The sequence below is a fragment of the Chiroxiphia lanceolata genome, chromosome Z, assembly GCF_009829145.1.
Source record: "Chiroxiphia lanceolata isolate bChiLan1 chromosome Z, bChiLan1.pri, whole genome shotgun sequence".
Taxonomy (NCBI): domain Eukaryota; kingdom Metazoa; phylum Chordata; class Aves; order Passeriformes; family Pipridae; genus Chiroxiphia; species Chiroxiphia lanceolata.
In genome coordinates this window covers 53,572,162-53,687,432 of record NC_045671.1, presented here as the reverse complement: position 1 = coordinate 53,687,432, position 115,271 = coordinate 53,572,162, and the positions used below count along the sequence as shown (strand labels likewise).

The following is a 115,271-nucleotide window of genomic DNA, read 5'->3' as shown; positions in this document are numbered from 1 at the left end:
CCAGGGAACAAACAATGTGCAGAAGCAAGAGCAAGTAAGGGGGGACTGAAGGGTGCTGAGAGAATGGGAACATAATGGGAATAGGAAAATAAATCCTCCCTCCTAATGTCATCCCATAGGTGCTTTTGCAAAGAAATAAACCAGAAGCAAGTACCGTTTCCCCTCCCTGCCTTTCTTTCCCCTCCCTGCCTTTCTTTTGTTTTCCATATGTGCACATTCCAACACGTGCTTAAGCACAACTGTCTGAAGCTGCATTAGCCATGTTCATAACCAACAAAACAAGCATAAAGCATTTAAAGAGCTTCTAAATACTCAGAAAAAGCTAGAGTTGTGTTACCTTAAACCAGGAGTTCTTCCGCATCTTCAAGCGTCCCATCCACATATCAGTCAGCAGCATCTGTGTGCATGTATGGGATATGAAAGGCCGCAGGCCTACAGAAACTGCTAGTTTTAAACAAGTTGAGTTGCTCCAGTTTTTCAGTTCATAGGTCAGCAATTTCATGGCCATCTGCTCATTTTGTTTGAATGCTTTGTCCAGTACATCTAAGGCAAGCTGCCCAAATTCCCTAAAGCAGAAAAGAATTAACAGTCAATATAACAGGGATCTATCCAAATTCAGAATCACTGATGCAAAGAGGTTGTTGTGAATACTCTCGTAACTAAAGTTCAACTAGAAATCTGAGTAAGCATGCCTTCTCCCATTTTTCTCATTGCTTTAACAATATAACTAGTGAAAAGCATTTCAGGGAGTAAACTTAACCATTTATTCCTAATCACAAGGTTAAGAGTCATCCTGTTTTCTATTTTTTTATTTGTTTTGTTCTTAAGCTCTCTCAGTGATCAAAATGGACCCTACGAAATTCTTCGTATATCCTTCAACAGATTCATCACCACTGTGGGCAAGCACTGCAGGCAGCTGCAAAAGTCTCTTCTATTAGACAGGCTTTAAAACATCTCTGTAGGCAACACTCTCCAAGGAAACTACAATTCCTTCAGATTAAGCTTTGGAGCTGCATACAGAAGAAGGCAGTACATTTTTATTGTACCTGAATTTTAGGCATGAAGTCTACAAAGCACAAAATATATTACTAACAAGAAAAACTATCAGAAAACACCAACTGAAAATTGCAAACCTGAAGAAAATTCTTTGTCTACTTTCCTTTTACTCACTCAATTATTTCAGGATACATTTTTCATTTAGTCTTACACAGAGCAGGATTTTAGCACTGATTTTAGTTCGTTCATTACTACTTGGTACAGATTTGAAAAGTCCAACACCTGTGTGCCATATGGCTTCTCAACAAATTGAACTGTAAGGGAAATTTCAGCCTTTCACTTGATCATTTAGCAGACAGAGAGCCATGCATTACTCACCTATAATTTAATTTTCAAAAAAGCAACTAGGGAATATACAAATAGTTTTTCTTTAACTCTCAACCAGACTGCACACCAATACATAGATCCATTATATAATATCGATAATTTGTTTTATACTCCATAGTCCATGGCATCACTAACCCTATAAACTCTTAGTGGATTAGGAAAATATCTAACCATTCCAAGCACTGCAGAACTTTATTAACTGAAGGGAGAACTCATACTTTGAATACTTCTTCAGTTCTTCTGAAGTATCATCCACCATGTTGCTCTGTTTAGCTTCACGTGCCATTGCCCTGTAGAGTTTACAAGCTACAACAGCTTTGACCATGGCTTCCTCTCCATGCTTCCAGAAGAACATTGCCATCTTCTGTCTTTTCATTAATACTGCCCAAACCAGGAGGTCATTATAGGGGTAGATAAAGCCAGTTGACTCATAATTCTCTGCATAGTTTATATCCTCTTTTAATTTCTTCTTATACTTATGGAAAGCACTGGATCTTTCCTGTAAATTTGTTTAAAAAAAAAAAAAAGAAAGAAAATCCCAACAAATGATTGAGATTCAGATTCATAAGAATAAACTGCACACAAATCTGAATTGCAAGTATTTGATATTGCAAACAATTGCAATTGTTTGATAGCTATATATATTTAAGTCATAAACCACAAGCTAGGATCACGTTCAGATTACCAATGCTAAGAAGCTGGTAATACTAGTGAAGGAAAAATACTCCTTGCTCGGTATCCATGCCTTTTATAGCTTCCTTTTCCAGAGTGCTGGGCATTCTCCAAACCCTGTGACTCCAAGATCCCCAAGTCTAAAGTAAGCAATTATATTACCTTGTATTTGTAAGGCTGTGCTGTTCTGAAGAACTGAGAATGCAAAGTACTTTCAGTAGATCCCATTCCACTATTCATCTGATTACTCTGATGAAAGGAATGAGACCGGCTCTGAGAAAAGCTGGAGAGTACTCTCTAGATCCAAAGGCATACCACAAAACACAAGGAAAGAAATGCAAATTAGATATGATTTTGTGCCTGTAGATATATGCTTGTACTTTCTGACTGCAATACTGCATGTAGAAAACTGATGTTATTCAAAAACTAGTGAGTCAGTAATCACATTAACTACCACTGGAGCTTATACCATAAAGGAAAAAATAGCCTGTTTCACATCTTAGTTAAAAAAATATGTATTTTTCTGAAACTCTGAATTCAAAATATTGATTTTCCAAATAGCATCCATCAGTTAAAACAACAACAGGGTTTGTACCAGACTAGAATAATCCAACTGGAAGCTCTTCTGAGTGCCAACCTTTTTCATAAAGTGCCGTAAGTCCTTTGGAAAACAGAAGTCTCTGAATTTTCTGCTGCTTGTTTCCTTTAAACATCTAGCATTCCTATAAATTTTGTTCAGTGTTGACACAGAGGGAAGAATGTTACGAGATGAATCACTAATGCTCTTTCCTGTAGTACTTAGTTATATGATTATAAAGTTTCATCCATTCCTGTTAAGGTTATATTTCATCAGCAAACAGTGAAAAGTGTTACAACTGCTCATACATCTTTTTTTAAGCATTGTATTAAACTAGTGACATACAGGAAACTTTTTTTCTATTTCTGTTCACTACAAGTAACAGTTTTCATTATTTCTTCTCATTTTCCCTGATCCTCCTGAGATTCTTCTCTTAGTCATGAAAGCAGTTCATGGGGATGATAGGGTTTTGTTTTTTGCTTTTTAACATGTGGAACTACTTCAATCAAAGTCCAGTTCTACTATAAAAACTGGGCAGAATTTTTATGCAGTGATGTTGGCAATGATATTCAGCTAATTTATTGAGAAGTTTAGGCTGCTTTTAAGTTACTGGTTTTGGAAAGTCAACAGGGAAAATGATGGCACACCCTAAGTCTAGTTCAAGGCATGTGGAATTCAGTATTTCTGTGATGTGGTTCAAGTTGCAAGAACAGAAACATGCAACTGTTTCAGAAAAGGGAAAGCGATGGTTGGCACAGTCTTCTTGATCTTTATTAATGGATGACAGACAAAGAACACAACCCAACTACTGGACACAAAGGTAAATTTACTGAATTAATAGTTAATTTAACCATTGGTACTCTTAGGGACTTGTCTGTTTTATTTGCAACCTCCCCATAGCTGGCAAAGAGATTCATAAAACAGACAAGTCTGGCATACCTTTAACTGATTGCTCTTCAGGAAAACCACAATGACAACCTGAGCTATTTTCAGGTGTCGCATTTTGGCTTTTCTTGAAGATCAGTGGTAGTAATTTTGAAGAAATTACCTTATGTTTTCTGTAGAGACCATTGTAGTGAATTCGGAAATGCTTCCTTGTGTAGCTGCTCCGATAAGCTTCACCAAGGAGGTACTCTATTACCAGTCCAATATCAATCAGTGATATCTTGTAATCCAAAGGAAGGGTATTCTGAAACACCAAATGTCACAAACTTTTCATGATGCTATTACATACCACAGTCAGCCATGTCAGAGCCCTACTAAGAGGTAGTCTGGAAAAATGTGCAACTGAGAGTTCCTGCTCTCAGGAAACTGTATACATTCATTAGGCATATGGAACTCTCCTGGAAAGAGAACACAGGCACATCCCATCTTCAGGCTGAAAAATGTGACGTTTACAGTTCGCTGCACACACGTTGCTTAGGGACATATAATGCATAATCCCAAGACCAGCTTCATTCAACTGTGAGGGTAGTTGTTCTTCAGGACAATCACGAACATCAGAGAGACAGATAAAAATCTTCTCCTCACAACAAGAGAAAACTAGCATGGGGTGATTTGGTCATTAAGCTCACCCATTAATTAAAAATCAAGAAGTAGCTGAAGCATGTATTTAATGATGCAGATAGTTCCTGGAGACTGGAAATCCCTTGTAGAGGCTCAAGACTGTCTCTTGTCAACTAGGACAGAAACTGTATGTGCATTAGCTCTACCTTCTGAATCTCTCACTACTTCTGCTTAAAGTACCTTCACTGTCATTCCCACACCCTTTGGTTTGTGACAAATTCTCTGAAGAACAGATTATTTTCCACACAGATGTGAAAATTATTGGTAAAACCTTAAAGTGCATGTCTTTAAAGTGAAAAATGGGCCTGTACATAAATAGGATCTGAGACATGTATTCCTAGCAGTACATGCCTTTCAGACTGTGAAAAGTCTTTCTTCTGGGCTGAGGTTTTTTTTCAATAGACTTCAATAGCAAGCCTCAGTACAGTCAGCTTAGGCCACCCAGCCTTGAGTAGCAAAAGGCTTCAACATGTTGAACACTCTAGGGCAAAAGCACATCTCACAGAATGGAGCTTGTCAGCTCTGTCATTGAGAGTTAGTTAGGCAAATATTTCTGACTACCTATACTTGTAGATACTTCTCTGCACTAAGCCTCACATTTTATGATATTCGAGTAGACTGCAATGTATCTCCATTCAAATGAAGCAGCATCAATGAAGAAAATATTCTGACCCTAAAGGAGAAAATATTCTGAAATCCATGATCACATCACTCTGGTGACTATCCCACCTACTGTGTCACCGTAGTAGACTGCAACTGCATGACCCATTAACAGAGCACTTACACATATTAACAGAAGCTCCAGTGAAAAAGGGTTTACAGCATTCAGCCCTGAGTGCAGATCCCAAGTAAATTTAGCTTACACAATGGCATAGAAAGTTTTGATGTTGTGTAGATAATTTTTACATAAATTCCATTAACATATATTAAGTGCCAAAAGTTTCTCTTCAGATCACACGCTGAGTTTTCACAAAGTGTCCTGAGATACATACAGGGCATGGATTTTAGGAGAGGGGTCACATCAATTACTTCAGTATCAGTGAGGGAGACAGATTTTTCAGCTTGGATAAGTTAGATGTTTTTTCAACACTGAGCTCTTCCAGATCTTTCACATAAATCAGACCTTGAATATGCTCATCAATAAGGGAAAATACACAAAACAGTTTGTTATGGAGACTAGAATACCATACATCTATCTAAAGAACCATAAATGAGATTGACATGAAAATCACCCACAATAATAAAATCACACCACAAATACAACAGAACTCTGCAAAGATTAGGATTTTATCTTAGCATTCATACCTTGGAAAGAACTAGCCAATTAATCTATTTTTGGATCTAGGAATCCCCTGCAGTGAAGTCAAGATGCCTAAGTAACAGCTCATCCCTTCCTGGCTAAGCAGTGCTGTGAGGTACAATAGATAGATAACAGAAACATGAAATAAATTACTGATGTTCCCAAATAACAAGGTCGACACTAAATTACTAATGGAGCCAGTGCTACATGCAGTAGTCATCCACTGCCACCCTCTGTTCTCCTAGGCAAAGCAACGCTCTAAAATAACATTATATTTTGTCACAGTATCTTTTTGTTATTGCTCAACAAGGAAAGAATATTTTAGCTTGGGGGAAAAAAGGAAAACACTAAAACAATGACAGTAATTATTGCACTAATTCACTAAGTGTTTTGTACAATCACTTCATAATGTCACATTAGTAATTTGAGAAAGAGAGTCTGATCTACATGAACTGCTTGACTTTGAAACTAAAGTACAGGATCCTTGGGAGCCTCAATAGAAGTGTGCTAATTAATTTCTTAGGGGATCAGTGGGATTAAGATAAAACCATTTAGCAGATATAGGACCATAACAATGAGTCCATCACTTCTATTCCTAAAATTTCCCTGTGTTATCTAATAGCAGTGTGCCAGTGGACACTGTAGTTCTAAGCTACCATTTTTGCTCCCCAGCTTTTCCTATGTCTATTACCTGTTTCACATCTCGAACTAGGTGATATAAAAGTAGATTTGATGGTCCTTGTTTCTGTGGTGTGAAAAGAAAAGACAATAAACAAACATGCCACTCTGCATTAGAAAATCAATACAGTAAAAGAAATCAGCTAAAAAATCTTCAGAATAAGCTACTGCAATTGAAGCTCTCCCCATTTAACATCTACACACAAGTCTCTTCAAAAATATTTCAACACTAATCTGCAACACATCTACTATCTTAAATCATGACATATTCTAGAAAGAAGCTGATATAGCTTTGGTCTAAACAACATAGCATTTTCAGCAAGACAAGCATGTCTTTACCGGATTTAAATCTGAACATATTTCTCATAAGCTTCCTGTGAATACTCAGTCTGGTTTAAGACAGTGAATCAAAAATAACTAGCTGGTACACCAACCCAAAAATCCCACATTACAATCAAAAATTAGCAAAACCCATTAATTTCCAGTTGTACACTGGAATTCCAAATACTCACCGTATTGTAGAGTTCTTCTAAACGAGATATGGTAAGAAAATGGTGCATGTTCACTCCATGCTCTATTAACAGCTTCACAAAATCCACACGGTCCATCACTAAAGCATCCAGCATTGCCTGTTCCAAGGCACCAACCTCCAATTGGACAGAGTTGGAGGAAAAGCTTAGAAAATTACATTTGGAAATAAATAAAACATTCCTGAACAGCTAATAATCCCTTTACCAAAATAACTGTTTCTTTAAAGTGTAGAGTACAAAAGAAAAATATGCTGGAGGAAGCATCTGTGTAAAAAAATCCAACAAAGAGGAGAAGCAAAACTGAGTTACCATAAACCCAACATCTGCAGAGACTTCTACGAATGTAACTTTACAACTAGACTCTGATAATACATTTTCTACTCTCTAACTCACTTCAAAAGCCAATGTAGGATAATGCATGGGGTGGAGGAAAGCCTTTCTTTTGACATATGACAAAAGATATTTCAAGATACTCTCTTTCAAAATCTCTCTATAGAACTGAAATTTCTTTAAAGCAGACTTTTTTCAAATAAGAGGCAACATGTATTATAATAAACTCTCTTAAAGAAACCGTGAAGCAGAAATCTACCTACAATAGTGTCCAAACAGTGAAAGCACTGTACTCATGGCACTTGCGCAGAGCTCAGCAAGGTTTCTACATGCAAAATAGCAAAGGAGTTAGACATATGAGGTTCATATAAATTCATATAAAGTTTTTCTACAGAACATGTATGCACAGGAAATGCAGTGGGGCGAGCAGAATGAGGAGGCTGGCACTGGGGCAGGTGTTACTCCTAGCCTGAAGTTAGTCCATTCTGCGTACATATTGACGTTTGACAGAAATTATGTCAAAAGATGACCAACAAATATGACAGAATTTTCACATGTAAAAAGAATACTTATGCACTGATCCTTAATTATTGATGTTTCTTCCAGAAATATCTCAGAGTGACTGACCATTCTTGTATTAAATTTCTTGTAGCAGTCATACCTTGAGCTGGCAGTATGTCTGAAGAGGTTTAGACAGCTATTTGGTAACTACTAGAATGACATTCTTTGGTGTGAAGTCCATTTGAGATTGAGTTGACATTTGAGCAGAAACATAATTACAGGTCATTACAGTCTTTACCTTCTGAACTTCTAGGACCAGAGTTCTAAAAGAAATGGCCACAATCTGTGCCTAACTGTGCATGTTTCCTTGAAACACTTACATAGATAGAAATATACTAAGACTCTACAATCACCTAAAAATTGCTACTTAAAAACATAATTCAAAATTTGAACACACAATCACAATAACCCTGCGGAAGCTGTAGCCTCTGATGATTGCAGGTCTGGCAGTTCCTGACAGTCAGAGGGTTACACCTCTTTAATTAGAAAGCAAGTAATTTAAAGGTAAACTTAAATACTGTGCTTATACCTTTTTTTTTCAGTGTAAGAAGAAAGTAGTTGTTATTTAAGATTATTTTTTTCTGCTCAGTCAAAAGAAAAACTTTCAGGAGCATATGTCATTTTAATTTTTGCTTCGAGAAGCAAAAGATCTGAGGCTTATTTATTATGATATCTTTATATCTCGCTGAAAGTGGGGAATATAGTCATTATTTGACAATGGCTTTTCATATCAAATGCTGCTGAACAATTGTACTGAAATAGATATGAATAGGTACACAGATTTTTTTCAACCATATCAGAAGTAGAGAAGTGGGAGTAGGGGTCCTGCCAGTGGATCTATAAGGTCAGAGGATAATCAGCCTACAAAAGAAACACGCAAGGAGATAAGGTTATTGCAGACACAGTAAACTAATTCATTGCCTCACTGCTCACTACAGAACAGTTTGGGAAAGTCGTATACTTGAAGCTGTTCTTTATGGCAGATAAATCTGAAGAACTGTGTCAAATTGAAGCGTCAGTAGAAAAGACTATAGAAGTCATCCATAAATTGGTAGCAAAATGTATTCACCTAAGAGTTCCTAGAGAACTGAAGTACAGTTGAATCCAACCCCTGTAACAGTATCATGGAAGACAGTAGAAAATGGGTAAATACAGTAGAGTAAGTGGAAGCAAGGTTAAAATTCTAGCGGACCTACCTTCTCAAGGCATGAATACAAGTTAGAAACCAGTAAAAAAAGTATACAACCTATAAGGATTTATCCTTAGTAATTATTCTCAGATAGTTATCTTAGATTTATTCTTAGATAATTATCTTTAGATGAATAGAGAACAACCTGTAAAATATTAGTATTTCACTAAATGTCTAAATTAGAAAATTGAGTACAGTGCTGGTCTGCCTGTCTCAATAGACGACTTTTACATCTGAAAAAAGCACACAGAAGAGCAGAAAATATGGTCAGAAAAATGGAAAAACTGAACAGATAATCACTTTGGAAGAGCCAGGAATAAAGAGGCTGAACTATTCAATAGTTCTCTAAACTCTTCTGTGTTAAAGAGGTGGGGACTAGGAAGATCTTACGCCTTACTTCCCATACACACAGAATCATTGAATCACTTAGTTCGATGATCTTTAGATCATCAAGTCAATCTGCAAACCTAACACTGATGAGTCCATCCCTAAACCATGTCATGAAGTGCCACATCTCTACATGTCTTTTAGATAGTTCCAGGAATGGTGACTCAACCACACCCTGTGTAGGCTGTTCCAATGGTTGATAACTGTTTTGGGGAACAAATTTTTCCTAATATCCAATATTGAATTCATGGATCTTTAATTGTAGATATCTCAGGCATAGTCCTCCTTCAGCTTTACACACCACAGGAAAGTATGGGCTGGTGACAAAAAATTCAGGTCTCTTGTTGTGGTAAACAACCAGCTATGGCCATTCATATATATATACAACTGTATCTTTTTCAAAATTTACATTTTAAAGAAGAAGACACACTTGGGACTGGAAAAATCAACCTTGTAATTCTTGGCAGGGAAAACTTAGGAAGTACTTCTGGGACCATCAGATATTATTTCTTGAGCAAAATACTAACTTTTATAAAAATGGGAAAAACATGTTAAGGCACATAGAGTTTTATATTTGTCATATATAAAAATCATGTTATGTACATAAAAAAACTTGCTAAGGGAGGTTATACTTAAATACTGGATTACATCTGAAAACTTGGAAACTACAATTTATGGGACTGATTTAATTCCTACTTTATGTTCTTTCACATAGATATAGTTAATGTAGGTCTAAATCATGGCTTGCCTTCATTGTGGGTATTCCTAAGAAACAATATCTAAGATAATGTTACCACAGTTAATTTTACCTTTTTTTTAACATGGTGATTTACACTGTGATTTCTGTATTTCTGTCTAGAGCGAGGAAAATAGATGCAACATTCCGTCAGAGCTTACATCTTTGGAGAAAAGAATGTTTTGGGCTAAAATGAAATATCCATGACAACTGATAATTGTCAGCTCCTCTCTGGAGAAACAGATGAGATCTGATGCGCTCTGCAGTTGAATACTCCACAGTTTTAAGGATAATGCCCCTCCAAAATCACAGTAGATTACAGGACACTGATTCCAATCATTGAACTATTTCTTAATTAAAGTTTGACAAATGTAAATCATGGAAAATTAGTCATCATAGTAAAGTGTAAAGACACTGTGAAAAATAAAAGGTAATTGTACCTTCCAGTGTTGTCCATAAATGAGTACGTGTTTCTTGGCAATATCTAGCTGGTTCCATGCCAATGCCAAATCTAGTTGATCTGAAGTAGACATATTTGTACCTAGGAAACAAGTAAAGGATCTAGCAGTTTTCACACATTAATGTCACTCCTTTGCTTTGAACAGGCAAGTCAATGAGAATCTATATCAGATGAAAATAGGTCATATTTTTCAATACCTTTCAAGAGTGCAGTCAGAATTGCCAAATCAATGTCCTGCTCATCTTCAGACTCCGCATCAAATATGGTTATCTGTTAGAATTGCAGAAGTATACTATTTGAGGTGAGGCAGAGAAGTCTGTAGTTATTTCTTCTTGGTATGGGCTGTGGTAGATTAAATTATACACATTTCAACACAAACAATGGCAAAGGCCCAGACATAATTTTCCTTTGTTTCAGACAGAAAATGCACCATTTTGTTTTTTAATGCAATGGCATCTCAGGCAAACTGGAATCAACCTACTGCATGAGTCTCCATGAGTATACTTCCTTTTGATTAGCCTTTAAAGTTGAGAAATATAGAAATGTAACATGTTTGATATCCACTCAGTTTTCAACTAGAAAACAGACACTCAAATAAAGTAAAACAAAAAATACTGAAAATATATTATGGTAGTTTCCATTTTAGTGATCCTTGCTACAATTGTCATTACTCCTATGATAAATACTTGGTACTCCATCATATTTGAAAAGCTGTGACAGACTGGTGAATTTCCTAGTAACTGGAAAAGTGGAAATATAACTACCATTTTTAAAAAGGCTAGAAAGAAAGACTTGGGAAACCACAGACCAGTCAGTCTCAGCTCTTGCCTCTTGCCTGGCAAGATCATGGGGCAGATCCTCCTGGAAACTGTGCTAAGGCACATGGAAAATAAGGAGGTGATTGGTGACAGCCCACATGGCTTCATTAAGGGCGAATCATGCCTGACAAATCTGATGGCCTTCTATTGCAGAGTTACAGCATTGATGGATAAGGGAAGAGCAATTGATGTCATCTACTTGGACTTGTGCAAAGCATTTGATAATGTCCTCCACAACATCTTTGTCTCTAAACTAGGTCAACGTGGATTTGATTGGTGGACCACCCCATGGACAAGAAATTGGCTGGATGGTGGCACTCAGAAGAGTTGCAGTCAACAGCTTAGTGTCCAAGTGGAGACCAGTGACAAAAAGTGTCCCTCAAAGGTCAGCATTGGAATCAGTATTATTTAAAACGTTTGTTGGGGACACGGACACTGGGATCGAATGCACACTCAGCAAGTTTGTGGATGACACCAAGCCGAGTGGTGTTGATACTCTAAAGGGAAGAGATGCCATCCACAGTGACCTTGACAGGCTTGAGAAGTGTGCAGACCTCATGAAGTTCAACAAGGCCACGTGCAAGACCTGTACCTGGGTCAGGGCAATCCCAAGAACAAATATAGCCTGGGAAGAGAATGAATTGAAAGCAGCCCTGGAAAGAAAGACTTAGGTATGTTGGTGGGAAAAAGGATCAACAAGAACTATAATATGCACTGGCAGCCTAGAAAGCCAACTACATCCAGGGCTGCCTCAAAAGCAGCATGGCCAGCGGTATTTGGCCCAGTTCTGTCCAATATCTTTATTGATGATCTGGATGAGAGGATCAAGTGTAAGTAAATTCAGTAAGTTTAGTAATTTTAGTAAATTTAGTAAAATTTTAGTAAATTTGAGGACAGCATCAAGTTGGGTGGGAATGTCAATCTGCTAGAGGACACAAAGGATCTGAAGATGGATCTGGACAGGCTGAATAAATGGGCCGAGATCAGTGGCCTGAGGTTCAATAAGACCAAGTGCTCGGTCCTACACTTTGGCCACAATAACTCCATGCAGTGCTACAGGTTGGGTGTAGAGTAGTTGGAAAGTGGCCCAACTGAAAAGGACCTGGGGGTGCTGGCTGACACCAGGCTGAACAAGAGCCAGCATGTGCCCGGGTGGCCAAAAAGGCCACTCGGCATCCTGAAATGTATCAGAAATAGTGTGGCCAGCAGGACTAGGAAAGTGATTGCCCCCTGTAATCAGCACTGGTGGCACCTCAAGTCCTGTGTCCAGTTCTGGGTCACTCACTTCAAGAAAGACATTGAGATGCTGAAGTGAGTCCAGAGATGGAAAATGAAGCTGGTGAAGGGTCTAGAGAGTAAGTCCTGTGATAAGCAGCTGAGGGAGCTGGGGTTGTTTAGCCTAGAGAAGAGAAGGCTTATGTGTGACCTTATCACTCTACACAACTACCTGAAAGGAGGTTGTAGTCAACCAGCACCTTCTGCCACGCAATTAGTGACAGGACAAAGGATCACAGTCTCAAGCTGTGCCAGGGGAGTTCAGGTTAGACATTAGGAGGAAATTCTTCACAGAAAGGGTGATTAAACATTGGAATCTACTGCCAAGGGAGGTGGTGGAGTCACCATCCCTGGAGGTGCTTAAAAAATCACAAAGATTGGATGTGACACTTGATCTAGTTGATATGGTGGTGTTCAGTCAAAAGTTGGACTTGATGATCTCAGAGGTCTTTTCCAACCTAACTGATTCTGTGATTCTTCCCCTCTACTCTGCTCTGGTGAGATCCCACCAGATCTGTGTCCAGCTCTGGGGTCCCCCAACATAAGAAGGATGTGGACTTGCTCAAGCATGTCCAGAGGAGGGCCACAAAGATGATGACTAGAGCACCTCTCCTTTGGGATTGTTTAGCCTAGAGAAAAGAAATCTCAAGGGAGACCTTGTAGCTAGCTTCCACTATCTAAATGAGGTCTACAAGAAAGATGGGGAGGGATTCTTTATCAGGGAGTGTAGGGATAGGACAAGGGGTAACAGTTTTAAACTTAAAGAGGGTAGATTAAATTAGATGTTTGGAAGAAATTATTTACTGTGAGAGGGGTGAAGCACTGGAACAGCTTGCCCAGAGAAGCTGTGTATGTCCCATCCCTGGAAGTGCTCAAGGTCAGGTTGGATGGGGCTTTGAACAACCTCATCTTGTGTCCGTGCCCGTGGCAGGGCTGGTGAAACTACATGGTCTTTAGGGTCACTTCCAACCCAAACCATTCTGTGGTTCTATGATTCTCCTTTCAAATGAGCACTTGAGCTCCTAAACATATCAGCAAATCACAAGAGTACATTGCATTACTAGGAAATTACATTGCAGTTCTAGGAAAATTCTGTTTTAAGTAGAAGAATGGAAGGAAACCTTTCTAAATTATAAATAAGATATAATTTATAAATTATAAATTATAAATAAGATACAATTCTCTACTTGAGAAGCAAAAAACTAGGAATTACTTGATCTTTCCAATGAAAACAAAGATATATGGCCTTTTACCAAAATCAGAAAGGCTGTCATTTCATAAACAAATGCTGAAACTTTAGAAGTCAACTAAGTGGGCTCTCTAGAGCTACTCAATATAGAAATTGGCACAGACACCTTCATGTTATCTTTATATTACACCTGTGTCTGCGCCAACCCACCACAGAAGAAGTAAAAAGGTTAACACGAAATTAAGACATCCTAAATTCAGGGCATGAGCCCCACTCACGGAGTCTCTGTGTTCCATGCATTCCATCAAAATGTGAAATAAATGACTGGACTGTTTCTGTTCCAAACTAAATGTGTTTTGAATCATCACTAAGACCTCTTTCTTCACCTGAGGGCACAGGTCCCTGGAAAACAGACATACAAGCAAGAACAGTTATATTTTAGCTACTTCTTACCTGCCCAAACGTCACTTCAGAAAAGATGAAACCTGTACTAAGCAGAGACATATGGGAAGTCTCTTCTTTTTCTACTTCTCCTGCCTACTTAATCCTGCCTTCTTTCAGCATAACAAAGCAAAGTCATCACATAACATAAATTATTATTCCCATGGGTATTTGTTCTGACATACATATTCACTACTGGAAATATAACACACGAATAAGTTAACAATTTTGAAAGGATTGTCTGTGAACACAGAGCTAAAAATCAGTGGAAGTTTAGCAAACCTTTTCTTTCTTTCAATAATCATATAGAGATAAAATGAAATTGCTCACTATTTTTTCATTAGACTTCATAGCTCTCCTATCTTTTCCTCTCCTTATTAATCTTTCCATTAACATTTCCACCCACACTTCCTTTTGAAATGGAAGGATTTTTTTTTAAATATCACAAATATGGAAAAAAGCAAGTGAAGAAAAAAGTTCTCAATAGAACATACTAGGGGCAAATACTACCTCTCCGAAATAATATTTAGAAAGGACAATAAGTAAGCAATTAGGCCACAAAATTTATTAAATTGTTTATTTGCTCAAATCAGAAGGAATCCAGACCATCTCTTTAAAATTGATTTTTTTTAGTCTAAAAAGGTCTCTGACTTTGAAAACTTTCACAAATAATATTAATTGGTTTTACAAATACAAATACACATATTTTTTTCCAGTTTGGATGAAAAATTTTCATCAAGGTAGGTTCAATAACGCCTGCAGCTGAAACTGCACTGGCAGTGGCACAGAGTTACAGCAAGACCAGAGTGACCACTGAGTAAACCAAAGCAAAAGACAAGGAAACTTAGTCCTCTTCCTGCTGCAATCTGAGGTTCCTACAGCAACTAATCCCAGCTCTAGTCTCAAAAGCTTTATGCAACCAAATTCAAGCCTATATACAGAGCATTAATAGCAGGAGTAACAATAGAGTCAAAACACAAGCAAACACTCTGGAGTCATCCAACAGTGTCTCTCACAAAGGTGAGAAACTTTATAATAACTCAAAACAGCTACACGCAGGTTTTTGTCTTCAAAAAAGCCCCAGTAAATTTGGCAGAATAGTTATTTCAGCACTAGTTTGAGACAGAGAAGGAATAAACTCCACTCTCAACAGAAATTAAAATTGGCAAAAGCCCATAGTGGGGTCACCCCTAGAAGCATTAGAAATTATCTCATAATATATACGAGGTTTTGAGATAGGTGTTTTCAGGTCCCTGCCAATATGACAGACCAAGGAGGAGGACCATTATGCCAGTACTCACCCTGTATCGCCTGTGTGTTTGTGGGTAAATGCCAGGATATCTGCAGCTCTGCCAGTGCCCTCATAGACCACGACAGGGACAGCTGGGGTGGCCCTCACGTACTCCCACACCATTAGGATCACACTGGGGCCTCCTTCCATCACCAGTCCAACTATGGGTACACCTTGGCTCATTCCTGTTTCAAAACACACCTAATCAGTCATAAACATGTCTCGGTCACACATAAAAAATTCAGAATATCTAGGAAATAAATACTCATGAAGGAGTCTCATACATGGTTCAGTGAAGATGAAATTATGCCTTCACCATCTCTAAGTTGACAAACACTTTTCAAGACTTTCACAGAACTTCTACAACCAGATCAAAAAGACCCTGGAAAACTCCTGAATAAACTGTAAGTGGCCCTAGCACTGGAAATTAAAAATATCCTTCCAAACATCCCTCTGTCCTTTATGGTAGATGTCACATGCAAGGATGTTTGAAATGTGTTCGATATCCATTTGGTTACCTACATACCCATAAAGGTAATCATGCGTTTCTTCAGAGACTCTCTCAAGTTTTGCAGCAGCAGGGTGGGTTTTTTAAAAAACAGAAATAAATTTCAAATACAATGCAATAGAAATGAAAATACTACAGAAAGCCTGACTTGCAAATACTCACAGTAAGAAAAAACATAAGAGTCTGAGTAAGAAGCTCTATATATGAACCTAGTAAAAACTGAGTTAGTTTCTAAGTTTGTAAATTCAATAATGTGAGCACATAAGGGAAGCAAGGGTTCAACATCATAACTGCTAATGCCTTTTTAACATACCTTGAGATTCAAATGACTAGGTAAAAGTGATATAATAATTTGTACAATCTAGTGCCTAAAAAGAAATACCTGTCTATGTAATAAATAATTAATGATTTCTGTATCATAACTTAGTTACTCTATAAGCAAACAGTGGAAGTTATGCAATCTGTCAAACATTGTCTAAAGGTATTACTTTTGCAACCAGTCTTTATTGCTGTACCTGAGGACGTCACAGGCTTCAATAGATAAGAGTGATGAGGACAAAAGTAGTGAACAGAGGAAAAAGGATTTGAATTCCATTGAATGTAACAACTTTTCCACCTAGCAAAATGCTGGGAAAGTATCTAGTGCTGATACAGAGACCACACAAAACTGCAAAGTGAGCAAATGCTCAATACTCTCTAAATAATCTGAGTCATTTAGATGTCTCTGCAACTAAGAAACCAATATGTGAGTTCATCCAAATGCATAATGCTTTATGAATATAAAAAATGCTGTCCTTTTCATTTTTCTGATATTCAGAGTTCAAGACACATGCAGTTAATAACATTTGACGTCAGTGAAATCTATGGCAAATCAAGATGTATAACATGTAACAGGAAATGTCAAGTACCTCCACAACTTTTAGGATAGGTTTTTCAGTCACAAAGATGACCACAGTAATACTCACTCATATGTATTTTTTGAAGTGATATGTACTTCTCCAAATTCCTCCTCAGCATCATCTCACTACCATACTTGCCTACTGTGCCATCATCTGCCATTAGAAAATAAGAATGCATGCTGTTGAGCGTACTCAGCTTGCTGAGTGGGTTACCAAGAGTCTGGTACAGGCAAACTACCTGGGAAAACCAAAATAAAAAGACCCTTAAGGAAACAAACAAAATACCACCATGTATGTTGCCTCACATGTATGTATTAATCATTCTGTGATTGTCTGAAATCCTCCATCAAGCTTTTTGCGTTTCATCCTTAGCATTTCATTCTTAAAAGCAACAAAACCACAACTAATAGCACCGAAAACATTTCTGATTAGGTTTGCAATACTTAGATTACAATCTAAGGAATACAATCTAATCCTTGCAATAACTGAAAAACAATGACATAGTTTCCCTCGGTTGTATTCCCTTTAAATACACATGAGCTAACATTTATCAGGAGTGATTTCACCTTACCTCTCAAGTGCTCTTATACAGTTAAGTAGATTGTGCCCTCACAGTGGCCCTCATATAAAGTTATACTTTGTGCACAAAAATCACACATATTAATAGCGTATTTGTGTACACCATTAACCCAATTGCTTATTCTGAATCTTAATATAGAGATACATAATTTGCAACCACAAGAGAGTTGCCTAATTAATTACAAAATTTGAAAAAGGAATGGCAATTTCCTGTAAGAAGAGAAATATTTTAAAACTATTTACATTTGAAAAGCAAAATACAGTGCCTCAACATGCCACAGAATGAATAGCTGAGTAAAACCAGCGGCTGATTTTACACTGCTGAGTAAAATCCAAGCCTCTGTTACTGAGAAAATGTATCAATACAGCAAAATGGATCAAGAAGAAAATCAAGCATGTGAGAAAGTTATAAGATCCCATGAATATGAAGGTTTTATTATTAAAATCCATCCAACTCACATCTTTTCCAATGAGATCCCTCTGGTTCTCAATGACACCCCATGGAGGAATCCCAATAGCGCAGATCTTTCTCAGGTGTGGTGAGATACGGCCTTTCAGTGCGTCCCCGACGTGCCTGGACACTCCTAAACAGATAATGAAATCATAATTTTTCTTCTATATTCTGAGACCTACTCCAGGACACCAAGAAAGGTTTTCCCATCACTTAATTTATTCTATGGTTATAGTTCAACAAAAACATCCCACTCAACATGTGTTATTGATGTACACTTCAGGAATCATAAGGTTCACATATAATGCACCAATTCTTCAAACTCAGCACATATTCCTAATTAGTAATACTCTTGTATGTTGTTAATGGTGCTTTCAACATCTATAAAACTTCATTGTTTACATAAATGCACAAGACAGTTCTCCCCTAAGATCACCAGCTAAAGAAGTAAAACTCTTTCAGTTCCATGGATTTCTGACCCCTGAGTTTTTGAAAGTACTCTAAAGGGAGTTTCAGACACTAATGGCTAATTAATGGATTATCCTAATTCAAATTTTCTTAATTATAAAACACAAGCTAAATTTAGATTTGAAAACTGTTTTGTCTTGAAAAGACCAGTTATAGTCCTTAGAACCTAAATAATTTAATGAAGCAGATAAATTGACTGCAAATAACTTCTGGTTAAATACAGTGTTCCTTATTACATGCAGAATACTCTGAGTTTTAATAAAAAATAATATTAAAAATATTCAAATGCCTGTCAACAGTAAAGGAACACGATGTCACTCTTTGAATTATGCATTTTTCCTTAAAAAAAACAGTTTTCTTTTGTATTACCATATCACCAATTGTCAAACAATTTCACTGTATTTGACCTAAATGTATACGCTCTTATGCAGGGAAAAAACACCAAAGGTAGACTGAAACAAAGAAAAAGAATTACACTACCACTGTTGATGCCTTCTGTAATTATCCATGCTCCTGTAACCTCAGCAGCCTTCACCAAACCTCTGCTGAAAACCTTCTTGACCTTTGAGGGAAGCTTGAAATTTTGAATGCCTCCATGAACAGAGATCACGAGCTTTGGCAAGTCCATCTGCCATTCTTTAACCATCAGGTGCAACAGCTGATCTGAATTGCTATCATAAGAGAGTCTAATATACTGGAAAGAATAATAATAGGTTAAATAAACATATTTTAAATACTCTAAGAACCTGCAACACATCACAAAGTTCTCAGCATTAATGTCCTGCAGATTCTGTGAAGGATTAGAAGTGTCATAATACCACTAAAACTGATAGCACAAAAATACATCTGTGAGTAATACAGACAAGACAGCCTATCCTTAACCACATTAACATGAAGTCAAATGTAAAAATATCATACACAGACTTTAACCTGACTTACTTTCAGAGTCCCCTGCCCTCTTAAGACAATCACTCTGATATTCACCCAAAACCACTTTTTGTCTTTCTTATGCTGAAATTATAAAAATAAGTTGGACATATAAATACAGTGTCTATTACCTTGGCATGGTAAGTGTGGTCTCCGTCTTGAAAACTGATTGTACCAAATGCATCCGTTGGGCTCATCTTTGTGTGGTTTTGCACAGACCATTCTCCATCATCCCTCTGTGAACCAGCCTGATAAACAGGCCAGCTGTACTGTACTCCTGGGTGTTCTCCAATCAGCCGTCCACAGCAACATCTCACATTAAAAATACAAAAATTACTTTATATCAAACTCACTTGCATACCACTCTAGAGTCTTCACCTGAATAGTCCAAACAGCTTTTCTACAAAGAGGGATATCGCAGTTTTTGCACATGGAATATAATAAAAATTAACTGTGTTGAACTCAACAATGGCAAAATGACATTGAATGAAATAAAAAATACGTTGTGTTGGATATAGAATTTGTTCTCTACCTGAGGAACACTGATAACAATTTTGAGGGGTTGGACTAGATAGTCTCCAAAGGTCCCTTCCAATCCAAACCATGCTGTGATCCTGTGTGATTCAGTAACAGCTGGTATTTCCCAAATAGCTCATGCTTTGCTCCAGTCAGGCATGCTTGGTCTCTCTAGCCATCTAGCAGACGTTAAAGATTCCTGAGTGTCTCAGATACACAAGACAAAATGTTTGCCAAGGAGGATGGGAACCTTCCTGAGGTAGGAAGAGGAAAAGAAACAAACTCCTCCCTCTGAGTTGTTATAACTTTGAAAATTAAGAAGCTTTAGGAGAAAAAAAAGTGTGGAAAAGGAAATAACAGTCCTTTACTATGGAACATAAACAGAACAAGCAACAACACCTTAACCGAAACTTTAAACAATTAAGTATATTTGCCTTTCGGCGCTGTTCTAACCACAAACAGCAGGGACCACTGTTGGGCTCCGGGAGGCAACAATGAGAATGGTGACCGCGAGCTGTGTCAGTGCCCCGTTGGGTAGCGGGGGAGGGAAACAGACAGGAGGCGGCAGCCCCCGCAGGAGGATGCTCTGATGTGCAGCACCGGCGCAGGGCGTGAGCTGGGGCGGGTACATCGCTCCAAACGGTCCCTGGCAAGGGCTCACCTCACGCAGGAAAAGTTTCCCTCAGCCAGCAACTGTGCAGAGGTTCACGTGTGGAACACAGCCCACTCAAAGGGAACCCCCCGGCCGGCAGCGGTGGGGACTCTCCCGGGCTCCTCTCAGCAGCGGGAGTGGCGACTGGCAAGAGACAGGGCCTGCTCCTATAAGGGCGCGCAGTCAGGGGACTCCTCCTCAGGAGCCGAGCAGCACAACAAAAGCGGGCTAACAAGTAGTGCCAGCAGCCTTAACTGTCGCCTCCCTTCTCGCGATATCCCTCTGTCCCCCGTAGACTCCCCCCTTTGATCTGGTACCCCAGCCGAGGTTATACAGCGAAACTCGATCTTGCCCCACTGCCTAGGGGGACAAAAGAGTCCCACCTCTGCAGAGAAAGCTATTAGCTTTTCAACAGGAGGGCCATTAGAATCCGAGCTTGAAAACAATGAAGCTTTGATGCCTATCTCCTCCTAGTGGAGTCTTGCTCTCCCCTGCTCAACCAAGCTTCAGTGTAGAAAATTCACGTAGAAAAGTTTGAAACTAACACTGAGCTACCTGGAAGATCTATAGCCAAGACTAAGAAGCTCTCAGGAAGGTTGAGGAAGCCATAGCAAAACATTACATACAGCTGTTTGTGGGGGTTTTGGTGATGTTTGTTGCTGCGTGCAGAGTGACAGGGCGCAAGGAGGAGTGGCACTACAGCCTGAGATGATAGTTGAGTCAGAGGAGAGGAGCAGAGGGGCACTTGACTCCCACACATGTCCCTGGGACCTGTCAAGCTGCAACCCAAGGTGCTGAGGTAGGTGGCTGGTGTCCCTGAACAGCCAGTTTCCATCAGATTTCCAAGGCTGTGGATATCAGGGAGATCCCCAATAGGGGGAAAGGCAAATGTCACACTTGTCTTCAAAAGGCAAAAGCCATCCTGGAGAACCACAGGACAGTCAGTTGGCCACCAGTTCCAAGTAAAATCATGAAATAAGATGTCCTGGAGCACACATCTGGGCACATGAGGAAACAGACAGTGACAGGAAGCAGTAAACAAGGATTTACCCAGGATGACTGACCCACACACTCCCTTCTGCAACATAATTGTGGGCATGAGAACAGAGCAGCAGATATCACCTTACCTCCACTCTAGCCAGGCTTTAGTAGTTGGTCTGTGACATTACAGTCCAGGAGGGATGACATGCTGAGAGGTGAAGACCTGGTTGGGTGGTGGGGTCACTATCAAGCAGGGTCCCACAGGGTCTGTAGAGGGCCTGGTCCTGTTCAGCCTCTCCACCAGCAATGTGGAGGAGGGGAAGGAAGGAACATGCAGCCCTGGAGAGGGGGCAATTCTGGGGCATAGTAGTAGGTGCTGGTGGCCAGTGAGCTGAGCCAGGGCCATCCATGTACCTGGGCAGCAACGGGGGACAGTGGTGCCTGGGGTAGTGTGAGCAGGACATGGCCTGAGAGCTAGGGGACAGCAAGGACTGTCCCCTGTACTCAGTCTTTGTCAGCCCCTTTCTGGGTACCACTCCCAGTTTGGGCCCCCAACACAGAAGAGACACCAGCAAACTGGTGAGATTTCAGGGGCAGAGTGACTATCCTGGTCATCGTGGGGCTGGAGCCCTTGTTCTCTGAGAAGAGGCTGTGGGACTGGAGAGAGCTCAGGTGGGAGGAGAGACAGATTCAGGAGCTCCAGCAATACACCCGGCACTGACTGGAGAGGATACAGAAGATGTGGATGGCCTCTTCAGTAGTGCATGGCAGGAGGGTGACAGGCAGCAGCACAGCTGAAACATGGGAGGCTGAGGCTGGAAATAAGAAGCCTTTTTTCCAGAACGACTCAGTGGTGGAATCATGGCTTGGAGAGGGTGGGCTCTGTCCCTCCTTGGGACAGCATCCTCATCTGTCGCCCCTGGCTGAGCATGCTCTGGGAAGGGGCTGGGACTGAAGAACATGTTCCTGGAGAGGGTGGGGCATTGTCAGGAACACAAAAGCAGGCTACTAGAAAAATCACACTTTGAGCAACAAGAAGAAACCCAGAGGGTCAACACTGAGGTAAAAGTAACTGCAGTAGTCAGACTACAATATCTAGTGCCCTAGCAGGCAGCAATTTAGAAGCCATATCCAAAAATTATGCCTTAAAGGTCAAATATAGAGAAAAATTGTGAGAACATCTCAGATGTATAAGGATGCAGAAATTGGGCACAACATTTCTGAATATTCATATTATGAGATCAGTCTAACTGCTGTCAGGGATGCTTCTGTGAGTGCTGCACAGAATAGTAGATCGAGGCCATTTCAACACACTAGGGGAGCATGGAAAAAAGTGCCAATTACTCAAATTTGATTAGCAACTGCTAAATGGAGTCATTCTACTTAGAATTAGCAAATAGTTGCATAACCCATTCATAAACTGTTTGCAAATCTTGAAAGTTCTCTGCAAGTAAGAAATCATTAACAGATTTCATTTGCCTACAATATCAGATCAAATTATAGTAGGCATCAAGTACATTCACATGATTTTTAGACTGTTGTGGAAAACTACAGATCCCAGGAGGTCCAAAACCTGTTTCATTGCTGATCTAATAAATATAGTATAACCAGTCAAAATAATCATGTGAAAATTATTTCACTTGTTCAAACAGAAAAATTTTCCTAGAACCAAGCTCTGTGTACACATTGAGATATACAAGAAGACAAGAACACTTAACATTTGGGAAAATGTACTTGCAAGATAACGGCTGACTGAAGTGAACGTCAGACAGCCACAGACATTCTGCAAACACAGACTGACAAATCAGATTTAAACAGCACGAAATGCTCAGGAAAAAGTGAAAGAAACAACTACAAGATAAAAAACACACAAAGGTACAGGATGTCTTGACAGAGAAACAGGAAAGAAAAAAACAAACCCATCCACTGGGGTGCACATTTCCTGTTTCTCTTCCTCCCTCTCCCAGTGTAGTATTCACGTTCATGCAGTTAAACTGTGTTTGATTAGGAGGCTGATTTGGTGAAAGGTAATCTTAGTTTGGTTTTCCACCTCTTCAGGGTAATTTCTCTATTACTGAGCTTCCCAGACCAATTAACAATATGGTCACTCTGCAGGGGTAGAGGGTGAGGATTACAGAACTGCTGTAGTTTTGATTCAGATAGAATTGAACTACTATATTCTGAAGGACACGTTAACATTAGTTTAGATAACCAGCTGAGTATCTCCAGGTTAGCAGGAAGTACTAGAATCCCCCCGCGTTTCTACTTTCAGAAAACCTGCAAAAATCTTTGAATCTCTGTTCTTCTGCCCTAAAGCAAAATGTACATGAGACCATTCTCTTAAAAGGAGCTGCAACTTTCTAAACAGATTCCATGCAGATCATTTGCCTTACAGGCCAGCACAATTCTGCATATTAGCCCTTTACAGTCATCTGATTTTAAGGAGTAATTTATTTAATTTTTGTAAAACATGACTCTTCCCTTCACATAAATCTTAGAAGCAAAATAAAATATGAAGCATAATAAAAAGTCCTGCTCATGCAGGTGACAGGATTACTTGGCATCAGCTTGCTAGTCATCAGGTATTAGAAACTCATTGTTTTCTGTTGCTTCAGCCTTCAGAAGCCTTTAACACAAAACAAATGTCAAGGAAAATTGAAATTTGTGTTCCAACAGCTGATAATTTCTTATCATAAATATATAGCACCAAAACCTCTTTGGTAACACCAGCTGAAAGACAAATGTTGGATTGAAAGCAATGACTTAATACAAGCCACAAAATACAAGTTGTTTGAAAAAAATCACAAACTACTTGAAAGTACCAAAGTGATGCTATTTTTGTTGCTTGCTTTCCCAAAAGCAGGAACTCAGAATGCTTACTGCACAGAAGTTGAAAAATCTTCAGAAAACCTTTTATCAGGGATGTTTCTATTATGTCCTTTCTTCTCTCTTAATTTTCTTCTTCTCCTTTCCATAATTCTTATTGTTCTCTATTGCTTTTGTCTCGTGCTCTTTCATATAACCCAGGATATAGCTGGAATTGTCTCACTGAAAGAAGCATTTCTGCCTTTCATTCCTCATTAGGACAAACTCACCCACACAAAGTATTTGGATAAAATTTTCTATTTCAAATAATGTAAGGGCTATCATGCAATTTATTCTACTTACATTTATGCTAAGCATTCTCCAGCACACCCCTAGAAATGCTGTTCTGACCATATAAGAAGAATATTTCTCTTGTTATTATTTCCTTGACTAGGAATGCCTATTACTGGGTCATTATAAAAATCATAGATATATATTTATGTACTCTTACCTGATTAAATTCTGGCACACCTGGCATCCTGCAGGACACCTGTGATAAAAGGTTGATAATTAATACACACTCGCATAAAAAAAGATACCTGTAATGCTATTCTTAAAGGATCAATTCAAGTGTGGAAAAACTCTTATCAACAGCATTACAGGCTGTCATCTTCTGCACTAAACCCTGGAAGATGTACTGGATAACTTTAGTGATTTATTTGGCATTTCACATGTCACACTATATGTCAAATCCTCATTTCATAGATGAGTTATCTATCTTATCTATGCTAGATTAACCATGTACTCAAAACCATATGATCAAAATCACAATTTCAGATCCTCAAAAAATGTTCTCATCAAGTTTACTTAGGTAACAGCATCCACTAGATACGCCATCTGGAATGCCAAGTTATGTTTGCTTTCCCACGTCCTAAAACACAGGTTAAGATTTGTTATCTACCTTACTCTTTTCATACTGCACACGAGTCTGAGCAGAAATTTCTCAGAAGACTGATCAGCAAAGGGATTATTCTGAGGAAGGGAGAAAGTGATACAGCAGTACATCCGTGCAATTCAATCACTCAGTTGGATACCATATTAGTTTTGGTTTCTGGACTGAGAGCAACAAATCTAAGAAGCCTATGAAGGTTAACTGTTGCCAATTTCTAATTCAAATGAACAGCCTGATTTAACATGTACTGGTGACAGGATCCATGAAAACCCATAGACCAGCAATCACCAAAAAGGACACTGAAAACCATCATCCAAATCACACAAGATGCCCATAAAAAAATTATTCTGATTCTTTCTAAATATAACAGAAAGAAAGTGAAATTCATAGTTTTACCTGTGTGGATCTTTTGAGCTGGGAATGATGTGTGCGCATTCTCTTTTACTGAAGACCTCTTCGATCCAAGTTTTGGGGGACTAAAAGGACAATTCAAATTTAATTGTATTCCCGAACATCAGAACATGATGTCAAAAATTGCACTGTAATGACAACATGGCTATATACAGATAACATAATTCAGAACAATTCCCATCATGTTGGGTGAAACATGATAAGCTGAAACAGCTCTGAACAGGCCTAGCCCTTCACCTCCAAGCTTTACAGAATTCCCCAGAAATCAATATAAAAATTTATTGCCACCATGAAAATTATTTAGAGGTTCTATCAAACACATGTACAATAGAGAAAGTAGCAAGGACAAATCAGAATTGCTTTAAGGTTTGCACTCTCCTTCTGCCAGAAGACTGGTAAATGGCAATCTTACTAAAGCTGAGTTAAAAAAAGCAAGATTTGCATTTTACCTGGGAGAGATGGTTGAGTCCTTCTTTTATCATTCTTGATAGAGTTAAGAATAGATTCATCCTGGTCATATGTTTGCTGAACAAATGAACAGTGAAATGCAAAAGCAGAGTCCTAGACCTAGCACTGGGAGTGTATGGTAGGTGACCTTTTTCCACTGGCCTCCTGGTACACTGTGAAAACTGTGTCAGTTACAGCTGAGCAAACTGAATAGTCACTGGTAGTACACAGATTTTTTTTCAAAGAATCTCACTGGGAATCTTTGAACCTTTCTCTTCAGGTCTATCAGGATCAACTTCCCTGAAAGGAACAATAATTTTCGGATGCTGAACTTTGAAATCTCTGGATCTGAATTTAGTAAACACTGGAAGCAAAGGATTTTTTTTTGTCTTCAAAGGGAACTACCCCCACATGAACTGTCCAATGCACAGATATTTTATCATAAAGAGTGAATACAATTATACTGGTAATTATTGCCTTATTGTTTCTCATGTTCATCTCACTCTACATCTGTTGTCTAGCTTACAAATAGACAGCAAGCTCTCTAGGACAGAGCACAGCAGTGTCCTGGTTTATGGTTAGGCATACAAGGCATATAGTAATCAAATAATAAACATTAATTCCTTATTCACTCCTCATGTTTAAAAACAATTGTTCCTTTGCAAAATGTCATCCCTGTGAAAATATTTATGGTAGGTGTTTATATCCATATCTGTTTTTAAATTGTGTCTTTCATACCATGACTTAGAAAACAATTCTATTCATGAGAATGCCAGTAATTCAACTTATTAAGATACTGCTGGGAGCATTTTATGGATAGAATTCAACAATAGCTCATAAAAATACCTATCTTTTATCTCCCAAGTGGAATTATGGTCCTTAATAAAGCAGGCCCAACTAGTCATGCAGTTACAGAGGGTGATGAGTTACTTGAACATACCTTCCACCAAAATTAATAGACGCCCTACCATTGGTTTTACTGTATGCTGAAACAGACCCCCACTGACAAAGATGAATGAGATAATTAAAAAGCAGTTTGCTGGTATTGGTGTGCATGTGTATTCTTTTGGGAGCAATTACTTGAATTGTGTTTGTTTGAGCTTTGAATGAAGGAGAAACAGTGAAGAAGATCCTCTGGACTAGCAGAACATTGGCATGAAAGAAAATTAATTAACTTTGAAGGACACATAGTAAAGATGAAGTGTAAAAAATTAAATCCAGAGGAAAACACTGGAAGCTGTGAAGCAAATTTCATTACCTGAGGGCAGGGCTTTTGGTAGTATATTCCTTAGTAATCAGTACTGTTTCATGCTTCCTAAACCACTTTATTCTAGTTGTTTGAACTATCAAGCAACCACAAAATGCTTCTAACACTACAATACTGGGGGTCTCTGATTTTTCTGAAACCCTTTACTATTTCTGGTAATTCGTTTTTCACTAGAACTAAGGAACAAAAAACCTTTTTATGTTATGGGATGCCTCAGATAAGAATGACTGTTACTAAACTTTTCATTAACAGGAACGTGACAGAATGGCCAAGAGGTTGACAAGCCTTACAGCATTTGTTGAGGCAACATGCTCAGCCTTTTGAGAGAAGAATAACATTCAACTGCTGTCACTTTAATTTAGTAAGAGAAGTAAGAGTTCAAAGGAACTTTGAGCAAGTTGTTGGCATTGCGCAGACTCAGGTAGCTCCCATTGTGCTACTTTACCTCCAGCATGATATACTCTGGAAATCAATGCCAAGGTCTCCTGGTATACATCAGCTGTTTGGTGTGGTTATTTCAATCCAAAATATAACTTGCAGTCCTCAGAGATGGCAATACACTGTGTGAGTTGATGTTATAATATCTAATATGGGAGATGAAAAGACATCTTCTCTACTACTTTTGATATCAGCTAAACTGCCCCCTAAAAGACATCCTGTGCTTTAAAAAGTTTCCATTTTCTAGATTTCGGAGGGTGATTATGACTTAAGACAAAAATAACAATGCTTAAAATTTGTGTATCCTTTTTCAATTTGATTCAAAAGCACCTTTTTCTTTTCTGCAACTGAGGCAGTAAGGGCAGTGACTGACACACACCACAGCTGATCAGGCCACTCTAGTGACAATGGTTTGGGCTCAAGGTCCAACAAAGCCAATGGAAAAAAGAACTCTATAGCTTTAGATCACATGCCATGAATTTTTCCTTGCTACTGCACAGGTCATTGAAAAAATGCCCAATTATTCCAAATGAATAAGGTCACTATGAAATTTATTTGACCTTTGAATCTCTAAGTACAAAGGATGCTCTTCACCCAGTGGCACAAATACTCCCCTAGCACATCACAACAGCTAATTCCACTTCATGATTCTCAGTAAATAGGACTGACAACAAAATTTCAAAGTGCAATTAATACAACACTGGGAGTTTTCACCCTGCCTGCCAAAGAAACATAATAAGTTCCCATACAGATATTTCTCTAATAATCTTTGCTCATTTACATAGAGTTTGCCAGAGTACTGTCGATGCTACACTCCACCTATTTGATTCCTGTAGGTTTTACATTTTAAAAAGCAGTTCTTGGATAGCATATCAACTGTACAGGATCCTGATGACGCCTGTAATTTTAACATTTATTTTCATCTCAAATGATAAACATGTGAATATAACAAAAACCATCAAAGTCGACCATTTTTTTCTTCAGTGAAGTTCTTGAACAGATCATACCACTGGAAAATATACATATATTGAAATTCCAATCAACCATAGGAAAACAATAAGAAAAAATAAAATGCAAGACTGTATCACTGTATTCCATCTTGTGAAGCACAAATCTTAAGATTTTCAAAAAAAACTGTGAGACACACACATTTACCATTATTCTTAATTTAATATAGGTAAAATCTTCATTTAGTAAGTAAAATTTACGCCATAACAACAACATTAATTTCTTAATCTAAGGCTTTACTTAGGTTTTTAAGCTAATTGTATGATCAGGAAAAGGGTTGTAAAACTTCATGTTTTTTACAGACATATATGACATCAGGGCAGGGCAAGTAAAAATAAAAAAAGGAGACTTCTCAACTGCAGTCTGTTTGTTCTTGGTTCCTAGCTTTGTAAAAGACCTCTGTAATGTGTATCTCCTTCCACAAAATCCTAATATTCCAAAAGTGCCATAATTTAATTAAATTTCAACAACAAATTAAAATTTCTCCTGTCACTATACTGAGGCACATACACCTCAGCCAGCATGAACGTGTATCGTTTTTGCCACCAAACCCTAAAGGGAAACAAAAATAAACCTACATGTTCCTTCTGACTGGCAAATTTCTGTTCTGATATACCAAAGACCTGAAGCCAAGTTTATACTGCAACCTTCCTTCCAATTTTCCTCTGAGGAAGTCCTGAGACCTTTGTGAGTTTTGGCTTCTCATTTTTTGCCAGTCTGAGGATTAGGATTGCTGCTTATACTTCCCTGCCACAGAAGAGGCTTTGGAGATTTCTAGACTGATTTAGTCAATGGAGTGGCATGAGTTTGGCTCTGAAATTTAAGGCACATGAGTAGTTTTTAGAAAATTGCTTTTAATCACTTCTCCAATATCTTTAATGTCTGAGATCCTTGCATAATATGGTATTAAAGGGACACTGTCAGGTCAAACCTGGTTAAACATAACTAATGTTCAAAAATTAAGGTTTCCAGAAGTAAAGAAAGAGATCAAAGTGTAAAATTCAGGGAAACACCTGCACCACTCATTTCTTTCAAATCCTTGCTGATGGGCAGTGAGAGCAGACCAAACCTAAAAACCCTGCCTAGCACAGAGGTAATCTGTCCTTCAAAATGCAGGGGTGCTATCACCTGCAAGGCAGGTGACCATGCGGGGTCAGGTATGCAGTGCTTGGCTCACCAGTCTCAGAGGACAAGGCAACACAGCCCTGCGATCCCCTGTTGTACTGCTCCCCACACTGATTTCACCACTCACCCATCCAGCAAAAACAGGTGAATGCTTTGATTTTTGTTTCTGCTTTCTTCTCCACCAGTCCATACAACTCTCCACCACCACTCCTGTAAAGGACTGGCCAAAGTCTGTAGATGCACTGCGCCAATTAAACACTGATAAGAAGAGGGTTAATGTGCATTCATTAACTGCTGCAAGAAACATTCAGCTCCTTCAAGACCAGACAATAAGCACTGTTCATTGGTTGAGTACCAAACTCAGGAAAACTAGGTCACAGTGCTAATATTAAACAACAAATTTTTAGTATCATTAGTTGTACATATGTCCACTTTAGAGTGAAAGGTACAGATACACACACTTTTCTAATTAAACAGCATGTGCTTTAGACAATTTTTCCCCTGCAAAAGGAAATTAAAAGGCACATCTCTCTCTGTCAGAATAATTTCATCCATTTTTGAAATATAATCAATTATTGGACAAAACAGTAGCAACTGCCTTTAATGACACATCATAGCTCCAGACAGGTGCAGGTAATAAGAAATCACATAATGACTAGCGAGTTTAAGTAAGAGGTTAGTCAACCTAAGCAAAGTACAGTTGTGCTGGAAACTAGCCAGAACAATCAAGTTGTAAGTAGCTTATTGAAACTGTGACAGAGAAACAGAGTGTCTTAGCCAAAACACTGTTTCAAGAGCTAAAAAGTGCTGTCAAGCACCATAACTCAGCTCTGCATACACTGTGCATGTAGTGAAACCAGTACACAATGTCACTTTCAAAGAACTTGTGTTTTCTAAAAGACTATAACTAGTAGAGCCAGTATTTCTGCATTGTTGACCAGGTTTGTCAAAATTTTAATTAAAAAAAAAAAAAGTTACACATCTATACATCTTTTTCCAGTTAGGAAATTGTTACCTTTAAAGAGTATTAGATGAAAGCAAATACTCTTTAAAAAGCAACAGATAGTCCTGAGGCTAATAGAACTGCATCAGTACTCAAGTATACAGCACCTGTAAAGATCCAAACCGATTTTCAGTACCAGGGAATGAGGGAGGTAATATTTTCAGGAGAAAGCATGCCTGTGAGAAGTCAGTATACTGCAGCCTGTGACCAACCTTTACTCATACACACCAGAGGAGGGAAAGAATTTTTCGTTATTACAGCTACTGCAAGAATCCACTGCAAGAAGAGTGTCCTAAAATATTAAACCCTTTTAAAATTACCTACACATAGAGCAAGTCAATTGCAGTAACACTGGATACCTGAAATGCAGCCAGAGTTCTTGTAAGCTAACACTCAAGACTATTTCACAAGAGCTCAGGGTATAAGCATATTGGTATCTCTTGAACCCTTACCCCTGGAAACTCTTCATGGCAACTGGTAAATTACTGCCAGCATTAAAGAGATTTCCAACTTAACAGGCTGTCTTGAATAAGCTTTTCAGGGCAGGAACTTTCTGGTTCAGCATCCATTACACGCATGGTTATGGTATGAAGTAATACAACAACTGATCATTAAACAAAGAACACCACTTCAGTTCCACTTAGGATAGAAGTACATTGTCATACTCCAGGGTCACATGCAGTAAAATATGAACCCATGTAATGTCTTCAACACACTCTTCTAGAATTTCCTTGTGTTCAGGCTACCCTGCCATGGGGTGACTTCCTGGCTTTGTAACACAGATATGCTGGGGTTCCTCTTATCTTCATCACTACAGTAGATCAGTACATCTGTTAGCAATTGGCAGCTTTTGCTTTTCTACTCTTTCTTACCTACTTCTTTGCCCCAGTGTTCAAGACTGGGGCATCAAGACTGCACATCCATGGAAATACAAAATTATAAGTAATTGAATTTGCCAGAAAATTTTATTCACTAAATTTCAAAAAGACTTACAAGAATATCGTGCAAATAATTTCATTTGAATGCTTCCACTGTTCACCAGTTCACCATGCCCAATTATAAAACAGCTATCAGCTAATCTCAAACTGCCTTTGCAAGCAGACTGCAGATTCAGCAGACTGTCAGATTCCCCTTTTAAAGACAGAAATAATTTCAGGTTACAGCAGAATTTCTGTGATTATTTCCTAGTAACTAATTCAAACTCGTCCACTGCAAAATATTCCCAGATGTTCACAAATAAACTGCCTATATTAACAGAAGTCATCTGTCCTAGCAGGATAAATACAGACACATATTAAATATAGACACATAAATACAGAGTAGGATAACAGAACTTCTTAGAACTCTTCAGATATACTGAAGAGAGATTTTAGATTTTTTTCCTCAGAAAAAAATGTAGCATGTCAGCTTCGCAGAAACATATAAATTCAGTCTTCAATCCACAGAATGCTATGACATTTTCTTTCACAATTAATCTACTGTACTTAAAAGCTAAGTATGGATGCCTAAGTGCTTTTCTGGATTGGGGTCTTATATCAAAGACTCATAAAACTGTTTCCAATATTTGATCTCAATCTTAGCCAATAAAAGAAAAACTCTTTGACTTTAATGGGCTTTCCAGCATTTCTGATTCCAGAGTAGACTGCATAACACAATTGGAAGAATATTTCTGAATGCAAGTATTAGTGAGGCTATGACAACAAAACACAGGAAATATTAAAACCAAAACTATCTCTGTCAAAGAAGGTCCACCTTAACTCTTGGAGCACAGAGCTAGTGAATTGATGGAAAGCTTAGCCCAATGTGAAATACTAGACCTTTAATTAAATTGTTACTTTTTATTTTTAAATTTATTAAGTAATCAGTTAAGGCTTTCTGCTATCCCTGAGCACGTAATGTTTTAGAAAAACACATCAAACAGCAGTTCTACAAGAGCACGCCCAGCTTAGGACATGGTTTGCAGCTGGAGGGTGTGAGCAGACTATCCTGTCCCACTGCAGACCCCAGGGCAGCAGACTATGTGGGAAAGGCCGTGTAGGCACTCACCTTAACACCTCTGACACCAGCCCAGCTTTTGCAAAGGAGCTAAACACAAGAAATCTCAAAACAAAATTTAATTCCTCAGCCCTATCCTTGAAACAGGTCCCAGAAACATTGCTAGAAATCCTATATTGGCACAGTAACAAAATCTTCACGGGCCTGACAGCTGCATACAGCAGCCCTTGCACACACTACAAGACAGGCAGGCTGTCACAGGACTGAAATTCCATTTTCCAAAGAAAGACGAAGCTCAGGTGATTTCTAAAGAGGCTGAAGGTATGGTTAGTCCCACCTCTGCATTTCCCACCTGGACACATCTCACCACTCCCATCAGTTCTGCCCTCCATACCACCTTGCAAACAAAAAGGTTTCCTTTTCAGTGCTAGCTCACTGTTAAATGTAATTAACTGTTAAATGTCATTAACTCATCAAATATCACAGACCCAGGAGCAGCCACCTCAAACCAGCTGGAGGAAGAGCCAGCCATGGCCTGGGAGCAGCCAATGGGAACTGCAAGGAGACATCCTCCTGCCTCTTTGTCCCACCTGTCACCTGAACACACCCTTGGGCTCTCCACCAGATCTTACTGCAGTTTCAGCCTCATGTCCAAGACACATTCTGTGATGCCAAGCTTATCCCATTGTTTATTGCACTGGAGGTTACAGCAGCAGCCAAAGGGACCCCCAAAGGCTTGGTTTCACTGGGGCCAGGCAGTGAGAAGCAGCTGCGGTTGCATTTTATGCTGGGCTGCACAGGATGACTTGGCAGCCATCGCCACTGCCCTCTTGGCATGAAGCTGAGCTGCGGCTCCTGGTTCCCAGCAGACCAGGCTGTGTTTCAAGGCATACTCCCCTGTCTGCTCCACCCTGATGACAACTCTTCTCCCTCCAGTCACAGCTCCAGATGGCACTCAGCCTTCCAGCATCACTCTCTGCTCACCAAGATGGCTATCTGCATCAGATGGTGTTCAGATGGTGTCATGAGCTGTTCTGGCAAGAGAATGAGGGAAGGGCCAGAGCATGGGCAAGGAGGGTACTGCAAGGAGAATGGACAGGACAAACACACTGACAGGGCTGAGGTTGCGCAGCACTGCCACCCAATCTTTCTGAAACACTGGTTGGCTGGCAGGCACAGAGATGGACGTACTTCATAAGCATTTGGGATACACTAGTAGAAGCTCTGATATGCCTCTTTGGGGGTTAAACTGCACCAATATAATGTAATTAACTGCACTGGCTTATAGCAGTAGGACTGATCAAACCTGGGATCATTCCACCCCAGCCAGGCTGGTAAAAAGATTTATATCCACAACCTGACCTCAGCAATGCAGCCTAGGCCAAATGACATTACAGTCACAACAGGCCACAAGCCCTTCAGAGATATGACTGAGTCCCTCATTGTCAATGCACCTCAATGGAAATCATTTTTATAATGAAAACACATTATTTTTTCACATCACAGAACTGACACAAAGGTGCAGCCATGGTGTTGGTACCAAGTCCTAGACCATTGCACCTGAAAATACCGAAGGCTGGGAGGCAAGTCTGCCCAGACACAATTCCTGTGCAGAGTTTTTCATTACTGGCAACACTGAGACTTAATAACCAGGAAAAAAGAGAAACACCAATTTCATTAGGAAATCAAGGACTTCTGATTTGGAAACAGTGACACGAAGATGTCACAAGACCGTTTTTCTGACTTGCATGTATCAATGTACAGCACAGTAGAACTCAGCTTCTGTCCTAGTGAAAAGAACAGCTAGAAACTCCAGAAACTGATTTTGGATGCCTCCTTCTGTTCCTATAGGAACTGCATAGGAAAGGATGAAGACAAGTACTTAATACATCCTGCCTTTCTTGAGGCTTAAGCACTATGGTCCCTCAAAGGGGCCTCTCTTCTTTCAGGACTGGGAGGGGAAGGTATGACCAGCTCAAAAACTAAGGCAAAATGTTAGAGATGAGAACATAAAGCAAAAGAACTAGTAATTCAAAGTATACAGAATGGATCACAAGGGTTTACCTAGAATGCATGAACACAGAAACAGGTTTATGTATTACACAGTGGTTGATAGAGCCAGTCTGAAAACAACACAGAAGGAAGATCAAAACTTGCCAAATTGTGGCCACCTCAGCTTCCTATTGTGCTGTGAACTGCCCAAGGGGTCTCAAACTCATTACTCATTCTCAAAAAATAGGATTACCCTGCTTGGACCAACTACCTCCCTGGACAGCACACAAAAACCTATGGATTGGCTTATCGAGGGACATGTGTGGGGGGACCCATGTCTTCAGTTAACATAGTGCTACTAAGTGAAAAATAAATTTAAGATTATCTAAACCACAAAAAGGAGGGATGAAGGGAGTGATTTATTTAGAAAAAGAAGTAGGAAGAGTATTGCACATTGTTCCCATAGATTTTCCTCCTAGGAAGGTTTCATTCAGCTTCAGCAGACCAGATTAGAGCCACACAGATGGATGGACATCGTAGATGGGATATAACAGTCCAGCATGGTCTGCGCCATCCTATTTCTAACACCAGTCATGTTCAGTGTAGTGCTGACCCCAGCGTGAAGGGACTGACCTTCCCTTCTTACTACTGCAGCTTTCCCCTGACATGCTATCCTGTACTGCAATCCCACTTTAAAGGCAGTACTATAAATCAAGGACAATTCTGGCCTCATGACCATTAAAACCTGTTTTCTATTATTTGGGGCTTCTCTCACTGTGGTTATACAGGGGCGAACAAGAACTCCTTGGCATGATAGAGGAGTGACATGCTGCAGCTGTTGGGCACATGAGGCTCTCCACAAACAATGCCAGTCAGAAGGTATGCAACATTTCATTGGCCCCAGGGGGACCTACACTCTTCGGTGCCAACAGCATTTTTGAAAACTGAAATTCAGGCACATAAATAATTGAGATGTTTTGGAAAATGTTACCTGCAGCCTAGAGTGGAGTACTGTGTGCACTGCATAATCATGTGTATGCATAGACAGACATATTTATCTACATTTTCCTTTATGAGCTGTAGAAATTTTAAACTCACCTACCTTCTGGTCTTTGAAAACTACTACATGGCCTTTTACTTTTCACTTAGGTGGTCACAAAGGGGAGGAGGGGGAAGCAGTAACAAGTAGAAATTATCTGTTCCCTGTTCCTACAACACTAAAACAAAAAACAAGTGAAGGTAGAGCTCTAAGAGATATGCCTTTTTCTGGTACAGTTCTGTATGATTATTATGTTTTCTTCCTGATTCTGGTTACCTCCAGGGACAACATACTTCAGCACATTCACTACTGGGTAATCTCTGCACTCCTGACCTCGTAACAACCAAGAAAGCTTCGGCATCTTTTCTTTATCAAGCCATAAAACAATCAAGGAAAGAGGTACAAACATAACAATCGATTTTGTGCTTATTGTGGTTTTTACACTACTATGTAAGCCTGTTACTACTTTAAATAAGGTTGTTATGCTATAATACAAACTTAGTAAAGTCTGTAAACTGATTTCACCACTTCAGAGTATGCTTTTAATTAGGGAAAAAAACAAAACAAAACAAAAAAAACCCAAACAACAAAAAACCCCCAAACACTAAAAACACACTATGATGATATTTTCTTAATGATGATTATTTCAGGCTCATACCAGTATGAGCTTATGCTTATAGGTAACATTGCAATTCCCCTGGGAGGTCCAAAATACATGAACCTCTAAAAACTGACCACTCTGTTTTTGTAACAGGAGTTTGTAGTTTAATTTCAGGTGTTCACAACTTAAAACACTAGCTGTTTTTTGGGGGGTTTTGGTGTACAAGTAGATGCTATTTATTTTGAAAATTATATTCATAAACAGACATAGAAAGAATATTGCACTATAAACATATTTTTGTCAGCAAGTATATCAGAAATGGATACAGTATATTTGTTGCTACAGCATGATCTGTGTGAAATACCATTCAATATTATGTATAGTAGCAGAGTTCTCTTCTTAAACTCCCAACATCCGAATCACAAACGTTCCATCTCTAAATTACAAAACGGAGCAAAACCAAACCAACCAAACAAAAAAAACCCAAACAAACAAAACCCGAAACAAAACAAAAAACCAAAACAAACCAAAAGAATACCCAAAAAAACCTTTCAGTCAGCATCATGGTAAAAAGAAGTGAAAGTTTACTAGAGCCAGAGGCACTTGTCTTGCATATTACACCTAACCTCATGGCATTCAGACAGCGCTGCCACGAAACCGCCGTGCGATGTCCTGCTCGTAGCGTGGGCAACATTTTTTGCTATAAGCCTTTCATGGCTACCAGAATACAAGCAGATGTGTGTGTGTATAAAATCACTCAAGTCCCCGTTTACAGCAGCACAGGGGACTAATCAGTATCGGCAGCAGAACATCAAATCCCTGGCGAAACAGCTCCGCGTAGCCCAAGGGGTTCTATTTGCCGAGACCTAACCGATCTGCTCTCTCCCCGAGTCGCCTGGACTTTCAGACGGACTCTGTTGCCATTTGCGGATTAGCTCAGACGCCGCTCACGACACGGCGAGTGCCGTGCGCCCCGACGGAAACAAAAGAGCTGTAGCTCCGAGCCAGCCGCCCACCACCCACTCTGCGCGGAGACGGCCTCTCTAGAGCCGAAGGGACCGTGGCCCAGGAGAGGACGAGGAGTATCGGTCCCCACAGCCGCGGGTCACCCGGGGAGAGCAGCGGCGCCCCCGGTGCCGCCCTCACCTGCGGGTCCGCGCGCTCGCGGGGCGGGAGCCGCCAGCCGCCGCCCCGCCAGTCCCGGCCGCCGCGGCACACGGAGCCCAGCGGCGACAGGAGCAGGTCCCGCCACGCCGCCATGCCCGCCGGGCCGGCGATCCTTGTCCCGCGGCAGCGGCGGGGCGGGCGGGCGGCGCCCTCGCGGGCGCGGCGGCTCCCGGGCCGCCGTCCTTTACCCCCGGCCTCTCATTGAGCCATGTGCTTCGTTGGTCCTGTCCCCAGTATGTGAAAGTCTACGCTGCCACAAGGCACCGACCACGCTTTCCTATGCGAGGCGGCCGAGTATCGGCTCTGCCTTCGCTGCAGCCCGCCGGGGAAGCACCGACGGCCGCGCCGAGCACCCTCTGTGCAGCCCCCCGCGGACACGCTTCACCCCGTGCCCACCAGCGCTTTGTTTCCACCTTGCCAAGTTCTTCTTCACGTCGGGAAACCGGATCATAGGTATCCCGAACTCAGTATATGATTTTTGCCTATGGTTTGCCTGCATCTCAGCTCCCCCTCCTAATGCTTGAGTTTTGATCCTGGTCATTTTTTAGGGTCCTGTAAAAGTAAATTTGTGGTACAAGTTACAGCACTCATGACAAATCTAAGAGGAAGGTCCAAGAGTAAATCAACAATTTTCTTGAATTGTGAGCACTGGAATCATATGTAATCAAGACATTATTAAAGACAAAAGGTGAAAAAAGAAACAGTAGCTGTATTACAGCTCATGACAATGAACTCAAGCAGTGAACAAGAAAATAGGATGTGACCAGTGTATTAATGAAAGTCTTCATAGGGTGATGAAATTTGGATATAAACCCAAATTTTTGAATACTTAGGTTCTTGATCTTCCTTTTCTTCTTCATATACCTTCTGTATAATTTCTTCCACACTGACAAAGAAAACTCAAAGACCACAGCCATCAAACCAAATCAAGTACCTGCAGCAATTATAGCTGGTTGTACCAAATGTGGACTGATAAAACAGGCATACACCATTCTCCCTTTATTCTGAGTTTTGTTCTGTTTCCAGTCTTTTGTATTTTCTCCAACTTATCTCAAACCTCACTGTTCATTCAATCTCCAATTTCTCTTATCCCGAACTAACCTTCTTCCTATGCCAGGCTCCAGTTCTTTGGTTTCTCAGCTCTGCCCGATCATCTACTTCTACCCCACTGCTGCTTTTATTTTGTTGCCTCCAGTTGTACCACTGTATTGATTGTGAGCGCCAGTGTCCATCTTCCTCTGGATTTTATCTGTATTTCCAATCCACTTGCTCTTTCTAAATGTTCCTCCCATTTTCTGGTCTCTCTATTTTTAATTTTCCTGCCCAGCCAAGTCTTATCTTCCTCTGTGGTGTTCAGCTCTCTCTCTCTGTCCCCTACAGGAGAGGCTTGCCTTTGGATCACGCTGTTCCAGTGCATGAGCCTGGGAGCAGAGCCTCTGCGAGCACCAGGGAGAAAATACTTCACTTCTGGTTCAAGAACCCCAAAAACTCAGCAGCACCCCAAAAACCAGAGCAGGAGCACGACTCAGGGCCTTTTGAAGTAGTGGCTGTCAAACTTAGCACTGGTTTCACATAAACTATTACTTCAAAGACAAAGACAATAATAAAATTGCTTCCAGCCCACTGCCAAACACAATTTTCTGCTTCTTACACTGCTTCTATTTTTTTCTTTAGACTTCTTATATTGCACTTCCTACACAGTAGGTCTTAAAAAAGCATTACCGCTTCTAATAACAGGATGGACTTCTAAAAACTTTAGCAGGTGTTGAACATCACGCTCATTCTTTACCTAGGTACACTTTTTAAGACACTATTTTCAATTAAATTTTCTCAAACAAGTCATCCTGAGTCAGCATAGAAGTTTTCAGCTTGATTTGCTAGTATCACTGATGTTTATAAATGAAATAAATAAATGCCCATGCCCACTCTTTATTTGAAGCTGAACTCTGTAAGAAACCTGAAACACATGTATCCCAGCACAGGTGCACTGGACTTACTGGGACACAGCTATGAGTACATATTGCTCTGACTGCAAGTATTTTCTTAATTCTAAGTTTCTGCCATTTCTTTCTAAATTGTGAAGATTTTTTCAGACATACAGAATTGTCAGTTTTCCCTGGAATCAAGTCCTGCCATTTGTAATCTAGTAAAAAACCTAAATATCTCCTCTGAAAAGCCATGTAAACCAATTCTCATGCTGCAAGTTCCCACACCCAATTCCTCAGCACTTCACTGATACGAAAATACATGTGGTATATTTTATAACAGCCGTTTTAGTAGTTCAAAGTCCATATAACTCTCCTGTTATCTCTAGAAATCAGAACTGCTGAGATGTTTTCTCCTTATCAATCTTATTTCTACAGACTTACCTTGGGATCAGTGCTATCTTCCTTGCCCATCTTTTAGGCTTCTTTTTTGTTAGTCCTATATTTCCAGTGCCTAAGCTGTCACCTCAACAGCAGTGCAGCCAGCTCATTTCTCAGATGCTCATCAGGAACAGTGCATCAGATGTCCTGCTTTTCGTGGCCTAAGTAAGTGAAATGCATACATGTCAAAGTCTGACTGCATTAATTTATGTATAACCTTGCACTATTTTCAAAGTACAAAAATGCCATACCAAAAAGCATTCTTAAAGGAAGATAATATGCTTAACAGAAACCCTTATTAAAATAGCAATGGCTTTGTTTCTGTTGTTTCCATGGGGGGCCTGTAAAGGCATAAAGATCCACATGTTCACTCTGTTCTTTTGTTCTGTTAGATCATACCTCATACCCAGTAAGTACACTGCAGTGGTTTTTTTTTTTCCATCCGTTGCATTTAATCAGGCAGAATCTACCAGAAAAGGTCCAAACTATCTCACGCACTAATCTGTTTTAGAGGGATCTCCCAGTTTCATTGTTTCATCATCTCCAAGCACACTGAAGACATTAAGTTTTGTAAGACTATGTACAAACCTTTGCCTTTGCCTTAGTGTCATAGTAGACCTTCAAGAACTGATAATGCAGCAAAGAGAGGAGCAAGGAATGAAACTGGTAAAGACTACTTCTAGATTCCTCCCCAGTCCATATCATCATCAACAAATCAGCCTGGGTTTAGGCTAATTTACCTCTGTCTTCCAACATAATTAAAGAAGCCTCATAAGTTAGTCAAACACCAAAGGCTGACAGCAGATACATTGAACACACTCATCAGATGATGACCATTTCAGCCTCTGCTTTAGCATGCTGTGGAAAGGCACTGTGGCACTTATAGCACAAAATATAAATCTTGTTTTACCATGCAAATTCTGGACTACAACAGAACAGAATCTTCTGCCTTGGTCTTCCCCTTCTACATACACTGTGTAAAGGCAAACTCATGGAATGAGCTTAAGTCATGCTTTATGGTTCATTTCACAGTATGCAAATATGCAATGATTTTTCCAGATTATTCCTTCCTGCTGCCCACTGCACACTGATATTAGAAACTGATCTGCCAACAAAGGACAATATTACTTCCCTCATCAAAAATACAGTTATTTTTTGATTCAAGGATGAGTTTAGCTCAGTTGGTTAGAATATGGTGCTAATAACACTGAGGTCATGGGTTTGATCCCTGTATGGGCCATTCACTGAAGAGTTGGACTCAATGATCCTTGTGGGTCACTTCCAACTCAGTGGAGTCATATAAATGTCCGTCATCTACTGGTTCACATGACAGATATGCTACAACATGAGGCAAGAAGGAGGACAGTTTTGAATATTGAATTAGACACATACAAAATGCTTTGTGGTCTTTTGGTGGTTTTTAAGCAGATCATCCAGAAGTTGCAAGAAGTAGTTAATGATATCTGAGTATGGCTTAAAATCATTCAAAATAGTTATAACATTGTATTTACATGAAGAATTATTTGAAGTCAGCAGGACAGTCTGCAGAACTTATTCTATGAGAAAAATTGACTTTTTACAAGTTTTTATTAGAGTTTGTAAGTTTACAGGAATGTAATGGGGTAGGTTTCCTCAACTTGATGGTCACAGTCACAAATATCGAACCATAATTATCCCGAAATGTATTCTGAAATACCTTTGAAGTCAGTGCAGACCCAAAGAACAAAATGCAATGGTACAGTTTAATCTTGTTATAATCATGAATCGTTTCTGTCCTTCTAGCAATGGTGCCAAGGAAACCAACTTCCTAAAGTAGGACATCACAGGCCAGAATAGGGAAATAACATTTCAGATGCTGTCTGTCGTCTCTGTTATTCAATTTTCTTAACAGAGGCAGGAAAATTAGTGAAGGCACGCCAAGAGGACTCAGTGTAGGTGTGTTTGGCAGCTTTAAGATGTAGTAACCTCCTTCTCTTAAGAATAAATCCTTCACAGTGATAGAGAAGCCCAATGTATTTTTTCAGGGCAACAATCATAGATTCAAAGAATCATTTCAGTTCTAAAATCAACCAGCCATTAACCCAGCACTGCCAAGTCCACCACTAAGCAATGTACTTAAGTGCCACATCTACACATCTTTTGAAAATCTCTAGGGATGGTAACTTAACCACTTCACTGAGCAGCCTTGTTCCAATGCTTGGCAACCCTTTCTGTGAAGAAACTTTCCCTAATATCCAATCTATTGGCACAACTTGAGGACATTTCCTCTTGTCCTATCTTGCTGCTCAGGACAAGAAATGAACACCCACTTCACTATAACCTTCTTTCAGGTAGTGGGGAGAAGGACAAGAAAGATGCAGAATCAAAGGATAACTACTTCAGTGGCCCTTACCTCAACATTCAGTGACTCCTTAGATGGTATGTGTATCTAAACAGTAACACCTTAAAAATTTTTCAAGTTTCTAGGGAGTCTTCCTTGACCAATAGCACAGTCCCTACTTCTAAGAATAAGCAGTCTTGAAGGTTTTGTACAATAGTCGCAGGCAACACTGCCTGTCGTCAGTTTGTTCTGTCATCCCTTGTATCCCTCAGAGTGATTAACATATTTTTCAAACGCATCATTTTTCAGAGTACCCCTAAAAAATTTGAACTCTGTCTGCCTTTTAAGCTCCCTGGACTGAGTTAAATGACAAGCATATAGATTCTTCAGTGACACTTTCTCCAGATGTGACCCTGCAGCTCTCAAAACCTCATCTTAAAACAGTTTTCAAAATCTCTATTTTCCTTTCCGACTTTTTTTTTTTTCCATACTAGACACAGTATATGTGGAGTTGGTACTGGGGCTGATACTGTTCAAAATCTTTGTCAGTGACATGTGGAATTGACTGCACCCTCAGCAAGTTTGCTGATGGCAACAAGCTGTGTGGTGCAGTTGACACGCTGGAGGGCAAGGAGTCCATCCAGAGGGACCAAGATAGGCTTAAAAAGTGGGCTGAGGCAAACCTCATTAAGTTCAACAAAGCAAAGTACAAAGTGCTATACGCGGGTTGTGGCAACCCTAGGCACATCTGGTTGAGGGGAGAAGTGATTGAGAACAGTCCTGCGAAGAAAGACATGGGGGGTGGTCAACAAAAACTCAGCATGAGCCAGCAACATGTGCTCACGGCCCAGAAAGCCAACCAAATTCTGGGCTGCATCAAAAGCAGTACAGCCAGCAGGCTGAAGGAGGTGATTCTTTCTCTCTGCTCTGCTCTCATGAAAACCCACGTGGAATGCTGTGTCCAGTTCTGGTATCCCCAACGTAGGAAGGACATGGAACTGTTGAATCAAGTCCAGAGGAGGGCCATGAGGCTATTAAGAGGACTGGAACACCACCCCTATGAGCGAGTTGGGACTGTTTCAGCCTGGAGAGGAGAAGATTACCTGGAGATCTCACAGCAACCTTTCGATATCTAAAGGGGATCTACAGGGAAGTTGGAGAGGGACTCTTTTCCAGGAACTGTGGAGATAAGACAAGGAGTAATGGGTACTAACTGAAAGGGGAAATTTAGGTTAGGTATTAGGATGAAATTTTTTACTATGAGGGTGTTGAGAACAAGTTGCACGCACACATTGTGATTGCAACTGGAAGAAGTTGCACGGACATGTTATGATTGCCACAACCCTGGAAGTGTTCAAAGCCTGTTTGGATAGGGCCTTGAGCAACTTGGTCTCATAGGAGGTGTTGGGACTAGATGATCTTTAAGGTCAATTCCAAACCCTTAACATTCTGATTCTGTGATATCTTTCTCACAGGCACTATAGAGAAGACAGAATTGGAAAGAGGTTTGTGTTAGTATTCATTCTCAAAGACCTATCAAAGCAAATGCTTTGAACTTTAGAAGAAAGGAGACAAACAAAAATCTTTCTGCTTTAGACTGAAAAAAAGGAAGTTATCCACATGACTTCTTCAGTTTGAACTAACCAAAAATTATTTACCTAAAAATCAAGGGCTAAACAGTGATGAACATACAGAGATTACTCTGCTTCTTTAAGAAAGAAGTCTGCCTTTAGTGACCATGGCTGGAGGCAAGAGGAAAACCTGAACTTACTAGGGCATCTGTAAAACACACTAAGCACACATATTTTCAGAGTAGACTTAAGGCAACAGCAAATGATCCAGCATAAGAAGATGGGCTGATTCATGATGAATAGTACTGTCTATCATCTATGCCAGTCTTCCAAAGGCTTGAGGCAGCTGAAAGCACATCCACATTCATGTGATACTGTGCCTTTAATAATTGCTGATTGCTCTGCAGGCAAGTCACACACACTTGACTTTTGGTTTTCACAGCCTAATCAAGCAATTGTGGGATCTGGACCTGAGGGTTCCCCTCAGGCACAGCTTGATGGCAAAGCCATGGCACAAGAGGCAAATGATCATATATGGATTCACCCTATGAGCTGTACCTGGCCAGCAGGGCATGCATGGCACTGACCACACCCTGCTGAAAGCAGCAGGTAGACGATCACAGGCACAAGTAAAATTGAGATGTCGGTGTCAGCTAGGCAGAGCACTGTTATGATTATTATTGCTTTCAGGCTGTGTTTTGAGGAGCTAGCCCATAATAAAGGACCAAAACATAAATCTTCAAACATTAACTTGGCTGTGTGTTGCTGGCTGCTCTAATTTCACCTTTAGGGGCCTAGATTTCTAAAAGGAACGTAAAGTAAATTTAAGCTTGCTTCTATTCAGGAAATTAAGGAGTTTGTTACCTCATATGAAACCATTTTAAGTATTTTTCCTTTCTGAGGAAAAACTGAGCAGCCTAGGAGAGGAAACAAGTTTGGTTGCATCCTTGGTTCAAACTGGTATGACTGATTATTCTTTAAAAATATATATGATCAAATAGACCTTCAAGTTTTTAAAAAAACACACTAAATACTGATATTTGTTTCCTTGACTACTCGAGACTTAAGACAAAAAAAGGACCTGTTCTTGTAAAGATTAGTAGAGTTACTGCTCACTGTCCTGAAAGCACAAATCCTCTATAGAATGAGTACGCTATAATTAGAAAACTACAAATCAGAATACATCTCAAAAAATCAAATTCCACTATTAAAATCTCTAGTTAAACAGTACAACTAGATTAGAGAACTTCAAACATTGTATCTTTAAAAGGCAAAGTGTTTCTAATTTTGGTTACTGAAAATCTAATAATGCACTTTTATTATTCCTGCAAGTCAATCACAGAGGCTGGTAATCAGCATAGAATGTGGTCCAAGGAATTTTGAGTTAAAGAGTTTTGATTGCTGAATTTGTTATTGAAATAACTGGTCTTTACAAATTAGCAATTCTAACCTCACTTTAATTTGAGACACCTGAAAAAAGGTAAAACAGAAATCCCAAAATGATTTGTGATTGGACTAGTTAGCACTGACAAATCCAAGACATTCACAAATAAACTGCACAACATAAAAAGGGGAGAAAGGAACGCATTGAAATGTATGTACCAGAACCTGTCTCAGGGCTCAAAATAATGAGAAAGAAAAATACCTTTTACACTGTTCGTGGGCATAAAAGCTAGTAGGAAAGTAGGCAGACTCAGTATCTATTTCTTTGACTCAAAGGGACTCCAGTAACTAAGCTGGAGTACTTAAAGCACTTTGGGCATCTCTGCACTGCATGTATGGACCTAAGGAAAAAACACTACCATATTGGACTCCAAATCCAGCACAATTTCTTCCTGAAGCTTTGTGCTTTCATAGAAATTTAAGGCACTTTGATATTCACACTCTGGGTTTGATGTGTCCAAAGTATAAACAGTTTTTGCCTGTTATCTATACCTTTCCTTCTCATATCATACCACATTTCACAATAATAGTTTTGAATTATTTTTACAAGTTAGATTTAAACAATTAAAAGCTGTCTTTGTTGTCCCTGTATTTTTACATTACATATTTGGAAATACAGAGGTTTGTCTGAAGTAGACTTTTCTCTTTTCAACCACAAGTTTCTCTAATTTCTTAAAAGTAGAAAAAATATTACCGGATACACAGATGCAACCCTTTGTGATTATCTGATTTAAAAAGCACTGCAGTTACCAGCTAACAATCATGAAAGCAAATGATTTTGATAGTTTACTTTAAGCAAAGTAGTTCTTAATTAATAATTACACAATTAGAAATAAAATTAGGTTTTTTTAAATCCCAGGAATTAAAAGAAACTGAAAGCAATTTTCATATTCTACAAGTTGAAGCATCAAAAGGAAACATCCAGCATAAAGCATCAGGCCTCAGAAAGGGGCATTTGACACTTCACAAAAATTTACTTTGTCTTCCTCCTGATTTCATATTTTTTGTCCTGGTAATGGTGACATATCACTTTAAAGAAAACTATTTTTTCCCTTCAGTAGTGGAAAAAGTTATTTACTACCTGTAGGGCTTTAAGAGAAGAAAGACCAATGATTTTTAAGTCCTCAGAACTGACTAAAAAGTCATGAAGACTATTTTTTTTACCAGGAGTATTTAAAACATACTTATTAACAACTAATCAGTTCACTTACAAATGCAATAGCAATTAAAATAGACTGTTAAAGTACACTATACATCAACATCAAATTCTCTAATACAAAAAGCATGAAGTAGGAAGTTTAATAAGACCACCAGAAAAACCCTATTTGAAATTTCCTCATACACATCAAATATATTGTTACCTATATACAAACATTTAAATACTTCTTTTTGAGTTAGTTTCTTATGAATTACCACTTACCTTTTTTTCCCTCATATTATCACTTTACATTTCAAGTAGCCTTCAGCCACCGATCAAGGTTTCCATCTAACACACAATCAGACAAATCTTGTTCCCCAGTTCTGACTAAAAGAAGCAGTACTACGAAGCAGTGTCAACAGATTCCCGTGTACTAAATTGATAATTGGATTTGGTTGGTTGCTTTTGGTTTGGTTTTTTTCCAGGCAAGGGACTTGAAGAGATAATTAAGAGATGAATCAAAAATTCTTGCCACGACGTTTTTACTCTAGTTATGCTGAAAACCTTGTGTCACCTTATGATCAGGAACCTGTGACTTGATCTGCCTTTATTTATGTATCACTGTAAGGAAATCATTAGCATTCATGATGTCACAGCTTGAAGTTTCAGTAGCAGTTCAGAATAAAAGCGTACGGAAACCATTTTTCAGATTCACTGTAACTTACTGTGTATGTGTATTGCCACCTAGAGAGTCAAGGTTATAACTGTAGCCATGGAAATAATTCAGCCAGCCCAGGCATACTAATTATTATGAAATGTTTCTTTGAGCATAAGTTTTGCTGCAGCAAACAGTGAGTCTCTGCAGTCTAAACCTCTTACTGCAGCAGTTGTGAGATGCTTTCACAAAAGCGTACATGAATTCCCCACAATGAATCTGCTGTAACAAGAACATGCTGGCAAATGCTGGACATTAATTATCTTTGTTGTCACCTGGAAACACACATATACATTTGCACTCTTTATCTTCTTCATGAAGCATCCTGTGGACTTTTCAACCACCTATATACCTAAGCATGTGCTTTTTTATTGTCCACTAAATTCTTGGCCTTGCCAACAGGAAAAAACATCATCCAGTAACTGTCAAAACACTGAGAAACCTAATAAATTTACTGTTGATACTCATATTCAAATTAGTGTACTGTTGCTGTGCTAGAGCTAATGCTGCAAATAATGTTTCTTGTCATTGATCTGCTGGCCAACTATACTTTCACCCATAGGCTGCACTACTTCATCATCATCTACCTTCCATTACCCAATTTTTTTCTTCTTTTCTTTCTATCACAGTCTACTTACCCAACACATGCTTACCTGTGCAGCCTGTTTTCCATAGCAGTTCTTCACTTTCCTGATTTGGACTGAGCTTTAAGCTTCTCCCAGAGGCTTATCTATCTTGGGAACCATAGCTATAAAGCAGGCCTTCAATAAACACAAATTAGACAGTGTAAAACAGGCCTCACGTTTAGAATGATGCAGAAAATTTACAAAGACGTGTACTACTTTGCTGTTTAAATCTGCTCTGAAGCATATTGAACTCAAGCATACTGAACTCAAGCATTTGACTTATTATTATACATTTACTTGCAGATGCAGCACCCTTATCAACCTGGGTGGTGTCTAGGTCCAGTCAGCCTTTACACTTGTGATGCTGAGTTTTCCTTTTAGACAGAAATATTTTAAAGAATAGCAAACTCACAGGTACCTGAAGAGAATATAAACAATTTTTTTCCTGGGATTCAAAAACATCAAATTAAGACTGTCAGTTAGTATGTAGCCAATGAATTGTCTCAGGACTTGTGCTGGCAAATTAAAACATCTTAAGCTTATATATAGTTTTTATACAGCTTTTGAACAAAAGGTCTCTAGAAAAATGGAGTCAAAAGTCAAGACCAGCATTTTGATAGTTCACAGTGACACATGGCATCTGGAGACACCAGACGCTGTGAAATGTAATTTCTCAATCACACCTTTTGTCAGCTCTAAAGCAAAGTTTATGTAACCTATCATCAGTCCCCATTACCTTTTCCAGCTTTTTGCATAACCCGAACTCTCAGAGTAATTTCAGAAAGTTTTCCAAGGCTTTTAAATTTACCTCTATTTGCAAACAGATGAATGGAAAAAATTAATCAGCTTGGCAAATGGTCTAAAAGTAGCTGTAACATTCCAGCCCATTACGGAGTCCACAACTGGAACAAACTAAGATGAAAGTGCTTGCCTACAGCATAATTGCAAATGAAGTAAACGTACAGCCTACACCACCTTGCAAGCTTAATTTGTTTTAAAGGACTTATCTATTTTGTTACGGAATAGATCAAATATGTATTTCAAAGACACATCTCCTGTCCCATGAGTACAGTGGAAAGACAGATTTTAACACTAAAATGCAGTCTATTGCTAGGACATACTTATTGTGTATGAAGTGATTTTAAGTGACTAAAGTGTGATGCAAAGATGCTAGCTAATAATGCAAAATACTGGATCCTGAGAACACTGGATGGTGTGAAATATTATAAACCCCACAAACATAGGAACACATATATTAGCAAGGGTTAAAAAAACATCCTAGGTAATGTAACCAAATCAAACACCTCAACAAATTAATAAATCTATTTCTTCGTTAATTTATTTTCGTTAAACATGAAATAGTTGCATTTTTGCCAGAAAAGGTTTTTAAAAAGATTTTGCAAGACAAGTTGATGTATTTGGACTTAAAATGTTAAAAATGTCTTGAGAAAAATACAAATTGTCCAAATATGTATCCAGATAATCTAACAGAACGTTGAAGCATATCCAAACAAGAATGAAATGCTTGAGTCAATAAGCCTCGTCCTTTCTTCAGCAGGCATTCAGAGACCCTAACAAGCTAAATGAATATGCAATAAACAAATACAGATACCTATACAGCACAAATACTGGAAAAAAGTTTCCAAATGTTTACCAAGAAAGCTAACGAGCTGACTATTTTAAGGAAATAGACCTAATAAATCAACAAAGTTACAGAAGCAACAATTTTAAGAAATAAAGTCAAGAACTTCACACAGTAATAGTCCCAAACTTTTCAAATACATGCAGGTAAAACTTTATTGTCCTTTAGCAAATACATTATTAAAAAAAAATGAAATTCAAAAGTTGCCTTCTTTAATGATGATTCCAGAAAAATACAATGTTTTCTATCCTTAAAGACAATTCATATTTGCAAAATGTAACAGTCTTCCCATAAAACTTCAGTCTATTATTTCTAATTGTACTTCAATTTGTAAATAAACTGCAAATCACAAGCATTAAGTTTGTATTTCACAGCAAAAAACACTGATTCAATGAACTTCGATAAAAAATTTCTGCAAAAATTCACAGTCTCTGCAAAAACTACACCTCAGTCAGTACAGTATGAAAAACTATATGCGGTAATTTAATATTGCATTAACTTTTTTTGACACATCTGCACAAACCTGCTGTTTAGACGCTACCAACTGGTTCAGAGCTAATGTCACAAAGACTAAGAATAGCAGTCTGAGAATGGACCGAAACCCTAAAAGCTGGGTGTCAACTATTATGTGTAATGTGAAAAAAAGAAAGGGAAAAAACTTCTCCACAATGAGAATGTGAAAAACTTTCAGAAGAATGGCAGCTTACAAAAGAAAATATCCCCTTTTCATTCCCCCTCTCTGCCACACAAACTTTTAGTTTGCATAGAAAAGGGAATGTTTTGTCTGGTCTTGACAGACTCTTATTTTTTGGTTTAGCTATTACACAGAAAAAAATCACATTAAAAATCACTACAGATTATGTGCTTTATGATAAATTCATATGTTAAATAGTTCACTTTCAGGTACCACAGTTACATCTTTTCGTTCAGGACAGACAAAATGATTTTCCACCTCCCTTTGATATGTAACATATCCACCTGTTTCTTTTAATTGCACCCTTAAGTTCTAATTTTCTGTATTCTTCTTTTAGTCTTCCTCCATGTTTTCAAGTATTCTTGTTAGGCATCATAGCCTCCTCCATACTGCATACCTCCAGAGAGCTTACTATAAAGTACCCAATACCAATTATCCCATTCACTTAGGCAACTCAGACTTGCTTTTGCAGACTGCCACAAGTTTCTTCAAGATGGTATAAGCATGCTTATTATTCAGCCAAGTAACAAAACCTGAATCCCACTGGAAACAAGTTTCCAGCAAGTAAATGTACAACTATGAAACAACTGATCAGGTTTCCATTTCAGTCTCTGTGGTATCAGTCTTCGAAGGAGTTCTAGTGTTTGATGGAGTCTCCCCAACTAGGTTCTGAATATCAGACAAATCAATAGTAGGCAGTGGTGCTCTCCAATACAGGAACGAGTTATATGGACAGAATTCTTCTTGCTTTGAAAAGAGACAAATAGACAAAGAGGCAACAAAACATTAATTTGTATCCCAGCAGTAAAAAGAAACTTTTTATGCAAGAAACTAAAACAAGGAGGACTTACTCAGGTGTTCTATATTAACAGTTCTTAAAATTTTATGATTTTGAAGTAAATCACAATTTATTCTGCCTTTTTAAATACTCTTGCAAAGAACTATCACACAACCTCTGTGAAATACATTCATAACTGCACCAATTTCTTCAACTTACAACCTTTGCACAGAAAAATACTGTAAAACTTGTGCAATTATTGAACTTTGCATACAAAAACTGCTCACTGCTTTTTCCTCTCATAACAGTATGCAAATTTCATGCACATTTAAAACGTTCAGAAGACTGTATTTACCTACTTTACATCAACTCAGATGATGATAATTGCAAGATAACTAAGGCATTGCATAGTGTTTAAACCACATTTTGTTTCTTCTTTTCTCTGTCTAAATTTCATACTCAAGAGAGGAAAGTTTAAGAACTGGAAAGCAGTATCAGAAAAATCTTGGAGCAACATGTACTTATCTACTATTTTAATATGGAATTACATTTAAAAAAAAATTGTTTTAAACGTCTATTAGAAAACACACTACCTGTTTATAACCATGTCATTGTTATAAACAGTGGCCAATCTGTGCATGTTTCTATGGACACAATACAGAGAAGAAGAGGAATTCTTAAGTCGTTCCTTAGGTCTTGAACATGTATTTCCTTCTGGTATTTAAAAACAGTAAATACTGTCACAAATCTAAAATAATTCATTTCCACATAATATTTGTTTGCATTTTTCTAACATACAACTAGAATTTTTAAATATTTTACTTTAGTGTCTCAGCTGTAACAGGTGGTAACAAATAAGCTGGTATAACTGTTTTGGTATTTCTCAGACCACAGTGTGGCCTGCAGGGGTGGTGTATGCACCCCCACCATCAACTTTTCTGGGCCTCTGCAGTATGGCTCTTGAAAAAATTCATGATTTGTCTGGTTTTGCCACAGAATAAAAAAATGTAGCATTCAAACAACAGCAGTATCACCCCTATACCCTCTAACATACTGAAAAATTATGCTTCTTCCCACTTCCCAAAAGAGAGACAGACACATGTAAATTCACCATACTGCCCATTTAAAGAAAACATTTTTCTATTTTTTACCACACAGACTTCTCCTGAACTGTATACAATCTGTTGTACTAGGTAACCTGTTTCTACTGCAAAACCCTGCATTATTCAAGACCTATAACAATTAAGAGAAGATGAAAGGTGCACATGTTTCATCACAGCAAGTTGGCTCTGTGCCTGTAGGATACTACTAATGTGAATTTGTTCACTGGGAAAAGACTGTCTTCAGAAAATAACAAAGAACAAAAATTCCCATTAATGAGAATTGAGACCAAAACCAATTAAATTACATAGTGCCAGTGTACCGCACAGCATTAAAAACAATCAACAACGTGTGGCAGGTATGGTTTTCCAGTCTGTATTTCAAACTAGGCAGCCTCACTCACACAGAACTGTGCAAGGCACGTGGCAAACAAAGTCTTTGAAAAAAATCTCTGGCAGTGGAGTTTCAGAAACTGTCAACTACCTTTACAAATACTCCCATATGTTTAATCTGAACTCCCTTTACATTTTAATAAGTTTCTGCTTATGCTGAGAGCTAAGTACTTAAAAACAGAATCCTGTACTTTGTATACACAGAGTAAATGACTGCATGCTTGTTTCAAAGCGATTAGAATCTAAAACTTCACAAAAATATGCATACTCTTAATTTTGGACTCAGACTACATGCTTGATTAATCTCAGAACATTTCACATCTACAGAGCAGCAGTATTTCAGTGTATTAGTAACTCCCAAATTCAGTGAGAAAATGAAAAAACCCATCAAGCACAAAAGACAGGCACAAACGCTGAACATTCACACCTAAAAGGCAAAATAAAGAATCAAATATTCACCTTCAGCTAAATAGGTTTCAACACATGTGTTGAGAATAAATTCTATCAAGACAGGCAACATGTAGCAAGATCACAGATACGAATGCTCTGTTTCTATGGACTAAGTTGTTTAATTTTTAAGCAGTTAGTGTTCCAACTCTAGTTGCAAAAGCGGGCTTCCAAATAAAATTAAAATAATATTTCTTCTCTGGCCAACTTAATATAATTGGAATTGCTTTAAACTTCAACAGTGTGAAATTAACAGTATCCTGATCAAGCTTATGAATATAAGTAATGAAATACACAAGCCACAAACAGCAAAGAATGATCCCAACCTAGAGACTGTACTTTCAGAAAGGTCTAAAAATCGACATCAGAAATATCCCTATAAAAGACTTAAAATATATGGGTAGGAAAAAACTGGAAGAAACATTCTTGCCTCAGGTGCTAACCAAACTTTATTTTAAAACTAGAGCACTTTTTATACAACACTGTACTTAGAGAAAAAAACCTGTTAAAAATACAGTCCTACAAAAATATTTTATATAGAGTACTACTCTTTAGTGTGTGGACATTCAAGGGGCTTCTGATCTTCCTATCACTGCTAAAGCTTACAAAACTATGCCAAATAACCCCAGGGATAAGTAAAGAATCCGGTGTTATATCTGCGATGGAGTTAAACTGCTCTTTAGAGGTTTGCTCAATTTGTTTAATTGCTATGCTTCCAAACACACTTGTTCCCTCTTCAAAAAAGAAAGAGATTCTTGTTTAAATGGCACAGCCTAAAAAGGCTGTATAATTTTCACAGGACATAGAATTTTTCTTCAGATTTTCCTTTTTGCCTTAATTCTACCATCCATCACCAAAAAACCCCACTAACCAACCAACCAAGTAATAAAGCAAACGTGAAAAGTCAGAGCAAGAGAAAGAACAGCCACCATTTTCTTTACAGATGGATTTACAGATGAGTGTTATACTATGAAAGGCCCCAACACCTCAAAACCAGTCTACAATTGTAATTCAAAGTCCACCTAACCTGATTAGCCTTTCTGCTACTTCCATATCACTTGATCTAATATTCTGGTCTTACTTAAAAGGTCCAGGTGGGACACAAATTGAGTTTATATACATCAAACTTCTAGAGAGGTGTGAAATTTGACTTAGCATTTTATTTTTGGAAAATTAAAACTTTCTTGGTACCAAATTTCGTTTTCTGAACTACTGCGTGAAGCACGGTCAAACCAGAAAGAAGAACGCATGCTGTTCAAAGTCAATCAGAAAAGTAATCTCAATATACCCTGATCATTAAATCACTGATGCTCTTCCTATGACCACCAACTCCAATAGATGTTTTGGTTAAAAGACAGCTTTGGTATTGGTAATAAATGGCAAAACACGAAGTTCAAGAAGTTGATGCTGTGAGCCTGACCCTCGCCCTCACACAACAGACATGCTACTACAATAACCTTTCCACCACGCTGTTGGGAAAGGGATGAGGCAGAGTATGGACTCAAGTGAGGTGAACTCCTGGCAGGTTGTTTTCCATCAGTTTTTCCATGGCGGAAGGGAGGGGGAAGGAAGGGGAGTGGCGTTGAGAAAGCTGGATGCTACTTCTCGTTTCGAAAACGAAAAAAAGGAGAAAAAAAAAAAAAGAGTTTTAAACAGCCCACGGCGGATTAACCCCGGAAGGCACAGAAGGGCTGCGCGGCCCCGAGCGCTGTGCGGTGCCTGGCTAAGGCCCGCCAGCACGCCGCGGTATCGCTTCAGCTGCTACCGGCACCGCCCGCCCATTTCCCTCCCCGGAGGCGAGGGGCCCGGCCCGCCCCGCTCCGTTACCTCGGCGGCGGCGGCGGAGGTCCGCTCTTTGCCCCGGCCCCCGGCGCATCCTTCCGCCGCCCGCTCGTCCTGGGGCACCCCGGGCCCGCCGCGCCGCCGCCACCCGCCCTCCCCATCCCCCGGCGGCGCACGGGTGGCGCTGGGCCCGGGCCGCTTTCCCGGCGGCGCCTCCGCCTCCTCCAGCGGCCGCTTCGCCGCGGCCGGGCCGGCGCGCGCCGGTTCGCCCCGAGGCCGCCGCTCGGCCGCGCGCGGCAGCGGCGGCACGCGCAGGAGCCGCTTGACAGGCACGTGACACATCAACGGCTCCGCGCGCCGCTTGGGCATGAGAGGCCGCGCGCCGGCGGCTCCGCGGAGCTCGCGATCTCCGCCGGCAGATGCACCGCGCCCGCGCACGGACCGCGCATGCGCGCCACGCCCGCCGCCGCCGGGTGCCGGGGAGGGCTCCCGCCGCACTTCCTCACGGGATGAGGGAGCGGGAAGCGCGGCAGCCATGAAACTCAGCCAGCAGTAAAGCAGAGTCAAACACGAGCGAGATCAAGCCATGCCCCAGACTTTAATATCCAAAAAGCCCCAGGTCCATTACACACACTGTAAAATAGCGGGAAGTGGACGCAGAGACGTGAAACTTTCCATCCTTATCTTCACAACCGATTTCAGAATATACCACGTAAAAAACCCAAACAAATAAACGAAGAAAAAAACCCAGGCCCTTTTACATTTGTCAAACTCCATATAAAGAAGCTTTACACTTAAGGTTATGAGCATTTTATTTTACATCTGTTACTATGTACAGTTTAATAACGACCTAAAGTAAACAGTGTCATCTGATGAACACCTTGAACATTCTCCCCCACGTATACAACCGAATAGAACAGTGATCACATTCTATAATACACAAGGACCCTCATAACAGTACAAGTGGTGAATTCTAGGAACTCATAAATAGGTAGGTAAAACACTACTAACACGGCTCATTCACAAGATTATTTTACTTCCAACTCTTAATGTGACTTGTGATTTAAAAGAATATTGTGCAGGGAAGATGGCATTTTTTAGATCAGAAATAAAAGCACACCACCATATTATACCTGATGTAAGCAAGTAAAAACATTTTCAGAAAACACATAAAAATGGCACCTGTGACAACATGGGGTGGTAAGGAACAAAACTACCAGAACAAAGGATAATGACACTCAACCAGAAAGAAAGAGTCCCATTGCTTGTGAAAAGCAGGAACACGACATTCCAAGTTACAGACGGGAGAGGAGGCAGAAATTGGGTAACATTACAGATAGATATACTACTCAGTAATAGCACAATTTACATTCACTTAAGCTATGTCTGATTCCAAGGAGCTTGAAAATTAAGTAAAATGCTAATCATATTCTGGTAGAAGAAAAGCAGATTTAAAGCAAAGAATCATAAATTCCCTCAAAAATTAAAGTAAATGGTACAATACAGAAATTAAAGCAAGTGGCTTTTTTATTTTTAAGTGTGCAAGGGGTTTTATTTTTAATTTTATGTTGCAATAGCACTGTTTCTTCTTGAAACACATCTCTCTTGGAGCAGGGTAGACCTTTGACACCTCATTTGTGGAACTGAGTCATGGTGGTGCACTTTTAGAAAGAAGAGTTCAAATAAGACTAGTTTAAGCCATGGTATACTTAAAAACTGCTGTTGATCAGAAACCTCTATTTCAATAAGGATTCTGAATGGAAAGGGGCAAAGTACTGAAAGATATACAGATGTGTGCTTTCTTATGTGGTGTTCAAACTAGAAAAAAAATGTCGGTGTTTTTCCTCCTTGCAGATTTTCAATTTAAGAATAAAGGCACAAATTTCTGGCCTTAATTGGAAAAATCCAAAAGCTGTACCAAATCTATTAAAGGGAGGTGATTAGGACACCACCATGAAAGACAGGTCTCCAGTGTCATTAAGGCCAAATATGAAAAAAAACTTGAGCCTTCAAAATGCTTTTATATTTTAAAGACCATTTTGAAAATGCATGAAAATGATACTTAACGTAATTAATATATTAAGAAAACAAAATGCTTAACATAACATCTCCACTCAGAATAGTGATTATTAATTAATGTTGTTCTCATGTACATCATAACTTCCAAGCGACAGGAGATTCAGCCTCTTGTATAGTATCATGACTTGTACATTAAATATTCACCTAAGCCACATCTGCTAGGAAAAAAACACATTAGTATAAGAAACAAGCCAAGAAGTCAGAAGGATAAAGTGTCTGAAGTTATCCTGCATATCCTGACTCATGCAGAGGTGATTAGGTTATAGGACATATTTACATGTAACTTTGTGAGAAATCTCTCGTTATTTAATTTAGAAAGATTCAATTACCTATGAAACAAAGGAACTGTATCATCAAGGAAAGGTTTATTCAGCATGAGCCGGTCTCATCTCACACCAAAGTCCCGGGGAGAAAAGACCCCTTGGGTTTAAATTTCATGTGTTTTACAGTTTTACAAAATCCCATCCTTTTTCAGATAAGTTTAATATATTAATTTTTGCCTAAAAAGGCTTCTTTTCTCCAAAAAGGGGCTCTACCTTCTTTCCCATTGGCTGCGAGGTGTCCTCTGTCAAAAATGATGGATCTTCCCTTGTTCTTAGCCCAGAGAGAAAAAAAGAAACGCCTCTATTCAAAATTTGCCAAATGGTCCAGAAAGATTTTAATTTTTAGGAACTTTATATTTCCCTTATCCTGGCTGCAAAAGAACCCTGGTACCCAGTCCAGTTTGGAACTGCATACCTTACAACTTCACGATGTGCCTATAATTTTGTTTTGTAATAAAAAAAATGCATTTTATTTCTCATAGCTTCACTGCCAACAGATGTTTTTATGTTGTACTACCTACACATGGCATGGATAACTCAGCTATGTTTATCAACTTTGGAAGTTTTAGCTTAAGACGACAGATGACAAAATCAATGTATTACAAGATGGCAAAGCATCTAACACAGTTCAGTTTCAACACAAAGCTCAATCAAAATTGGTAGTATTCCTCAACTGAGGTTATCATACTGCTTCTCTGTGACACACTGCTTTTTCTTCACTCAGTATTCTGCTTTCACATAGTATTTCAAATTGCCCACAGGCTCTGTATTTTAATTAAACTGTTAACAGTGGTACAGTCAAAGATTAGCATTTATACAATAATCGACTTCATTTCAGTTCCACAGAAAATGCTCTACCAGTTTTGATGGCTATTTTATCGGTCAAGAATAATTTTACCACTTTCCAACCATTTCAGACTTCATAATTTAAGTATACATTTAAAAATACTTCTCTAAACATGACACAGATAATACAGTAAGCACCTACATGCACTCCTAATATCAGATAATAGAAAAAAATCACTATAAATCTATGAAATATTAGGCAGCATATGCAGAGAATTAGCCTACTTATGGCAAACATTTAATTTTGTTCTCAAGAAACATTTTTGCTTTTATTTCTAATGCACTCCAAAGCACAATGACAGTGTATGTGAACATTACATCCTCCACCTTCACAAGTATATTACAAATATGCATGGCATAGTGTATGTCCGAACAGCAATAGAGATATTAAGAAAATAGACACTATCTATATCCTCTTAGGAATAAGAAGGCACCACTATGTGAGATTGTGTTCATACATCACCCAGACCATTTTACCCTCATTTCTAGCTTTCAAGCCAACAGTTTTTTTCTCATTAACCTATTCAGACCACTACTATTCTGGTTTTCTCACCACAAACAACACGCATTCATAGTAGTATTTCATCATGGAGAGTTCATTCACAGTGTAAGTTGACAGTACAGATTCTTTCTCCACCTAAAAACAAAGCAGCAGTTTTCAAGACAGCTTCTCTACAGAAACTATACAAGAAATTGCTATATTAGATTTCAAGGCTCATCTGTACACCTCTCAAAAATGAGAAAAGCAGATAATTTGTAACACATACTCCTAGATGTTATTAATAAATACCATTATGTTGAACTATGGTGGTTTATCAAAGCAGTTTGCTTGGTTTATACCAATACTACTCATTGCAAACTGCACCATGTTCTTACCTCTATATGGAATCCATATTGTAGGATAACATTTTTTATATCCTCATAGCTTAATTCTATAGAAAGTTCATTTCCCAAGTTTTCAAAATGGTAAAGGAGAGGACCTAGAGTACAAAGATACAATAGAAATGGCTATCAAAAAGACAAAAATGTTTTAAAAATCAAGAGCATATACTGAAAGTACAACAAATGCTTATATCCAGACTCACATATTCAAAAATGTGGAAGGTTCCCTGCTCACAGCAGGGAGGTTGAAACTAGATGATCTTTGAGGTCCCTTCCAACCCAAATCACTCTATGATTCTATAAATACTGACAAAAGAATGTATTTCTATCACTCAAGTATGATTTTTATAATGAATTTCAGAAAATGCAAAACTAAATTTACTTCAGCTGCTTATTCAACAATTTGTCACATTCCCCACCAGATTGTGTTTTCTGTGTCTTAAAATTTCTTCAGTCCAGCATTACCTCTCTCTCTAAAGCTCAGGAGCTCTGCCTGCACTCTGTGACTGGCCAGGACTGGGACAGTGACTGACTGCCCAGTGACTGACCAATTTCTACTGTGCAAAATATTTAATGCCTGAGTTTTGTCTGACATTCCTTCACCACAGAAGACTTCAATTAAATCTCTTTTGTTTTGATCCAAGGCATACATAAATCTCATTGCCAAAATGTCTGCTTAGAAGCACAGTACCAATTAGACATTAAAAAAAAAAGGCAAGAGTGTATTTACACATAGAATAAGTTTTACTTTCTTAGAAAAATAGCAAAAAAGAATATAGAACACTACATTTGTCAAATAACAAATGTTTGATGCACAAATGCTAAACCTGCCACTAGGAAGATTTACTTGCCTATTTAAAAATCACATGGCGTTCACTTGATTGTAACTAGCAAACATCTGGACATATTTTGAACATTTCTGAGATAATTTCCAAGCCCTGTATTTTTCTAGTTGTACAGTTTTCTGCATAGACACACTCATCCACAGACACTTTTCAAGTATTAGATGCCTGTTATTTGATCAAAAATAAGTCAAAAAGAGAGGCTGGTCACACTTGCCTACATTTATCCATATTCCTCCAGGCTTTAGTATTTTCCATATAGTATCAATGTAATCAATAACATTATGTGCTGTATCTATGAAAAAGCAAGTTGCTACACAGTCCCACGTATCTGCATAAAAGGAGCAAAGTATACAGAGATTAGTTTGAATGCTTTTACCCTGTGAAAGTTCATCATTTAACCCTGACATTTGTTCACATACTCAGAATTACCTTCAACTAACAACATCCAAAGGCTCCTAATTTTGTTTACAAGTAAATAAAATATTTTGTTTTATATTAAAAATTGTTATGTTTGGGTTCATTTGACCTGTATAGTGTGTATATGTACACACACACTCTGAAACATTACATATAGTTATGTATGTGTACACTTCATAAAACTGGTCATACACATAAATTGACGTATATACTGTAAAATGTAAATGTTGTAACATTTTATATAAATGAAGCCCCAAGTGTGCTATTACTCACCTGTCCTATGAACTTCATATAACTGTTAAAAATATAACTGCAAAAATACCCAGTGACTTTAGGCCTCCCTAGTTAGTATTTAGAACAATACAAGTCTACGTTCACAAATCACTTAGCTTTAAAACATTTTATTCAGTATCTGAATATCTCCCCAGCTGTTTTTTACTGGTCAATTTAACAAGCAGGAACTTTCAAAATCTACCTTTTAATGCATGAGTCTCCCTGTTTTTCTCTAAAATTGCATTCTTGAAATTGCAAAAATTTTAAGTTCTGTAAATAAAATAAAAAAAAGTCTTGAGGATTTATGCCAGTATCAGATGTTGTAATGGTAAAGACAGAATCTTCAGAAAATTAAGTAACTGTAAGGAAGGGTCCTGCAAGATCTGTTAGACAAGGAGGCATCTGTATTCTTTTTATTACTAAGAAGAAAAGAAAAGCTGATTTGGAATAAGAAATAGACCTAATGATTTGCACTTTATTATACAGCTGGAGAAATATTCTGAATAAGAAAATCTTGCTACAGTTAGTAGCTAGTTTTACTACAGTTTTTCTACAGTTTTCCCCAGTGCTTGTAGACACAGTTCCATTCTCTCTCTAATCATTAACTATCCCAAATACTCTGAAGATACATGGACAGCCTAGGGGTTTGCATTTACTCACTGCACTCAGAATAAATTTCTTGAAAATCCCCTGCGGTCATAGAGAAGTTTGAACCAGAAGGAAGACTGTGAGGATCAACATCTGGGAAATAAATTGGTCGTATCTGATCAGCAGATCTTCTGTTATTGCTAAATTGATGAATCCAGGGATAAAGCTTACATGAGTTAATTTCAGAGCATCTGCAAAATATGAAAATCGGCAAAATTCAGTTTCAACTAATTGCTTACCTCTTAGAAATATAAGTGTCAAAGTTTTTGTAAAAGCTACACATTTGCTAAAGGACTTAATCTAGTTCACAACACTTCAGATTTGCCCATCATTATGAACTGATCAAAAAATTAATTTTACTCTAACACACGAATTATCGCAAAATAACCACCCAGTTTTAGAATTCTCTTTTCCAACTTTTTATAATTTTCTCTAACTCATTTCTCTGCTGAAAAGAAAATACATAAGTTTATTTAGTAAGAATAATGAAATTTATGATTTACTGTATTCTATAAAGCTATGATTTTCTGGATCATTTATCTTCCTATTTAAAAAAAAAAAAAAAGGAGTAACATTAGTTCCATTAATTTTATTGGAAATGTTTGTTCTCATTCTAGATTTTTCAGTCTTTTCTGAACCATAATCATAGAAGGTTCTGAGACCCAGCACATTAAAAGCATTTTCCAGATGCTAACGGAAAGGATGCTTTAAAATTTAAAAAAAATAAATAAATGCTATTTTGCAAAGCACACTAGAAGTCATTTTAAGTTTGTAACATCTGGATCACTGCAATTACACTAAGTAAACATGTCTTTGTAGAATAAAATTTCTGGGTTGACATGACTAACTAAATCAACTCTTCTTTTAAAAAGTTATAAAATACAGCATTTAAGTATAATAAGAAGCTTTTCCCATGGTCTTGTAAAATCAGTTTGTAACTAAAAAATGAAAACATTTTCTTTCAGAGACAACAGAGGACATAGCTGTCCCATAAAATACATATCATGGAATGCTCCATAAACTGCAAGCAATTTACTGGGTTATAGAAAGTGCATTCTTTTGGCTGGTAGTTAGAATACATCTGCGATGGTCTTTGAAATAACATTTTTTACCTTCTTCATGTCATATTTATATTTCTTTTTATCAACTAAAAAATAATACAAAACTGACTTTTATTTGAGCAGCAGTATACTGAAACAGTTCCAAAGGAAACTGCTAATTTAAAAGAAAAGACCAACCCCTTTTCATATACAAGCTTGAAAACCACCATCTCCAGCTTCAGCAATCTGTACTTCAAAACTAAGTACTCTAGTCCTTTGCAATTCCATCATTCCAACAAAACGTGTCACATATGTTATATTATAAAACTCTAACTTATTCAATTGTGGCACACTTCTTTATTTTCCATAGGGGCAGGGCATTTACTGTTCAGTTCTGGAAAAAACTGATAGGTCAAATCTCACTTCTGACCACTGGTTTATAGATCAAGAGTAGTTTAACTGTTTTCATCCTAAGGCATTCATGGACATGCAACAAACAAGCCTTCTGCAAATGTCAAGATTTATCTAAAATTAAATTCTTTCCAGAATGTACAGATTAATCAATTGCTAGCACGAATTCTACTGGTGTTAATTAAAGCTTTTTTAAACTAACTCTATTTTAACTTGTGTACAAAGTGATTTTATATTACTCGAATGGAACTTTCTCAAAGTGAGTGACACTAAGGCTATTGACCCTGTGCTCTAGAAAACAGCATGTCAGCAACCAGCTGCTCCTGTCTCATCCACACAGATACCACTTTAGTGTTGTTTCCCCTCCTGTCAGATCTCACAGGGAAGTAAAGTGTCCTGTGGCTTTAGGCTGCCCAGCAGACGCAGAAGAACAGATTATGCTTTTCAGTTTTTCCTCTTCCAAAACTTTAAGAAATGAAGTGTGTCTGTACCACCGGTGATCACCTCTGACATCTGTCATTATATCCAGAACTCAAGCAAACACTAGAAAAATACACCACATAAAAACCTTACACGTACAAGGAAAAGTAGAATTTCCCATAAAAGAACTGAAGGAGCTTTGGAGCCATTGTAGTTTAAGTACTCCAGGATCACTTTATTCTCAAATTAGTGCTTCCTCAACAGAACAACACATTCTAAATAATTTCAAATACTTACAGTGACCACAGTTATGCCTTGACACATACTCTACATATCATACCATGCACCTCTATCCACTGTAACAGAAGTTCACCATCTAAGAAAATTAAGATTTTTTTTTAAATATGTGAAAATCAGCAGATACCACTTTGTGTACAGAAATTTTAAGTCACTGTAGCAACTGACACTCAAAACAGTACTTTGTCCTCCTAAAAATGAACCATGGTCAGAGAAAGAAGGTATATCCAAACTGGTAAGCACGTGTTAGCAAAATCCTCATGCTTTCATCAACTGAAAAAAGAAATTAAATTGAGACTATAGTTAAAAACTAAGTCACTAAATCCTTGGTTTTTACCACTCTTCCTTAACTACTATTTTCAGCTCATATTGATGATTGCTGTTTCTTCCAGTTTCAGGAAATCAAAGATGTCCATTTCAGAAGGCTAACTGTGAACAGCCATTTAAGACTAAACTGAAAGATTCTCCAAGTCCCTAAGACCTTCATAAAAGACACACCAAGCCCCCAGATAGATCTGGCGGAAAGGAAAATGCTTGGATTTGAACTGAATTGACTGCAGTTCATAGTCAGGTTAGCAGTATTCTCTTCCAAGGAGATATAACTGATAATTTGCCCAGAAGTGATGAAGATTACAGCAGTTACATAACACTCAATTTTGCTGTCTAAAATCACATACTGTTAGCAAGTTTAATGCATATACACCTCTTTGCTAAATATCCTGTATAAACAGGAAACACTACACGAGCACTAGATGCTAAGAATGATTACCACTGTTAGCTAAGCGTTAATCTTCAGGACAATTCCACATACAGGCCAAAGACTCATTATTTAAGGAAGCATGCCATCAGGCAGAACGGTAGGGATGAAGTAGGGATGGAAGGGATGAAGTTAACCTCTGTGACAGTTGATCAGTGCTACCAAAGATGGGAAATGAATACTTTTATGCTGCTTTGAATAATTTCAAAAGTTCCAAAGCACAAGAGGAATGTGGCTTCCTTTCAATAGCTGCAAGGCATCAGTCAGATCAACAGTAATATACAATTTCACCAGCAGATGATTCATTTGAGAATAATGCAGGAAAAAAGAACAAATGAACCTCCAGTAAATATCTATTTTCAATACACTGACCACTACTGTTACACGCAGACGCAGCAGCCATCATAAACAGTGTTTTCCTCTTGCTGTTTTTGAACAGTAAGCTGTAAGAGATGTAAGATCATCACAGTGCACTGTGGACAATCAGTCTACAAATAGATCTTTATATTTTATGGTAATACAGAATACAAACCAATAGTTTAGGTGTTTTCAGCAAAGGTGTACACTTAGAGACTGATGAATGACTGGTAAATTGTCTCTCTGAACTTGGCACCAACTCCACCAAAAAAAACAAAACATCCCCCAGACCACTTTCATATTTGCCCACCTGTAGTCTTCCTACCCTCTTTCTTAAAAGAACAGTTGCATGTGCTGCCTTCTTTCCTCTCTAATAACTTTATTCTGAAACCAGTAATTTCCAATGCAAGTGGCAGAATACCAAATACAAAAATGTAATTTGAAATTAAACCTGTAAAGTGAAATTTACTACATTCAAATCTATTACCTCTGCATAATTGTGGAACTGTTAACTCTTATTTTAGCCACTCATGCTCAGCATGCTTCAGTGGTTGTTCTTCATGTCAAAACAGTGCCTAAAATCTTAGTATGGAAGGTAATACGTTCTTTTAGCAGCTTTCCTCTGTTAATAATCACCACCACTACATACCACAAACATATTTAAGAGCCCATATTTGACACCAGTAAGAGAGGTGCGCATTTTACAGAACCATGTGAAATAAATCACAAAACCTAATCAAAATTTTGCAGAAAATCTGTGGTACAATCTAGAGATTCTGCATCTCATAACTTAAATCCCATGCTTCCTATAATTTTAATGACTCAGATACAATCCCTTCTTCCCCATTTATCCCTATGACTTTTTTTTTTTTCATTAAAACATTGTAAACAGTGGTTATGTGTGTCCTGTATTAGGACTTACAAATCTGTTCTTGTGAGATTTACAAATTCAGACTTTTCTCATTTATGACTTTGCCTCTCTAGGTTTTAATCAGCAAGTAAAATGTAAGCTATATACCTGTTGAGTACAAAGTTAGAAGAAAAGAGCATAAAGAGGCTCCATTCATTTCCTTGGCAAGCATAACCGAGCATAGCTATTTCCCACGCCAATCTACCTAGCCCAGCACCAGGTACCAGGATATTAACTTTGGAGAAATCCCTGCAACAGAACAAAAATAATAGTTAAGTCTTTATCTGATACCTCTTAACACAACTTAGAGGTCCACTCAAACATTTTCCCCCCATATACTTAGATATTATACTTCCTGTATGACTTTATTTTTAAATGGAAACTGAGCCAGTTCTGATCAGATTGGTTAATTGTACAGTGAAAACAACACACAGAAACTACTTAAAAGAACATATACAACCCTCATTCAGAATACAGAGCATAATTAGTGAATGATATTTTTCCTTAAAACTTTTACAGTTATCAAGCCAAAAATCTCTTAAGTGAATAGAATATTATCATATGAATCATATATTTTTCTGAGTCCCACTGATAATCAGCAAGTATTCTATATACATTTTTGTTACTTTGCATGAAAAATAAACAAGTATTTTGACATGAGAAATGAGAAACATAAAATCTCCATAATCTGATGTGCAATTCAGAATGTAAAAACCTTGGTCACCATCTCAGCAACTGTGGGTTTCCCTGAAGTATCTAAGTGACGTATTTCCTAAATTGGCTCTCCAGCCCTTTAACCCTAACTAGGCATCAAGTTGAAGACAACCAGAAGACATCCAGCAGTGCGTTTACTGAAATACCTAGAAAAATCTCTCCCATCTTCCAAGTGGACCAACTAACGAATAGGAGAACTAAAAATCTCAAAATTTGCTCCTCTTTGAGGCAGAAAAGGCAATACAGACTTCCTGTAACCATCAGACTTCCACCACAGTGCAATGAAATCTCCACTCATAAAACAAAACCCACTCCCATGCCAAACTGAAAAGATACTTAATCTAAAAAGGAATATGCATGCTGCATAAGCACAAAGATCACTGAAGGAGTTATGTAAATTCTGAAAAGCTGTACATTTCTGAACACTATTACCCAAAATCAACAGAAAGTATTATTCTTTTCTAAAGGGCACACAATGTAACAAAGAAGTTTTAACAGCGTCTTTTGGGTTTTGACCTAATCACATAATTAGTGATGACGCCTCTGAAACGGAAAAATCATTCCTGACTTTCATTTCATTCTCATTATATGTGCAGGCTCTTTTTCTGATTAAAAAGAAGTAGGAAATCAAGGCTTTGTTATTACTTAAGAGCACTCCTGTGAAGCAACGGTTCTCACTACCTCTAGTCTACAAGGGAAACCAGAAGACAGTCCTACTGAAAAAAAAAATTAATTCAGGAGAAAACTATATGCTCAAGACAATACTTTTGAAAATATGGAACCAGAAGAAGAAGGAAGAAGAAAATGCACTTTCTGGAAGAAGCTAGAAAAGCCTCAATCTAAAGTTTTTCCTATTCATAGTGATACACTGTTATTCTAAATGTGTTTCTAACCTCATCTATTTCTTCATTTCCTTACAATTTCACTTTATTCATGAAAAATTTAGACTAGCTCTACACAGATTTTAGCACACCCATGTGGACACTTCTACAATGAATGGGTTGAAAAGCCTTAAGCCACTTTTAAGATTATGACACACTGATTAGAAAAAAGACTTTTCTTAAAACAACCTAATAATGCAGGTGTATTCGTATTTTGAAATCTGCACCTTTATGCATCCTAAAACAAGATAAAGCCCCTAACAGTCAAGTTGATTTTAAATTACTTGTAATTGTCTTATATCTTTTCATTCACAATATAAAGTTTTCGTATTTCTAAATTAATTTTCCAAATTCTCTCTTAGTAAGTAGTTTTCTATTGTATTTTTCTAGTGCAGTCTTAACTAAACTTTCATTTGTACCTTTATTAAGGGATTAAAGCCTGACTGGAAATTTGTTAGCAATGTAATTTCTACCTATACTCTTTACATCAGTTGCCAGACACTGGCCCTGGCCATCAACTTCATTTCAGCCTACAGAGCACAGCTAATAAATACAATATAACCAAACCTCAGTCCACTAACATTGAACTAGCCTTCCAAAATGGTTCAAGAGCATTTTTTTTTTAATTTATAGTCAGAGAAATCAGGTATGTGGCAAACTGACTGCATAACAAGTAGTCACTGCTGACAGTGTCCTGTTTTCAGAAAAAATGGTCAAACACCTTTTTCTTTTCAAGACTTAAAAAGAATTGTTTGTTACAACCTATTAATGAATTAAAAAAAAATTAAGGTATGAAAGCTGTGGTAGTGGAAGCACCCCAATGCACTATGTATGTTGAATTTTAAATCGTGACAATAGCTAAAATTCTTTAATTGCACAGAAACTGCTTTTTTAATGGCCACAGTCCTTTAACAGATTAGAAAAAACACACTTTCTTTTGGTGGATATGTGATTGCAGCAGTAGCTAAGACAATTAAAAAAAAAAAATCAAAACCTGCAATAATATAATAACCCAAAGTTATGCACAGTGAAAACTACCCTTGATCCAGTCAGCAGCAGCAGGATTTCTACGACACATCTACCAGCAGTTAGGAACATAAGTGGGTAATCAACAAATATCCACTAAATAATTGTGGTCCAGTAGAGTAGAAACATTAGCCTATTAACTTGGTAGGGAGAGGAGGCTAGCCAAAGAGCAGGGAAAGCAGGCAAGAGGGCTGCATGGTTCTGTTTGGCTCAACTCTGAAACTAGAAAAGTCTCTTAGAAAAAGATAGTGGAGAGATATCAGAAACAACCAAAATCCATCATGACATTTTTGTACTGCATTTTGCAGTGTGATATATCTTCAGCTTTTAAGGAAGATTTTAACTTCTTTAAAGGTGTGCTTTTTTTAATGGGAAACATTAAACATGATTAAAACAGAGGCTTATTTCATGCATATTGTGCTGTAGCCAAAATTAATGGTGCTAAAGTGGTAGACATGCTCAGCAAAATGAAAATTAGTGTATCTCATGAAACATGAAACTCATTTTCATAAACTGAACACTGCAGTTCAATTTATGTAATGAAAAGAAGTGATAAATACACATCCCATACAGAGATGGTCTTCTCATCAGTGGAAATATCAAAATAAAACCACACTGTGGGAATCCTTTCCTGGTGTTTACAATGCCTGTATATTTAAATCCAATTCTCAGCATAGGATTTTCATTATTTTACTTAAATCATATTTTCAGAGACTTTTTAAAGACAAACACTAAACAGCACAATAATTTGAAGACCAGTTTTTCTCAAACTCGGCAGCTGAGTTTTACATACTTTCATGTAAAGATCTGCAAAGCATTCAGTGGATTGTGGTAACACTGATGATATAGTTTGCTCTTAAGTCCAATGTTTAAAGGGAAGCTTAAGCTAAGTACAAAAACCTCCAAGGACAGATGTATGTTCTATAAAGTTAAATAAAATTCAAATAAAGCAGAAATTTCAACTCTACTATAAATGTGACTGAGCACATTCAAGAAGTATAATCAAGCTCAGGACCAATAAGCTGTTTTTCATATAAAAAGGAAACTAAGCTCTGGTGATCTCTTTTGGGCTGTTCTGCCAGCACCTTGGAAAATGCAATTGATTGCTGGACAGGATAACAAAGATAAATTTCAAATTATAGTTGATTCCGGAGACCACGTTAATGAGAAGCAAACAATGGAAAAAATACCTAAGTATACTGTTCTTGGCCATGATAATTAACAAAAAGGTTAACTATTTCTTAGATTTCTTTTGGAAAAGAAGCTGATGATCTTTACATCCTTTCACTTAAACAGGAAGGGTAACAACAGTAGAAGTGAAAGGAAACAAAGACAACAGAAAAAAGGGGAATCAGAAAAAATGTATCAGTATGCTTATTTAGATTTTCAACTTAAATGCTTCCCTGCAAAAATGCTTTAACAAACATATTCCATCAAGAAATAAAAATGTATCTATGTTTTACTATTTTCTCCTTCAGAAAGCAGTGATCATGGTTCATTCAGATTGAAGAAATACAAGAAATTTAAATACTACAGAGCACCTGTGAGCTGAAACAATTAAATTCCAACATGAATAATGCAGGAAATCTATCAGTTCTTCAGGAAGACCTGATCTCATGGGATTTCACTTAAAAATGCTTGGTTGATCCTAATAACAGATTCTGCTAAGAAGAAAGAATGAATTATTTCTGAAGAGGAATAAGGGCAGGAATAGCTCTGGCCATGTATTTTATTTTTAGATGACAGTCTTATCAGAAGACTAGACTGAAACACAGGATAACAGTAGCAGCTTTTCAGACTGTTGTAATTTACAGCTACTTTCAACCGTTGCTTGTATTTCTTCTGCTTCCCAGAAAAGCAAGCATATACAATACTTCGCTGCTTTTCCTGTTCTTTACATACCAACTGAACCCATACAGGTCAATCTTGCAAAGAGCATGCTACAACATGTGCGTGCATGGAGCGAAATATACTTTAATAGTTTCAAAAATTTAAACTCCTTTTTCACATGATTCCAATGCAAGGAATCAATGATGTTAACAAATTATGTTGACTAGAAACTGCATGTACCATTCCACTGAGTATTACAAATTTTATGTAGATTACAATTTCTTTTACAAAGTAAAAGGTGACTTGCACTGACAGTTTTAAATTTTAAATATTTATTTCTTTATCATTTTTAATGCAAAATACATCTAGAAAATTTGTTTTCATCACCCAGTGCTACCAATGCACTTTTTGTCTAGCACTTTCATTTCATCATCTCAGGAGACTTCAGCACAAAAGAGAACTCTAAAGAAATGCCAAGCTGAACTCTGAGGTTCATCTACAACCTGTTTTCATACATTGGTGTCCACATTAGTCCTCTCCCACTACAAACAACAGACAGAATAACTCCACTATGGTCAGTTCAGGCCCTGTCCATACCTTCAAACTGCAAAACCCACTATCCTTCAAAATCATAAAATCAGAGAATATGCCGAGTTGGAAAGGACTCATCAGGATCATCAAGTCCAACTCCTGGCCCTGCACAGGACACCCCAAAAATCCCACCATGTGCCTGAGAATATTGTCAAAACACTTCTTGAACTCAGACAGGCTTGGTGCTGTGACCACTTCCCTGGGGAGCCTGTTCCAGTGCTCAGCCATCCTTCGGGTGAATAACTTTTTCCTGATGTCCAGTCTAAACATTTCCTGATGTCCAGTCTAAACATTCCCTGATTCAGCTTCATGCTCTTTCCTCAAGTCCTGTCACGAGGGACGAGAGTGAAGCTTGTATAAAACTGTATACCAGACCGACTAGCTAGCATGCCCTGCCAGGGAAGTTACTTCTCACACTGCCAGTTAAGCTTGATAGTACATGATTCTGCTTCTTACCTCAAAGAGGTAAGTATACCTAAGTAGGAGAGTGCCTTTGGTAACTAGGAAGAAGAATGAGCTAGACAGTAGCTAACAATATGTGAACAGAGAAAAGGTTTTGCGCAAGTGCTACAACAGCTCCATAGTGATAATGAATATTAAACTTTTAAATAACGTATTTATTTAAAACATATTTTAGAAATTAAAAAACCCCACCACTTAGTTTGACAAACTCAAACTTGTAGTAGAGATGTTTGATCTATACAGTGATGTATTGAGATTTTGGCAGAGACAAAATAAACTCAAATGGTATTCCAGAGCCACCATAATAGGGACACATGCCCTGTCGCATTAGTTCTGTTTGACCACCACCAGAACTCCTGGTAAAGAAGCACAAAACTACCAACTTCAGATTCACCCTGTCTGTTACCACATGTTGCTTCCTAATATATACTGGAGGTTTTGAAATAGAGTTCTTTGATGACAAATGTAAAAGTCAAGATTTTTCAGCCTCAGTCATGAATCTTTTAAGATTTGACATAAGCTATCTCCCTCATAAACAAAATCCATTAAAGGCTAGCATTCAAGAGAAAAAGGTGAACTGCTACCTAACTATACATTTTTCCTATAGACCCACGCATCAGAGATGCACCAAATAACCTGCAGTATTTAATTCATTTCTATCTTATGTAGGGCACTATTAGCACTAAAAGCATTGCAAAGTTCACTTTCAGATAAAACATTTTCTATTTTGACATAAGTCAGTCTAAAGCAAAATAGTAATCAACCACATCCATTCCATGTTCTGCCACCACAGTCTTTACTAATGAAACTAAAAAATGGCTAGTAGAAGAGATTTTCCAAATTTGTACTAGTACATTATTAACAATTACTGAGAGAGAAAAAACCCCAGAGTAATACCCACCTATATCAAATCTAAGTTGGGGCTTGTTACATTTGTGAGTAGAAAGTTCTCATATATTCTAACTGTAAGACTGTTAAGTTTTACCTAAAATATACTTTAAGATGACTGAGTTGATTAATTGACACAATCATTAAACATGGAATTCTTATAGCACTATTGCCTTTTGAGATTTTACCAGTATACTTCTACCTGAAGTTACCCAAAAAACCCTGCATCAACAACTATTTTACAGAGTTAACAAGCCAATATGGTTACAAAGTTACCCTCATACACGCAGCAAAGCTTTTTTAAGAATTGTCTTGTAACACCTGTTTGAAACCAAGCCTAGAATTTACTATTTTCAGAGTAAATACTTAGTGCAGCTAAGTGCAACTGCACTAGAGCTTAAGAATATTCCTCCTTCCTTCCATCATGAAGGGCAATAGTGATACTTCCTGCTGTCACAAGGGTCCTTGCTTTTATCTGCAGCACACACACTTCAATAATCTGCTAACCTGCACTTTTCTTTGCTGACCACAACTGAGTTAATTTCACACACTCCTGAAGTCTTTTACTTGAAAGGTTAAATACATTCTGTTACACTGAGCTGCAGAACAACAACAAAACACTATTCCTGATTTACCTGGTATTACTTTGTGAAGTTTATTAATATGGTTTTTTTCAACACCTTGTATTAGAAATAAAAACCTTCCTGATTAAAAAATAAATTCCACTGCATTCACAAAAACTCCTGTATTTTGAAACCAAGTTTTTCATTACTCCACACAAACTTTGTTAGATTTGTGCAACAGTTTATCTCCACATAAATATAAGTCTTAAGACACTATTACCATCTTTCTTTTGGAAAGTTCTTTACAATTTCACTAATGATTGGCTGGTAGCAGGAATCTCTCTCAGACTTTCCCTCTTCACTCCAGTCTCTCACAAATTGTTTCAATGTGGACTTTAATTTATCCATGTCAAATGTTGAAGCTGGTGTAATCTTCCCGCTTCCCTGATTAACGTAGGGAAAAAAAAAAAGTTAGTGGAAAATGTACAAAGTTTTTTGAGTCTTGGGGGAAAAAAAGGAAATTATAAACAGAAAAATGTCACGCTATAAGAGCTGTTAGGAGTTTTAGCTGACAAAGCACTTGCCTTTCATTCCTGGGACCAGAGCTCAAATCCACCTTAATATCCTAAACATACGGAGTTTGCTGTCTCCGTTTGGCATCCAAGAGACCAGTTTCCACATCAGAAAAAAACCATGCAGTATGGCATAGCAAAGCAAATTGGTAGTCCTTATTCAGGAAAGGACCAGGGCCTAGCTAGTGCAGAAGCTGAACTGGTTACTCCGAAAAGAGGATCCCTTTAGGTACTAGTATGGCAACACTAAGAAGCTCACTTTAGAGTTGTCCATTACTGAATTTTGTCTACCAATACCAAAAAGGACTTCAGTTTCCACCTCTGTCAGTCTTTTAAGTCTGAGGGCCATTTTGTTTGACAGAGACACCACACTAAAAAAGCAGGTCAAGCAGTAAAAAAGTGCTCACCAATAACAACATTAAAAATACTTGGCCTACCTAGAATTGCAACCAATTCAGAATGCTGTAACATATAATAACCTACAGTAAGACAGACAATATCATTTCTGTTCTACATAGTTAACAGAAAAAATAACTTTAAAATGTAAGCAGAGTAAAGCTAGAACTCCACAGAGAAAAATACCTTTTTACAAACATCTGCCAGATTCTGTTAGTTTTCCTAAGTGTACCTAAAAGAACTAGCAAGAAACAGCTCTAGTAAGCATCAGCTTCACAAAATGTGAAAGAGTGAGAAAAGTGTAAGCAAGTAAGAAACAAGAAATGAGAAAATAAAGGCAAAAGGAAAGTTGGAGGCCTAGAGGTATGAAAAACAAATGTAGAAAATCCCAAAGCATACAGACTTTAGTTTTGGATCAAGAAAAAGTCCACTTTCACATACGTCTTCTCCATATTCTTTATTTTCAAACATATGAACGCAGTCATTCACAATGGTCTGTAGTATCTCTTGATTATGATCAATGCACTTCCGAATCTTGTCAAGGTGTGGAAGAAATTGAGGAAGAAGACTCTGTTGGTTAGGTGGGAGAGACTTAAACTGCCTCTCTGTTCTGTTCACTCGTTCATGCATATTCGTTCTAAAAAGCAAAAGTTTTAGATATTTAGAACCAATACACAAATTACATGTAAATAATTCACTGTAAGCTATTCCAATGACAATTGTTCACTTTGTTATACACAGAAAGTGATCAGACTTTGTAATTCTTTACAAGAGAACAAGTTCTCAAGAATTTTTTAGGCAAAAATTTTTTAAAGATCTAGTTCTACATTATCACTCTTTTTAACATGTTCCTGCTTAAAAGGACTTAAGTTTCATCATTAGCCGCTTATTTCCAGAGCAGGTGATGACTACCTTAATCCATGGATCTACAAAATTTAACAAACAACCATCTCCAAGATTGTTTCCCAAATCCAAATTAAATTGAATGAATAGCTGGATGCAGTGGTAAACTTCGGTTACAGAAAAAATGACATGGAGTGCGAATTGGGATCCTCAAGATCAACTGCTTCTGAAAGAAATGCAAAAGTCATAGTGGGACCATGCCAGAGTTCCAGCAGCCACACTAAGACACTAACCTACCCCTTTTTAACAGCATATTACCCTAAGTATTAGTACTGTGAATTTGATCATGGAACTGATACAAGCTAAAAATACCTCCTCCACTTCTCCAAGATAAAAGTTTCACAAAAAAGGTGAATCTTCTAAGATTTCGCTAGAGTTTTCTAGATTTGACTTCTATCTAAACTGACAGAAGTCTAGTTGCTGAGCACAGTCATAAAGCCAGGACAAGAGACACTGCCCCTTTTGTCCACCAAATCATTTAGGCTGGTCAAGTCATACTGCAGTTTCCCAAACTCCTGTGTCAGCATAAAGCCGTACAAAGTTGAAAACTAACCATCAGTGAGAGTAAGGTGCAACTGCTACATATAGTTGAAACCTCAGTCTTGAAATTTGACCAGTTAATATTTCATGCACATGTTTCTGAGAAGGGCTTGTTCACTACAATAGCTACACTGGTTTAAAATTACATTAAGAAACAGAGAAGAAACAATAGAAAAATAAATTGATCCTCAGTACAGAGCACATAAGCTTAACTTAACATCATCTTCTTGAAAGGTTTTATCCGAAAAAAAATATCTTTGAACCTAATTCTCCACCCTTTCAGGCTAATTGCAACCACCTAGCAAAATTAATAATTCACTGAAATCAGAACTACAAATAATGAAGTTAATTCTATTTCTCTCAAGACGAGAAGAACAAGATCTGGACTTATCTGAAAGTGTGTTATTGCCTTATTCATACAGATGTTCCCAATTCATAAACATCTGTATGTAAACAAAAATTCCAATTATTTTAAACTACTGAGATATGTAATTTCACCTACATTCACAGTTATTTCTTTGAGACAGAGGTAATTTAATGAAAATTCTGTATTGAAAATTTAGGTCACATCTTTTTCTGATGTATTTACTAAACAAGCATTCAAAAGCAACCCAGAGCCACAGTTCAGCATGAGGTTGAGAATGATGTTCCCAGCTTGTAAGGCCTGAGGATAAAATTACATCACTGACATAAGTAAATTACAGTTGGAAATTGCATTAATAGCCACTAGTATCAGATATTTTTAACTAAGTCTTTGATACGTCCAGAATGAATTAGAGAATTCACTCGGGAAGACACACTGAAGTATCATCTAGACCAACCTCCCCACTCAAACACTAATCCTGGAAAACAAATAAAACCGAAGACAGGAAAACCTCAAACAGGAGAAGTTACATAAATATCACCCACTCCTATCAAGAATCTCACTATCATGTAAAAATTACGCTTGTGACAAACACAGTAATGAGTCACATGATGGGGCTTGGTCTACTGAAGTACAGATATCTACAGTGTTGCTACATCCCAAATCTGCTTCCCAAACCTAAAAACAGGATACAGTTTACCAAAATACTGAAGAAGACTGGACTTTTTCAGCCAGTCTCCACCACCGCGCCATTTTAGTAACTTGTTTCCTCTTCTATTCAGTGGATTCAATCATAAAGTTATATTTATCTAATTTCTACGGGGCCAGTAAGCCCTCTTCTAACTCAACAGATGTTATTCAAAATGGTAGCCTTTAGCCCTTACCTCTCGTGCAAACTAAAATGTCTTTCATGAATTTCCCCAATAATTGAGACACCATTTGCATTTCTTTGCCAGCACGAACTACTATTGTTTTGAAGACTTTACAGTATCTTAGAGTATTTTATCTCCTAAGAAATCTTTCACACCCTCTTCAGGTTTGGTGCTTTCTTTTATGCTTCCGAACTGACAAGTATCAAAGCGACCTTGAGCGTATCCAGAAAGGTAAGCGGCGCAGAAGCCCCTTCCCGACTCGGGCTGGAGTGCCCTGCCACCGGCACAGTGCTCGCCATGGAGCGCAGACCGCACGGGGGAGCGCCCTGCTCCGGGAGCTGCGGGATAGCCCGGAACCCTTCGGGGGCCGGTCAGCGAGCGCAGGGCCACCCCGCAGGCATCACGCACAGGGATCAGGTCTCCGTTACCCGTAATATCGGAAGGCGTTGATGATCCTCCGGAAATGCTCCCGCTCCAGACGTTCCTCCTCCTCCTCCCTGGCCGCCGCCGCCGCCAGCGCCCTCGGCTCCAGCGGCCGCCGCCTCCGCCGCTCGTCCCTGAGCGGGGCCGCCTGCTCCCCCTCGGGCTCCGTGCCCCGGCCGCACGCGCTCTCTCCTGGCCACGGCAGCTGCTCCCGCTCCTCCTCGTGGCCTCTCCGCAGCCCCCTGCGCATCACTTTGGTCGGCGGATCCCCCTCGCCCCGGGACAGCGGCGCCGGCGCTTTCCGGGACACGGCGCACGTGGCCGACATCCCCCGCGCGCGCACGCGCCCCTCCTCCCTTCCGGCGCGCGCCGGCCGCTCGGCGGAGGAAGAAGTATCGCGAGACGACGGGCGGGGCGGGGCAGGACAGCGCCGGAGCGGGGGCGGGTTGGTGTCCGTCCTGGGCGGGTGTCCCCTGCCTTGGAGTCAAGTGTCAGCAGCAACATGGGCTGTGGAGCACTGCTCGTCCCTGCCAGTGTGAGAAATGACACGGCGTGGCTGGCACACGGCGGCAGTGACGCTGAAGCACTCTCTCTCGTGCCTGACGCAGATGCGCCCATTCGGAGTCCTCACGCAGATGAAGTCCTGGTGCAGCAGTCAAAGCTCAGGTCTCCGCCGGGTTGCCTGCAGCAGGTTGTGGTAAGGTATCCAGCCCCGCTGAGCAGGCAGCCATGAGCAGAGCAGCTGTGCTGAGACGAGGCAGTACTTTGCAAGAACCTCTGCGCCAGACTAAAGCCGGATTATGTTTCCTAGAAGGAAATGCAAGGACCAACTATGGGGAGGGAAAAGCAAGTAGGCACGCTTAACTGCCATGCGTGAGTCGCTAGATACTGTATTTCCCCCCACAACACGCCTTGGCCTTGATGACATTTGAGCCCATCCTCCTTCACCTGACAAAACTTGTTTCACTGGATGCAGACACCCTGTGTCCTGCAGCAAGTCACTATATGCCTTTCCAAACTGCTTTGAGAAGAGGTGGCTGATCCCAAGGGCCTCATTTGCAAGGGACCATCCCCATTTTGAGGTGCTGAAGAGCATGCCCTACCCTAGCTGTCTGTCTAAAGACAGTGGCAGTCATTTAGTAATCCAAGTAATGTAACAGGAACAGAGACGTTTTTTGGCATACTAACCTTCTCTCTGTAGAAATAGGAGCATCAGCCTCCTAACACTCTCACTTTACTCTCAATGTTTTCCAGTATTCTTTACCCTCACACTGCTCCTACTCTCTTGCAATTCCCTTAACTGATGGGACACTGGATATCGGTGGACACTGGACGCTGTGTTCAGTGGCAGTGCCAGAGAGGGAGCACAGACATCATATTTAGTTTGATGGACAAAGGAGTCATTGTTCCCAAGGCCACATTACTGGTTTTGTTAATTAGGAAGTACCTTGTGTGTGATAAAACCAACATCTAAATCAATGTTACACAGCCTAAACAGAAATTCAGCTTTTAGACTTTGAAGGTTAGGGCAGAATCAATATCTCTGCAAGATAAAACATTTGTACTTGCTACATCGGTGTTTATGACTAGTACATTGTCATGTTCTCTCTGTTATTTTGACATGAGGAAATCACCTAAATATCAAACTAGTCACGTACTGACATTTCTGCACTCCTTTTACATAAGCCATTTGCCTTCTATAGAACAACACCACTTCTATTGCTACAGTGTTTCTGAACATGTGCAAGACACTTACCAAAGCTTTCTTTCAGCTGTGACAGCGTGAAATTGCTGCCAGGAGGAGGCTACACTACTAAAGAACCACAGGCTCCTATCATGCAGCTCTCCCCAGCCACTTCATAGCTAGCACAACCCTGACAATCAAACTGCATTTGCCAAGGGCAAACTAGAGTTTTCCTGTACTACCTTTAAAGCAAAAGCATTCTGCCAACATGCCAACGTTGCAGGGAAGTTCTCTAAGTTTTTGTAAGGGCACTCGAAATATTTTTATCTGCCAAACAGACTTAGAAGTTCATTCTCACTTCAGTGCCTGATAAATTTATGGAGAAGATTATTCTGGGAGGTATTGAAAAACACATGAAAGACAACACAGTCTTATCAAACCTGCGTTCCTTTTATGGTAAGATAATCCACCTAGTTGATCGGGGAAGCCAGTTGATGTAATCTTCTGGAAAGTAAAGCTTTCAATACTGTCTCTCACAGGATCCTTCTGGACAAAATATCCAGCCCACAGCTGGATAAACATGTCATGTGGTGGGTGAGCAATTGGCTCACGAGTCAAGCACAGAGGGTAATAGTGACTGGGGTAACATCAGACTGCTGACCTGTCACTAGTGGGTTCCACAGGGCTCCATCTCAGGCCCTGAGCTCTTCAACATCTTCATAAATGACTTCGACGTAGAACTGGAAGGGATGCTAAACAAGTTTGCAGATGACACAAAATTGAGAGGAGCTGTTCACTCCCTCAAAGGCAGAGAGGCCCTGCAGAGAGACCTCAGCAAATAAGAGGACTTGGCAATCACCAACCATATGAAGTTCAACAAGGGGAAGTGCTGGATTCTGCACATGGGATGGGGCAAGCTTGGATGTTCATACAGACTGGGGAATGAGATGCTGGAAAGCAGTGCCATGGAAAGGGACCTGGGGGTCCTGGTCAAAGGCATGTTGAATATGAGTCAGCAGTGCCCTGGCAGCCAGGAGGGCCAACCATGTCCTGGGGGCATCAGGCAAAGCATCGCCAGCCCGTGCAAAGGAGGGGATTGTCCCGCTCTGCTCTGCACTGGTGCTACCTCACCTTGAATATTGTGGCAGTTTTGGGCACCACAATATAAGAAAGATATTAAACCATTAGAGAGTGTCCAAAGGAGGGCAGCGAAGCTGGTGAAGGGCCTTGAGGGGAAGTTGTATGAGGAGTGGCTGAGGTCACTTGGTGTGTTCAGCCTGGAGAAGAGGAGACTGAGGGGAGACCTCATGGCAGTCTACAACTCCCTTTTGAGGGGAAGAGGAGGAGTGGGCCCTGATCTCTGTGGTCACCAGTGACTGGACCCAAGGAATGGCCTGAAGTTGTGTGAGGGGAGGTTTAGGTTGGATATTAGAAAAAAATTCTTCAGCCAGAGGGTGGTTGGGTGCTGGAACAGTGGCCCCAGGGAAGTGGTCACAGCACTAAGCCTGACAAGATTCCAAGAAGCATTTGGATGACACTCTCAGGCACGTAGTGTGACTCCTGGGGTTGGACTCAATGATCCTCGCATATTCTGTGACTATTTTTTCCCACTGAGTTGCTGTAGTAACTGGCAAGAGCACAGAATTTAGGTACACCAGGTGAGCCTGGTCATTTTCTACAATCCATCCATGGTATAGCCCTGCTTGCTTCTTTTACTATTTCTTATGGGTGAGGTATCAATGAATCTTCAAAATCCCCTTAGAACTGGCTGGTACTATCTGCCTCCTATGGCATTACAGCTTAGAAACTCAGTGTCTGCTGCATGAAGTATCATCTTTATCTGTGTGAAATATCACCTTAATATAATTGGTCAATCTGTTTCAAATGAAGAAGTGCCACCCAGACTAGTATTTGTACCATTCAGTGAATACTAATTCTGCATCCATTTGACTCACAGCTTTCAAGATTTTGTAAACCTTGACCCCTTTCCCCCTCAGTCTTCCCCTTTCCACAGTGAAGAGTCCCAGGATTTTCAGTCTCTCCTCACAAAGCAGCTTCTTCATTTCCTTGATCAGCTGCCCTTCTTTTAACTCCACAATGGAGTCCCTCTAAATATAGAAACCACAACTGCCCAGCACTGAAAATCTGGGTCCACCAGTCTTACACAGGAGCAAAGTAGCACCACCTGCTTTTTTTGCAAAAAAAAAAAAAAAAAAAATTCATGGAACTCCAAAATGTGGTATGGTTACAGAAGAATTCTGAAAGATCTCTGCCCTGAGCTCTTATTACAAGCTGCTGAAATACAAGTTCAGTGCCATGTATATTCTGATAATGATTTATACCACAAATGCTTAGATCTGTACTGGAGCTCATCTATCACTTTTGCCTAGGGGAGGATCTCACACAACTGAACTCCTTGCCACTGCACCAATGTTGGACTACTTCAGAAAGCTTCGTATGATCCACAAACTTGGGTGATACCGTTGTTCATTACTTCCTCTGAATAAGCATGCCGAAGCAGGTAGATGTGGAAGACTGCTCTGGTGGGTAGGACACCACTCTGGAGCAGCAGAAGACTGCAAGGAGGAAGGAGTGGTAGAGACAATACCCCATGAGCAGACCACAACCCCCATTCCCCATCCCCCTGCACTGCTGGGAGAGAGGAAGTAGAGAACTTATAAGGGAAGTCAAGCCCAGGAAGAAGGGAGGGGCAGGGGGAAGGTGTTTTAAGATTTGTTCGTATTTCTTATTATCCTACTCTGATTTGATTGGCAATAAAATAAAATAATTTCCCCAAGCCAAATCTGTTGTGCCTGTGACTCTAATTGCTGAGCAAGCTTCCTGTCCTTATCTTGACTCATGAGCTATTAATTGTATTTTTTCCCCTTGTCTAGTTGAGGAAGGGAAGCAATAGAGCAGCTTAGGGAGCACCTGGTGGCTAGCCAAGGACAGCCCCACACAACCATCCAGGTCTTAGCTAAGCTCTCCTAGTTATATCCTTTCCAAAGGAAAATAAAAATAAAAATACAGTTTAAAGTTAGACAGTCCATCACAGCATATGAGCAAATGCAACATGAAATATTTTTAGTACAAAATAATAATAATAATACAAAATTATATTTGGAAGCACTTTGTCTTAAACGCACCTAAACACAGCTCTAACCTGATAACACCTTTTTCTTATATATTGACTCAATACTGTTACAATAAAGCATTACATTTTAATCACTGATCAGTTCAGCTGTCATATAGTAACATAGTCCATCCTTTGCTTTTCATGTCTGTAGCTTTATTTTTATTCCAGCTGATAAAAATGTAAGATATTGTATAGCAAATATAAGAGTTAAGAAATTACTCAGCAACAACATATGACCCAACTACCCAATTTCCTAATTTACCTAAATGTATGTACACAAATTCTATAACAAAGCTTTCACATTTGTTTAGCATATCTACTTTCTGAACATTTTAATTATTTCAGTTTCAACCTGAGCTATGAATACTAATGTGAATTCCTTCTTCCTTCCTCCCCCCTGAAACATGCATTTATTGTCTAGTAGTCTGTGCCATCCCAATCATCAATCTGCACAATATATGCATTATATTTTGTTAATGATGCATCTGCATTCTCTACAACATCATATTCCCCCATCTTCTTCCAATAATCTGACTTCTCTTCAGGTTTGTTTTAATATTTTTAATACCCATTCCCAACTGCCCCAAACAATACACAACATAGAAACTGCTTTGCAAACACCAGAGAGGTATTTAGCAAGTCTAAGTTCAGCTATGATGTATACCGTTACTGAAAAGGCAGCATAACAACTTAATCAATCTTAAGTTACACAGTTATTTCTTCTAACCATGTATATATTAGTGATTATAAGCTCCTAAAAATATTAGAGGCAATCACTGTCATTCCTATATGATCATTTCAAACTACAAACATCCATGTTCAAATATGCTTATTAATCCAACAGAACTGCATCTTTATAGTTTAGTTATGTAGATAAAAATCTTTATGTTCTTTAAAATGTACCCAATCAATGAGATTTAAAGCCAAAGCATGACTGATTAAAGGAATTCTAAAGAATGCACTGTTGATCCTACTAAACGGTATCTGAGACTTACAGAGTTAATAGTTACTACAAAAACACTTGTGTTGTATGAACTAGCATTATGGTCGTGCTCAGTTGGGTGGCTTGCCAAATATGACAGTCTTGGGGTTTTCAATTCGTATCAAATGGAACCCAGGCTTTCTACATTATCATGCTGTGACCTGCTGATCTAAAATAAATAAAAAGTACACATTTAACTTGTAGTGTTTGCAAGTGACATCACTGTACATTAGAAACTAATACTATCAACACATTTGTTTTCATTGATGTTTTACCCCATATTCCTTCTGTTCCCCCTATCCTATTGTTATTTTATCATTAGGTAATTGTAGATTCAACTGTTATTTTAGAACATCCCATTTCAAGGAACTCAATTATAATTTAGATTGACTCGGAGTAATGGGCACACATGGGACTGTAATACATAAAGAGATATAATATATACAATCCTTGTAGTATTTTCACATAAAAGGTTAGCTTCTTGTTAACATGGAATGGGATATGCAGATTCAATTTCCAGTAACATTACTTACTTTCTTCTCTCAGCTTGTTTAATTCCTGCATTATATCACTATACACATAGGATAAAAGCTCCTCTTGGGATTTTGTTCCGTCCAAATAAACTGAGGAAGATGAAAGAAAAAGTTTTCATGAGTTTTGTGCCAGCTATCTGTAATACTAATTGCCAAAGTCTTCAGGATTCCTATAGATGGCATCAGAAAAGAGCAAAAAATAAAAACCAGGAACAGCATCTCCCCTTTTCTTTTTTCACAAATTCATTTTACATGTTAAAAAATAACATAATGGAAAAGTATTCTAATTAATAATTCATGTGGAATTTTTTGTGGTATAAAAGTCTCCATAAGGGTAATAGTAATAATGTTAGGACAGCAGACCAATGGGGTAATTCAGCAGAAAGGTTTCTGTGCAGTGGAAGACTTCAGGTTCCTCAGCATCAGTGTTTGAACAAGTATGGGAACAGCACAGTTCCATTCTCACTTCACAGTGAGAAGCAGTGTGTGGATGAAGCAGCCACCCAGCTTCCCTTCCCTCTAGTCCCCCCTCCAGAAGGAGGCAGTCCAAAAGCTGTACAAGTGTGAACAGGACACAAGCTCATGGCAGTGCCCTACCAGCTAGCCCAGCTTTGATACTTCTCATGCAAAACTGGTGACTATACTGTGTATAGTCAGCACCTAGAAAGTATCTTCAGTTTATTACAGGACTTAACCAGGATATCAGTTTGGTTCTGAAGAATTCTGCTAGTGTGTCAGCTGTCATCTCAGAAGCTTCCTATTTACACATACATGTGTTGTCTTAACAAGCTATCTTGTTAAGTGGACTTATTTAGTGATTAGAACATTTCTATTTTTTAATGTCATAATTTTCATTATTAAAAAGCAAAAACAAAACTCCAACAGACTTGCAATATAAACCAACAAAACAGTCAAAATCTACGAAGTGCTACAAAAACATCTCAGGAAAATTTTGTTCCATTTATAAAACCCCACATCTCAATGAAAACTGCACAAGTGCCACACTTAAGCATTTTAGAAGTTTAAAATTAAGGATACCATACCAATTTGCATACTTGTATTCTCTTCCAATTCATTTTTATATTTCAGATACATAGGCCACACGTGTCCATCGAAGTACCCCGGTGTATCTGCTGGCTCATAGACTCTGGTGCTACACAAAAATATATCTGCTTTTCCATACAAGTTTTACATCTTCCCCTACTGTCAGCTGGTTTAATAACACCTTTTATTCAAAATAAAAAAATAAGGGCTGGCAGTTTGCATAACTGTTGGAGCAAAGGAGGCTCCTTTGTTTTAATTCAATCTGTGATACAAATTTTTGCTATCTTACCTATTTCTGCCTATCAAACCACATTTAAGAAGACAAGGTAAAAGGTTGGGGTTTTTTAATTTAAAAAGGTATTACACATAAATTACGCTGTATTGAAACTGTTACAAAAAATTATTTTTTTTTTATTAGGTATATAGATTTCTCAAGCTTTAAATTACTGGGTTTTGAGTCTAGTCACTTCCATTCTGGACACTAAACTCCTTTAAAGGTGAGTCTAGTGAGAAAACAAAGCCAGCTGAATAGAGAATTTCTTCACTCAGCCAGTAGTGAATCTTCATGCACATGTATTGCTCCAAACATTGAGTACTGCTCCTAATTTGGAGACAAGTCAGACACTGGCTCAATAATCTAAATCAGATACACAGTACAACTAGTGTACAGTCTAAACAAACCATACAGTAAAACCACACATGAACATCATTATTTATCGTCATGTAACTGTATTCAACCAAGAATAAGACTGCTTCGTATTTTTTTAATTGCTTCTCGTTTTAAACATGGTTTAACTCAAATACACAACCAGTAATCAAAATAGTTTATCAGGACAAAAAATTCTCTTTTTAGTGTTTGTAAAGCATTTGTAAAGCATTTAGTGTTTGTAAAGCACTTTGATATCCCTGTGCTCTAAAATAAAAACCAAAACAAACAAATCTAAAACAGATGACAGATGCTTACATTTGGCAAGCACAGAAGAAAAGCTAGTACAAAAGGACTGCTACAGTTCAGGGGGTACAGTGACCCTCGTTAAACAACAACTGAATAATCTTACCTCCTTCTCCTTTTGCACTCTTCATAAGGAAGGGTCAAAAAATATCTTCTGTTCCAAAGTTCATTAAGTGGCCTAAGATAACAACATATTTAGTTCCCTCCTCCATTTTAGGGCAGTTTTAATACACCAGGTTACATATTACTGCTTACTCATAATTATAAAGCAGAAAGCCTTCAACAATCAAAATATAAACATTTTTCTGATTGTCACATGCACTCTGTGGCTCTTCTGTCACAACCTCTGAGCTTGCTGGGCTTTTTTTCCAATTGTGAATCTTTGTCACCATTTCATCCATATAGAGGGCATCAAGTGCTAGATGAAAACAGAAAGTTAGACATCCCTTAAACACAGAGAATAAAAGAAAAAAAAAAGAATCCTTAAGTACCCTTCAGTTAATCAGTAAGAATCAAATAATCCATATATAAGTTTAAAGGAAGTTCAGTTCATGCACATTAGTAGTCCTAGGTTTCCAATTGATGATTTTCTGAAACCAAAGCTTGCACGAGGATTGGGGTATTTCTGCTGGGTGTAGTTTCTCTGAACTTCATGGCACCCAAAATTGTGTGAACTCACTTCACAGCTTTTTGCTTCATAACAGAAACTGCAGGGACTGTTCTCCTCTTCCACAAAACTTGTAAAAACTTACTTACCCGGAGACCTCCACCCTTGTGTCATTTGTCATAGATGGATTGGATGCTCAACATTTTTTGTTTCAGGTTTTTATGAGGTTCAGGTATATGGAAGGTGGGCACAAGTGGATTTAAAGGAGCACAGCACACAAAGAAAAACAGCACAATATAACACCTGGTTTTGTCTGTAGATACACAAGAATATATTAAGTACTGAAAGACATAAAAGCAAACACATTTTCGAAAAACTTTTAAGAGCAGCATTAAATCTGGATATTTGAGCCAGAATGTCCAATTTATCTCTCCAGTTCCACATTCCACTTTCATGAAGCCTACAAGTTGAGCCAAAGACTGCATAGCTCATAAGCATCATTTTTCAGATACAATTGAAGGGTCTGACCAATGTCTTGGGTAATGTATTTTGTGATCACCAAGAATTTAGCCACTAAGCAACCGTTCACAACTAGATATAACCTGAATCAAAGCACTAGCCTAAAGCGGATCTGGATCTACAAGTTTATAAGACTAAATTGACACACTGAACCAGCATTAATCGTGAACTTAAAAACATTTGTTCTTTATGTGAGATCTGAAATGAAATAAAGGTGTCAGGTTAAGACGCCATTTTTGACTGAGTTGGAAAACTCAGTAGTGATATCCCATGAGTTCCCTGTCAAAGTGAAAAAAAAATCCATTACGTAGAAAGTGATGAGGTTAAACTTACGCCAGTGCTGCAAGCTAAGACTTAACTGAACCGTACCATTTGCTGCTGCACCAGATACAAGTGAAGAAGCAGAGGAAAAGATTAAAAAGAGAAAAGGAAAGATTAAGCACTAGACTGAGCTATTTACTAGTTAAGCGAGTTTTCTCAGAGAGCTGAAGAAAACCGAGCAAAGGAGTTCTCTGAAACAACCTTTTGTTTAGTGCCTTGCTTAGAGGGGAAGAAGGGCAGGGGATGTAGGGGAAGAAGTGTTGGAAGCTCAGCACAACAGAATTTCAGTACAATGTTCAAAAGCAATGCATCAAAGTTACCGACCATCATACAGCTTAAATCCACGTTCATCTGTTTCTACTTCAGACTCCGGCTGAAGGGGAAAAAAATTGAATTTTTTCAAGGCTGCTTTTATAATCACTGTCACAGATATATACACTTCACTAATAAACACAGGATTATACACTTTTTTACCCCAATTAATATAATTTATCTTCACCATTAAACTGCTGTATACAACTGTTAAGATACAAAAACTTTATTTAATCTAGAACAACAGATACTCCAAAGCATATGACTTAAGTTCATTAGAGCTTTACTTAAGAAATAAGAGCTCCTTCATCCTCCTTAACAAAGACCTCCAACATCAACACACAAGCTGCTTTTCTGCTTTGATTTTGGAGACAAAGAACTACTTACTGCTTAACACAGAACTACTAAATTCATTAGCACAAGGGATCTTGAAAAATGCATCCAACATACACGCACTCCTTATATTAAAAGGGTAGCAAAGAAGACAGTAAGCTTCTTTTTGCTGAGTTTACTCAGTGGTTTGGCCATTGAGACTTCAATTACCCCAGTAATTGAAATTTTATTTCTCCTTCTCATGAAGTTAACATTATTTTAAGCAGCATCAATTTTAAAAGCTCATCAAGAGAACTGAAAAAAGAAGAAATTACACTAAAATCTACTCAAGCCTTATCAGATCTTTCCATCAACACTGTTACCTTAAAGAAGTCATCTTGAGAGATTATATCACAGTTGGGAAGCATTTTCTTAAGCTTTTCTGCTAGCGTTGTTTTCCCCCCATTTGTTACGCTGTTAGAAAACATTGTAAAAACTTAACTGAGACAAAAATCAATCTTTTAAACATATACACACATACATTTCTATATTGTTATATGCAAAGAAACAATACAACCCCCTCCCCAAACGTTTATTCACATTAAATACTCTCTACCTATAGAATTTTTTTGGCATGTTCCAACAGCTTTCAGACAGTAAATCTAGCAGTGCCAAGAAAGAGGCTAGAGACACCTGTACCTGAGACCTCCAACAGAGACAGAACAATTTGTTAAGAATTACATGCTTTAAAATCATACAATTATATATTGTATTTGTAATCCAATTTCAAAAAAATTTATATTCAGAAATAGAAATTATATCACTTCATTCTGGAAGGAAGACCAGTCTTAAGCTGTAGAGGAAATTTAATTCTGTCATACTTACCCTCCTAGGCCAATAACCAATACTTTCATATTCAGCTCTTCCTATTTTCTGTCAAGAACAGAAGACAGTGAAAAACTCTTAACTCGGCAACAAAGAAAGCAGCTGTCATATTAAGAAATACCAATTATAGAGAAGATCTATTTTCTGTCCTTTCGTCAATTATTTTTCTTTTTGCAAAGCTACAGTCAGAATCTCAACCATTTGTTCTAATGCTACCAAAAACCCTGCAATTTATATGCCACATTGTAAATTTAAATTTACTTTACCTTTCACCATATTTTAAGCATTTGAAAAGAACTTTGAGAGACCCAGTTCTAAAAATATTAATATCATCCAAGTTCTTAAAGAAAAGCACAGTCACTAGCTCAAGGACTAACAGTATAAAAAGGCTAGGCAAACAGAGGCTGTGGTGGTAAAACAAAGAAAGTCATTAAAAAAGAAACAAGTGACATCCTGAGAAGAAAGATGTTTTTAAAAGCTCATGAAGAGTTATAACAAAGAGTATCTTCAAAGATTCTTCTATGAATCTAGTCTCAGCAGTGTAATATTCAATGTGTAATTCACCACTCCCTTTTTGTGGGGACTAGCAGCACAGGCCACACACAGACTCTTCCTCTTGTACAGATTATTCTGAAGGCATTAAAACTAGTGTAAAGGCTGTTTAAGCCATCCTAGCTGACTTAGCAATGAGAAGGACTAGGTAGCACTTGATTTTCTCCAGAAAAGATCAGAGTGAAACTACAAAGGTTAATTTAGCCATCCATACCCCCGTTGCTGCCAAGAAACCAACCCTGAGGCTCTGGCTGGCTGAACACTTTCAGTGGTCAGTGCTGCCAGAAGACACAATCCTGTCTTGCCCTGACTCTTTCCCCTGAACTTTCTTCTGGAACGGGTGTTTGCAGAGTACTTAGAGAACTATACTGGAAAAGGACCGCAGCTGAAAAACAGTTTTGTAAAGAGCGTGGGGAAGAACGTTTGTTTTCAGCTGAACAAATTCCCTCTAGTACACCATCCAGTTTCCCGTGTCTGGAAAGGTATGACGTAGCAGGACAGGTTGTTCTCTTGGCAGCAACAGGGCTGCTTGTCTTGGCAGCACCACTAGTCTATGGTTCATCAAACCAGCTTAACATTTGTTAGACATTGCTTTCCATGAGCACACATCAATTTATAACTGTTTAACCACAGGCAAACACCCTTTTTTTCAACCGCTCTGTCTTCCTAGGTCACACTTAAGGAGGTAAGGTCTATGACACCTAAGACCTGAAGGGATGGAGCATGCAAAACTGTCTCACCCACGCCAACAAAGAAGTATCTGTACTACACTAGAAAAAAGACTGTTACAGGGCATCAGTACGAAAGTAAAACTACACTATTTCTGTGAAAAGTAAGTTTTAGGCATATACGGAGTCTGAAATAATAACATCCTTTTGCATTTGGTGCAATGACTGGATGTTCAACTGTTTCACAGGTCTGTGATGTGATCTTGGCATGGTTCTTTTTTATGTATTATTATGTTGAAAAAAACCCAATAACAAAAGACATACCGACTAGTCAGGCCATCACCCATATGATAGCAACTGTGTTGTAATGGTGCTGCACATCTACTTGCATTGGCAAGTTTTTTTAAGTTAGTACACATGGGTTTTCTCAGCATATTGTAATTCTCAAGTTCAAAGACGATTGCACGATTATGGTATTAGCTATGACTGCAAAGAGTGCAAACAGATGATCTGTTCTCAGGAAGTGATGATACTCAGGCCACAGAAACCAAAACAAAAATGCTCTTTTCTAAAAATCATCAGTAAGGTTTGTGTTGCAGAGGATTACCCTTTGTCCCACAAAGGATGCTGTGTAACAAACTACATAATAACTGGGCACACGTGTTGAGCTTTGGACTTTAATTTATGTCATTGTCCATATGTAAATTAATCCCAGTCTAAGGCAAAAAACACTAGCACAAAAAAACCCATCAACTCCTCTGACCTCTGAGTAATGTATAAAACAAATTGCAAAGGCAAATTTTTAATCAATGTTGCAACACAGAAACCCTACACCACTTTATCTGGGCTGAGTTTAGCATCTTTAAATAGAACTAAAACCCATGACAACGCTAGCACAGCATTGCCGTCACCCCATTTTTAAGAGAATACCGGGTCAAAACTCGCGGGCACGGGGACTGCAGCGTGCTTCCTTCTAGGCACCACCAGAGCCGGACAGGGAGCGTCTCTCCCAGGCATCAAGCCCACACACCGGGATGGGCGGAGGGGCCCGGGGGTCCGCGCGCCGGTCGCCGCAGACGGCCGCACCCCTCCCAGCAGCTGCAACACTTCAGTCTCTGGGGTTCGCACTTAACTTTAACCACGCTGGGAGGGTGTCCAGAGCGGAGAGCCCACCTCTTACGTCCTATTACGGAGCTGCCCAAGGCGCGCGTACATCCGAGAAGGGGCGGCCCTGCGCGCACCGCGCTCCAGCCACACGCCTGGGATAGGGATCGGGATCGGGATGAGGAGCAGGATCAGGCCCGCCGCAGACGCCGGACCGAACACCTCAAGCCTCCCCGCCCCACCCCTGCCGTGTGCCCCCTTGGCCCGCCTCCTCAGCGGAGGGGAGGGGCGGGGCCTCACCCTCAGCGCGCGTGCCGATTGGTTGCGTCCCGCCCGGGGCTGGTGACGCGCCTGCGGCCGCCGGGGCGGAGCGATCCGCCCACTCTGCGCTGCTGTTTCCGCGGCGCGCCGCTCCCGGGAGCCCGGAGGGGTTTTGCGCCGCCGCCCCGCACCGAGGGCCCACCTGCAGGCAGCCGATCGCCGGCCCGCCGCTCCCCCGTCCGCGCTAGGGCCGGCTCCAGCCATGTCCAAGCCTCCACCTAAACCGGCCAAGCCAGGTGAGGGAAGGACGCAGCGGCCTGACCCGCCGTCCCCGTGCAGGGCGCGACGGAGCCCGCTGCCTGCTGACACGTGGATGATTTGGGAGTCGGGTATGGGCCCTCAAACAGAGAGCTCGGGCGTGGGTGGGAGCGGGGCAGAGCCGCCCTTCTCTTCCTGTCCGCGCCCTCCCGCCATGAACCTGCGCACCGCTCTCTTGGTGTCGGGAAGGAAGGTGGCCGCTCCCGTGGCTGGAAAGGGCCGTGGATCTGCCCTCGGGCATCGTGTCTGGGCGGGATCCCGTGGTTACTGTAGCTCGGGAGAATCCTTGTGAGTGCCGTCGGGCCAGAGCCGTCGCCCGGGGACATCCCTGTCGATGCACAGCCCTCCCGCCCCGGCCTCCTTCCGCTGCGGCGCGGCCCTGCCCGGAGCCGCCGTGCCCGTGGCACTGGGCGGTGCGGCGTGTCCGGCCTGCGGCGGCCGCCGAGGAGGTGCTTGCGTAGGCTGAAACGCGCAGGAAACCCTTTACCCTTTAAAGAAGTAGCATTGAAATGCTCTGAGGTTTGCCTTGTGGTTGCATGGGTTAGCAATATATTGATGAATAAAAGCAGTTTTATAATACAGTCCCACGCAACATTCTTCCTCTTCTAACGTGGCATCCGCTGCATTCCCTTATAGGACTCCCAGCAGCCAAACTCTCAGTTTGCTAGTGCATGTAGTCATCAATGCGTACATTTTTGCTCCTGTATTTTTTACGAAAAGATTAGTGCAAAGTTAGTTTTTAAAAAAATCAATAACAGCCACATTTTTTTCCTAAAAATATATGAAAAGCCATTGGAAGTCGCACAGTTTAAATCCTGGATTAGAAGTGGTATTTTTTCAGTGAACGTACATTCTTTTGCCAAAACTTAAGCCATTATTTTCAGGGTTTCCTTTTTTTAAATAAGGAATTGGTTTAGAAAATGCCATGGGTGTTTATCACGTTTGTGTATTGTCTCCCAATGTAAAAGTTTGAATTCTTACTTAGAAGTTAAGAAAATCACCATGAATGTAATTCGATAGACAAGACTAGTTGGTGTCTCCCAAAGCAGGACTATCTGATCCCTAAATATATCTGAACTTTCATATTTTTTATATTTGGAATACTATTTGAAGTACTGATGTAAAAAAAATAATTAAATACATAACCTAATTAAGTATTTTAACTAGATAGCTCATAAAACAAGTTTTTAATTTAAATGCAAGTAAGTGCAAACCCAGTTTAGACCATTTAAACCATCAATCTCAACCTGCCTACAGAAGAAAAATCTGCTAAAGCTCTCTGAATGTAGAGTTTCATCCTTGGAAGAACTTCCTCTGCCCTGCAGTTTGCTGAACCTCTTTGAAAAGAGCTTGCTTTAATTGAAGAAGACAGTAAGGAAAGTGTTGCTGTTGTGAACCCTTACTGAAGACAATCAGAACTGAGGAAACCTGCAGGCCTCTAACAGGATGTGGTGTTGCTCTTAACAGCTGAATATACCTGAAGAGTAGGTATTTCAGTGAAGCTGTTAATGGAGTTTTCTATTTTGCAATAAGATTCTTAAGGAGCTGAAGGCCTCACCCTACCTAACCTGCCTCATACTGACTTAGATATGTCTAATGTAGATGTCTCTCACTAGTTTGGTAGGGTGCAGTTTTGCGGTATGCTTGATCTGATAAAGTACAGACTGTCGTCAAAAGGACGGGTTCCCTACTCCCACCATCCCTTTCTATTCCCTTTAGTGGCATGACAAGCTGGATCGCTGCTCTGACTTTTTTGCGTAAGGTCATTTTAATGTCTACAGTATGAGTGCTTGACACAGCAAGAGGAAATGGGTGGAAGAAGGAAGAGGAAGAGAAAGAATAAGACTGTCTTGGTAGTGGCTTTCAGAGCTGATTAAAGTAACAAGATTCGTTTTGTCAAATCCCTAATTTTTGAGGAGAGAAAATTTTATGGAGTCTGTTGTGTTAAATTTTTTACAAGTAATTTTCAGGAATGGATTGCCTTCTGCATACTTCAGAATATCTCTGTACTTGGATGTCTGACTTTTTTCTGTCCATGATACCCGTTTCGCCTGTGAGATTGTCATTTAATTTCTTAGGATTATAAATGTTAGAGACATAAATATAGAAGCTGCATGTGGTGAAATACTTTCTACAGCAGTGTAATGCTGTCTCTTTTGGTGGCATTTAGATTGCAGTTGCTGGAATGTCTGGAATATCTTGATGCATTTGGTCAAGCTGTGTTAATTTTTCTTCACTGGTTATTATCAGGTATCCAGTCTATAAGCTGTGTAAGGGAACAGCAAGTCTGCTTGCCGTGCTGAATTTACACAGTTCAGACTAGATAGAAGAGAAAACAGGCCGTTGGTTGCTATAGTCCTTTCCTGTGTGTTCAGGAAATAAAAAGTGTAGGCTAGATAGAGAGGGAAGTAAATATGTCAGATGCCAGGAAAGTGATAATATTTAATGAAATAAATATTCATGCTTTTTAAAACAGTCTTCACTGCTCTAATCAGGGATTTTGGACATTACAGTTGGACCATGCTTTAAAAATGTGTGAAGGGGGAAAATCAACAAGCTATAGCACTGTCATTTCCATCAGTACATGAGACCATTTTATGTGATAGATGGCTCTTCTATAAATCCTGTTGTGTGCATAGCACATTAGGATTGCAGTTGCAGAAAAATGGTTTTGACATCAATATATGTTAAACAGTCACGGGATATGTTTGTCAGCACTTGAACTAGTCTTTCAGGGTCTGTGGTTAGTCTTTAAGTAAGGGGTTACAATTGTTTATAAAGGCTTTTTTTTTTTTTAACAAGCATGTCTAGCTTTGCTTTTCTCTTGTGGTTCTGTATTATTATTATTTTCTAGCTATATTTTTTATTTAGCCTATTAAAACTAAAAAGGAGTCAAGTGGGTGGTGAAAATTTTAGAAACATACTTCTCTGTCAACATTATGCAAGGGCAGGATTTCCCTTCCATCTTTTAAAAGATTTTTTTATATCTTAAACTACATTATTCTTTGCACAGTTCATATCACTTTGGATATTAATCCTATTTACAAAAGTTACTTATGGAGTCCTTTGAATTCCACAAGCTGTATTAGCTTCTGCTAGTTGTGTGCTGTTTGAGCACTGTCTCATTGAACCGTGCTTGCTGTTTGATTAGGTCTTTTTGGTTAGAGCCCCATATACTGTGCAGCAACAGCTTTTGGGGATATGAAACTGGTGTTTTAATATTTAAAGAAAACTAACTTACTTTCGTATTTACCAGATAGAGTAAGGTTTGTTGATCATGGCCTAGAGTTGACACAACATTTATATTTTATGGAGAAAGACTAGTCTTTGTACCAAGGAAATTGTAGTTTTAAATTATTCCAATTGAGAGAAAAGCAGGCAGGAGGAAACATAACTTATGTAACATTAAGGGTTGCTGCCTTAAAGCAGATTCATTGACTTTGCTCCCACTGGTAGCTGTCAGAGTTCAAAATAGGATTCTGGACATAAATACTGAAGTTCAGTCGCAAGTTCACCTCGATTCTAAGGTAAAGTAGGAGCTGTGACAGCATTCACAGGAGCAGACTTGCATTGAGTTACATGCCTCAGGCATTAGCAGTAGGCTTAAATTCAGTATAAGTTGTAGGTTGGGTTTCTTCAGTAGACAAAGAAATGTTTCTGTTAGCTAGGAAGATGTAAGCATGGGAATGTGGGGAGTTACACTACAGTCATCAGCTCTAAGGGGAGAGAAACAACTGAACAGTTCCAAGTCTGATTTCAGTATGAATTTTAAACTTCCATTTCTCATCTCAAACCCTCTTCTTACTGCAAGTTTCTGGGGCCACAAACAAGCTTTCTACAGGTGAAGGCATGCTGGTATTGCAGAAGAAAAATTGGTAAGAAGTAGGAGATTGCAGCTTTAAACTGTGCCAGTGAAGTTGTGTTCACCTTCATCTTCTGTGAGAATATTTTTAGTTCTGATTTTCTGTAAAGTAATGCTGTTTGTTCTTTCCCTTCCAGACACTAGTTAGTGCAGTTCATGTTTGTTCCTGGACTACCCCAGTTTTTCATCTATGCTGGCACCAGTCTGTCTTTTCTGTTCTTTTTAATATGATCCTAAGCAGATTCCTAGGCTTTCTTGTTTGTTTGTTTCATGCATCCTCACCCCTTCCTCCCTGCAGATGTGTATGCCCTGTGTTCACTTCCTGTTTCTAACAAGCACTACTTAGAAATGGAAGATGGTTCTCTAAACAGTGAGGACTCCACTTTTTTTTTCTGTCTCAGTTGTGGCAGTCTTTAAATGCTATATTGAACTTGGTTGTGTCTCTGTGCAGGATCCTCTGAGCAAAATGCCAAACTGCACTCCTGTAGAAGGTATTTCCAATACTTTTATTCCTGCTTGAAGCAAAGCACCTTGTTTTCCAATTCCCATGCAATGCTACAGGCTTGTAGCAGAGTGGCTGGAAAGCTTCCTGGAGGAAAAGGACCTGGGGGTGCTGATTGACAGCTTCTGAACATGAGCTGGTGTGTGCCTAGTTGGCCAAGAAGGCCAGGGGTATCCTGGCCTGCATCAAAAGTAGTGTAACCAACAGGACCCAGGGCAGTGATCATCCCCCTGTACTGGTGAGGCCACACCTCAAGTGCCGTGTCCAGTTCTGGACCCCTCACTTCAGTAAAGACATTGAGGTGCTGGAGTGTATCCAGAGAAGGACAACAAAGCTGGTGAATGTAGAGAGTAAGTCCTAAGAGGAGTGGCTGAGAGAGCTGGGGGGATTTAGCCTGGAGAAAAGGAGGCTCAGGGGAGACCATATTGGTCTCTACAACTACCTAAAAGGAGGTAGTAGCTAAGTGGGTGTTTGTTTCTTGTCCCAAGTGACACAAGTGATAGAACAAGAGGAAATGGCCTTGAGTTGTGCCAGGGGAAGTTTAGGTTGGATATAAGAGAAAATTTCTTCACTGAAGGGGTATGTCAGGTGTTGGAACAGGCTTCCGAGGGAATGGACTGAGTCCCTGGAGTTATGTAAAAGATGTGTGGATATGGTACTTAAGGACATAGTTTACCATGTTGGCAGTGGCAGTGTTAGGTAAATGCTTGGACTTAATGATCTTAGTGATCTTTTCTGACCTAAATTATTCTATGAGAAGCCAGGAAAAAAAAAGTTTGTTTGGCCATAATGTCCTATTAGTAAAATTGCACATCTCCCAAGACACATGGAGATCATAAGATGAACATCTCTTTTCTTATTAAAGCAAACTACAAGCATATCACAAATTATTCTGATCTGTAGCTTACCTCTGATAGTTCCACTTGGCCAAAAGGTTGTGACTTCAAATTGCTGATATACACTGCCAGAGTATGTAGATCCTTTGTGGGTTCTTAGGCCAACACTGAGAAAAACATGCTGTGCTTTTACCACCATGCTTTCCGTGAGGTCAGGCAGAAGATGCCTCTTACTTCCTTCAAAGAAATTAATCTGAACATGTATAAAAATTCATATTCCCTGTTATAAATGTTTTCAGAAGAGACTAAATCTAGCATGAGACCTGGAACATGCAAACTGTCCTTCTTCTTCCCGTCATCCCATATCCTATGCATATTTTTTATTTTTGGGCTATTTGTTATAGGTAGGGGTTCAAATTAGTTATTTTCAATCGAGATGGTGCCAGAGAGATTACCTGATTCTGAACTGTTTCTATGCAGCATTATAGAAGCAAGGAGGAAGATGGCTGATGACAGCCCAGGATTAACTTGAACCCTTGAAGAAGTTTATCGAAAGGCTTGCAGTTTTTTAATTTTTTCTGTGGATGACCATGGTAAATTCTGACTTTCAACGGCATAGAGATCATCCCTGTATTGTAGGCACTGATAGTTCTTTGTGAACGCAGTGAGTCTGTTCATCTTAAGTAAGTTACTCTGACTTTTATGGTGGTCATGAGCTACTCAGTCTAAATAAAGCTAATGAAAAGGTGCAGCATCTGGATCAATATCCAGTTTGTAGAATCTTGCTTGCATCAATGAGATTTGATTATGTCTGTCTATGGCAGATGAAGCAGGGTGTGAAATGCTAACAGAAGACTCATATCAGTCCCCTGAGGCCACGACTTGGTAGCTGCTGTGAATGTTGGCTTACTGCCGTGATTATTTTCTTTAAAGTAAATGTCTCTTTAACCAAGGACTGGTTTGGGTTTTGGTTTGTTTCTTTCTTTTGCTTGAGGAAGTAATATTAGCTGACAGCTAATGAAATTGCTTTCTCTCCCCTTTGGTGCTGAAAGTTCAGCCTAGCACAAATACCTAAATAAGTAATACCATGCAGATATAGGTCGGGGGGGGGGGTCCCTTTTCTTTTTCTTTTTTTAGCTTTTCATTCATGGATGAAAGCAAATAAGAGAAAAACAGAGAATGCTTTGGAGGCAGGTTGTGTAAAAGAGGGGTAAATGCTAGTGTCTCTGGTGGTTTAGAGAAGCTTGAGTAAAAGAATAGAAAGGAAGTGGGGAAAAAAGCACCAGTGGGAGAGAAACAGTAACTGTTGCGAAAACACTTAGCATTCTTTGGAAACGCTCTTCTGTTAACAATACTGCAGTTGATTAAAAATTGTTACAAATAAAAGTCTATTTTTTTTAGCAAATGGTGTTTTAGGTTTAGGGGTTTTTTTTATTACTTAGTATTATGAAGCATAGCAGGTATCTCGCTTCAGTTCAGTACATATCAAAAGCTACATTTTTAAGCTATTGTTACTGTTTAGCTCCTCCATTGCATTGCTTTTGAGCACTTGACTGGGAGAAGGTCATCTTAGAAATATAAGTTGCGTGTTTCCCTTTCTCATAAGAGCTGGAGACATTTATAGGATAAGCCTAACCTGACAAAGTCAGTTTTATGTTGCTGGTTAGAGAGAATAATTAGTTTGAATACTTTACCATCTTGTGTTGCTGAGAGAGGATTTGGCAAGTTATGACTCGGGAAGTTTGTATGCTAAGAATATTTGTATCTTTTTAGTATCTGTAATAAGTTACCTTCTTCATTTGTCAAACAGTTGTTTTGCAGATGTTTAATGCAAATTCCATGAGAAGAGAAAAGACAGCCTTGTGGCTAAAGTTAGGATTTGCGAGAGACTGAAATATTAACGGTAATGACTCAAACAATCCTTCATTTGCAAAAGGAGCAGGTGCTTTGCTGACAAGGTGCAAGGGAACAGCCCAGGTGCAGAGGGTGTGAACATTAGAGGAAGACCACAACCAATTAATCTTTGTTTAGCAAGAAGCTGGGTTTTGAGCCAAATAAGGGAAGAGGTGGATGAGAAGCAGATCCTGCAAGGTGGGATAGTGCTTTTTATCATGCCAGTGATGCCTTCCTTACACAACTGGCTCAGGTGTGAAAACTCCCCTTGGGGGGAGGTATTGAGACATTCCCAGGTAGGCCTGACATCCCTTCTGACAGGGCATAACTGACTTAACTACGCTGACATGAGAGGCAGGTGTCATGTTGTAAAAGGCGTCATAAACCACCAAAGACTGAAGTGCTCCCAGACTCATTTTTGGGGTCTTCCACCAGAGGACTGCAAATGATCCACAGTGGTACATTAGGTAGCATAAAACTCCTCCTCCAGCGGAGGTACCTGGCCATTGCCACCTATCCCAAGTGTAAAATAACCCACTGAACTTTGTTTTGTGGGCTTTCCACCACTCGCGATCGATCAAGACTACCACCATTACTTTGACCAGTGGACACTGAAATTGCAACAATCAAGTCTCATCATTGGATCCATGGGTTGTGATATTCTTTTACTCTTATCCTTCTACTCTTCTAATTTCTTCCCAAAACGTATTGTAAGCCAGACTAAAAATTTCCAGTCAATGCCTTAGTAAGTGCCTTGTGATATCTGGATAAGTGAAAGTTGGCTGAGTTTAAGTTTGCAAAGTTAAAGTTTGTAAAATGCCTTACTTTGTCTGGATGTTGTTTTAAAATTTGCTGAGTACCTAACTCTGCCTTAATGTTCTGAAAGTTTATTATTATTTGTTTTTTATTGAACCTCTTGAAAATTTTATTATTTCTGCCATGCACTGCCGAGACAGAATCAAACAACCATCCCCTAAACCCACTGAGCAGATTGGGGCATAACAGGATTGAAAAGAAAAACCTATACTTAGAGAAAGACTTTTTTGTGGGACACTTTGTGTCCCCATTTACTTTGCTTTTAGGAAGGATACTCTCCTTGTTAGTTATGCTGAGAATAAAGTCAATAATGTTTGCCTAGTTCCTTGAAATTTTAAAAAGATACGTATTTTTGTATTCTACTTATTTCGTCCTTTAGAAGTATGTTGTGGCAAGGTGCAGTCAGTCAACTTTGATAAGTTCAAATCAATGCTAATTAATTGTTCACCATCTTGTATGAATCTTGAAACATGGTTCATAGTAGATAGATGGTAGTAAGTGAGAGCAGAGGAAGACCTTAGGTGTCTTTTAGCTTGTTCCAAAGCAAAGTTATCACCAATGCAAGCTGTAAGTCTGCCTGCATGCCTAGGGATAGGTATTGCTAGATGAAAGTACTTCAAGTGATTACAGGTACCCCTGTGTCTAGTGAAATACAATCTGTATTTCCAGAAGACGAATTCAAGTCAAATGTGCCCTTTATGTGCTTACATTTAGTTATTTTAACCTTCTGGACTGAATTTTTGCATTAAAATTTGGTACAAGTAATTTCCATTACAAGTCCTAAAGTCTCCTTGTTCTAAGCTCTTAACTGCAGCAAAGTAAACAGGCTTACCGTGTCTTTATTAACTCCTATATAAAGTGCTATAAAATTAGCGTTAACTAGACCTGCAGTTCTGTAGATGCAGTTCTGTACTCTTTGTATTTCATCACAGGAATGTTTTAGAACATGTCAGTCTGTGTGTGACACCACAACTGGACATTTGGGGAAGTAACTCTCTGTTTCAGTTTCATAGAATTAAAAAAAAAAAAACAAAAAGCCAAACCAAAAACTAACTAGCAACTAACAGTAAATTGTCTTTTATTTAAACAACATGTCAGCAATACTTTTATCAGCATCAGTGTTTCCATTCCTCTTTTTCTCCAAAGGTGTGATAGCTTTAGAAAACCTGTTGACTCATATCCTGTACATTATTACGGAAAGCACGCGTGACACACACAAATATGTATTTTTTGCTTTTCCCTGTCTTCTACCATCTTATCATTTCCCCTTTTAATATTCCTTATTCTTCCCTTTTGTGGTCCATTTCCTCCTTTTGCTTACATAAAACCTTGAAAATCGGTGGTTGATGGTTGTAATCTCCAGAGTTGTCAGTGTGTAGTTCTGTCTTGTGCTTTTCTGTCATCTGTATAAGAAAGCCAAGGAGAAGAGACAGTACTCCTGTAATCCATCCTGTTTTGTCATCTCTTGTTCTTTTTTATTTTTTTCTTCCCTCATTGTTTTTGTTGTTGTTATTTAGCTTCTCCCCAGCTGCAGATCAGATGTTTCATGCTGATCTCTTAGATCTAGGACATATTACTGTCTGCTGTCCTCGTTCACCATTTCTGTATGGGTAACGAACAGAATACGGGTTTTATCCTTTTTAACTGTTGCCATAGTTGTAAATACTTAGTTTCTGAGGCAAACTACACATCTGTATTTAATAAACTACACAAAACTTCACATATGTAAACTGTATTGTACAGTACTAGCCTTTGGCAGTAAGTTCATCAGTTTCTCTGAGTATACAAAATAGTCTGGACTAAGTGTGACCTAAGTAATGCATTGTCCTGATGGACTGAACATTGCTTCACATAGTTGATCTGCATAAACATGTAAAGTATAGTGTAAGAACACATACATAACCTACGCTTGCATACTTACGATATTTAAAAGTAAATAAACCTATATGCTTAAGACTTCAGGTACTCTAAAGTAAACAATATGGAACAGTCAGAATAATATATTTCTACATTGAGTTCAGTGGACTTAAGCAGTTCTCATACTTTCTGCTGGTGCTCTGGAAGTGTACATCTACTGAATTTTTAAAAGTTTTTGTGGGGATGCTTCTTTTGGAGTTTGTGCAATTAAACTTGTACCTCTCTGCATTACAGTTGTCTTTTCTTGCCTTGAATACTGTGGACAGTCTCTTCCAAGCTGCCCGATTAACACAAATAGGAATTGCAAATACTCTAGCTTATTTTAAGCATCTGAATAGAACACCATGTCAGTTGTACATTCCATGAATAGGACTTGGTGACCATTTGTCATTTTTCTTAAATGCGATGAGTTCCACGGTACTGCGTTATCTTCCTGTTAGTAATGACTGCAAGTAAATATGAGAACATGATGCAGACATTGGTCATTATTTTGTTTCTTTCTTCTTTCCTTAATTCTGTGTCATTTGACAGATCTGATACTAGAATAAAGATATATATATATAGCATGTATGAGTGTGTGAGGGTGTATATGACTGAAACTACACTTTGTCTCAGAAATCAATGGCAGCACTTGAGTGGTGAGCTGTAAAGACCATGTTAGGTGTGCATAAGAGGCTACTTACATGTAACTGATCAGATGGACACTTTCCTTCATAACTCATGCTGCTAAGTCTTTTCATCATGATTTTCACTGACAGAGGCATAACACAAATTCATTCAGCAAGCTGCTTTAAGGTTGAAGGAAAGGAATGTATTTGGATTTGAGGGCTGGATGTGTATGCTGTGTTTAAAAGGCATGCTACTGGTATTGATTTTTTTTATTTCTATTTTTTTCAGGACAGGTTAAAGTGTTCAGGGCCCTGTATACGTTTGAGCCCAGAACGGTAAGTACTTCTAAATTTTAGAGATTTGAAAAGCTTAGTTCTAATCTTGTCAGTAACATTTCTTCAATTCTGCTAGGATTGGCCTATTAGACTTACTTACTGTACTGTTTTCAACAATAAAGTCTGTTGATGCATATTTGTTCTTATTGTGACTAAAACTGCCTGATTAATCATCACTCTCTAGTAAGTCCACTCTGTTTTAAAGCAGCATACTTTCTTCTGTAGTATCTATTACCTGCAGTCTAAGATCTGAAATCGTGATTTGGTTTTTCTTCCAAAAAGGGGATGAAATTAACAAACACAAAGATAAAATTCACTGCTTCTGTTGCACAGTGCTCTGTTGGAAAGAACGCAGTCTTTCTGCATTGTTAGGAAGATCACAGATCCAAAAGGTTACCTGTAGGCAAGTCAAACTACTGACTATCAGGTTGTTGTCTAGGTGCTAGAGAATTTGAGTTATCATTCTTTTTAATGAAGAGGTGAATGTATTCTGACTTATCCAGGTATTTGTTTCTCATTTGTACACATATTCAGATATTTGTTTATTCCTCTTTTTTTTTCTTTCTGTTTTTAAGCCAGATGAACTGTACTTTGAAGAAGGAGATATCATTTACATCTCAGACATGGTGAGTATAAGACATCCCGTACAGTCTGAATACTTCTGAGATGCAACATATCCCTTTTAAAATATTTTCCCTTTTCTCTGCAGAGTGATACAAATTGGTGGAAAGGAACTTGCAAGGGAAGAACTGGACTAATTCCAAGCAACTATGGTAATGTCTAGAATATTTTTATTTGGTAATTTACACTCAAAGGAGATCAGTAAACAAAAAGGCTTATTTTCAAAAGCAGATCACATTGGCATCTAACAGTACTCTACCATGTGTTTCAGAATACATCTATCTGCAGTATCAGTCACTATTGTACATCAGCAGTGGACAGGCTGTCTTGTATTTTTATAACCTAAAGACAGCATAAGTTTGCCTAGTGTTCATGTTTCTGCTTGTGCAGATAACAGTAATAGATGTTCTCAGTTTTGAGTGGAAGAATGCGTGGTTCTAAAGGAACCATTTTTGTTTGCCATTTGTTGTATTTTAGTGAATATATCCAGCCACAGAAAACATTGTTTACTTGAGGATTGCATCATATTAAATATCCCTTACATGTCTGGACTGGATAGAAACTGCTTTTTCAGATTCAACTAAAATCACCTTTAAAAGCCATGAATACAGACAACACAGCACAATTCTTCCAAGTCCTTCCAGGAACTGTAGACAGAGTAACAGTGTCTCACGACAGATTGCATCATAACTGCCGATATGATACTGACTGTGGTTGCTTCATGTTGTCCCTTCTTCACTAGGAGATCTTATGGTAGCAATGCTATGATTCCCTGCCCTGTAGTTAGTAGAAATACATGAATAGCAATCCATGGTGTAGTTATTGAGACCATGGCATCAAATTTCACTGTAATTTGAGACTTCCAGTCTGACTCTACTCTTGCCATCTGCCAGAGTTCATGCATTGTTATACGCAAGCAGAATAGTTCATACATGCTTACCTACACTCAAATGTCTTTTGAAGATTGAAGTGTGTTATATTTAAAATAAAACCAGCAGTCTACCAATTCAGTTTGTGTTCCCATTGAGATAACTTGGCAAACTTCCATTTTAGATCAGGGTTGGGGGGTGGCATCTCTGTTTGCACTTTTGCAAAACTTTCATGTGTAAGTGGAACAGAAGTCTCTGCAGACCTTAAAACAAGGAGTAGTAGGAACATGTCTTCTGATTTAGACAAACTGTAAAATCCCTAAGGCTATCTTTCTCTGGTTACACCATTAGGTCTGACAGGTTTCATTGGTTTTAACCAATGAAACACTGTGATCTCCCGTACTATTCTATAACCTTTTTACAAAGAGTGAAGACAGACCTGAAACTACTGAATCTGTGGGGGGCTCTTGTGCTCCATGTGCTGGGCTCGAAGGAACACATTTTAAAACAATGTGAATGAAAAGCTGCTGAAGGCAGAATCAGTGTTATCTGCAATAAAAATACTTATTATGGAACTTCTGGCAAAAATTTTCTAAAAAGCTTTTGAGACAGTGTTGTTAGTGTTAACACTGTCTGCTGAGCTCAACCAGCACTGCTCGTTATGACTAACTTGTGCTGCTTGTGTAATAGCTGTCTACTCTGGGCCTGTCTTCTCTGCATTAGAATTTTGTTCACTGTTTGCACAAATTATTTTAAAATTAAATCCCAGAATCTAGCATTTGTATTTTATTTTACTCATAGCTAGCAAGTTAAGCATGTGAAATCTTACAATTACAAACATTATGGGAGGAATACACATCAAAGTAAGAAAAGATCTGGAGAGGCCAAAAGAGTCTTGAGACTTTTATTTCTGGTAACTAATGTACAGTTATCAGTATTTTCCTGCTTTGCATCTGATTACAGTAACATTGTGATCTGAGGAAAACCCTTTCACATAACAACATAGTGCAAGGGCTTAGAGATCCCATTCATCTCATATTGTACACTGTCCTACTTGCCTGTACTCTTACTAGTTAGTGATTTCCACCTAAAAAAGAAAGTTTTAAAACAGAAGGTTGATCTTCAGTCTGCCCATCACTACTGTCATTGTTTAAGCAGAGGTTTTTTTGCAGACCTCCCACAAGTTTTCCAGGAAAAATAAAAAATCTCCATCAGACAAAAAGGAAGCCTCTTGAGAGTCAATCTTTTTAGCTACCCTTCACAGACCCCTTGGAAATAATTCATTCATAACTATAGATGGCAAGCTGTAGGTTGAAAGCCTAGCCTCATGCAACTGCTCAGAACCATTTTACGAGTTTAGAAAGGGAAGTAATAACTGAGATGAAACACTGCCAGATTCCTGGTAACTTGCAACTGCTGATCAATTTGATGCTGCTGTTTAAAGTTTTCACAAGCTTTTTTCTGAAATGCTTTCCTGTACACAGGAAATTCACGTTTTTCTGACTAGTCTGTCACTTCTAAATCCCTTCTCACATTAGAATCAACTATGTATTACTGGTTCCTCTGGAATAAATCCAGGTTTTATTTTCACAGATATCAAATATCTATTCAGTTTCAGAAGTAGTTAGAATTTACTCTTTCATTTCAGTGGCAGAGCAAGCAGAGTCTATTGATAATCCACTTCATGAAGCTGCCAAACGAGGTATGTGTGTTTGGTCTTTTAGTCATGTAATGCTAAAGGCTGTTTTGCTTGTTTTCTGCTATAATAATAATAGTATATTAAGAATGAAGATGTTCTGCCTGTTTTGCTTGTCTAGTATCTTGAACAAGTTATCTGGTAAGTTTTACAGCTTTGAAAAGCTGAGATACAAGCCTGGTGGAATTGCCACTCTGTGACTGTATACACAGAAAAAGTATGGTACCATCCATTTAATTGCATAAGGATCTAAAGGTCTTCTGGGCGTGGAAGTGACTTTGGTTTAATGAATGGTGTTGCTGCTAACTCACTTTTTCTCTTTTTAAGTTCATTGGAAGACTGTCATTCAGAGAGAACTATGTGTCTTTAATGGTTCTGTTAACTCTTTAAAGAAAAAAAAAAAAAGATCATCAAAACTAATTTTGTCTTTCAGGCAACCTAAGCTGGTTGAGAGAGTGTTTGGATAATCGAGTTGGTGTCAATGGCTTAGACAAAGCTGGAAGCACAGCTCTGTACTGGGCATGCCATGGAGGCCATAAAGGTATCAGAGAATTAATTTGAAATTACTGTTCTTTGCTTTTCTTGATGTGCTTTTCAGACTGATTGATAAAATTACAGTGCTATAACAAATAACAAACCCATTTTTTTATGTTCTATTTTTTAAAAAAAGAAAAATTAGACTAGAAGAGAGGTTCAGCTCCATCAACTGCTGTGTGTTTTGTTGCCATTGAAGCAGGCATTCTCATCAGTGTAACTGTTAGAAGCAGAGTGGGAAGAAGGACAGACCAAAAAGAAGTTTTCTGTTATTTCGTATATTCTATGCAATAGCATGTCTTTTTGACTAATGATTGTTTGCCCGATGCAGTCCGACTGTTACAGATTTTTATTAGATGATTGGATCGCTCTTTCATTGAATCTAAATTAAAATTTATACTAAGAGTGCAAAAAGCCTGTTTTGTTTCTACTAAATTTTTCTCTTTAAACCTCTCCCTGTTTTCTGCAGATATAGTAGATGTTCTGTTTTCCCAGGCAAACCTAGAGTTAAACCAACAGGTAGGTTAAACCAACAGATCCTTACAGTAGATGTGTGATGTTATTCATCCTTGGTACAAGCTGAAAGGTTTTTTGCTGTATTTTAATCCTGTTGCTTTTCCCTCTAACTCCACAGAACAAATTGGGAGACACAGCTTTGCATGCTGCTGCATGGAAAGGTTATGCAGATATTGTAGAGATGCTGCTGGCAAAGGGTAAAGATCTTCACCAAGGTTTCAACAATCTATGTGGCAGACTAGATTCATTAATGTTTTTTAGTTTGTATTTTTAAGTGGTTTTGTATAACTCAAGTACAGTCCTTAGCCAGCTACCCTGCCTGACTTCATAAGTCTTGCAGAAAATTCTGACAGCTATTTGGAAAGTTGACATCTCACCTGCTCAAGATAGGTTTCATCCTGCTTTGCAGACAAAAGTAGGCACTTAACCCCAGAGCAGCAATGACATCTGCTTGCTAGAAAGGGAGAGTAGCCAGCAAGTTCCCTAAATAACTGTAGCTTGTGGAAGAGCATCCATAACTTCTGGTCTGCTTCAGAGCAGTTCATAGGTCAGATTCCTGTGTCTGTTATTATTCTACCCACCTTACTGAAATTCATATCAGAATGCCATTGCTCGAGAAATAGCTGGGGCAGTGATTCATGATGACAATTTTCTATTATGAAGGGGCAAGAACAGATCTGAGGAACAATGAGAAGAAACTGGCTTTAGATATGGCAACCAATGCAGCTTGTGCTTCCTTACTTAAGAAGAAACAGAGTGCAGGTATTTCTGATTTTGTTTTTCTGATAAATTTTTTCTTCTAAGAGGACACTTAATATTTTAACCAAATATCAATATGTTGAAAGCCATAAAAACACTTGGGAGATATATGGACTGAGTTGTGTTCAAAAGGGCTCACTTGAGAGGATTAGTTTAGATTTGTGATAGAAACGTGGTTTATCACATGCAGTGTTGCTGACTCCACACAAAGTGCCATCCTGTGTCAGCAAGAGGCAAGAGTTCAGAAGATGTGAGAATAACAAGGGAAGGAGATAGAAGACAGGTCCTTCAAATGGAAGAAAGCAAGGATGGAAATTACTTTAAAAGCAGTATACCACAAGGTACAGGGTATGAAAGTAAAATGGTGTGCTGTCTTCCCCATTGTGCTTGTCTCTTCCTCCAAACTTATGCCAAACCAACACCAACAAATGCTCCTCTTTTATTTTCTTACTGCTAAATTTTTTTTAATTTCTTATTCCTGTATTTTTCTGAGTGATTGTCTAATAGAGAAATTAAGAAAGACTGCTTTCAGGTATTTATCAAAATAGTCTCACTGCTTCCCACTGTGTTCATCTCTCCTGATAGCAAGCACAGTGCCATGTCCAAAAGAGTTAAAAAGATACAAAGCTATTTTAAAAAGCTGAACAAAAGCTGAATGGTCCAGTATTGTGTAACTAATACGGCCTATAGTTTTCAGGGGGCTGAAGTTAGGGTGGAAACCCTAGGTGAAATGAGAAATTATTTAAAAACAGAGGCAGAGTTAAAGCTGGTTTTGTTGGGATATGCAGTTTAGCAACTGTATTGTCACAGGATGAGTGAGAACAGAGGGAATGCTAACCTGTGGGAGCTTAGTGGTTATGGGAATTAAATGGTGGAATAGCTGACTACAGCTTTAGATGCCAAGAGGAGCAGTTGCAGCAAAAATATTATCCAGCTCTTTCGTTGAGGTAATATCAGGATTTCCCAGAAAACTTCTGACAAATTATTTTGACTCTGAAGAAAGCAGTTGTAACAAAAGGTGGAATTCCTTCTGTTTCTGTATTTTTTTCTAAAGGTGGTTAATCTCTGTTAGGAGCACTTACTTCATCTTTGCATGTTAATCGTAGGCACCTGGTACAGGTGTATTCTCTGTTCTGATGTCCCTCATAACTTTATAATGTTTCATTTCCTGATCCTAAGTAACTGATCTTCTACTTTGTCACTCCCTCTAAATTAATTTAGTTTCATGGCTGGCTAATTTTTCATCCTTAGTCACTTTGTCTATCACTGGTCTCTGGTACCCTCACACCATGTCTTTTCTTGCTTGCCTGAGCTGATAATCTCAGTCTAACTGCAGTTTCAGTATTAGCTTCCATGTTTGCTTTTCTACCTTAATTTGGCCTTTTAAATATCTCTGACATTGCTGATCTGTATACTTTTCTTGCATTTTGTATTTTCTTGGTTATTTTCAGTAATTTTGTTCGTCCTGTTGAGTTTGCATTTCAGTATTTCCAATCTCTGAGTGAAACAATTGTTCTTTTTCAGAAATTCGATTCTATATCAGTAGTCTTCCTGTCCCCAGTTCCAAATCTGTTCTTATTTAGATACAGCTTCTATCATACTCCATTTATAAAACTGTTTTATTGGAGGAAGCTTACATTGCCTCCACTTAAATGTTCAGTTTTGTTTTACATGTACACACACATATTCAAATGCCATAATTGCTGAAATAGATTCTAAAACATTAGAATTATTAAAGTCATGTCGTAGAAATGCAAAAAGCTTGCATTATTTGTGCTACTGAACAAGAGAACAACTATTTCAGCAAAGCCTTTGACACCGTCTCCCACAGCATACTCCTGGAAAAGCTGGCAGCCCACGGCTTGGACAGGGGCACTCTGTGCTGGGTTAGGAACTGGCTGGAGGGCCGGGCCCAGAGAGTGGTGGGGAACGGGGCTGCATCCAGTTGGCGGACGGTCACTAGTGATGTCCCCCAGGGATCAGTGTTGGGCCCAGTTCTGTTTAATATCTTTATTGATGGTCTGGATGAGGGAATTGAGTCCACCATTAGCAAATTTGGAGATGACACCAAATTGAGGGGGAGTGTCGATCAGCTGGAAGGCAAGAGGGCTCTGCAGAGGACTGGACAGACTGGAGAGCTGGGCTGATTCCAACGGGATGAGGTTCAACAAGGCCAAGTGCCGGGTCCTGCACTTTGGCCACAACAACCCCCTGCAGCGCTACAGGCTGGGCACAGAGTGGCTGGAGAGCAGCCAGACAGAGAGGGACTTGGGAGTTTGGATTAACAGGAAGCTGAACATGAGCCAGCGGTGTGCCCAGGTGGCCAAGAAGGCCAATGACATCCTAGCCTGGATCAGGAACAGTGTGGCCAGCAGGACCAGGGAAGTGATTTTCTCCCCCTGTCCTCAGCACTGGTGAGGCCACACCTGGAGTACTGTGTCCAGTTCTGGACCCCTCAGTTCAGGAAGGATATTGAGGTGCTGGAGCAGGTCCAGAGAAGAGCAACTAGGCTGGTGAAGGGACTGGAGCACAAGTCCTGTGAGGAGAGGCTGAGGGAACTGGGGTTGTTTAGTCTGGAGAAGAGGAGGTTCAGGGGAGACCTCATCACCCTCTACAACTCCCTGAAAGGAGGTTGTAGCTGGGTGGGGGTTGGTCTCTTCTCCCAGACAGTTATCAGTAAGACAAGAGGGCATGGTCTTAGGCTCTGCCAGGAGAAGTTTAGGTTAGATATTAGGGAGGAATTTTTTACAGAGAGACTAATCAGGCATTGGAATGCGCTGCCCAGGGAGGTAGTGGATTCACTGGCCCTGGAGGTTTAGATGAGACTAGATGTGGCACTTAGTGCCATGGTCTGGTAACTTTGGGGGTGTTGGATCAAGGGTTGGACTTGATGATCTCGGAGGTCCTTTCCAACCCGGCTGATTCTATGATTATGCAGGATAAATGGAATTCATATTTTCTCAAAGTATAACCCCTTTAGCATAGAGCTCTGCAATTTCTTCCCTTTCTGTTCTTCCTTTGCTGCTTCTCCTACTCAAAAAGAAAAATAAATTTTTTTTTTCAGTTAGATTTCTTTTCTCAAAACAATTAAGCAAGTCAGTTTTAAAGTTATCCTAGACTTCTGGAATAAGAAAGAGTAACACAGTTATCAATTCTGTGATTTATGTCAGGCTACACCTGGTTTTTTTAATACTTTAAGATGTTATTGCAAAACTACAACTAACTAGGATCTCGTGATGTACAATGTTATATATGTTATCTGTAATCCATATTCCTATTCCTATATATTTGAAAATCTGTAGGAAAATAATCATCTATCCCAAAAAACCCATACTATTTATCTTGGTTCAGTCTCAAAGATAGGTGTAGTTCTCCAGGTACCACTGCACATCTGGTAAATATACTTTAATACTCCGGTTTCCTGCTTACTATCTTTCAAAGACAAAGGCTCGTAAGTGTATCTAACAAATAACTAGTCCGGAAAAAATATAGATGATGGGGGGATGGGAAAAATAAATGGAATGTGTTTGATTTTAGGCAGAGAATGGCAGCCAGCTAGGCACTATCCCCACTTTATGAGAATAAAACCATGGAGGCTCTTCACCAGCTCAGTGGTCCTATCCTTTGTGATTTAAAAGTAATATATGCAGAAAATAGGATTAAAGAGTTCAAGCTCTGGTGTACAGGTTCAAAGGAGCCAGAACATGGCTCTTGAAGGTCACAGACTAAATCTCCTAGGTAGGAGGTGTGATTACTGGTTTAGCCCTGCATATGAGATCCAGATCTACGGCCCCATCTGTGTAGCCCTAACATCTCTAAATGATAGAGGAATCAGGTTTGTTTGGTCCTGGTTTGCAAGCATTGCAAATGTGAGTAATTTTCTGATTTTATCCCATATCCCAGATTAAGAGAGAGTTTTCTTTCTTTCCAGATACAGTCCGAACACTGAGTAATGCAGAGGAATACCTTGATGATGAAGACTCCGATTAACTTTTTTCATTCAGCATAAAGAACTATAACTTGCGTTGCCTATGTCAGTCTCAAAACATATCTTTGCAACTGTAAAAATATCTTATTTTGGGAATTGCAGTCTTCCAGTATAGCATATAAATGAGTGGGTGAAATCATGCTTTCCAAAGGAATAATCTTTCCCTAGGCCAGAAGATGTCGTATTTTGAATCAGAGTTCCTTTGGAAGTATCTCACAGAGGAAGTGTGGTGTACCATTACTATTGAATGGGCGGAAGACCATATTCTAAACTCACATGTTTCATCTCAGGCCTTCCCAGCAAGTGCCTTGCATCTCTGGAACGCGTTTCTCAAACTGAAGGGTCCTTCTGGGACAGCAAGACACCATTGCTAACATTTTCCAAAATCTCCCTGGGCATAGTTTCCTTTGTGCAGCTAATACTGACAGAGTCAGTACTGGCTGACAGGCATGAAAGGGCATTCTGCTATAGAGAGGGACCATTATTTGCCCACGTGGAGCCAGCATGACAAAGTTTGATTTTTATTTTTGGTAAAATTTTTTTCCTTCCTTCCTCTACCCCTCTGAGTAAAGTGCAAAATGACCTAGGATGATCTGCCCCAGTATACTTTGTGTTCTCTATTGCTATGGGCCCAATCCCTGAAATGTTAACTCAGGTGAAATGCTTGCTTAAGTCAGGTTTGCTTGAGAAATATACTTAATTCTGAATTTGGTGGCTTGGTTATTTTGCTTTTTGAAGTGCATTATGCTGAAACTATTTGTAGTGAAAAGAAGACAGAATATTTTTCTATTTATCCTGCCTAAAATTTTTAGTACCGATCTCTTTCTTTTACTTTGTAAAAGTGCTCTTGTATTTTGTCCTAAATTACCTCAAAGTTGAAGTGTGTTTGAAGGAATGAGGGAAGATGTATATCAAATATACCACAGGTATTTAGAAGAGATACCTTAAGCTGAATAAACATTTTTAAAATGCGTTGCTTCTTCCTGTGAATTAAAGAGAACTAAAAAATTATTGAGCCACTTTCAAGCTTCCCTGCAGAGTTAAAAAACAGTACTTTCTTTAGATTGCTCAAATAGCTGCAGCCAAATATTGTACCTTACTGAAGGGTACTTTCTTACTGTGATGGTAAGAAAATGTTACAAGTATTTGAGATACAATCTCATATTCAATTTTTGTTGCTAACTTCTCTAGTAGAGACTTCTAACAAATTCATTCCAACACAGTAATCTGGCACACCAAAACAAAACCAAAAAAAAAGGAAAAAAAAAAAGAAAAGGAAAAAAAAAAGCTCTTGCAAAAGATTGGGGATAAGTGAAAAGCTCTTGTGAAAGACGAGATAAATGAAAAGCTCTTGAGAAAATCTGGGGATAAACAAAGCTCTTGAGAAAGTCTGGGGATAAACAAAGCTCTTGAGAAAGTCTGGGGATAAATGAAAAGCTCTTGAGAAAGTCTGGGGATAAATGAAAATCACACTAAGTATTTTAGAGATTAAAAGAACTCTAGAGCACTCTTAATTTCCCACTCTTAAAAATACATTCAACCAGATTTTTTATTTTTATTAGATACAGGTAACGCTTGCTAAGCACTTATCAAAGAAGGCAGTGCTTGATTGACCAGAACTGTGTAAGATGGAGGCATTGCACAAATAGTCATCTGCAGATATAATTGAAAACTGTTTAAATGTTAAAACTGTAGAACAAATGGTTTAGCCTTATGGAATACTGTGGCTACATGAACAGTGATGTTTTATTTTGTATGAGCTTGAATATCCTAGAGGGGAAGAAATAAAAACCAAAGCCACCAGTTTTTTCTCTCTAGCTTTCATTAGGACAATTGTTGAACATAACTCTTAATAGACAGAGACTGTTCTGCTTCATATTTAATCAGCCAGCTATTCTGCTAGCTCAGCTTTTTACCATAGTCAAGCTACATGTTATGATGCATGCTGTTGATTAAAATGGTACAGTTTCAAAGTGCAAGTTTTAAAAGGTCTTGTAATGAGAGGCAAGAAGGTTCTTGAGTCTTTTTCCTGCATGAATGAAGCTCACAAGGTTAAAATTCTTCAGTGTCACAGGCTGTGGAGAGAATGGCTCTTCCCAAGTCATTGTATTCTCTGTTGAGTTTTGGAGGCAGAGTTTGTATTCATAAATAACTCTTAATGTAATGTCTTCTGCTGCCATGGGTTCAATATCCTACAAGGAAAACATTATGCTCATGTCTCTGGAATTACCAGCTGCCAGAAGACCCTGTGTTCTGCAGATGCTGCAAAAGAAGAGTGGTGACAGAAGCACAAGCTGAGCCCAGAGATTGCATCTGAAGTTCTTACCACTGAAAGAAGCACATTTACATTGCAAGGCAGCTAGCAAGTGGTGTAATTTGTTTCCAAGACCAAAATTATCGCTTTTGTTTTTTATCCACAACTTTGTTTTCCTTCATGAAACCTTCTGCTTATCTTGTGAAATACAGATCACTGTGAAAGTTTTCAGGCAATAAATTACTTTTTGCCTAACTCCAGCAGTTTAAGTTTTGATGTAAAAAACAAAACACAACCCAAACTGAATGTCCTACAGCTAGAAGGAGTTACAGCTGGAGTAAGCTGATACAATTTCTTACCAGTCTTACTAGTTATGCAAACCTACTTACTCCCTCTGCCTTTCTTCAGTCTGTGTGCCACTGCAGGCTCATGGATAAATTTAAGACTTTTTTTCAAGGGCAGCTGCATTCGGTGCTGTAACAGTAAGAAAAGTTGGGTTTTTTAGGAGCAGCAAAGTGAACGTTTTCAAGCTCATGGTGTCTTCTAACTGAACGTTGAAGGATATTCTGTCTTGTGTACTTCTGCTTGAAATAACATGTGTGCCTTTCTGTTGAAAATAGCTATGCTCCACGTAGAAATTATGTGCTGTTAGGGGATACTTGAATTGATCGAAAGCTTTTTCAAACTGAACTAGTAAATCTTCTATTGGCTTAACTCAAGTGTTTAATCCCTTTTTTCTAGGACAAAAAATGGGACATTTTTTGAATTGTCTTAGACTCTGGATAATTTTCAAGTTAGTATGCTGTTCTACTAAGACAAACCCCACTTTACTGAATTCCACTCTTACATGTGCCATCACCTGAAATTTAATTTGCTTAAAACAGTTAAGGTCACACAAAAGGATTAAACTGAGTGGCCCGTTTCTAACAAAATCTCCACCTTAGAACTCTTAAGTCCTAATTTCTGACAACAGTGTCATGTTTCTTGTTTGAGTTTTGTGTCAAAGACTGAAGATTGGCGAAAGCCTGACTGTGTGATCATTTCAGTTGTATATAGTCAGGCGTTCAAGCATGCAGCATACATCACAGAATTAAAAATTTGTTTTCAGCCATTGCCACCTCCCAATGAAACTTTTGAAATGTACCACTGAGCAGAGTAACAAGTAATAGGCCATCAGTCTGCTGTTTCATGAGTCTATCACTTCTCCCCTGTCCAGTGGGAGGTTTTTCTTTCAGATATGGATTATTTGGAATATGTGCTGTTTCTTATAATGAAAATCCATATTCCTTCTTTCTCTTCTGTCCAAGACTGACTCCTAACTTTAAGGAACTTTAGTGAGATTTAATATAAAACAAATATGAAGACATACAGAACTGCAAGCAAATTGGACATTTGAAAGTTTTTTTATAGTAATATTTCCAATGTGAATTCTGAAGCAAGTCTCTGGAATCCAGTGAAGATAAATGGGAAATGGAGGACCTCTGTTTTTGAACTCAGCACAAACCTGCATTTGTTTTCTTGATTTGTGTTGCTTAATATACTACATTTTTGCTCACAGCTGTACTGCAGTCACACCTCCAATTGACTTCATTTCTATGAGGACATACTGAAATTAATCATCTCCAGATGTGCTCAACATAGAATTAAATCCTCAGAATTTATATCCAATTTTTATGTGCCTTCCCTGTTGAGACTACTATAACACAGGTAGTTTCACAGTGTTAGTAATTTACTCAGACTATTTTAATAAAAGGCTTAAATTTTATCTTCTCATATGGTTTCCCTAAGGCAGGTAAAGTTATGGTACATTTCAGGTAATCTGTCAATGTTTACTTTTATGCTTTTCCCAAAGATTTCTGTTCAAGCCTAGAAAATTCCAACTGCCGAGCTATGAATTTAAAACAGAAGAGGAATCAAGAAATAAAAATATATCTGGCCTACATGCACTTACCCTGAAAGCAAGAGCAGTAAACATATCATTAACAAAAAAGTTGTATGAGAGGTAGGTTGAGTAGCAGGCATTGTACTTAAGAGAAACTTGTATAGATTCATTAAAGCCCTGAGCTAGCATTTACTTTGGCTTTAACAACTTCCAGAAAAGGTGGCCCATTCAGTTACAGTTCCATGAGTACTTTTCTAAAATATAGTTTCCACCTGGAGTTAGTATTGATGGCGGCAGGAGTTCAGGAACAACACGCAGACAATCAATGTGATCAAAGCAATGTCCAATTTATTATTTAAATGAGTTAACTTTTATACAGTTTAGTTTCTTCCGGGTATGTGCTTACAATAAGGTGATTGGATAGCTCAGTCTGTGCACGATCTTATGCTTTCGGTTCATTGGTTCTGGTGCTCTGTCCATGCAGCCTGACATCATACGTGCCACCCAAAGTCCCTACTATTGATCCGCCTTTAGGGGCTTTCTGAAATTCTGCAGGTGTTTCTTTATCTCCAGTTTTCCCACAACTTTCAACTATAAACACACGACTTTCTCATACCTAGCAACTATAAACATACAGTATTCACACAGCTAACAATTATAAACTCACTTAGTTTCACACAGTCTGCAAGTATAAACACCACACAGCTTGCAACTTCCAAAGTTGTATCAAGCAAGGCCTACAAAAATGCAGGAGAAATTGTTCACACAATCCTGCTCTCCCAACAAGTTAGAGCAGTGGAAACTCATGGAGTAACACAAATGTGACCAAATTTCATCCTGCTAAAAGACTGTAGAGTGCTCTCTAGTCAGACAAGAATAGTTCAAAAGCTCGAATCACTTCAGAGGCTGAACCACTGCAGATATTTTCTCATAAAAAGATGTCTGAAGGTGAACAGTTTATGTAGGCTTCTTACAACCAGTGCTGGAAATGCTTGAATTACTTCAGTAGGTGTGACAAGATCATTCAAGTTAA

The 115,271-nt window shown here is 38.9% G+C and overlaps 5 protein-coding genes across 12 annotated transcripts; 1 reads left to right on the top strand and 4 right to left on the bottom strand.

The window, feature by feature from the left end:
• Window positions 1–15,389: 15,389 nt before the first annotated feature.
• Window positions 15,390–47,014, bottom strand: LOC116780807 (transient receptor potential cation channel subfamily M member 6-like). Its single transcript, XM_032676148.1, has 8 exons — window positions 46,735–47,014; window positions 25,518–25,597; window positions 24,681–24,719; window positions 19,347–19,527; window positions 18,769–18,982; window positions 17,829–17,953; window positions 16,857–17,028; window positions 15,390–15,568 (listed from the first exon to the last, which is right to left on the bottom strand). Exons 1-8 carry the CDS (start codon window positions 46,747–46,749, stop codon window positions 15,390–15,392), a joined length of 1,005 nt encoding a protein of 334 aa, XP_032532039.1. The 5' UTR covers window positions 46,750–47,014.
• A 2,539-nt stretch (window positions 47,015–49,553) lies between these two features.
• On the bottom strand, window positions 49,554–55,013 carry CZH9orf40 (chromosome Z C9orf40 homolog). The gene is made up of 2 exons (XM_032675882.1): window positions 54,675–55,013; window positions 49,554–50,876 (listed from the first exon to the last, which is right to left on the bottom strand). Exons 1-2 carry the CDS (start codon window positions 54,996–54,998, stop codon window positions 50,721–50,723), a joined length of 480 nt encoding a protein of 159 aa, XP_032531773.1. The 5' UTR covers window positions 54,999–55,013; the 3' UTR covers window positions 49,554–50,720.
• Window positions 55,014–57,363: 2,350 nt separating this feature from the next.
• CARNMT1 (carnosine N-methyltransferase 1) lies at window positions 57,364–76,520 on the bottom strand. 3 transcript variants are annotated; one of them, XR_004354546.1, is made up of 8 exons: window positions 76,165–76,520; window positions 73,499–73,694; window positions 72,370–72,533; window positions 65,243–65,383; window positions 60,955–61,133; window positions 59,823–59,932; window positions 58,754–58,857; window positions 57,364–58,514 (listed from the first exon to the last, which is right to left on the bottom strand). XR_004354546.1 is itself a non-coding variant. In XM_032675873.1 (8 exons), the coding sequence occupies exons 1-8, from the start codon at window positions 76,485–76,487 to the stop codon at window positions 58,413–58,415; spliced, it is 1,323 nt and encodes a 440-aa protein (XP_032531764.1). In that variant the 5' UTR covers window positions 76,488–76,517; the 3' UTR covers window positions 57,364–58,412. The 3 variants fall into 3 exon arrangements, 2 of the variants coding, with proteins under 2 accessions (XP_032531764.1, XP_032531765.1); XM_032675873.1 differs by having other exon boundaries at window positions 59,819–59,932; window positions 76,165–76,517; XM_032675874.1 differs by lacking the exon at window positions 76,165–76,520 and adding an exon at window positions 75,940–76,142 and having other exon boundaries at window positions 59,819–59,932.
• Window positions 76,521–79,425: 2,905 nt separating this feature from the next.
• On the bottom strand, window positions 79,426–90,031 carry NMRK1 (nicotinamide riboside kinase 1). Of its 6 annotated transcripts, none has more exons than XM_032675877.1 (9): window positions 89,840–90,028; window positions 87,447–87,494; window positions 86,945–87,035; window positions 86,262–86,310; window positions 84,746–84,908; window positions 84,597–84,668; window positions 83,538–83,647; window positions 82,495–82,584; window positions 79,432–80,031 (listed from the first exon to the last, which is right to left on the bottom strand). In XM_032675877.1, the coding sequence occupies exons 2-9, from the start codon at window positions 87,473–87,475 to the stop codon at window positions 79,952–79,954; spliced, it is 684 nt and encodes a 227-aa protein (XP_032531768.1). In that variant the 5' UTR covers window positions 87,476–87,494; window positions 89,840–90,028; the 3' UTR covers window positions 79,432–79,951. The 6 variants fall into 6 exon arrangements, with proteins under 6 accessions (XP_032531766.1, XP_032531768.1, XP_032531770.1 ...); XM_032675879.1 differs by lacking the exon at window positions 89,840–90,028 and adding an exon at window positions 88,213–88,233; XM_032675878.1 differs by lacking the exon at window positions 89,840–90,028 and adding an exon at window positions 88,017–88,043.
• A 97-nt stretch (window positions 90,032–90,128) lies between these two features.
• Window positions 90,129–112,184, top strand: OSTF1 (osteoclast stimulating factor 1). Its single transcript, XM_032675881.1, has 10 exons — window positions 90,129–90,327; window positions 101,073–101,119; window positions 101,695–101,745; window positions 101,829–101,892; window positions 104,258–104,311; window positions 104,739–104,846; window positions 105,309–105,358; window positions 105,474–105,552; window positions 106,019–106,117; window positions 110,046–112,184. The coding sequence occupies exons 1-10, from the start codon at window positions 90,294–90,296 to the stop codon at window positions 110,102–110,104; spliced, it is 645 nt and encodes a 214-aa protein (XP_032531772.1). The 5' UTR covers window positions 90,129–90,293; the 3' UTR covers window positions 110,105–112,184.
• The last annotated feature ends 3,087 nt before the right edge of the window (window positions 112,185–115,271 follow it).

Coding starts and splice junctions, on each gene's coding strand:
- LOC116780807 (XM_032676148.1), bottom strand. Junction 24,720..25,517: donor AGCTCAAAAGATCCACACAG/GTAAAACTATGA, acceptor CTTTTATCACAG/GTGTCCTGCAGGATGCCAGG. Junction 15,569..16,856: donor ACTTCAAAAAATACATATGA/GTGAGTATTACT, acceptor GTTTTGAAACAG/GAATGAGCCAAGGTGTACCC.
- CARNMT1 (XM_032675873.1), bottom strand. CDS start 76,487: ATGTCGGCCACGTGCGCCGTGTCCCGGAAAGCGCCGGCGCCGCTGTCC. Junction 72,534..73,498: donor ATAAAGAATATGGAGAAGAC/GTATGTGAAAGT, acceptor TACGTTAATCAG/GGAAGCGGGAAGATTACACC. Junction 59,933..60,954: donor AGAAATTTATTCTGAGTGCA/GTGAGTAAATGC, acceptor CCTTTTATGCAG/ATACGTGGGACTGTGTAGCA.
- OSTF1 (XM_032675881.1), top strand. CDS start 90,294: ATGTCCAAGCCTCCACCTAAACCGGCCAAGCCAG. Junction 90,328..101,072: donor ACCTAAACCGGCCAAGCCAG/GTGAGGGAAGGA, acceptor TATTTTTTTCAG/GACAGGTTAAAGTGTTCAGG. Junction 105,359..105,473: donor ACCTAGAGTTAAACCAACAG/GTAGGTTAAACC, acceptor CTAACTCCACAG/AACAAATTGGGAGACACAGC.
- NMRK1 (XM_032675875.1), bottom strand. CDS start 89,683: ATGCCTGGGAGAGACGCTCCCTGTCCGGCTCTGGTGGTGCCTAGAAGG. Junction 83,648..84,596: donor GAGTGCAAAAGGAGAAGGAG/GTAAGATTATTC, acceptor ATTTTTGTGTAG/CACCAGAGTCTATGAGCCAG. Junction 80,029..82,494: donor AAACAAGCTGAGAGAAGAAA/GTAAGTAATGTT, acceptor CAAAAAAAGCAG/GTGGTGCTACTTTGCTCCTG.
- CZH9orf40 (XM_032675882.1), bottom strand. CDS start 54,998: ATGCCCAAGCGGCGCGCGGAGCCGTTGATGTGTCACGTGCCTGTCAAG. Junction 50,877..54,674: donor CCTCCGCCGCCGCCGCCGAG/GTAACGGAGCGG, acceptor CTCTTTTCAAAG/CAAGAAGAATTCTGTCCATA.